This window comes from Crotalus tigris, unplaced genomic scaffold (assembly GCF_016545835.1).
Source record: "Crotalus tigris isolate CLP2741 ecotype Arizona unplaced genomic scaffold, ASM1654583v1 scf7180000018301.7375997, whole genome shotgun sequence".
NCBI lineage: Eukaryota > Metazoa > Chordata > Lepidosauria > Squamata > Viperidae > Crotalus > Crotalus tigris.
This window is the reverse complement of record NW_024096931.1, coordinates 797937-940194: the sequence shown is the minus strand read 5'-3', so window position 1 is coordinate 940194 and position 142258 is coordinate 797937. Positions and strand designations below refer to the sequence as shown.

Sequence of the window (142258 nt, the reverse complement as noted above, 5' to 3'; positions counted from 1 at the left end):
AAATTTAATAATAAACACAAAAAACCAAACTAATATTTACACCTTTCCGGGGCATGAGGAGGGCCCCAGTCCAGGAGTGAGACAGGCTTAGGTTGTCCTTCCCCCTGCCAATAGTGTTTGCCCCCCACACCCCAGCAGCTATGAAGGGGGCCTCCCCATGTCTAAAATCTGGCCTGGTTACCCATTCAGTTCCTTGGGCGGAAGGCAGGAGACTGGAATGGTGGGGGAGAGCGATGCAGAGAAAGAGAACTGAGATTGCAGCCCTGTCAATCAGTGCTTCTCAACTTTATCAAGTTGAAGATGGGTGGACCAACTCCCAGAATTCCACAGCCAGTAAAGATGTGGAATTCTGAGAGTTGAAGTCCACCCACCTTCCACTTGCCAAGGCTGAGAAGCAGTGATCTGGAGGATGGATCTGTCTGAATTCAGCAGAGCCCTCTTCCTCCTCCTGCGGTGTACTCTAGCTCCCTCCATTGCTCCTTCATGGATGACTCGCCTCCTTGACCACATCCCCTGGCCAAACCCCACGGCTGCCCCTTCCTTCACCTGATATTCCCCAAGATGGCAATGGTGAGTCCCAGCGCCAACCCATGAGCCAAGGCCGGCTGCAGCCTCCCGGTGCCCTCTGAGTTCTCGATGACCGAAACGCAGCTGATGTAGATGAAGAAGGCCGAGCCCACCAGCTCCCCGATGCAAGGCTGCAGGTAGCGCTCGTACCAGTGGGGCTGGGCCGGGACACGCTTGCTCTCCTCTTTGAAAGACATCCGTCCAAATTCCACGTCGGACATGGCTGGCCGATTCTGGAAGACAACGATTATGCCCTGGTATGCAAACATGTTCCCTGCCAGCCAGATCAGGCGGTGGAGGTTGACCCTGGGATGTGACAATGGGGCCTTAAAGTTTGCCATTCCCCAGAAGGCCACCTTGTTCTGAGTGGGGTGAGGCTTTGGCAGAGCCGTGTGCCCATTGTCCTCTTTACCCACCTCTGGCAACAGGCACGGAAATCGAACCCACAACCACACCACTCTTGTCAACGCTGCAGCCAGCCAGGCTGGTCAAAGAAAGATCTCACTGCTCCCTCTCTATCTGTCCCCCCCCCACCAAGAACAGAGCACAGAAGTCCAAGGTGCAACCAACCAGCCAACTGCAAAATTCCAAAATTGAGCCAGGCAGCTGAGTTCACCCCAAGGTTGCCATCGGTTTGTTTTCTGTTGTAACCCAAAGCCACACACGGTATTCAGAACATCTTTGTAGGCCTCCAAAGATGTAGATTTTTCTCAGGAGGAAGCCTACGATGGCGCTACAATTCCCTGGTTCTCCCTGAGGGCTGTGTTCACATGACATACCAAACCAAAAAGGGAGCTACCTCGTTTTAGTTTAGGGTGTTGAATGAACCCAGCTCAAGTGTTCAATTCAGGACTGAATGTGCTGCTTGAAGGTTAATTGGAGAATCAGGCAAGATGGTGAGGGAACAGGCTGTCAAATGGCTCTTTTATTTGTTGATTTAATTTCTACACCACTCATCTTACCTAAGTGACTCTGGGGCAGTTTACGTCGTAACGAGACCATATGAACACACAAAAGCACAGATTAAAAGCAGAATTAGGAACAAGTTAAAACATGCAAGTAAAAATAAAAATCAAAGTTTAACATTCAGAAAGCTAAAAGGTTCACAAGGCAGCAGGGGTGTGATCAAGCAGCCAGTCATCCTCAGGGCTGCATGGTACTCTTAGACCCCATGCTAACTGGCAAAGCCGGGTCTTCATACAAAAACCAGAAGGGTGGGGGCTTGCCTCACTTCTGGGGGTTAGATGTTCCAAAGGGCGGGGGCCACAGCGAAGATCCCACCAGTCAAAATTCCTTGACTGACAGGATACGCAGCATGCTCTTCCCGCTCGACGAGTGGCACGGGTCGATGTAATTGGCATGAGAGGGTCTGATGAGATTTTGATGAGCTGCTGCTTAGAATGGAGAGATTAACTCAGTGTGTCCCAATCTTGGCAATGGAAGACCTACAGCGATGCCAAGGTTGAGAAAGACGGGATGAGCTGATCAGTGCTTGAGGCCATGTCGGTTGCCTTTAGGGGCATAAGAGAACCCCAGAAAGTCACACTTGCCATCAAAACTCAAATTCAATTCAAAACTCGCCTTCTTGGCTATAACCCAAAATCAGTTTGGGGCCACGGTATTGCTGAGATGATTACTTCACCTCCCATCATCCACTACTATATTGATCAAATAAAATCCACAATTGTTCAAAGTTCTATATAGTGCTGGGCAGAAGCATAGAGCTGATTGCTGGTCAAAGCACACGCGTGCACACACACACACACACACACACACACACCGGGCATGGTAACATAGGTAAAAAGCCACCTCCAAATTGCAGCCTTTGCACCCCTTCCTGGAATCCTATTCCCTCCCTGCTCAAATAGGCAATACTAGACACCCCACAGTAGTGTGGGAGTACAATGGCCACTTTCTTGTGCAACTATTTAATCATTCTCTGCTTTTTTCAGCCGGATAATGTCTCCAGATTGAAGCTGTAATGGTGGCCCCAAAGACTCCACGTGGCCCAAGAGTTTGGGGAACCTATTGGGCAGAAATGGTCAGAACAGGTCTCTGTGGGTTTGCTTCCCAGGACAAGCAGAGCCACGTCCTTCTTGGGTCTCAAGGGGCCCAAGAAATCTCTGGGGCAGGAGATTCAAAAGATGCTTGAATCAGTGAGGACTAGCATCTTCAGAGACACCCTTGTTGGGTGTATGAGTGATTGCTCTCGAAGCTTGGTTTATTGGCCCACCAATTTCTTCTGGTCTACAATCTGATTTGATCCCTTTTGCCCAGTGCAGCCTCATAGGAAACCAGCCACAAGTCTGAGAGACACAACTGTCAGTTTGCACTAAAAATGCTGGATATTAAATTTGTATACATATCAAAATAAAATATTGGCTTTGGAGCATCCTATTACTCCCCCAAAAAAGAATCTGCATCTGACGTTTAAGAATGGAAAAGTATTCTTCAGCAGTCATTGTATAAGAAATGAACTTTGGAATGAAGGTCTGACTTAGAAGAATTTTATCCAGAACCCTTTTTTCCATCCAAGGAAGAGCTCCGTGCCAACCCATACTCAACGCTGGAGGCAGTTCCTAAGGGAGACCCCTGTGCCCCGTCTCCGTTCATCCCTGGGCAAGGAGGAACAAATTCATTTCTGCAAAACTCCTCATGGAAAAGTATTCCAAGAAAAGAGTGAAGGAGCTTCTTGCTTTTCAAATATTCCTTCTTGCAATTCTCTCTTTTAAAGTGCTTTAACACTCTTAAAGGTATCCTTTGGACCATAGAATTTTTCGTTTGTGGTCAGGCTGACTCCTTCTTAGCTACTTCAAGTATTTGGAAACCAAACAGGTGAGTTGGGGGGGGGGGGCTTTGGGGAATGGTGGCTTGCCTGTCCCCCTCCGGACGGAACCCTCCGTCTCCTGGAGCCTCACCCCCACCCCAACCGCTGCGGGACTCACCCAAGCCTCTCTGCTCCTGGCTGTTGCTGCCCAACTGCTTCCCCCTGGAAGAGCAACGGCTCCTGACCAGGCTGCCCACGGCTCCTCTGGCTGACCGGTCCTTTGGCAGGAGAAGCACTTTTCTTATCTCCCGGGAATATTGGCACCCTCCCCACTGATGGGGGGCGTGGGAGGAGGGTGAGAAAAGTGCAGTCAGGCCCGGAGGGGAGGGGAGGGGAGGGGAGGGTGGGGCGTTCCAGCTGGCTGGGGAGAGAGAGCTATTTGCTCTTCAGGGGTGATGAGTTCAAGGTTTCATTTCAGAGGCCTCTGCCAGATCTCCTTGCCTGCTGGGCCAAGTGTAGGAGGCAGATCCGCCAAGAGCCGGCTGAGAAATGCTCTTCCCTCAACGCAGCAGCGGAGCCTTTGGGGGAAAGGCAGTCCCTGCGTCTGTTGGGGAGGACGTGGGCTCGACTGTCTCTCCTAAAAGAGGGGGCACCGCCGGGACCCTCAAAGCTTCGCCTGAGCCTGTCTTGAATGCGACAGTCACCCCATCTGCTGAGTGGACTTTGACTCCCAGAATTCCTCAGCAGCCCGTCCATGCCTGAATTCTGGGAACTGTCATCCTATGCCAGCGTATGAAGCGCTAACAAGAGGGTAGCCTTGAGCATGTACAGAGTGCTTTTGCATTAGTTCTGTCTGGGAGTAGAGGTGGGACTCAAACTGGCTGCCACTGAAAGGCAGGCAAAGCCAGTCCCTGCCGTTGCATAAAGACACCTGCGCTGGCCTGTAATTAACGCCTCCGCTGTGCCAAGGCTGGGCAGAGGACTGAGTGAAATGCCCAGAACTGGGAGCTGCGAGGCCTCCTCCACTCAGGTAGGCAACCCGTTCCTGCCAAAGCCAACAAGGGACGGATCCCGTGGGCTTTGGCCCCTCGTGCAGCAGCAAGTGGGAGCAGCGTGTCTTTTGTGGAGGCTTCAGGGCGGCAGAGATGATATCTGCAAAGGGCCCCAAACAGCTGGAAAGGGAGGCGTCACCAAGATGATAGATGAGACGCTGGTTGGAGGGATCTCTCCAGCATGCGGTCTCCCCATAGCAGTTGCCCTCAGTCAGCCTTTCCCAGGTTGGCATCTGTCAGAGCCGCAGGGCCCCAACCCCATCAGGCTGCGTGGACACAATGGGAACAGCGCACCTCTTGGGGGAATTGATTCCAGGCAACTGGGCAGATTTAAGGGATCAGTCTGAGGATATTTTAGATGCTACCGTTCAGCCTCCACACTGGGCTGCTTCTCTTGACCGGTCGATGCCAAGGAGGGAGAGATTTTGAGCAACTGGGAAATGTTTACTTAATCAGCAGGCAGGAATGGCGTGATCAAGCTTCCACGTGTATCTTGGAAGGGGGCTGCTCAGATCAGCATCAATGGCTATGGGAGCTCAAGAGCCAGGAAGCTGGATAAAATCCAGAGCTTCTCCTTCTTTCAAAGCACCAGGGATCTTGGCTTTAGTTTAGGCCAGTGGTTCTCAACCTGTGGGTCGGGACCCCATTTGGGGTCGAACGACCATTTCACGGGGGTCGCCAAACAACGCAGTCCGCCATTTTTTTCCCCTTTTCCTTAGCTGTGCTACTCCCTTTTATTCTATTGGCTTTTGAAAGCCAATAGAATAGACTCTCTTGAATAGAGTCTAATTCTATTGGCTTTCAAAGCCAATAGGAATTGTCCAGGCTATCTCTGCCCTGCTGAGCCCGCCAAAAGTCCCAGTCTGCAAATGGTGCTGCACCAGTTGAGTAGTCCTTGACTTATGACCGGTTGAGTAGTCCTCGACTTACAACCGGTTGGGGGTCGCTGCATTAAAAAGGTTGAGAACCACTGGTTTAGGGAATGAATTTGTATCCAACTTCATTCTCTTTGGACAACCTATGGAATCTGGCCCTGTTGATGAGGGTCTCAGTGAGCAGCACTTCTGGATTTGATGAGGAGAGACCAGAGGTGTCCCCCCCATGAGGGTGGGGAAGACCAAAGAGTAGGGGGGGGGGTACTCTCAGCCACCAATGCTCACTGGGTGCCTTTGGGCCACGCGTGCTCTCTGAGGGGAGCCAACCTCACAGGGGAAAAAGCAGGGGAGGGGGCTACCGTCTTCCCCAGAGGCTCCTGGAAGAAAGGCAGATTGTAATTCTACCGAATGAATAACTAAGTAAAATAAAAATAAATATCTGGAAGTGATAAATGCAATGAATTCCCTTTACTAGATTTGCAGGAAGGATTTCAAAAAATGCCAGAACTTCTGATCCTCAGGCCGGCAATAAAACTAGCAAGATTTACGCAGGATTTTGAGTTAGAAGGACATTCTGAAAGAACTAGATCATCACTAGCTTGCTTCTCTCTCTCTCTCTCTCTCTCTCTCTCTCTCTCTCTCTCTCTCTCTCTCTCTCTCTCTCTCTCTCCCTCTCTCCCTCCCTCCCTTACATACACACTCAAGAAAAGAACTGGGAGGTGGTACGGCTGCAACCTGCCCATGCTGAGATCCAGATTGGCAGAGTTGTATATACAGGGAAAGGGTCAAAAACATCAAGTTGGCTGCCACCCCAGCAATCAAAGCCCCACCTTTGCTACACACACAAAAAGAAATGGTGCTTTGATCTCAGTTGAGGGCCACCATCTTGACTTTTTTGACCCCCTCCCAGCAGAAATCCTGGCAAGAATGTTTTTGAGTGTGGAGCATCCGCCCTCCCCCGACCACCACCATCATTGTTCATGGCTGATCAGCCTGTTTCTTTGCCTGAGACCTGAATTTTTGCTTTGCTTTGCTAACTTCCTGCCTTCTCACCTGAGCAGTTGTGCCGCTGGGGATGATGGGAGCTGCCTTTCAACTCAATTAGACGATAGGTGGCTGCACAGAGGGAGGGGAAGACCCTCTGCTCCTCTACAGCTAATCCCGACTGGGGGGGGGGACACAGACATCCCACCTCAACTGAGGGGGGAGAAAGGAGGCAGGGTTACAAGCGAAGGGTTAGTTGGAGGCTACCAATTTCATCTGACACCCCAAGGTAAAATACAACCCACTCTTGGGGCTTTTGAAAGAGAGAGGTCACTATTAACATTGCAGCTCCTGGAAGTCATTGTGGAATAAATTCAAGGTTTTCCAAAACAGATGAGAAATAGCAGTTAACAAATGTCCATTTCCCCCCCTCCCACCCCAGGAGAAAGGGCAAGGGCTTTCATGGGAACAGTCCGACCCCCAACTCCCCAGTGCCCAGGCAAAGACCCAGCAGCTGGGCAGCTTTTGGGACGGGAAGGGAACATTGGATCTCTTCAATGCAGAGCAGAGCATCTCCCGACTGTGAATGTCCTGGCTTTCTTCATGTCCTTTCTGCAAAGGCACCAGGCAGGATTTGCCTCTTTCAGCACACCCTTTCATCAGAAACACCACCCTTAATCAGCACCAGTGAGAAATGGAAGGGAAAAGGTGAGAAAACTGATCAATTGTGGCCCCTGATGGCCCCTAAAGTCTCAGTTGGAATCAGAAAAGTGGAATACAATCGTCATATTTAAGCCCTCATTAAATAAATTACCTTCCACCTTTGGATAAAGTGAAAGGCAAGAGAAGTAAAATCTATTTCCAATGATTGCGCTCTTATTTATTGTTAAATACAGCTGACCTTTGGCAATTTGCCAAACGTTCATTGCTTGTAAGGAATTACTCTAATTTTAGATAGATAGATAGATAGATAGATAGATAGATAGATAGATAGATAGATAGATAGATAGATAGATAGATAGATAGATAGATAGAACAGGCTCTGGTATGGTCAAGGTAGTGTCCTCAGCAGTGAAATTGAAGCTCCACCTATGTGATTGAAGCCCACCTCCACCACACATTAAACATGGACAGAGCTTTGATTGCACCATTGTGTCCATCATCTTCACTTTTTTTTACCATACCCTCTTGGGACAGGCCCCTGGGATCTCAATTTACTCTGAAGAAGGAAGGGAGGGAGGGAGGTTCTGGGGAACCCAAATCTTGCATTCTGTTTTTATACCTGTGTTGACATTTCTAGAGACCATGAAGAACAAAGGAAGTCCAAGGGGGAATTTAGGATGAAAAAGTGACACGACTGGAGGCTGCTGAGGGGCAGTCTACAAACCAAGACGGTTTTGAGAATACAAGATAAATGGAAAAGAGAAAGAAGATTGCTCTTAAAGAGAAAGAGTTTAAAAGATGGAAAAAGTGGTTGCACATATGCCAAACCAATGTGGAAATTCAACCAATAACGGTGGTTTCTAGTATCCTGTCAGAAGAGTAAAATTTATCTATTGCAATAGGCTGGAAATTTAGCCAAGATCTCTTCCATACAATCCACAAAGATTGAATGTTTGGTGTCTGTTAGGGGCAAGAGAATCTCAGAGCAAAACGGCAGAGGAAGTGAATAAGTGACTTTCAAACACAATACTTGAGTTTGGGGAGCAGAAGCAGGAAGTCCTGTCCACAGGGGATTCCTCTGAATTGAATCAGGAGGGGATGGTAGATACCCTCCTCCCTTGGGGAACCTGAAAGTTTCACAGTTACTTCTCTCTTAAGTAATTCACCTGAAGCCAGAGGTTTGAAAGAAGTAACAGAATGACAGGATGCCAGAGTTGGAAGGGACCTTGGAGGTCTTCTAGACAACCCCTTGCCTATAGCAGGAGACCCTTTACCATTTCAGACAAATGGCTGTCCAGTCTCTTCTTAAAAACCTCCAGTGTTGGGGCACCCACAACTACCAGTATATTACAAGCGAATTAAATAATGAATTACATATAACAATGAAATAATTTCAATTAATTTAATTAAAATATTAAATGTATCACAAGTGAATTAAATAATATAGAAGTGGGATGGAATTTAACAGCACGGCTCTCCCAACAGTAGAGTGATGGCGGGAGTGCCACCCTCAAGCCACAGGTAGCCCAATGTAATCTAAAAGTGAGGGGCTCGTAGGGTGGACCCTAAAAACAACGCCATTTGATTCCTGGGAAACGGGGGTAGAGCAGCAGGCCCAGGGAGACGGAATGTGCCGCTGCCATTGCAACACAGCCTGGGCTAGGCCATCACACCTGGTACATAATCCCCTTTGGGATGGGACAAGAACGTGACAAGGTGTTCTGAGCATGGCACCTTTGCATTTCAGGTGTTGAGTAATCACTCCTTGGCTTTATCAATGTGTTGGGTAATTAAGAGGCCTTGTTTATAGCCGTTGTTTTTCTGTTGGCTGAAGGTATTGAATCCCACAGATGTTTTTACGACCATATTTTGCAAGGCTCAAGGGACAGGGAGGAAATTTCCACTTGCTCACTTCAGCACAAGCTGCCTCACTGGTTCCTGGCAGCAGCAATGGGGGCCCAAAGGGTGGAGAAAACAGGAGTAGACCTCTTTGGCTGTTCTTCCCCAGCTAATGGGAAGCTCTGCAGTGTCAAGCCGTGGTGAACCAGTCCTGCCACTGGGCAGAAAAAAGCAGCAGCTCAAAGGGCAGTCACTTTGGGGAAGGGGGGCAGAGTGGATGGTGCCACTGCTGATCCCCCCTGGCAGACACAGCGATGCCCCGACAACAGCAGAGTGCCTTGTGGCCCTTGGCATAGGCAAGGAACGAAAAGGTGTGGCCTATAATTACAAAAGGGCACCCCCTCTTGTCCCTAAACAGCCTTCCTGTATCTCAGTGTTTCCCAAACTTGACCATTTTAAGGCATGTGGACTTCAACTCCCAGAATTCCACAGCCAGCATTGCTGGCTGTGGAATTCTGGGAGTTGAAGTCCTCATGCCTTAAAATGGTCAAGTTTGGGAAACACTGCTATATCTGGTGCCCCCTGAATGCCCCAGATTGATGGGACCTGCAGTCTACTCACTAAAGCAGAGTTTCTCAATTTTGGCAACTTTAATATGCATGAGCTTCAACTCCCAGAATTCTTTACTCAGCACGCTGACTGGGGAATTCTGGATTTGGAATCCATACATCTTAAAGGTGCCAAGATTGAGGAACACCAAATTAGAAGATTCCTGGAATTCAGCTCTGAAGATCCAAGGTATTTCAGCTTCATAAGGTAGCCACGAGGGTTCTCTTGCAAAGCCACCTTCAAACTCTGATCTGGTTGCAGTCCAGGGGAAGGGGCATAGCGTGCAGATTCATCTGCCTTGAGACTGAAACCAAACCCTGCCTTTCATCTGCAATGCTGTAAAGCCAGAAGGAAGCAGGAAAACTCAGCCAAAGGTGTCCTTCGAAAGCACCTTCCTCCTCTCCACCCTCCTAGTTGCCATCCAGCACCACGTCAAGAAAGGACCGCTTCTGCTCTTCCGTGGCTGCAGGGAAACCGGTTCAGGGCTCTGCAAGAAGCCACGGGGTGCCCAAACACAAGCGAACCCCTTTCTTGACCAGGGGCTCCATTTTCCTCCTCCTCCTTTTTTGAACACTTCCAACCAATCAGAGAAGTCTTAGCATTGAGGAGAGGCCTCTGTTGATAACCAGCTTTCTACACTCGTTCTCCAGATCAGCAGTTCTCCTTCTATCTTTCCAAGCAGGAGTCATTTTCTGATAAAAATAATCCCAAAGAAGTGGGCTGTAAACTGCCTTTGCTCTGCATGGTCCAAGGAGGCCATCAGATGGAGCGAGGTGTGACGTTTGTGAGTCAATTATTTTGGGAGGCCTTCAAGATTATTATTAAGTCCTGCAAAGCTGGCAAGCTCAGGAAACCACTTGGGTTTCTGGAAAATGTTTTATTATTAGAAGATAACGTAACGGAATTTTGAAAGCCTACCAAAGTAATTCTCCAGCTCAACTTAAACCTAGTGTAATTATGTCAGGGTCTCTTTCCCATGCTTTTTCACTTCCCTGATCTCCAAAAAATCTCTTTCGTTGCCCCCTCTGTGTTCCTAAGAGCTGTTAAATCCTCTATCCCAACATATGACTATGATTTTGCCAAAATGCTTGCCCGAGACAGAATGGCAATGAGATTCTAGAGACAGCAAAGTCCCGCCTCTTGTCCTCAGCATGAGAATGCAACATCTGGGTAAACCAACCCTTCCCTTAAACAAACTGTGAGAAGTCAGCCTTATGTTCTGGGGTGGTTGGGGAGGGGGAAGGCAGTTCTCCTGCACTTCAATAGCCCCAGTGTGCTGAAATTGACAGGTGCCACTTCTCCCAGGAAAGCTGAAGCTGCTATTCAATGTCCTGCTAGTGAGGAACATCTTAAGCCTTTTCTGTCATAACCTCTGGGGGGCAACAGGCAACATTGGCTCAGCTTTTCAGATCTTTTAACAAGGAACCCTCATGACCAGGTATGGCAGGAGACCATCTTGTTAGTGCCCAGAGCCAATCCCAAGCTGGGGTTTGCTGGCCTCTCCCATGTCTACCTCCCCCCCTTGACCTTTTTCCTCCAGTCAGCCTCTGAGTTGTCAACATTCCTGCCCATGCTTCCCTCTCAGGAATTCACAGCCAATTTTGGAGACCACAAAGCAGTTAAAACCACCCCTTTCCCTAAAGGTCAGAAGAAATTATAGTGTGATGGAAATGCTACTCACAAACAGCTACTACGATAAGTGAAGCAAAGACTTGAGTCTTCTCTCCAGCCTTGAAGCAGCTAACGGAAGTCATCTAGCTAATGGGAACTGTCTAAGTAGGACTTGGCTTTGTCCCTCCCAGCACCACAACAGCCACTAACCTCCTTGGGAATTGGTCTCCAGCTGCTCTTTTGTATCATTTGGGCTTCCAGAGGGGAAGAGAGTTTTGATCATTGTTCTTTAAAATGAGAGTTCATTGAACATCCTGGAGCTCACCAGGGACTTCCAAACAGGCTTGCCATCATGGTCTGCCTCGTGTTTTATTCTGGGGCATCCTGGGGGTTCATTAACGAGCTCAACAGAGGTCAGAGCCTCTTGGGAGTTTTCGCACCTGATGCCCAGCGCACATTGGAAGAGCACATTGTTACTTCTGAATAGAAAAGTAACAGGAAAGAAAAGATAATGAAGCAAGTTTAAAAACAAAACATATAATTTTCTGATCAGTGAGATAATATTAATTCAGTAGTGAACATGTGCATTGAGGATACTGTTAAAAATCACATATAAAAACCTGTCAGAATCCAATTATACTTCATCTCCAGTTATCAATTATAGAAAACCCCATTTCTGCCCTCTCTGGATTCTGTCATACAAGGAAGAGAGGGGGGTGAACAAAGGGGCTTTATGGCCCTCACTTCCTTAGGTACAACTTCAAAGGGTTTGAATGTGGATAGCACCAAAAGGCCTTATCATAACAAAGGAGGCTATTTACCTTTCATGTAGTTTATCTGAAGTCTCCATCCAGCCGGGTGGGATTGTGATGCCTGAAACTGTCACTGGGAGAGGGGGGTGATTGGGTGGGACTACTGGGGAACCCCTTAAAACCTCGAATGGGAGAGCTTGAACCCCAAGTCCTGTCTAGAATGCCTGCAACCATTTTCTCTTAATAAAGGATTCCTGTTGGAAGAATTATTCCAAGAGTTCTGTCTTCTTAAGATGCAAAGTGGGGTGGGTCCTTACACAACCTGAGATTTGAGGTCTACGGTGCTGTCTTATCCTACCAAGAACATACTCATTCCCCCCCAGCTGAGTTGAAGTCTTCTCCACCCACCCTTTGGGCATGCTGGGCTCTGGGTATAGTCTATGTAGACTTGAGTAAGGCATTTGATAAATAAGATCACAGCCTACTTCTTGGTAATATTGCGGTGGATTATCATCTGATGGATTCGTAACTGGCTGACCAAGCGCACTCAATGTGTAGTCCTCAATGGAATTACATGTGGTGGGGTAACCCAAAGTTCTGTCTTAGGCCCAGCACTCTTCAACCTCTTCATACATGATTTAGATAAGGGGACAGAATTTGCAGATGACACCAAGCTGGGGAGAATAATCCACACTTTAGAAGATAGACTCAAGATCCAGAAGAATCTTGACATACTTGAGCATTGGATCCTATCCAACAAAATGCAATCCAGTGGTGCAAAAACTAAGGCTTTACACATAGACAAGAAAAGCCAAATGCACAGGTACAGAATAGGTGGTACCTGGTTCAACAGTAATAACCGTGAGAGGGATCTAGGAGTCCTTGTGGACAATCACTTAAATGTGAGCCGGCCGTGTGCGGCAGCTGCCAAAAAAGCCCGAAGGTGGCTGGAATCTGGCAAGCCTCATCTTAGTCCAGAGCTTGAGTCATTTCGTCACATGGACTCCTTAATACTAGTGATTCAGCTGATATCCTGAATCCTCCCCAAAGCACAAAGCAGAATACAGGCAAGGTGGGAGCCCTTCAGCATATCTGCCACTTGAGTCTTCAGAATGGCCACTGTGATTGGCCACTCAGGAACAAATCCTGGCATGTTTATTTTACCCTGATTCTCACAAGGTTTTACCTTCAGAAAAGAGGGTGAAGGACGGGAAGAACTGGAAATGTTTTGATTCTGGAAAAGAAGAATACAAAATCCCAGTGTTTGTTTCCCTTGCCAAGATTAAGATGAGCAACGACCATTTTCAGCTGCAAGAGAAGGGAAGCTTTGGGACACACTAGAAACTCAAGGCGGCTTCTTTGGGAGGTTCTGAGAGAGGCAGGACAAGCTCCTCTGGATGACCGCAGGCCCATCGTGGCCAGTTTTCTTCTGCAATGGGCCACCCCATACATGAGCTTTGTGACACATTGGGGGGGGGGCAACAATGGGACCCAAAGAATTTGTACGGTAGGCATTAGATCTATTTCAGAGGAAGAGAGGATTTTTTAAAAAAAAGATTAGTCATTGCAGAATTTGCAGGAGGACATATTTGGGCGAAGAACTCATTGGCCAATGGCAAAATATTGACAGCTCCAGGCTGGCTTCACAGTTCATGTTGAGACAAGATCTTGGTCATCATAATTGGTTTAATGAGACAGAGTGGTCTGGTTCACACATGCGGGCATGAATGAACAGCATGCCTTTGAAGAGGGTCTATATGAAGATACAATGTATAGTTAGACTTAGCATACTGGCTGGACTCAGTTTAGTCAATGACCTATACATAAGCAAGCCATGGGCCGGGGCAATGTGTTTAACCTCTGAGTGTGAAGTGTGAATCCATCACAAGCTGCTCTTCCATCTGTACAATGATTGCTGAAGGAAGGACAGCGTAGACACACAAAACTACCTGATCAAGACTGCTGTGTCTCTGCTGCCAATCTTTGCCCCATGGCTGGCTAACTGACATATAACTGGGAGTGGGATCTCAGGTGGGCACCCTACAGTCTGAGGATGCTCATGTACTCCAGAGTGTGCATCCCCAAAACATTTGTTGAAAACTGCCACAAAGTCTAGGTCAGTGTTTCTCAATATTGGCAGCATGAAGATGAGTGGACTTCAACTCCCAGAATTCCCCAGCCAGCTTTGCTCTTGCAAGAAAATGTACGTGGGAAAAACTTGGCCACGCTGATCCAAAGAGGAAATCCTCTCTCTCCGTGCCCTTTTGTCCCTTGAGTGACATCTTTACTTCTTCAAACATGCTAATTAAATTCCAGATTTGAAAATTAGCATAATAGTTGACATATTCCTGTTTTCACAAAGGTGCTTTAAAGCAATAAAGAATGCAAAGCTCACCTGACTGCGTCCTTATCTTTTTGCACTGTGGTCTCCAGGAATTATTGGCTGCGCAGCACCAACCATCCACAAGTTGCATCATCTCTACAAAGTGAGCACGTTCAGAAACATCCCAAGTAGCTAACGTGCACCTTTTATATGGTGGCTATGAAAATTTATATACGATATTATAAAACCAACTGATTTTACAGAGAGACCAATGGAATTTTCCAAGCAGAAGCTGTGAGACTGCTATTTTTTAGGAAGCAAAGAGGCAGGGAAAACTTCTCTCAGGAAGGGCTAAGAGGAAGTTTGGGTGGTCTCCAGTCGGATGGCAAACCCAGCTGCTTTTGACAAAACATCAGGCGGATTGGTGCTTGAAGTGGCATTAATAGGGGGATAGAATCAACCAATCAGAATGGAGCTGGAAGGGATCTTGGAGGTCTTCTATCCCCTGCTCAGGCAGGAGACCCTATGCCATTTCAGACAAGGGATTGTCCAGTCTCAAGCACTCTGGAATTCAGGAGAAACTTGGAAACAGCGAGGACAATTAACCAGTGGAACAGAAGTTGCCCTCAGAAGTTGTGGGTGCTTCATCACTGGAGCTTTTTAAGAAGAGACTGGACAGCCACTTGTCTGAAATGGTACAGGGTCTCCTGCTTGAGCAGGGGGTTGGACTAGAAGACCTCCAAGGTCCCTTCCAGCTCTATTTTGATTGATTAACGAATGCATGTGGTGGGAGGTTTTTTGCTTTCTCCTTTCTCACCACAAGGTTAAAACTCGACATTCCCTAAGCAGCCAGGATGAGGTCCCCAGGGAAGGGGGCATATAGGCACCTGGGAGACTGTAGCTTCTGCCTACCTTCAGCCATGGAGACTGACTGCGCAACTTTGGGCTGGTCATTCTTGCTCACCCAATCCACTTTACAGAATTGTCATAGGAGAGGAAGGAACAATATATGCATTGATGTAACTCTACGTATGTCCAGGCAAGGCTAAATGCCGTGGGAAGCCAGCATGGTGTCACAGTGAAGGTTTTGGGCTGCCCCCAGTAAGGCCCCTGTTCTAATGTCCTTCTGCCATAGAAAAAGCTCCAGGGAGGATGCCAGGCCAATTCTTCCCCTTTGGCCTCCAAGTCAGGGTGGTGGATGGAGAAGGCGGGAGGTCAACATTCTACACACACACACACACACACACACACACACACACACACACACACACACACACCGAGTCACAGAGTAACCATGGCTGACTGTGCACTATGTAACCAGCCTTGATCTCCTGAAATGTAGGATATAATTCTAATAAATAAATTGATGGCCAATCTACATTACATGAATCTAGGTCTACATGGAGGGAAGGAAGCAGTGGGGTACCACGAGGCTCCGTCTTAGGCCCAGGACCCTTCAATATCTTCATAAACGACTTAGATGAGGGAATAGAAGGAGAACTCATCAAATTTGCAGATGATACTAAGCTGGCGGCAGCCAAAAAAGCCAGTGCAATCCTAAATTGCATTAACAGAGGGACTCCATTAAGATCATGTGTGGTACTAATAGCACTCTATAAAGCCTTAGTAAGATGACACCTGGAATATAGGTAGTCCTCGAGTTATGAACATTCACCTAGCGAATGTTGAAAGCTGACATCCTGCACCAAAAGTACTTACGAGCAGGTCCCAAAGTTACGCAGGTTGCAACTCGGGGAGGGCAGGAGGCTGACCTCCAATGTCTGGGTGAAGCTCCTCTTTGCGCTCCGTTGCCTTGTGACCGTTGGTGAGGAGGATTGTTCAGGAGCCCTTCTTGCAATCTGGAAAAGGAGTGCTTTTGGCAAGCGAGGGGAACAGGACGGTGGCATGGGGTCTCTCAATGGGTGGGCGGAGGCCTTTGGTGGCTGGACGCAGTGGTCTTCTCCCTGCACTAGCCCTCTCCATGGCCTTCCCCACCCTGAGATACCTGATGTGCACTTAATGACCCGTGCATTCGATGAATGAATGCATGGGCGAAAGCAGGGAGTGATCGCATTCAAGTTACACGATTCACTCCTATGAATTCTCGGGTTACGAATGTAATTGGCAGGCTCCATTACATTTGTAACTTGAGGACTCCCTGTACTGCATTCAGTTTTGATCACCACACTATAAAAAGGATATTGACACTCTAGAAAGAGTGCAGAGAAGAGCAACAAAGATGATCAGGGGACTGGAGGCTAAAACATATGAAGAACGGTTGTAGGAATTGGGTATGTCTAGTCCAGGGGTAGGCAACCTTGGCTCTTTTATGACTCGTGGACTTCAACTCCCAGAATTCCTGAGCCAGCATGGCTCAGCTTGGAAACCTCTCCCTTTCCCCTCAGCATGGCTGGCTCAAGAATTCTGGGAGTTGAAGTCCACGAGTCATAAACGAGCCAAGGTTGCCCACCCCTGGTCTAGTTTAATGAAAAGATCGATTATGGAAGATATATTAATAGCATTCCAATATTTGAGGGCCTGCCCCAAAGAAGAGGGAGTCAAGCTATTCTCCAAAGCCCCTGAAGGCAGGACAAGAAGCAATGGATGGAAACTAATCGAACAGAGAAGCAACCTGGAACTAAGGAGAAACTTCCTGACAGCGAGAACAATTAACCAGTGGAACTGCTTGCCTCCAGAAGTTGTGGGTGCTCCATCACTGGAGGCTTTTAAGAAGAGACTGGACTGCCATCTGCCAGAAATGGTGCAGGGTCTCCTGCTTAAGCAGGAGGTTAAACTAGATGCCTATAAGGTCCCTTCCAACTCTGTTATTCTAAGATCTAAGGCCCAAGGTTCAGGACAAGCAAAGGGATCATCGCTCAAAAGGCAATCACTAAATGTCACTAAATGCCAAACTGAATGGCCAGCTTGACCTGGGGACTCCCAGCCCGGCTGACCTTTGAGCAGCCAATCGTCTTTGCCTCGAATGGTGACTCAGATGGAAACATGCATTGCCAAGTGTGTTAAATAAGTTAGGCCTCAACCTGAGGTCTGGCAGATCAAGAGAAAAAGATGTTGGGTAAATCGGGTGGAAGGATGTTTATTGTGAGTCAGGCCAAAGAGGTTGACCAGATTCCTCGCCAGAAATCCCATCCAGCTGCTTGTTGCAGGAACGCTACAGAAAATGTTGCACACCAGAGGTGGGTCGAGTGTGGTTTGCAGGAGCACCACCCATAAAACGCACAAAGGGCTTCAGTCACACCAGTGCAGTTGCCCTCTTGACTTTGTCGACCTCATCTGCAGATGTGGAGGCCTTGCTAGAGACAGCTGCCTTTTCTCAGGGCTGGCTGGGACGCCCTTCCTTCAGCCCGGCCACAGGGCAGATATTGCAAAATCCTCCCAATGCAAAAAGGGTAGAATCAGTAACATAAATTATTTACAAGTTTTATCGGACTTTTGTCCCATTCTGGCGGTAATCCCCAATTTCTCATTACGTTCTGCTCACTGATAAGGAGTGTTACACAACTTGCACTCTTGCAAAGTTTTATTATCTTGCATCAAGGTTTCAGCAGAGGATCTCCAGCAAGATTTAAGATGGAGTGGGGACACGCATATTTGCATGGGATGCATTTTCATTCTCTCTTTTTTGTCTAATTTGCTGACTAAAGGTGATAGTAAATTAAACGGAAATTTCTTGCCTCTGGATGCAGATCATAGAGATAGCAGCAGCGTGTATCTGTGCCTGTGATCGTATATGCAACGTAGAGTTATGTGCACCACAACGCCTGTGTGTATATGCATCTCTGTCCATCTACCACCTAGGAGAGGACACCTCCTACATGGGGCACTGCAGAAGCAGCCCTGCACATCTCCTGCACATTTCCTCCTCCTCTGCTGGTCTTTCCCCAACGGTTAGACAATCTTTGGCGACTGGGAAGCCGGGCTGAGTTGGAGCAGGCTAGCTATTTCCAGAAGCTGTAAGCGCTTCAGCATTCAGTTGCTGCGATCCCCTTCTTGGCAGCGGCCTTTGTATGTGTGGGGGGGGGGCACAGAGAGAAAATCCTCCAAGCCGGAGATGCCCTGCACAGACTCCCACGCCTTGCCCGTGTGGCTGGGGAGTCCCGGGCTTCAGGGATATTGGGGTGGTTTTCTAAGGAGGGGCAGGGAAAGCCAGCCTCCCATGGAGCTCTTGGCAGCTGCCAGGAGCCTTGCAGGGCTTGAAAGGAGGGACACAGCAAAAGCTCTCCAGTCCAAGACAAAAGGGAAAGTTTTCACAATGAATTCATGGCAGGCAATCAGGAGGCCAAGCTGGAGCACGTCAAGGGCAACCATGCTTTGCCATGGCAACCCAAACCCCGGTTTTCTTTCCTTGGCACCACAGAATTCTCTCCCCCCACCCCCTTTTTCAGGAACAGATTTTGGGGCTTTGGGTGCCCAGCTGATGCTCTGTCGCAAGCAGCATTTTGATGCAAGGATTCTCCAAGGCAGGCTGAGGTAGCTGAATGAACAGGGCAGACACCCCCCCCCCCAAGACCTGGTATGATTTTGTCTCTGGGGAAATTCACATTTTACGCTCCCCCCTTCACCAATATTGCCCTTTCCAACTTGGCAAGTGAGATCCAAGGCTCTTTAGTTGCCATGGACACCTGAGCTCCATTAAGCCGGGGGGGGGTCAAGTTCTCCCCCCCCCACAGGGAAGCAGTGGGGCAAGGAGGCAAATACTGTTTTGCCCCATAAAATATGGAGAAGTGAAGAAAGATTTGGGCATCTTGCTTTCAAATTGGCATTAGCAATAAGGAAATATTTGCAGCTCGGGGTTGAACTGTGGGGTCCTTGGTGCTCTCTGAAGTTGGTTGTTTTCTTGGTGATCATTACCAATTAGGTAACATCATCAATGCACTAATTAATATCAACAGCACTGATGATGTTACCTAGTTGGGTAAATGAAACATCTGCAAGAAAACAATCAAGCTCGGAGCACAAGGATCCCACAAAATGGAATTGTTACTTTGCAGCTGGAGAAATCAATCACAGCAGTTTCTATTTCAGCTCCTGGGTCAGCTTCAGTCTGTGTTTTCTTTTGGGGGGGGGGATGCCTTTTGCAAGAGAACCCCTGCTATGCATGCAAGAGAGCTCCAGTGCAGCTCCATCGTTGCTCCTAGAGAATCTTGGTGGAGCTAGAAGAGCTGCTCTCTGGCACAGCTACAGCTTACTTTTCTAAGTGACAGTTGGCCCACTAGACCTCAGGGCCGACTCAGCTTCGAGCTGTGCACCCACCACCCATCTGGTTTGGAAGTTTTGGGGAATGGGGGGAACCTGAATACTTGACAGTTCCTGAAACACCGGAAAGAGCACCAGAAGGCAAGACAAGAAACAATGGATAGAAATTAATCAAGGAGACAAGCAATCTTGGAATAAGCATAAGTTTCCTAATGGTGAGAAGAATCAACCAGTGAAATGGCTTCCCTCCAGAACAGTGGTTCTCAACCTGTGGGTCGGGACCCCATTTGGGGTTGAACGACCATTTCACGGGGGTCACCAAACAAGGCTGTCCGCCATTTTTCCCCCCTTTTCTTTGGCCACGCCCCTGGCACCCGGTGATGTATAAGTGGTTGGGGGTCACCACAACATGGGAAACTGTATTATGGGGTCACGGCATTAGAAAGGTTGAGAACCACTGCTCCAGAAGTTGTGGGTAGTCCATGACTGGAGGCTTTTAAGAAGAGACTGGACAGCCACTTGTCTGGAATGATAGTGTCTTCTGCTTGAGCTGGGGGTTGGACTAGAAGACCTCCAAGGTCCCTTCCAACTCTTATTCTGCTAGGGTTCCTTTTAGCAGCACAGCTTAGTCATTCCCACAAAGAAGCACCTTTGGCAACTTCTTCCCCATTGATGTCTCCAGCCAGGGCTTTTCAGTCAAACCACTCTTCCACGTCATGCCCCCAACTGTTGCTAGAACAGGTGTGACCGTGAGCACCATGCCCCCCCTGAGCAGGTAAGGGCTTCTATCTCATTGTAGAGGCCAAGGTTAGAAGGTAAACAACCCAGCAGAAAATATGCAGTATCAACTGTTCCAATAAATGTCTGAAGAATTTGGTAGCCGCTGAACCATCCCAATAAAAATAATTTATCAGCTTCCTAACCCTTCCCAAGTATCTCTTTGAAAGCAAAGGTGAGAGCAGATCAGGGAGGGACCAAAGGCAGGGCAGGACTTCATCTTGTCAAAGGTGAATTCCAGAGACTTCAAGCAGCCAAGGATCAGATGCGCAAATGCCTGGGCCAACCGTGGCCACTGCTGACAGCAGCTGAGCTGTGAGTCTTCGCTGGACCCTCCAAGAGGGTCACACCCAGAGCTGGAAGCAACTTCTTCACCCGCTGCTGCTCCAGTCTGGCCTTTGGTGGCTCTTGACACCCAGCTAGATCCCCTATTAGCTGTTGACAGACCATCCTGCAGCAGCAGCTCCTCCACCCAATGGAAGTGCTGCCCCCTTGCGGTCCTTGGGGAACTGCAAATTTAGACCAGGTGAAAGTGCTAGGGAGAAGGTCTACCTACAGAAGCAGCTGCCTGGGACAAGATTTTCATTGTTCCAATTCAATCCTCTTACCTACTTTGTTTCTCATCAGTTCTCACACAGGCCAGGACACTGTTCTGATGCAGGAAACTCCTAGCCCCCAAGAAAACATCTGTCTACTGCCTCTCTGCATGAGTCACCACAGCTCCCAGTCCATCTGGGTTAACTGGAAGAGAACTTGGAAAATGGGAAACAGGTTCTGTTGGTTGAAATCTGAACATCTGAGGAATCAAAGGGCAGCCTTTGGAGCCCTCAAGAGCCACAGAGGTTTGCCGGCAGGGCACACACACACAGTCACAACACCCCTCTCTATCACTCCTTTGTACTTATCCTGCTCCCAGACCCACTGCAGGTTGCTGGTTACCTGTCACTTAATCCTTAGAAAATTGAGAATTCCTGGGCTCCACAGGCTGCAGGTGAGCCCCATGTTTAGAACGTCAGAGGGCCACCATTCCCAGAAAGCAAACTGGGGAGGCTGCCTGTTATGTCTATCATCTCAGCCTACCTTGCATGAAGGAAGTACTTAAGGAAAGAATGGAGTCATCAAGAGAGGGAAAAAGGTCATATATTTTCTGATTCTTATAAATAAAGGGGAATACAAAACTAGATGGGACACGCAGTCCAGGTGTCAATGGAAACATTTGCAACAGGTTGATGCTTACAGGTCTCAGGTTAGGAATCAGGGGCTCTGGTGTCTGATAGAAGAGCCCCCCAAACTGTGCCCCAACTGGCAGAAGGAAGCTTTTAGGGTGAACCTGGTTAGGGTCTTGAGTGCCAGTTAGCTTGTGGTTAGCCCCTTTAGGGGGCCACTAGACAGGGAGGAAGGCACTCTGGGAAGAGAGCACTTGTTTAAACAATCTCTGTGAAGACAGGAAGAAGAAAATGGGTCAGGTGATCAAAGGATAAAGTCAGGGAGGAAAATTCTGGGGAGGGGGGATTCTGCTCCCAGCAGGGGAGGGGAATTCCTTTAGGTTGAACAAAGGGAAGTAATTCCCTTTCCTGGAGAGGGAGAAAATGTCCATGGGGTAGTGCCGTCTGGCACTCTGGGCCTGCTGCATTGGGGCACCCAGAGCCTTGTTCAATCAAATGGCTATTTGAGTTATCAAAAAAAGGCATGAAACAGCTTTACAAAACTTCACCCTTTATTAACCCTCTCAGGGTCGGGAGTGTGTCTCAATACAGCCACCACAAGCTGCAGCTCAGAGCCAGCAGGATTTCCCCCTCGCTGAGCGTGAGAGCTTCCCAGACTGAAGCCAGCTCTCTTTTGAGGAAAAAGAAGAAGAAAGCGGAGTCCTATGGAAAATACCAAGAAACCCAAGGCAGAAGAAATGCATCGGGAACATTATTTCAGAAAGGAAGAAAAACGCAAGACCCCAGGGAGGAGGGGGGCCTCTAAGGATGGCTGACAGACAACGGGGGGGGGGGGCTTTCCTGCCCCAGTTGAAATCCTCAGCCCAGTTCTGAGGCAGCCAGCAAGTCAAGGAGAGGGAAAAAGCATCACTTGTACATCTAGAAGAAATCTGAATCTCTTTCCATTCATAGTATTATTTTTTTTTAGAAAAATCTCTACAAAAGAGAGAGAGAGAGACTTGCTTGTTTTTCAGCTGCTCACAAAAAGAGTAATTTATTCAAAAGGTTGTCACGTGCCACGAGTGGGGGAGAGGAGAGGGCTTGCCAGGCTCCAAGGCGCATGTTCACCTGCGGGCGCCTTTGTGGGAACAGGGGGGCAGCGGAGGCATGCAGAGGCCCACCAGGAGGGGGCAGCAGATTCACCTGGAGCTCCACTGGAGCAAACGCATCACAGAGTAATGTCTGCAAGGCCTGTAGAAAGACAGGGGAGAATTTGGGGCTTTCACAGTTTTTTAACCAGAAAAACCTGTTTCCCAAAACCCATCAAGAAGCAAAGTAACAGAAAACTGTCTGTAATCTGGGTGAACTTTTTTTGCCCTCAGATTCCCATAGAAGCCCATCAAACTCTTGCAGAACCTCCCAGTTCCTCCCAATGCAATCCAAAAACCCTCGTGTAAGCAGGACACTTGCAGGGAACACCACGGAGGGCTGACCTTAGAAGGCAGCTTTTGCAAGGAGTCACAGGTAGATGCTGGGTCTGAGGGGAAACGGCTGAGATTGTCCACTTGCCTCTGGACAGCCGCTCCTCGGGAGCAGACCGCCATTTTAAAGGTTGGCTTACGAATGGAGTGGCTGGGACTACATCAAGGTCACACTTGCAGAGCAGCCTATACACACATTAAGCCCAACCGAGCCTTCTATCTTAATCCCCCTATTGCGTTATTTTATTGTTTGGGTATTGGAGCTATTTGACCAGCAAGGTTTTACTGTATTTATTGGATAAGTTTCTGTGTCCTTAAAAGAGATGGTATAAATTTGATTTTAAATGTTTTAAAAGTATGATTTTAGGACTATGAAGCAAAAGGATGCTTAGTATATGGATTTTGAAAAGTTAACGATGGATTAAGAGGTCAGAGGGATTTGGAATTATAGCTTTGAATTATTTATTGGACTTTTGCTGACAAAACACTGACATACCATTTTACTTTGTTTTCTTTACCTAAGGGATGAGTTATAGGATGAAGAGAGATTTTTTTGAGATATTTTGAGACAGATATTTTGAGACAGTCACAGCTAATAAAATTACTTTTACCTGCTGAGATGAAGGGGAAAGCTGGTTCTTTTTTTATGTCTCTTTTTCCTTTTCTTTTTCTATATATTTAATAGTTATATTGATTTTTTTTTCTTTTCATTTATAACTCTTAATAAACATTTGGAAAAAATCTTGACTCTAAGCCAAGACGCATGTGGACCAACTGCCTCCACGCAGAGCAACAAGCAACACGTGTGTTTTCCCAAACGGCCCAGCCTGTATGAGTCCTTCGAGCTCTGAAGCAAGAGACAAGAGAGAGGAGCATACCTAAATTCTGGGAATCCTTGATAGCCCAGCACAGGCTGTAATGTTGCATGAGCTGCTCAAATGGTTCCTTCTCATCCAGGAACTCAAGGGCCTCTATCCTGGAAGGAAGAAAGGAAGATGACAAGACAGGTGATAGCAGACACAGGCTGCACTTAAGAGAGGAAGGAGCTACCAGGATGGACTAAGCCAGGGTCTAATTCCTAGCTAGGTCCAGAGCTCAAAGGGCAGCTTTGAGTCAGGCTTCCTGACACATATCAGCCCAACCAAAATTCAAGACTCTGATGGGAGTCAGGAGTTTCAGGATTTCTATGGGGGTCAGTCCAAGGAGCCCAACAAAGGAGCCTGCTGGTGCCTCTGAACTGCTGTATCACAATCTGTGAGTTGGCGAGCCATATTCACAGAATAGGTAACAAACCAAAAATTGTGAAATTTGGTTTCCACTCAAAACCAATTAAGTTTTATACTACAGTATCTTATTCCATCACAGTTTTTGAATGACAGCCAAGAATGGATAATTGACATGCCCTCTGTGAGAGCTACAGAGTACCATAAAACCAACATAGCCAAAGTTTTGCTCAATAAAGCCCAGCCTGTGTCCCCATAATTAAGGCATTTTAAATTGGGGTTCAAAGGAAGCCCTTAAGACACACACCCCAACATTGCTGTATTTACCAAAAACCTGGGTCAAAGTTTTATACTAGTTTTGTTCCTTTTTCTACCAGCACTTTCAGGTTTCATTTCCTCGCCAAAGTGGGTAGCTGACATGATTGTGTGTTATGCTACAGAGCACCCCAAAATCAATTTGGTCCCGTTGACCATTTTTATTATTTTAAAATATCAAGCTTGCATGGTATACAGGTTTTTAGCTATAAAAGCTCACTATACAAAACTGGCATGTGATCAAAGTCATTAAAATGGATTTCAACAGCTTTAGACTGATTTAGTTAAAATACAGTATTTTCAGTTATACTACATTAAGTATAAACTTAATAAACTAATTACAAAGTAATGTAGTTCTATTTATAAACCCACTGTTATCCTTTTTCTCTTTTATATTAGGTAGGCACAAAGTAGCTTTTCAGATGCTTACCTTTTTAAGCATTGTACTACTGCCGTGGGCCCACAAAACTGTTCCAGCAGAGTCAGCAGCAACTTCTTAAAACCATGCTTTCACTTTTCTGTGCTTTTAATTCCACAAGGCTATTTGTTTTGAGGCTGACAGAGACTTCCTAATCCCAGAGGCATTCCATCAGCTTCTGCCAAGTCTCACAATTATGGTGAGACCAAGGAAAAGCCCTGGGACTATGAGACCCGCCTGGAACTGACAATCTCACATATATAGCAAATCCTTTTAAAAATCTACTAGGGCAATTTTCTGATCTGAGCCTATATGGAGTAAACCAAACATAACTTTGCAAACTCTTATGTTATAAAACTTTAAATGTGGCTGAATCTAAGTTATTTGTAAAGAAGCTTGCATCATAGCATCATCATACAAAGAACATAAATTGTCTGCTAAATAGAACATAATTATGTACCTCTCTTCTGTTCTATTTAACAGACATTTGTGAATAGCAGACATCTCTGCAAATTATCCTGTTATTGTTCCTTTCTACAATAAAGGGCCAATATTTATTCACTGATAACTTAATTGTAATCCCAATGTCAGATATGCAACCAAAACGCCTTAAGAGCCAAATTTCTCCAAATAGAGCAATTGCTGTCTTTCTCCCTGACAATAAGACTAAAATTTATTTCCAGATCATGCAGTATTTATTTTTCCAACATTTCCTATTAATGTAAGAAGCATCAGTAAGAAGCATTAGTGTCAAGTCCAATATATATGACTTAATTATATCCTGTCCATTATCATCCTTTTATCAAAATGTGCTTTACAATTCACTCACTCTCTTACCTAAGAAACCCATCCATTGTTTTCAGTCCATTAAGAAAAATACATATTCTGGGTTCTCCAAGTATCAGTTACCCACTTTTAGAGGAGGGAAGAGATAGAAAACCTGGGCTTGATGGAACAAACTGCAAAAAAACTTTGGCAAAGGTTTTGGTTGTGGATGTGCAAACTCACCAATTCAGGAACAGAACGTTCCGTTGAACCCTGGAATGTTCCATTCCCCCTCCAGACCTTGTCGTTCCGGGGGCAGTTTCCTGAAGTTATCAGTGAGTTCTGCACATTCCTAGTTTGGGGTGAATATAACAATGTTGAGTTTTTAGATGCTGCATCTGAATCCCGATTTGACATTTTGGTACCTCTTAAACACTAGGACAACCAATTAAGGCTTACTGGAACAAAAAGTATAAAATTATTATTACACTTTGGTGCCAGCTGAGGCCATATTGGTTCTCAGGTGGTGTGCAGTTTTTGTACTCACTTTTAGGTGGGTGCAAAACCTTGGCTTGCTGGAGCAAAATGCTACAAAACCAAAGAGTATTTCAGGATTAATTTCCACTCCACAACTCTTGGCATATATAGAGGATACTTCAGGGCTTAGCCTGTCCTGGTTTTTAACATATACTGTACATGGATCCACTGAGATGTTTCATCCAAGATCAAAGAATCAGCAGCATTCAGAAGAATTGGACATGCATTCTGGAGACACCCCTTGACCCATTTGTTCTCTCTGGAGACCCAGCTGAGCTCAACAGGTAGGAATGCTTTTGCTCACTGGGTTCGACACACCAATCAAACTCACCAGGCAAAAGCACACTGGTTAAGACAGGGGTCTTCAAACTTGGCCCAGAATTCCTCAGCCAGAGTTCCTCAGCCTGGGTTAAGACTACACTGCAGGATTCTTGTTTCCCTTTATTCTAGGTTTGGCAGTTTTAGGAAAGGGTGTTAGGTAATTTAAAAATACATCAATTTTGTAACAAATACATCATAATTTACATGGAAGTAAATTATCTATTCACTTCCAAATTCAGTTTCAGATGACAACCCCTGCTTTGGAACAAGGCTAGTTCAAGTACTGCAATCCCTCATTTAGTCTTATCTTGGGCCTGCAGATCAGCATCAGGCGCCTCACTCTGTGGCCTGCCCTTTCACATGTTCAGGCTGGGAGGGCTTAAGGTCAGAGCACCTCCAACTATCTCCACCAGGCATGTGGCTGATTCAGGGCTATCTGCCATCTGTTTCTATTGCAAGCAAACATGTCAAGGGCTACCCTAACACGCACTGTAGCTATCTAGTTTTGCATATAAACTATCTATTATACTGTAACTTTAAAACTGTATTATCATTATCACCATTATTAATCTCTGTGGTCTTTGTCATCATTATCACCTCGGCTCAAACCATAGTCAGAGGAAGGCCTGTTCACTGAAGGTCACGCACAATAGCTGACTGTGCTGCTTCAGTGCAGGTGAGCAGATATGTATTTTTTTTTTTTTAATTTTCCAGTCTAGGGCTGAGAGAGAGGGACTAGCCTGGAGTCCCTCAGGGAATTTTCTGCAGGGAATTTCCATGGCTGAGGAAACACTAGGCCCCCCTCTTCCTAGTCCAGCACCTTCACCGCTAACTATCCATTACTGAGTATTCTTGTCTTCTCTTCCCCCCTCCCCCCCAAAAAACCCAGTGAGGTGGGTTGGGCTGAGAGAGTCACTGGCACAAAGCCACCTACCCAGCTGGCTTTCATGCTTAAGGCAGGATTAGGACTCACCGTCTCCTTGCTTCTAGGCCAGCACCTTCACCACTACTCCAAACCAGCTTTCACATGCTTTATGCGAACAGATATACAAACATGCACGCACGTGTCTGCTCTCTCCTTTTCTCTCTCTGAATAAAAACACCCCAATGAGGAGCTTACCTTTTGATCTCATCTGATGGCAAACTCTGATAGACCTTCAGCATATCAAGACCATTTACTGTTTCCCAGCCATGTTGCAGGAATCGTTCCTTCTGCGAATGAAATGCAGTAGAAAAATCTGTTAGAGGCAAATTTTCCAGGACTCAAAAAGTAGATAAATCACTCAAAACGTTACCTCACATTCAGCTTAATATTATAGTTGGGCAAAATACTAGAACAGGCTGCCAAGCAGTGGGTCTGAAAGTGTGTCTGAACAGGATGTTACCCCGCAAAGAGTTAACAGTCTGAAGGATCTCGGAAGGTTTAGCCTTGAAAATTCCTTTTCAATTTTCAAAAAAAAAATCTTTTTTTTTTAACCTTTAAACTTCTGAAAAGATGTCACAAAGAAAACAATCAACCTGCTCTCGATCTTTCTCAATAACGGATACATAATGGATAAAATAATGGATAAAACTTCCAGGAAAGCAAAACCTGGTTGAACATCATGAAAAATCTTCTCACAGAAGGAAGAGTTCAACAAGAAGCAGCATTTAAGGAAGTGCTGAACTGGCACCTCTCAGGGATACGGTCAGTTTAGATTCCTGCTTCGCTCTTTGCAGGGAGTTAGACTCAGCGACTTAAACGGCCCTGACGAACTCTATAGTTCTAAGGACAAAAACAGTGCAGCTCTCAGACTAGGAGGGCCACCAGGCCAGTCAGCTGGATTTTGTATAATATCAGCATGAGCAATCCCCTTTCCTCAACCGTGGCACCTCTCCAAAACAAGGCCTATTACAGCAAGGGCCCCCAACCTTTTCGGCGTCAGGGACTGGTTCTCTGGGCTGGGAGGGGCATGGTTTGTGTGTTGCCTGGATCCTGCGCATGCACAGATAGGGCTTCCCTCGCTTGTGCAGCCCAGTTTCTTGCGGGCCATGGACCGACCCAGGGGTTGGGGACTCCTGTGTTATGGGATGGAGCATGCAGGGCAAAGTACTCGGTGAAGTTGGGACCTGAATGCAGGCATTAGAGTTTGGGCAAAGCCCTCTTCTTTTATTGGAAGTTTTTACCAAGCTGAGTCCCATTGTCCAGGAAATCTGACCTGGGACTCCAGAGATCTGCAAGCATCTGCACCAACCAGCTGGCACTGCTTGCTCTGCAAGTTCTCAATCATGATCTGTCCAAAGCGGTCCGCCATATTCACCTGGAAAAGACACAAGAACGGTACTTGCTGTCTCTCCATTTAGAGCACAAGTGCACAAATGAGCATCTACCCTGTTTCCCCAAATATAAAACCCACCCAGAAAAGAAGCCCTAGCCTGACTTTTTGGCTTGTGCCTAACATAAGCCCTATCCCCAAAAATAAGCCCTACTTAACAACCCGCCCACTCCATCCCACCATCTGGTTGCTCATGGTCACAATGGGGCAGGAGAGCGTGCATCACACCGGTGCCACGGCCACGAGGTGAGGCAAGGCAGGTGGGGAGGTGAAGCTGCCCCATGCACCCCGCCCTGCTTACCTCAGGGCCCCCGCAGCCAGGCCACTCCCCGCTTGGCAACCTACCTGCCTGTCCACCCGCCTCTTCTCTTTCACTCCCCTCCCAAGCCGAGAGAGGCCCCCCCCCCCAGTCTCCAGAGTTGCCACCATTGAAACCATACAATACAGGCGGTGAACGGGGAGCAGGCAGTGCAACGAAACACGACGCAGTGACACAGGACCCAAGTGGCAGGGAAGGCAGCTGCAGGTGATTTGCAGGGGGGGCAGGGTCAGCAGGGACAGAAGAAAGCCCCTCTAGTGGTGGATGTGGCTGATGCGCAATGGCGGCTGAGGCCTTTCGCCATCACTCCCCCATGGCTCCAAAATGGCAGAGGGGGGCCAGCTAAAGCAACCGAGCTTCCCCTGTCCATCCTCCATAGCATGGCAGTCCAGCTCGGGAGCGGAGTGAAAGGGAAGAGGCGGGTGGGCAGCCGGGTCATTGAACAGGTGGGGAGAGGTCACCAAGCGGCCTGCCTGTGGGGGCCCTGAAGTAAGTCAGTGTGGGGCATGTGGGGCAGCTCCACCCCACCCCCCACCTGCCTCGCCTCACCTGGTAGCGGTGGCACCGATGCAACGTGCACTCTCCTGCCCCTTTGTGACCGCGAGCAACCAGATGGTGGGATGGAGTGGGCAGACGGCCGCAAAGTCAGACATCCCCCCAAAATAAGCCCTAAAGGGTCTTTTGGTCAATAAAAATATATAAGACGCAGTCTTATTTTGGGGGAAACGCATTAAGAGAATCTACCTGCTCTAGCAACAATCTGGAAAACTGTTGGGCTTTGGGATTCACTTCTCTGAAATTCAATAGAGCGCCTCAAGCTTTTCAGGTTTCAGTGTAAACCCAAAAAGGCATTATAGAGCCAGCTTGCTAAATTGAAGACAACTCTTAAAAGAGCAGCAGTTTTCAGCTCCATGTGGAACCCTGGAACTCCCGGCTGCTCCAGCAAGTGGTAGAAAGATGCAGCCTTCATACGACATTCAAGGTGTCCATAATCCTGCTCCACATGTATCTTTTTAATCTCTGCCCAGAACCTCCCTTTCATTCTTAGATGCACCCCTAGAAACCAGATTCTCACAATTCCCAGCTGGAAATAGCAAATGCACTGGGCACTCCGACAGCAGGTGTCGAATTAGTAGAGACAGTTCTCCTAGACTTGTGATTTAAAGCAACAGCCCTATGCAACGAGGGCCTTTGCACCAGAACTTCCTGCTAGGTAGAATGTCCTAAGAGCTCAACTCTGCTTGGGCCTCAATAAATGCAAACAAATGGCAAAATCCGGTTTTTCAGTTCCTTATGAGAAGGAAAAAGATCATTTCTTCCCATTCCAGAACACACAGCAGTGGGATCCCAATACTTGGAGGAAATCACCATTTTCAATACTTAAATCAGTACTTACTACCTGACCGTGCACAACTGCTGGATGTTATACAGATTTAAAAAATAAAATAACATAATGCTCACAGAGCAACTCAGTACAACCCCAAATAATTGTCACCACGCTCCGACTTGCAAAGGGGTCAGTCTAATAACACTGAAAATTGGAAACATTTCCTGTGTTGAAAACCAACAATTTTATGAGAAAAGGGTATGTTACACTGGATCACTATAAACAGCGTTTTCATTTCCAACTGTAACTGGCTTCATACCCAAAATTGCAGTATCAAATCTGTCATCTGCATTTTTTTCCTAAGAGGTTTCTCCTTTTTATAAAGATGCAGCTTGCACCATTGTTAAAATGCCAGCATGTTAAGATTCAATGGATTAATATTTAATAAAAAGTAAGATTGTTTCCAGTGCTTTGTCTTTGAGTTCAACCACCTCTGACTCAGAAGCGCTTCTCAATAAATAATTAACCCAGTTTGAGAAGTTCTCTGCTCTTGCACTGTAGGAAGCCATGCAGAAATAGCAAAACTCAAACACAGGCAAGAATAATGTCCTCTTGCGGGAATGGCTTTATAACAGTGGTTCTCAACCTTTTTAATGCCGCGACCCCCAACCGGTCATAAGTCGAGGACTATTCAACCGGTCGTAAGTCGAGGACTACTCAACTGGTGCAGCACTGTTTGCAGAATGGGACTTTTGGCGGGCTCAGCAGGGCAGAGACAGCCTGGACAATTCCTACTGGCTTTTGAAAGCCAATAGAATGAGACTCTATTCAAGAGAGTCTCTTCTATTGGCTTTCAAAAGCCAACAGAATAAAAGGGAGTAGCACAGCTAAGGAAAAGGGGGGGAAATGGCGGACTGCATTGTTTGGCAACCCCCGTGAAATGGTCGTTCGACCCCAAATGGGGTCCCGACCCACAGGTGGAGAACCACTGCTTTATAAGCTCACCAAGCCCTAGCCCTGAAGTAGCCATGCAGGCCTGTCTCTCCCTTTCCCATGATCTTATGTCATACTTGGTTTGGGCGCTGAAATGGGCAGTGGAGGAGTCCCGACTTACCTGCTCATAGTTGATAAACATGGCAGACTGAAACGTGGTTGCCACCCACTTGATGAGGCAAGCTGAATGCTCAATGGTCAAGTAGATCAGCACACATTCTGTCATCAGGAGCGTTGGCAAACTTTCAGAGAAAGAAGAAAAGGGCAAGGGATTGAAAGAAGTCAGGGTTTCCCCCCCATCTTTGATCCTAGGTACTGCAAGAAGTGCTGAAAAGATTGTCTTGTGTGTTCAGAAATGCCCTTTACACATTTATTTAAATTAGCCACCACCTGACTCTGGGCAGTATGCCATAAAGCCAAGAATATGATAAATGTAAAAGAATAAAAGAGAAACAAAAACTCAGGGTCACTACACCCACACCCTGGCTTTTCTCCTGGGTCCCCAACCACCTGAGCCAGGCCTGGGAGAAAAGCCAGGCCTTTAAGGCTTCCCTGAATGCCATCAGGGTGGACGCCACCCAGGGATTCCAGTCCCCATCTTACTCTGGATCCATGTGGCATTTCTTCAGTTCTTCTTCTAGTCTGGGCAAGTCTCGAAGATCACCTCCAACAATGGCATATCGGCTGGTATCCAGACAGTGGGCATCTGCAGCGGAATCAGCAGGGAGAGCCATTTTTAAATGCTCCCCAACTGAGGGCAATGACAGCCATGTCCAAAAAAACCAAGTAAGGAACCTTGAAGGTCTTGGGATTTCTGCCTCCGAGGCTCTTTTTTCTCCATCGGGGGGGGGGGGGGAGAAGAGAGGTTGGCAAACCCTTTTAACAGCTAATTCCTTCCAAAGGACTACCTGAGGAGCAGCCTCAAAGGCCCACATTTTTCACTGAAGGAAAACTCTAAAGCCAGCCACAGATCCTCTGATACCTGAGAAAAGTTGGAGGTTTGCTAAAGAACTGTGACAATATAAGGCTGTTTTTAAAAACTATGCTACCAGTGCTGATAACAAGCCACTTGATGGGGGGCTGGGGCGGGGAACCCACAGACGTGAAGCAGTCAGATAGCACCTATCATGGCAGGAAAAAAGGAAGGCCGAGGCCCCTGTCATCAAACAGGAAGCATCTTCCAAACCCATGACGGGCATGCTCATCCTGCATGGTTTCAGGTAAGAGAAGCCCAGCCCAGATCCTACATCCTTTCATCAGCTGCAGGTACAAGCAGAACCTGCTGACATTGTGGGAAAGGAGAGATCTGGGGGCATTGAGGCCAAAGTCCTGTGGGAGGACTTGAAAACAGAGGATTTCCAAGGGGTTTTGATCCCAGTCCTAATCTTGGGTAGACCCTGGAAAAGAAGAAACTCCCCAGGACAAATTCACCCGTATCGCTAGCTCCAGTCACGACGGGAGGCACTCCAGGGATGCCATTGCAGGGGATGAGCAAACATGTCAGCTCAGATCAAAACCATGTCTTTCAAAACAACCCAACTGACTGGATCCTAAAACTAACGAGGTCTAAGGGAGAGGCTAGTTCAGAATTTTACAAAGGGAATCCACAGAAGCCTTTTGGGGGGGGGGGGTAGCACTGAATTCCTATTCCGGTCTTGCATCAGGGAGAGGCAACCACTGGCTGGTCAAAGAAAACAAGGCAAGAACAAACGCCCTCACTCAACCCCACAGGGGAACGTGAGAGAAGTCTAGAAAAGCTGCCCTGACTCACCGATGAGAAGAGTCTCCCCTGAATGGCTTTCCATGATCGGTTTGGAGAGAGGAGGTTTTGATCTGTAAAGGACAAAGAGAAAGAGAAAAGAGAGCCCATGAGTCAGCAGGGAAAGCATCAATTGTTCCTACACCAACGACAGAATGGTTCTGGGCTTTCTGAAAGCAAGCTAAGAGAGTGGGCTGCAGGGTCACCTTCTGCAGTGGACTAAGTGAACAAGTAACAGAAACCAAATACAGGCTGAGCGTCACTCCTGTGCTTGTCTGAGTCAAAGGGACGTTCCCAGAGCCAAACATCGGCAGGTGATGCTGGACAGGAATGGCAACGTCAACAGAGATGCTTTCAAGAAGACGAAAGATGGTGGACTCCTCACCGTTCAGAATAAATGTAGCCACTCCAAATCTGTGTGGCAGAAATCACAGGTAATCCTCGACTTGCAACCACAACTGAGCTGAAAATTTCTGTTGCTAAGTGAGACATTTCTTAAGTGAGTTTTGCCCCATTTTACGACCTTTCTTGCCAGTTGTTAAGCAAATCACTGCAGTTAAGTTAGTAACGCAGTTGTTAAGTGAATCTGGCTTCCCCATGGATTTTGTTTGTCAGAAGGTTGCAAAAGGGGACCCTGGGACACTGCCACCGTCGTAAATGAGTCAGTTGCCAAGCATCTGAAGTTTGATCATGTGACCCTGGGGATGCTGCAATAGTCCGAAGTGTCAAAAACAATCATAAGGCATTTTTTTCACTCCCTTTGTAACTTTGAACAGTTACTAAATGAACTGTTGTAAGTCGCAGACTAACTATAATTTGAAAAATTCTTTAAAAGTACTTTTAAACACCTTGAATTTGTTTTGAAATCCCAGGATCATATAATTAAGGCCATTCACTCTTTTTTACCACCACAGACAACATTTAAGCAATGTTGTCTCACCATCCCTCTGGATGCACTCCAGGCAACTTAAAGATATCTATTAAGGAATAGACTCCCTGGACAGGACTTGGCTATGAATCTCTGTTCGCTAACCAGACATTGCTTAACTTGGCTTGAACCTATCAGGATTAGATAATTAGTTTACAGATATTATTAGAAAGTAAAATTATTTTCATGCTTGATTTTTGATTTTTACATTTTAAAAGGTCTGCATTATAATATAGTTTTAATAATGTTTACATTTTCTAGATATATTTCTGATTATTACAGCAATACTTGGTCTGTGCTAATTCTTAAACCCAATAAAGTATGAAAGTATTTTTATAGATATAATTGTTTGACTGTGCCTGCATAAATAAATGCATAAATCACATTTATAAGCTAAGGCTATCCTATTTAGACATCTTACAGTAATTAGGATATGCATGTAGGACATTATTATAAACTGCTGCATAATTATTTGTGGTCATTTTTGCATGTCTTTGTTTTTTTATTGCCTTCTCTGGCAGCATGATGCAAAGAATTAGAATTATCTCCTTTGTGTGAGAAAGGCAGATTTCCTGTTACTTGTTTTGCTAACTGATTATGTTTGCTTTTAACTATGTGAGAACTTGCTCTCATAATTATTTGATTGAAGGAAAAATTCCTGCTTTATTTAAAGCACTCTTCTGCAAAGTAATCATAGCAGCTTTAAAGAAAATCATTATGAAATTATACTTGAAATTCACCTTCCTATTTTCAGATTAACTCAAAAAGAAAAAAAAAACCATATCCACTTCAGCTTTAGGTGACAGCATCTACAAGTCCAGGCATAGGCAACCTTGGCTCTTTTATGACTCGTGGACTTCAACTCCCAGAATTCCTGAGCCAGCATGGCTCAGCTTAGAAACCTCTCCCTGTCCCCTCAGCATAGCTGGCTCAGGAATTCTGGGAGTTGAAGTCCACGAGTCATAAAAGAGCCAAGGGTGCCTACCCCTGTACAAGTCTATGAACCTGTCCAATATACTGACAAAAAGAATAGCACCCTTTCTTGCGTTTTGACAAAACTGCAACTACTATGTAGAGTTCTTGCTCTAGAGCAAACATGTCAAACTGTGACGTGACGTCGCATGACATATTTTGTCATTGCTGGCAATGGGGCTGGGGATGGCTTCCGCATGACACCCCTGCTTTAGATCAAACAGGAGATGTGAAAAGACAGAAATGTACAAAATCTCCATCAAACATTCATAATAGCACAGTCACATTTAATCAGGCAACACTATAAAAGCGCAATTTGTAGAATAGCAGGTAAGAGTTTACTATACTTCTTGTGTTACATATTTTCACAATAAAGCAAAGTAATTAAAATGTGACTATTTCAGTATCACTTCTAGTCATTTTGCTCTAAAATTCTTCTCCAAAGACAAAGGCATTCATTCAGTTGTTCAAAGATAATACAGATTCCAGCACTTACTTGATGTAATGAATTTTTCTTGAGACTATAGATGGAAAATCAACTTCAAAGTATTTCAAAGGAAGAAGATTCTCATCCTGAAAAGGGAGGAAAACAGATAAATTCCAATATTTTCACTGAGGGCAAAAGAAACATACCATAACTTTGCTTTAAGTTTCAACTTTTGTGACTGCTAGGCTAAGATTCTGGAGTCACAGTTAGACATGTCTTTCTTCTGTTCATACTATATTCCTAAACCTAATCCCCCACCTATACTAAGCAAAAAACTGGAAAAAAGATGGAAGCAATGACCTAACCCCCAATAATTTGCTTGAGAGATATTAGATGGACTGATTTATCCTCTTCCTGGCAATCCTATTCAAGATCATTGATTTACTAGTAAGAGAAAAAGTAGACAGACTTAAAGGAGCGGAGTTTTTTACTATCATATGCACTCTGTAGATCATGAAATGCTCAGCCATGTCCAAGCGTAGTGGCTGCAAATTATTTTCTAGAAACCATTTTCATTGATACACAAAATGCTTTGTAAGTTACAGAGTGTCCTATGAATTAGAACAAATAGCTGAATTCTCTGGAATATAAACCACACTTACATTGTTTTGCTGTAAGATAGAAATCTGGTGTCCTTAAGATATTTTGTTTACTTTTTTTTTTTTTTTTTTTTCTTTTCTTTTTTTTTTTTTTATTGAAAATTTTTACATTTTACAAAAACAAATCCCCTTCCCATACCCCCCCCTACCTCACCCCCCCCCCTTCCCAACCTCCCAAACCCTCCCCTGGACTTCCCAGAGCTGAGTACAGGCTTAATTAAAAAAAAAAAAAAACTTAAAACACTTTTAAAACCTAAACAAATTTAAATACAATCATCATTCTATATAAGCTCCCTCCAAAAACACAAATTTAAACATTACTTTCTTTGAATATCTATATCTATAATATAAAATCTAATTTCTCCCTCTTTCTTTATCCTAAAACGAAAAAATAAACATACAAATCTTTGTTATACCATTAAAGCTAAATACTCTTAAAGAACTTAAAGTAAGTACATATTTCCTTCAATCTTCATAATCTTCTCTCCTATCCAAAAAGAAAAAAAAAAAAAAAAAAAAAAAAACAAAAACTTAAAAAACCTATAAGTCCTAAACAAATCTAAGCACATTTAATTAAACAAATTATTTTGTCTTAAAAATATTAATAATAATATTTAAAAACTAAAAACACTTTTAAATCCTAAACAAATCTAAATACAATCATCACTCTATATAAACTCCCTCCAAAACCACAAATTTTTAAAATTTAAAATATTAGAATCCACTCACTAAAATAAGCAAATTATAATCCCTTCAAAACACAAATTTAAACAATATTATCATTAAAGGTTCAAAACTTAAAACAACAAAGTTAATAAACACATTAAACATTTCAATCTTCACCAATAACTAATTCCATCCGTAAAAAACTACATCCTTATCAATCTCAATTATATTAGTATTATTAATTATTCACATTCCAGTTTTTTCCATTCTCCATTCTTCCATTCTTCCATTTCCCTTCTCCATTCTTGTATCAAACTCGTAAGAAATGCTGCAAGTTCTGCCTTAGGAGACTGCTCCAAAATTCCTGAATCTCCCATCGACTCCGAAGCCAATAAGGGTTCCTTAAATTCCTCCTTGTATTGATCTTTACAATTGTAAGTTGTACAAGTTATCCTCTGCCCGTTCCTCTCTTGTTGATGCCCCTCAGACTGAGATTTCCCAGTTTCCATTTCAGGCAACAATTCCACCCTTAAAGATTGCTCCAAAGACTTTGTAGGTCTAACATCTCCCAGAGATTCAGAAACCACTAAATATGAAACTTCCTTAACCTTCTTCTGTTGCTGCTTTTCTTTGGGATTATATACTGCACAAGTTGTCTTCTGCTCCTCAACCTGGACTTGTTGAGGCCTCTCACACAAAAATTCTCCAGTTTTCATAAATATAGGCTCTTCAAACTGTGATTCTACATTCTTTTCTTCCAAAGCTTTAAACTTAATTGATGGCGATGCACATACCCCCAGGACCGAAGTATAAAAATCTTTTGCTTGAGAAACAGTATTAAGTCTATAACATGTCCCCAGTAATTCACCACCATTCCAATCGGAACATCCCATCTAAATGAAATTTTTCTCTTTTTAAGTTCATTTGCTAAAAAAGCAAACTCCTTTCTTCTTCTTAAAATTTTAGATGGGATCTCTTTAAAAATTATAACATCTTGTGAAGCAATTTGAAATCTCTTCTTATAATAGGCTTGCACAATTTCATTGCGTAAAGATCTTTTACCAAAGTAAATTACCACATCTCTTGGCAGATTCTTCTGTGCTGCCACCACAGAGTTAACCCTAAATAATTTTTCAATTTCATTAAGTATTCCCTCTTTTTCTTTATTCAAAATCAATGCAAAGTCCTTTGCAACCATCTCCTTCAGATCTCCTTGCAAAGACTCTCCCAGGCCTCTAATTCTTAAGGCATATTCCATTTGTCCATATTGAAGCATAAGAATCTCATTTTCCATTTCTTTTTCCATACTTTCAATTTTCCCCTCCATTATGTCCACTTTTTCAGCTACCTCTTCCACATGGGAGTTCACCTTTTCAAGAACAGAAGCAACACCTTCTAAAGCCAAAACAAAATCTTGTCTCAAGATCTTATTGTTTTCCTCTAGAATCTTTTTCATTTCTGCCCTAATTTGAATTATAACATCTCCCATCATGTCTTGCAAGTCCTTCATAGTTATTAGCTGACCCCCAGAAGAGGGTGAAACTGTTGATTTAGAAACTGTAGAAATCCCTGGACGCTTTGGAGCCATCTTAAAGAAAAACCTTTAGTCCTTCTTAAGCAATTATAAAAATTCCTTCAAAAATATAACTCCCTCCAAAGAAGGTCATTATAATAAAAAGAAAAAAGGGAAAAAAAGGAAGAGAAAAAGAATTAAAAAAAAGTTTTACTCCTTCTTAAAAATTACAAAAAATTAAACAGAAAAAAAGTCCTTCAAAAAAGGGTCATTACAATAAAAAAAAAAAGGGAGTTCAAAGGAAAAAAAAAGGGAGAAGGGGAAAAAAAAAAATAATTAAATAAAAAAAAGTCCGTTCCAAAAAAAATACTTAGAGATACCAAAAACAACCATTCCAATCATAAGGAAATAAAAAGAGAAAGGGAAAGGAAAGAAAGAAAAACACCAAAAAGCCTGCCGGTCAGCATTCTAACTTCCAGAAAAAAAAACACCGAGGAGTTTGCCGATCGCCATTTTACTTTCCCTTTCAACAAAGAAAAAAAATAAAAAGAGAGAATAAAAATAGAAACAAATCTTAAAACTTAAAATCCAAATAAGTCAAAGAAAGCAAAAACTAAATCCTCTACTCAGCTCTGTCCATTTAAAAAAAAAAAAACTCACCAGTTCTCTTTAAGCACGGAGGTGTTTGCGGCGGCTCGTTTTGTCCCTGAGGACAAAAACAGCTGGGAAGCGGAGACAAGTCTGAACTCCGTGGGAGCACTCCTTTCACCCCCCCAAAAAAAAAAACTTGGGGGGTGCGAAAGAGGCTCTACCACTATTCAGACACTCTCTACCCCCCCCCTTTGCCCGGGAGGGGGATTTTGAACCGCTGAACAGCTGATATCTGCTGTTCATAGCGGTTCTTACACTTACCCAGGAGGACGGCTACAAAGTAGCCGCCATCACGCACGCAAAATCCACCGGAAGTCGTCCTTAAGATATTTTGGATGGCAAGCCCCATAATCCTTTAACTTCAACTATATTGGATGGAGTTGATGACAGTTGACATCCAAACTATCTACAGGATCCCAGTTTGCCTAACTTCATTATATAATCAATAAAGGTGGAAAAAACCAAAATCTTTAAGAAATTATAATTAGAGATCACACTTGAGATAATATTATAAGTTATTTTACCTTTAATTTCCAAAACAGAGTATCCATGCCAGCACCAAGATTTATAATTTGGCAATTGCATTTTGTCTTTTCTAAGAAAGCCTTAAGTAAACGACCAACTCCCTGGACCCGTGCATAATACCCTTAGGGGAAAAAAAAAACCAATTAGTGGACAAATTTTAGCTTTGAAAACATTTGAAAATAATTTTTAGTTAGCTCCGATCCACCACCCACCTCTTCTGTTCTTCCTTTTGCCATAGGTTCATGAAGCAAAACAAATTGCCCCACAAATATTTGTTTATAACCTACCACGGCTGATTTCAGGTGCCTTCCTTTCTTTTGGATGGCTTACAAAATATTCAATGTAAGGGTCTTTCCAGTAACCAACACTTACAGCATATCTGATCACAGAAAGAAAAACAGTGTTTTAACAAACTCCTATTCCACTGAAAACAAAATTCTACCCTATATGAGTATCAGTCTAAATTAGAAAAGTAGGTCTTATCTACATTAAATAAATTAGGGTAATTCATACTATGATTCCATGTTTAAAAGATGGAAAAGAGCCTCTTCAAAATATTTATGAATATTTTCAGAAGCAGCTGCTGGTCTGAACAGGCAGGTAGGAGTGGAAAACTGTGTACTATCAATTCTAGGAGAAAACCACTGGATGAAAAACCAGGTTTGTACATATATGGATGCAAGGAGAGCTAGCACAATAGGATTAGATAAAATACATGTTCATGGCAGAAATCAATATTAAAGCATCCTCCTATAAATATGTACCCAGCCTGTTTAAAAACATTAAGTGGGTTACCCCAAAACATTGCACAATACCTGAGGCTATAGTGCTACTAATCGAGGACAGAATGATTACTTTGTAGAACTATGATTTGGAACAGTGGTTCTTAGCCTTTTTGAACGAATCACCCCTTGAGCCAATGAGGAAGTTGTCATCGCCCCCCTCCCCCAACATAAACTCTCAATCACAACATAGGAAATAATTCTTCAATTTATGCAAACACTTCTTTTGTTTTCTTTAAAACTGTCATCAGGACATATCGATGTAAATAATTTATTTCCAATCTTTTTCCCATATCTCCCATATTCTGGCCAATGGCGCGCCACTGTATGGGTAGAGGCTGCTGCGCAACGTGCATGAAGATAAGCGATGCGTCTTCACATATGTACGACGTTCTGTACTGAAGCTAGCTGGAGGAACATTTGAAAACACAATTCAATCCACTAATAGCGAGCGATCTGATGTTTTTGTACGACAGATATGCGGCGATTCACTGTATGAAAAAATCTCAAAAGTGTCCCCAAAACTTCTCGCTCCATTGCCCCCATATCGCCCCATTTTTGTTCCATCACCCCCTTGAAAAACAAAATCGCCCCCTGGGGGGCAATATCGCCCAGGTTAAGAACCACTGATTTGGAACATACAAAATTTCCTTAACTGATGCTGGCTGAAAGTACTCTTGTCAATTTGGCAACCAATTCATGCTGTTTATTTATAACCAACTTGTGATCATCTACAATCCTAGTGCCCCCAATACAAATAATAACAAAAACTCTTCTAGATGGCTGGAGAAAAAGTAAAGCCCCTGCGGTCCAAATCTCCCTCCAGCCCTTAAGCTGGAGTTCACTCTTCTCAAGGTGGGGACAGGAAGGGCCACACCACCCCGAGTAGCCCTTGGAGGAAAGGCAGGCTTGTAAACGAACGAGAGCAGCCCAGTAAGCTACAGACATGCCGGGGCTCCTGCTTGCAGTTTCTTCTTCATTCGGCCCAGCTCAACAAGCGACTGTTTTGCCGCTGGCACTTCCCAGGTGTCCGGGCACGGGCGCAGGTGTCGCCTCAAATCGGGGCCTCCTTCAACCGCAACTGACCGAGCTCCCAGAAGGCGCTAAACGGGATTATAAGCCCCGTGGCTGGAGCCCCGGGCCTAAAACCTTCACGGGCTCCGCGGGCTATTCTCAGGGGGGCTCTGGGACCCCCCCCCCGCTAGCCTTTCTTCCTGAGATTTCTTAGTGGTCTTCCATCCCGCCACGATCGGTCCCCCGATTCAGCGGGCCGCGCCAGGCCACAGAGCCCCCCCCCCGAAAGCCCCGCCCGCGCCGTTCCTTCACCGCTTGCAATGGGAGGCGACGTCGCAGGTGTTCCGCACGGCCTCGTCGAAGACGTCGGTGCCCAGGTCTCGGGAGGGGCCGGCCATGGCCGGGCGCGGGTGCTCAGCGGAGAGGCGCGGGAGAGGAGCGCGGGCTGCCCATGCCGGGCCGAGGCCGCCGAGCTCCCCTCAGAGCGCGACGTCGCCGGCACCGGGCAGCAACGCGCTCCCCCATTGGCCGGGCCAGGAAGCGGCCCTTGGGAGGTTGGCCGAACGGCGTTCTCCCCGCCCCTTTCTCTTCCTATTGGCGACGCTATCGCCGATACCCAATCAAAGGCGACACGCGCCTTATTGCGTGTGGTGAGGAAAGCAAAGTACGCCGGGAATTGTAGTCCTTCGCTGAAAGGGGAGGCATTGTCTGTAGAGGGCGGAAGCAGCCCCTCGGCATCATGGGAATTGCAGTCTAACTCGCGAGACTATCGAGAAAGGGACCCAACGCTCCGTGTATGTGGGGATCCGCGTGTTGCTCGTTTCCCACGATCGGCTGGCCGGCAAAAGAGCCCCGGCCCTGGGGAGTCCCCCATTTGCGTCATCCAGTCACATTTATATACTGTATTGTATATAATATTATGTTGGTCAGGTTTCTCAACCTGAACAACTTTAAGATGTATAGACTTCAACTCCCAGAATTCCCCAACCAGCTTGGGAGTTAAAATCCACACATTTTAAGGTTACTCGCATTAAGAAACACCATATTACAGTATAATATATACATGAAGTTTCGCAAATCCCCTCCCACCCTGATGAACAAAACTTTTTAAAGGCTTTTCAAAATAACAGGGTCACAGGTGCGCTGACCCACAGGGCAGGTGGGGGCATGTAACTGGGATACTGGAAAACAATTAGGGGGTTCAATGATCCCTCAAGACTGCCAATTCTGTGCTTGGAAGACTGGCAGGAGGAGAGTGCTGACTAATGGGACAAATATACTGTTGCTGGGGGGAAGCATCACCACTCCACCTGAGAATCTTTCAGGGCTGTTTCCTGGAAGATTCCCAGGTGGAGTGGTGATGTTTCCACCCAGAAACAGAATATTTGTCCCATTAAACCGCAAGCACACTCTCCTTCTGCCTGTCTGCCAAGCACAAAACTGAGAAGCGTTCCACCCCTTTCTCTTTCTAGCTGGAATGACTGAAGAAGACCAATACACCTACATATCTCCTGGCAGAGTGGCACAAGAGAGCCTGTTTGGTGTAGTGGTTCAGGTGCTGGCCTAGGAACCAGTAGGAGTGAGATTCAGGCCTCCTTTAGGTGGGAAAACCAGCTGGGTGACTTTAGCCAGTCCTGCCTCTCAGTCTAAACTAGCTCATATTGTTGTCACTGGGGGGAAAAAAGAGGAGGAAGGAATATTTCATTAAGTTCAACAGGAGACTGATGTTGCATGTTGTGTCTGTCATTCCATCTGGCAAGAGAAAGCAACATCCTACCCTCGCCGCCTCCCCCCCCCCAGTTAGCCCATCCAGCCACGTAGTTATAACCCCGTTTAACGCCTTCTGTGAGCTCGATCACTTGCAGTTGAGGCCCCGATTTGAGGCAACACCTGCGCAGGTTGTCTTGTTCCCGGTCATCTGGAAAGTGCCAGCTGTAAAACAGATTTTCCAGCAACTCTGTAGATCTATGGAGATTCTGCAGGGTGGCTGCAGATGTTAGGAGACTTATTTTAAAGATACTGTTTTAACTGTTATTCTGCTTACACACCGAGATGGACACCTATGGTATATACATTTGCTAAATAAACACTTTACAATGGTTACCTGAAAAGGTCCCATGCAACCTGCCTTTGCAAAACCAGCTTGTCTCCCCTCGCATCCCAATTTTTGGAAAGACTGGTTAACTGGCTAATAGGATGCTGCCTCCCCCTCCGTCATGCCGCAAGGGCGAGCGACGCTCGGTCAGAAACGGCCTGGGGAGCAGGTGCCGCTTGGGCAGCCAAGATCCGTCCCCCAACCTCGATCCGACCAACACACGGTCTCTCCGTCCCAGGCACGGCAGCGCAACTCCCGCGCCAACGAGAAAAAGCGCTCCCGGGACGAGGGAGGAACGTACTGCCGGCCACACTCTTCCCTTTCCTAGCTCTAGACTCCAAAAGCACCGGACGCGGCCTTTCTGCCCTTTCGCTCTCTATGTTCCTGACGGCATTTCCGGGCGCCGCCCTGTGCTCCGCAGCAGGCAGACAGGCAGGGCGGGCGGTGACGCGCCGGCATCCGGAAGTCGCGGCGTCTTCCGGTGGGGCCATCAGGTGCAAGCCGGGTCTGCCGCTGCGGGCTGCGCTGGCGAGGCGGGCCGGGAGTCGCGCGCGGGCGGCGCGGTAAGAGCGGGGCAGCGACGGCACCGCCACCATGAAGAAGCAGTTCAACCGCATGAAGCAGCTGGCCAACCAGACGGTGGGCAGGTGAGGGCGCGGGGGCCGAGCCCGCTCCTGTCTCCCCTCCGCCCCGGGACAGGCCGGGGGCCCGGCTGGGCTGGGCTGGGAGCACGGGCCCCGGCTCCAACCCCAGGCCCGGCAGGAGGCTTCGTGCCTTCTCCGGGGTTCGAGGCGTTGCCGTGGGAAACGGAAGAAATTTCGACCCCTCGGGCTGGTCTCGGCGATCCCTGCAGGGAGGCTCCTTTTGGCAGGGAGGCCGGTTCGCGGGCGGCCTCCCTGCCTGGTTTGGCCCTGCCTGCTTCACCCAGTTGGGCGGCGTTGCCCTTGGGGAGCAAAGTGGGGAACCCTCGCCGGGCTTTGAGCAAGCCAGGCTGAACGGTGGCTGGGTAGTTGGAGGGTTGGTGTGTCGTGCAGAGAGGTTGGAAAGGAGAGCAGTGGGGGAACATCCAGTAGAAATTATCCTGTCCACCGGGGTTGTACTTAGTTTATCTGCCTTCCAATTGTGTATCTAGCACAGGGGTAGTCAACCTTGGCTCTTTTATGACTCGTGGACTTCAATTCCCAGAATTCCTGAGCCAGCTGTGCTGGCTCAGGAATTCTGGGAGTTGAAGTCCACGAGTCATAAAAGAGCCAAGGTTGACTACCCCTGATCTAGCAGGTGATTATTCTGCCCTTTTTCAGTATTTGTTCACTCAGGAAAAAAAGTCATAAAGGTGCTCTGCTAAATTGTGTCCAAGGTCTTTTAAGACTTTAAATGCACTGGAGTCTCTTAAATGAAAGAGCCTAATAAGGCATTATATAAAGTTGACCGAATAGGGGCATCTGGGGCAGCGTTATGGGCTAGTGGTATTTCAAAGCATGTGCAGAACTCATCATTGCAACCGTCAATTTAGAGATAATTAGGGTTCGTGTATTGACTGTGGGGCAATTAACAAATGCATTCTATAATTAGTTGCAATCATTTTATTAGAGTCATCTGCCAAACAGGACTTTAAACCCACCAAAACCTGTGGTCTAGTTTGTTACTGTCAAATATTTCATTTTTATTTCAGAAAACTCTTGAGCTGCGTAGTCTTATTTCCATCTTCAGTTTCCTGTAGCACTGCAGAATATTGTGTATTTCCTCCGTCCAGTATTTCAGTCTGCTTGAGTAGATAGATTGCTAAATACAGAAATCTAAATTAGAGGAAGTGGGAAATGCCTTGAGTTGACCTGTTTTAAATGGAGAGAGCCAGATTGATGTAGCGGTAAAGGCCCCATGTAGAAACCGGGAGACTCAGTTTTAATTCTGAATTAGGCACAGTCAGCTGGATGACCTTGGAGTAGTCCCTCCTGTCTCTGGGTTAGAAAGGAGGCAACCAGGCAAACCGCTTCCAAAAATGTTGCAAAGAAAACTACAAGGACTTCTTCAGACAGCTGCCAAGTGTTCAGTCTGTATTGAAGGTGTACACACACACACACACACACACTCTTAAATAGACAATGTGCCTATAACACAGATAGCACCTGGCCTAGTTTGAAAGAATCAGACCTGATTAGTACTTGCATGGGAGATAATCAGGAAACCAAACCTTTAAACTAGATTAGAAACCTAAAGAAGGAGGAAAGTTTAGAGAGTTGGGCACCGTTTTAAATTTGACTAATAAGCAAAATAATGGCAATCTCTGTAATGCTGCTGAGAAAATTGCATGTAAATCATGTTGAAAATAATCAGGACTTACTAAATCAAATCCTGCTTTCAGTGCACTAATTGCTTTTAGATAAGACTTTCTTTCTCAGCCAAACTGAAGATAATATTTAAAGAATTTATATGGCTGCCTAACTTAAACAATGGGACTCTGGGCTGTTTACAAGAGGAAAGAAACCAAGATAAAAGCAACTGAGCAGGAAGGGTGGGGGTGAGAACAATCATTCCAAAGGACAGGTGCCTCTACAGAAACGGCATGCCTTCCAGGTCCTAGTAGGTTTTAAGGAAGGGACCCAAAATGTGCCCATCTTATTAAAGCATGAAGATAAGCATATGACGTTGGGGAGAAGTGATAAATAACCTGGGTCTAAATAGCTTACAAAATATAACACTACTATATGAAATAATTTCAGTGCTATGAGTTCCTATAGAAATAATTATTTACAATTGGTGTTATAGTTAATCAAAAGTATTTTAACAATAGCAGTCTAATTTGTAAAAAGCTATTGATATAGCAATTTAGAAAGTTTTCAAATAGTAAAGTACACATAGTCCTCGACTTATAACAGTTCATTTAGTGACTTTGAAATTACAGTAGCGCTGAAAAAAGTGACTTATGACCATTTTTCACACTTATGACCATTGCAGCATCTCCATGCTCACATGATCAACTGTCATATTTATGATGGTTGCCATGTCCCAGGGTCATGTGATCATCATCTGACAAGCAAAGTCAGTGGGGAAAGCAGATTCACTTAAGAACCATGTTACCAACTTAACAATTGCAGTGATTCACCTAACAGCTGTGGCAAGAAAGGTCGTAAAATGGGGAAAATTCACTTAACAACTGTCTCAATAAGAAAAATTTTCAGGTCAATTGTGATCGTAAGTCAAAGACTACCTGTAGTTATATTACCTTAATACAGATAAAAGGCCTAATACATATAGTCCTGTTGAGAAGTGAAGGAGTAAGAATTTGAGGCAGGGACATTCTGCTCCAGACTTCACTCTCTCGGTCACTTTCAAATTAGTGGAAAGGGTAATTTTACTACCTCCTATCAGTTGTTTTTCTGTTTTACAAGTTATATTGTTTAAACTGAGAACCTACCTTGAGAGTTTGAATATAAAATGAAATTTAAATTGAACACATGTTGAAAACATACGAATGCTACCGATACATTATTCCATTTGAGCAAAAGAGGTAGAAATCTTGAATGAATGTAGGAATCAGATTGAAATGTATGTAACTTAACAAAGTAACATTTTATTATTGCAGGTAGGGTTAGGGAACCTTTGCCTGCAGTCATAAAAAGCTTCTGTCGGGGGTTTAATTTATTAAAAGCATTTAGTAGTGGTATCACTTTGTGTTCATTTGTATTAATGCATCTTGACCAGGAGAATAGTATGCACTTAAATATCTTCGTATATTCTTATGAATTTGTAAGTAAGCATATTCAGGATTAAAAGAAAACTTACAAAAATCTATTTATTTATTTATTTATTTATTTATGAGACTTATATACCGCTTTAAGTGCAAGCACTCTCTAAGCAGTGTACACCAGTAAGCAACGTATATATATATATATATATTTACATTGCCCCCAACAATCTGGGTCCTCATTTTACCTACCTCGGAAGGATGGAAGGCTGAGTCAACCTTGAGCCGGTGAGATTTGAACCGCTGACCTGCTGAACACAGTCAGCTAAAGTGGCCTGCAGTACTGCACTCTAACTGCTGCGCCACCTCGGCAGTTAAATGAGAAATTAAGGAGGGGTTTTTATTAGTGTCAGTTTAATTACTAAAACGGAGAAGCACTAACCATTCTCCCTAGCCCTCCCATGCATTAGGAGAAAAATCTTCAAATAAACTAACTCTCAATGTGCCAAATTTGTTGAGCTTGGAATACCTTAGAACAGGGGTGTCAAACTCGCAATGTCCCCCAACGTATCGTGACTTTTCCCCCGTTGCCGGCAATGGGGTGGGCGCGGTTTCGCCATGACGCATCCCGTGGGCCGGCAGTTTGACACCCTTACCTTAGAATGACCTGAATAATCTAGTTTTGAGTGGAGCATATCTCTACTTAGTGATTGTGCTGACAAGATCATCAAGAGATCCCATTGTTTCTTCTTGAATTAAGCTGCTTGAAATAAGTTGACAATGTTGTAGCCAAAAGTATCTCTCCATACTGTCATAAATGACTTTGTTGCTAACAGGATGTGGAAAATGCAGGGTTCATAAAAATTTCGAACAAAATGAATGAGGGCAGACTGCAGGACAACTTTGTAAAACCTGTTTCACAGCTTCCATGGATCCTACAAGAGGTCCTGGAAACCGGTAATGTCTTTGTTGTTACCACAGATGTATTCATGAGAGAAGAACAAGCGAATCTGGACTGTAAATGGAGGGAAAAGGGAGCACTGGGCTTCCCCGTTTACAGGAATGTCACGAGGGATGTGTTGCTGATCCCCTCCTGCACTTCAGCCTCATTTTTGTATCTAGCAGGTTAGACTGCTAGTGACTTTGGTCTTGTGGTGCTCTTGGTCAGCACCTGACAGTGTACCTAATACACACCATTTGGTCATGGATAAGTGAAGTGGGCCTGGTATGTAGAACCAAAGATTTATTATGTGGTGCAGACAGGATGCCTCTGAAATGCTCTTCTGTGCTTTGGATCTTTTAGCAGCTACAACTCTTAAGGTCCGTGTGTGAGAGAAGGGGGTGGGTGGGATGATTCTCAGGAATAACTTGGCTTTGACCCAGGACTCTACAGATATGAGAACATGTTGGGGACTCTAATGGTGAACTGCCCACTTTGCTACCTAGAACATCCCATCCTGACCTTGTGATTTCCATTGTTGGGCGGGTATTTACCCTCCTTCCAACTACAAATTTCAAGATCTGTGGAGGACGGGGAGTTCTTGGCCTTCATTTGCTTTTTCCCAGATAATCTCTGGCTTGACTTGTTTTACCTTGTAGTAACTGGCTTGTGATCACAAGACAAAGGGCGTTGCTATTAATCTTTTGCTTTAGACAGGTCACTTCCTAGTTCCAGTGAGGCTTTTTGCTTCCAGACAGGTGACTGATTATGGTGATCCATCCCAGGCACTTTGTGGAAGTGGATGGATTCTGATGGGGCTGTGTGGATTTTCCCAGCAATCTGGTAGACAGCGCCATCGGGTTCTTGGTCAAACTTTGGAATTCAGAGGCAACCAGAGACCATGTGATTGCTCCTGAACAAGGTTCTCTGTCTGCAAGTCCTGGAAGTTCTTTAGTAAACTACATCCCAAGCCTACTTTACTCGTCCATGACCAAACTGTGTATAAATGCAGTTTTATTGAAACGATCTGACGTTGACCAAGAGTACCTGAGACCAAAGTCACCAACAATTTATCTCAACAGATCAACAGAAGGGAAATCAACAGAAAAAATGGCTGGTGTGCTAGTGGAGGAAGCCTAGTAGTGAATCTGACTGAATGGAATCTTCAACATGTGCAAATATGGCATTTGGGCAGTTATGTGTCCCCTAAGAACAAATACATGTCACACACCTCTGCTCTGCAATCTACATTGGTTGCCAGTTTGCTTACAGATTGGTCCAATACTTGGTGTCAGTCCTCCCAGACAGAAACATGGCTAGATGAAGTAATTCTACTTTATTGAAAGGCTGCAACAGGGGTGTCAAACTGGCGGCCCATGGGCTGGATGCATCACATGCAGGCCACACCCACCCCAGCTCCACAAAGGCAAAAAGTCACAATATGTCAAATGACGTGATTGAGTTTGACACCCATGGGCTACACTAACACAATCTTGCAAGCCTGAACGTTTCACCTCCATTTTTAATCACATGATCCTTTAGGGTGGATCCTTCCTTAGTTTTTTCTCCAACCATTAAGCAACTGAGGGCTCCTGCCTCTCCTCCAATTGTTTCCTAGGCAGCAACTTTCCCTCTTTCTCCAAGATCAGACACACATTCCATTACAATGGTGTTGTTTTTTGTCCTTCTGGAAATCCCTTTAAATATATTTTTTTCAAGAGCCTTAGGGATCCCTTGATAATGAGCCCATAAGAGGGTTGCATTGTATGTGAGATTTTGGTGCATTCTCCCTTGATCTTATTTATATTTTATTGTTTTGATATTTAAGAATTGTTTTTAATTGTTTATATATATACATTTATTTGATTGATAAATAAAGTGCTGTTTTTAACCTATAAGGTCCTCACGACTCCAGGAATCTTCAGTTTAATTTACTGCAGACAGAACAAGCCTGTTCTGTAAACTCTTTGAGTGGAGACATTCAAGCTCTCCTATTTGAGCTGCTGAGGAGATGGAGGTGGTATTTCTCTATAGCAGCCGCTTCACTTTGGAATAGTTTCCCTCCAAGGCTTAGCTAACACTTTAAAGAAGAGAAGAGAGTAGAGTTGGAAGGGACCTTGGAAGTCTTCTAGTCCATCCACCTGCTCAAGCAGGAAAACCTATACCATTTCAAACAAGTGACAGTCTAGTCTCTTCTTAAATACCTCCAGTGATAGAGTGCCCATGATTTCTGGAGGCAAGCTGTTCCACTGGTTAATTGTCCTCACTATTAGGAAGTTTCTCCTTAGTTCCAGGTTGCTTTCTCTTTGATCAGTTTCCAACCATTGTTTCTTGTCCTGCCCTCTGGTGCTTGGGAGAATAATTTGATTCCCTCTTCTTTTTGGCAGCCCCTCAAATCCTGGAATATTGCTATTATGTCACCCCTATTCTTTTCTTTAGACTAGCCAAGCCCAAGTCCTGCAGCCGTTCTTCATATGTTTTAGTTTCTAGGCCTTTGATTATCTTAGTTGCTCTTCTCTGAATTTTTTCCAAACTCTCAACATCTTTTTTGTAGTATGGTGACCAAAATTGGCTGCAGTATTCCAGATGTGGTCTTACTAGGGTTTTGTAAAGTGGTACTAATACTTCATGTAATCTTGATTCTAATACTTCATGTGATCTTGATTCTATGCCTCTGTTTATACAACCCAGGATTGTATAAACAATTGTATTTTCCAGCGTATAAGACGACTCGGCGTATAAGACAACCCCCGACTTTGGAGAAGATTTGCATGGTTTAGAAAGTCGTCTTATACACCGGAAAATACGGTAGCTTTTTTGGCTACTGCTGCACACTGCTGGCTCATAGTCAAGTGATTGTCCACTAGGATTGCAAGGTCCCTCTCACAGTTACCGTTTTTAAGCCAGGTCTCACCTAATCTGTACTTGTACCTTTGATTTTTCCTGCCTAAATGTAAAACTTTGCTTTTCTCCACATTAAAATTCATTTTGTTGGATACGGCCCATTGTTCAAGTCTGTCAAGAACTTTTTGGATCCTGAGCTTGTCTTCTGGTATGTTGGCTATTCGTACCAGTTTAGCAAATTTGATATACTTCCCCATCTATTCCCTCATCTAAGTCATTTATGATGCTACATAAGAAGCTGAAAAAAAATAATTTATTCCACAGAACTTTTGATTTATAATTGTCCCTATTGAGATTTTTGAACTTAGGAATATTACTATCGAACTTGTTTTATTTATTAACTATAGATTGAGGTTTTCCCCCCAACATGGCACCAATAGTATAGTTGGAGTCCTACTGGTAGTTTTTGTTAGTATGTTGGAGATGTGTTCAGAGATGCTGCCATATTAATATAATAGCTGGATGTGAAATTGGGCTAAAAAATTCAGTTGGGATTGTTGCTGCTATAGTTGCTTTCTTTCTGCCTAGCATCTGCCCTGCCTGAGCTCCTCAACTCCAGGACTAGTCGAAGCTGGGCAGCAGAGTTCCCCAGGCTGATGGTCTGGGTGACTTCAGCTTGGACAATGGCAACCTGATCTGGAGTTGGGGAGACTGTTATCCCTCCCTATTAGGGTCGGATCACTTTCTGGTTTTCCAGTGCTGCTCCCTCTCACAGGGAGGTGGGGTTTATTTGATTGTTCCATCCCAGGCCCTCAACAGACCCAATAAGATTTCAGAGGATTTGAGGGTGTTCCTGAAGGTTTGGCTGCTCCTTAGAATGAGACCTTGAGTCAGATCTCTTCGTGTGAATCCAAGAGCCCCTCTTGGTCAACAGAGGGGCTGAGAGAGATGAAACGGGTTGAGATGCTTAGAAGGAGTGGACCCAGCTGAGCCCAAGGTCGAGCCCCTGTTAAGGCCTGCCTCACAGTGGTATGTGTTGCCGCTTTTCCATCTTCATTGCATCTGCAGATAGGTATCCAGCAGCCCTGGTTTGTCCTTGGGAAGGGGAGCCAGAGATTCATTTGTAGAGCCATTGTGAATGCACTAGAGAAAGCTGCTTGGATTTGCTCCAGGGTGGACGCTGGCTTTGACGTACGTCTTATGGAGTTGACCAAAGCCCAGTCTTACAGCATTTTCTGAGATGAGGTTCATTTTGATAATCCCGAGGAGTTCGATAGTATTCTAGGGCTTGTGATTTGGGGGTTCGGAGTCTGATACAGCCACTGTGTGTTACAGCTACATGGATTACTGTGGGCCATCTGTGAAGACTTCTGGGTGTTGCAGTTGGCCCAGAATGTGACAGCACAAGCAATTATGGTGTGCCTTGGGACCTCAGATTGCACCCCTGCTTTGTAAGCAGCACTGGCGCCCAGTAGGCGTGCAGGTGCAATTCAAAATGCTAGTTGCCATCTAGAAAGCCCTTCATAGGCCCATCTCTCTCCAGTTATCTTTACCTGCCAAATCAAGTCCAGCAGAAGAGGAAGCATCCGAGTACCACCAGTCACCTAGCAAGGTGTCAAAAACTTGATGACCAAAAAAAAAAAGGAAAAAAGTGATAAAATACAGATAGTCCTCGACTTACAACAGTTCGCTTAGTGACTCTTCGAACTTATGATGACATTGAAAAAAGTGCCCCCCAAGCCACAGCCGAGCAAGACACCTGCCTGCCCACCTGGCGGCGCTCTTCCTCCTGTCCGAGGTTTTCATTGTTGTGAGCATTTCTGTTGAGGATTGGCAGCAGATTGGGGTGGGGTGGGGGGTGTTTGGTTTTTATTCCCCCTGTCTGCTGGGTGGTTGCAGCAGGTTTTCGTCACTTCACATGACCCTGGGACACTGTGACGATCATTAATATGAATCAGTTGCCAAGCATCTGAATGTAAATCACAAGACCCTGGAGATACTGCAACATTCCAGCTGATCGGCGCTTCTTCTGGGCTCAGCAGAAGCACCAGGATTAGCACTGAGCTCCAGCTGGAGCCTGGCGCTGATCCTGGCGCTTCCGCTGAGCCCTGACAGCCCTGCAGCTCCAGCCATCTCTCGCTCAGGCTGCCACCAGTTCAGTTCATTCCCCTCCCCCGCTACCCCTTTTCTAGGATGGTCGTGTACCACCTGCCAGGTGCCAATGTACCACAGGTGGTACCCGTACCACTGGTTGAAAAGCCCTGATCTAGGAGGATCAGGGTAGCATGCCTTTTTGTGTTGCTGCCTTTGCCCTTTGGCACCCCAGACCACGGAAGATTAGAGTGGCCCTAACCTGCCTGGTCTTTCGGAAAGCCTTAACACCTGTCTATTCCCTGAGGCCTAAGCTTGGGAGTGCAGGTAGTCCTTGGGTTATGACAGCAGTTGGACTGCTGTTGCAAAGCAGGATGGCCGTAAAGCAGGGTGGGACGTGCCGCATTGCTTGGCGACAACAATCCCGACAGTCCCAGCTGCCGTCATAATCCTAAGGCGCAAGGGTCGGTCATTAAGCAGGAAGCGGCAGAAGTCTCAGGTAAGGAATGGGGGGGGTGCGGGGGAGGCTTGGAGCAGGCCGGGCACCAGAGCACAGCAAGGCTGGGGGAAGACGCCCCCAGCGCAGTCTGAGAACAGGGAGCCTGGGGGATTGGTCAGATTGGCTTGTGACCTTCCCTGTTAGCCACCCCACTGATTTTGCATGTGGGAAGCCGGCAGGAAGGTCGCAATCGTGACTGGGATGCTGCAACCGTTATGAGACCTGGTTACCAAGCACCCAAATCATGACCACATGACCAAGAGGGCTCTGTGATTCGCTGGAACTTTGAAGAGTGGTCATAAAATACCACTCATCACAACTTTGAACTTTGAAGTCTAACTGTTATTACTAAACTATATTATGGCTAGTTTTTTTCCATTGGTTGCCATCCTTTTTTTCTTTTCTCTTTGTTATATTTGTATACCTGCTTTTTGTTTTACCGATACTTTTAGCTGCACACATTATCCTGAAGTGAGATGGGCAGTCATATAAATTGAATACAATATTTTATTGTTAGTTGCATTTGATTATTTTTATACAGGAGTATGGGGACATCCCCCTTTTCCCTGTGTCTCTTTTGGCTTTTTTTTCTTTTTAAAGATCATTTTGTTAATTGGGTATCCTAAGAATGTTAACTAAAAATTAATCATTAACTTTAAAAGAGTTGGGCTGCAAAATGACAATATAGGAGCTTATAAGTATATAATTGTATGTAACATCTTTTTGTGAAAAAAAATCTCAAATGTATTATTGCAGCTTTTAGCTAGTGAGGAAGGATAATAAACCAGGATTTCTGAAATATTTTGTAGTTTCTTGGCAGAGAGAAAGTTGTGCAGGGATACAGAGATTAATAACGGAAAGAAGCTGATTCAGATATTGGTAAAGGCATGGCGGATATGACCAAGATTCTCCAGAATGTAGAAACTGTTTGTAGGAAGGTAAGAAGAGGGCACCATTTGTGTAACCAGGTATATGAGAGGGGAGACTAAAGGCTGTGGGCTGCTGGCATCCCTCACAGTTGGTAGCAGTGGAATCGGGAGCTCTCATGTTTATCTAGACCAGGGGTCCCCAACCCCGGTCCGTGGACCGGTACCGGGCCCCAGCATGCTAGCAACTGGGCCGCACAAACAAGCAAAGCCCCATCTGCGGGATGCAGGCAGCACACAAAACCACACACTCTCCAGTCCGCAGAAAATCCTCTCTCCAGGTAACTGGTCCCTGGTGCCCAAAAGGTTGGGGACCTCTGATCTAGACTTTAATGGCCTGGATCAGTGTTTCTCATGCGTGGCAACTTGAAGATGTGTGCACTTCAACTCCCAGAATTCCCCAGGCTGGCTTGGGAAATTGCCACGGGTGAGAAATTTTCCGCTGACAGCAGCTCATTGTTGTGACTTAAAAGCTGCAGCTTTGTTTCCAGCTATCTGCACACAGGCTCAGTTAACTTCAGCGGACTTAATTCTGAACAGACGCAGACATCTCAGCTCTGATTTTTGTGCAGTGTGCTAACCTGCCAAACTCCTATAGAACAATTTGTTTTTGACTGAAACAAGCTTAGAGAGTGAAAGCAAATCTTAGATTACTGGGACCCTTGTTTTGCTTTTATCTCTATCTGTGATTTAAAAATGGATTGTACCACCCTGGGGATGGAAGTAAATTAATTTAGTAAGAGTGGAGGTGTAGTAAAAAGGGGTTCTCTATCTATACAAGTGGTATGTGTTGATTTGGAATTGGAAAGCTCAGCACGTTCAAACCATTTTTCTCTTTTTTGTCAAAAGTGTAGACCAGCCTAACTCAAAAACAGAAGTCACTGACGAGAAGTACTAAGATTGGCAAGATATTTCTTTCTTCCATGCTGTTTTCCCAGATAAAATTGCCCCCTTGCTCTGCATATTTAAATAAAAAATGGTGGTGGTTGGCTGTTGGGTTTGCACAGGAGTGCTAAATTCCCCTCAGCAAGAACATTTATTAAGTGACCTTGTGCTAATCACACTCTTAGTGTAAGCTTTCTAGTTTAATACAGTTAATGAGATTAAAAGGGGCCACGTGCACAAGTTTGAACACCTTACACGGAAGTTTGGATATAAACGCAATCATTACAGAAAGCTTTATGGGCAATTTTGCTCCATTAGGAGAAAATGCAAAGAAAAAGAAATAAAACCTTTTCATCTTCATCACTTACAGTAGCTATTTCTTACAACTTTAAATATTGTAGTATCTGAATATTCAAGTTAGCTGGGCTGAAAGATGTTCTGGCAGTTTCAATCCCTGTGCATTTGGGTACCAAGATGAAGAGCTGGTCAAAGGAATGTTTTATTTAAAGTTTTAAAACACTTCAGATGCCAAGTTGTCAGATGTGGCATAGTGTCAGCTACTTGACTGTAGTTTTCCTTCCCCATTTTGTGTGTGATCTGACAGTTCTATTTGTAATTTGACCAAGGCTTGATTTGGCTTGTCAGGCATTGTTTTTCAAGATTCATACCTGATAACGTAATAACAGATTTTAATCCTGGGCAAATGCATTGTTTTCAAGATATGCTTTTATCCCGTTCCTTCAAAGAATCCATGAAGAAAACTGTGTTAAGCTTCTATTTCTGGTTGGATTATTTGATCACACTTCACTTTCTTGTCATGTCTATTTTTCATGATCTTCCTCTTTCAAGATGAGATGCCCCTATGCAAGTTCTGAGCTGGCTAACTGTAACTTGCTTAAAGCTTCGCAGGGCAGGGGGAAATGGAAATGAACCTGATTTTTTTTAGTTTTGAATTTGCTTCTAGAAGAATCTTTGAGTGGCAGGATTTGGCAGTCAGTTGATGCTAGAATCAGACTTTATATGTTATCCATCCTTTTTTTAGCTGTTTGGGTGCATGTAGCACAGGAGACCTTTCTTTCATTAGGGTTTTCTTCTGGCTGAATAGTCACATTTGACTTTAGTTTTTGAGCTCTTTCCTTCCCACTTAGCTGTATCCAGAGGGAACTTATTTTTCCTTCTGCGAGTTATGCATCCTTTGATTTTGAAGTGGGACTGGGATCAGTTTTTACAGCAAGTAACAGTCTAAGGCAGTGGTTCTCAACCTGTGGGTCGGGACCCCATTTGGGGTCGAACGACCATTTCACGGGGGTCGCCAAACAACGCAGCCCGCCATTTTTTCCCCCCTTTTCCTTAGCTGTGCTACTCCCTTTTATTCTATTGGCTTTTGAAAGACTCTCTTGAATAGAGTCTAATTCTATTGACTTTCAAAAGCCAATAGGAATTGTCCAGGCTGTCTGCCCTGCTGAGCCCGCCAAAAGTCCCATTCTGCAAACGGTGCTGCACCAGTTGAGTAGTCCTCAACTTACGACCGGTTGGGGGTCGTGGCATTAAAAAGGTTGAGAACCACTGGTCTAAGGTTATTAACTTGAACATCAAATATAAAAGCATGTTCTGTTAATTTCATGTAGATATTAGCATTTTTATGTAACTTGGAACAATGTATATTTGTGAAGTTTAGTGATGAATTGCTGGTTGTAATGGACTTCAGCAATCCCAAGGTTAGTCACGAGAAATCTTGGTGGAGAAAAATGTCCTGGTGAGGAGACTCGGTAAGGGCTCCATAGGCCTGCTCTGTTTCCAGGCCGTGGGGGGAGAAGTGGAGAACTGCCTGGGCAGGGAAAAGAATGAGGGGGGTGAAGGATGTCCTGGACTGAGTGACCACTGAAAAGAAGCCTCCATTAAGGCAGGGCTTATTGTAGGCCTTACATGTGGGGAACAGAGTGGAGGCAAACGGATCAGCCACAAGACAGCAACTGTCTCTCCAGGGTTTCTGCCAAAGAAAAGTTGTACTGCTCTGCATCTGTTTAGATCTGGGAATAAGCCCTGTTAGATGCAGTAGAGCAGGGCTTTCCAAACTTGGCCACTTTAAGTCTTGTGGACTTCAACTCCCAGAACTCCCAAGCGAGCATGGCTGATTGGGGAATTCTGGGAGTTGAAGTCCACAAGTCTTAAAATTGCCATTTGGAGACCCCCGCAGTTGAGCTTTCCTTGCAGTAAAGCAAAAGAGAATTACACTGTCATTCTTTTTTTTTTATTAATTTTTTTTTAAATTTTACAATAAAAGCCCCTTCCCCAATCCCTCCCAACCCACCCCAAAACCCTCCCCCATTCTTCCCAGAGCTGAGTACAGGCTTAACTAGAACTTAAAAGAAAAAAAGTTTTAAACCCAAATAAACCTTAAGCAAATATAATTACACTCAATAAACAAGTTGTAAAATACTTTAACTCCATTATATATAAAAAACAAAAAGAGGGGAAAAAAATAAACAATATAAAAAATTAAAAAATAATAATAATTACACTGTCATTCTTGTTCAGCCAGCTTCTCCATGGCACTTCCCTTTTCTGAAGATCATTTATTATCTTTGTGCCTAATGGTGAAGATTGCAGAGCTAATTAGCAAGAATTTCCTTATCAGCCTTTCTAATAAATAATGGTTGTGTTTACAGAGAAAAAAAATGAAATTGTTTGCCTGACTGCCGATTAATTCCATTATTTGCCTTCTCAGTAAATGTTTTTTTTTTAAAAGTTAGCTATTTTGTTAGTTCTGTTATATTTGAAGCAGCTATCAACTTAATGGCTATTAAGTTCATGAATTTCCTGGAGCCATAGTGTGATTTTAACAGATTGTGTGATCTCAGTCAAGTTCCGGTCTTTTGAATAAACAATGCTTAAGTAAACAATGATGGTTATAATGTACAAATTTGCTTCTGCATTTTAAATATTGGACTAGGGCTAGTTTATCATGCATTATGATAATGAAAATATGACCATAAATTCTAAGTATTACTTTTATATTTATATTATACTGATGTTCTGTAGGTAAAAAAAGGTAAAGCAGTCCCTGCGGATTATACTCTGCTAGTCATTGCCAACAACAGTGAGGGGAAAAAATTATTTGATCCCCTGTTGACTGACAAATGATCAGTCTATCATTTTAATGGTAGGTTTATTTTAACAATGAGAGACAAATAACAGCAAAAAAAATCCAGAAAAAAACATTTCAAAAAAGTTATAAATTGATTTCACGGTGTAGTGTGTTACCAATTGTTTTCTTGGTGACTATGGTCCCAGCTGCCTTGAGACCATTGACAAGATCCTCCCGTGTAATTCTGGGCTGATTCCTCACCGTTCTCATGATCATTGAAACTCCACGAGGTGTTTCACTCATTAAAATGCAAATCAATTTATAATTTTTTTGAAATGCATTTTTCTGGATTTTTGTTGTTATTCTGTCTCTCTTTGTTAAAATAAACCTACCATTAAAATTATAGACAGCTCATTTCTTTGTCAGCGGGCAAACATACAAAATCAGCAGGGGATCAAATAATTTTCCCCTCATTGTACAGGGGCGCTGCTCATCTTTGTTTCAAGGCCATTGAGCCACGCTATCCAAAGACATTTCTGTGGTGATGTGGCCAGCACGATGTCATGGGGCGCTGCTACCTTCTCACCATAATGGTGCCTATTTATCTAGTCGCATTTGCATGCTTTCGAACTGCTAGGTTGGCAGGAGCTGAGGTGAGGACGGGAACTCACCCCATTGCATAGAGCTTGGGTCTCAAACCTGGGCTGCCGGCTTCCCAGCTAACAAGCCCACCATCTTAGCCACTGAGCCACCATGCCACCCAATATTATGTAGACCAGTGGTTCTCAACCTTTTTAATGCCGCGACCCCCCCCAACCGGTCGTAAGTCGAGGACTAAACTGGTCGTAAGTCGAGGACTAAACCGGTTGTAAGTCGAGGACTACCCAATTGGTCATAAGTCAAGGACTTTCCCTGCCCGAGAGCGCCACGCATGCGTGGTACTGCCCCCTGCGCCAGCCGAGGCATAGTTGGCAAGCGGCAGAGACGGAGCAGGCCGACCACCGGCTGGGCCACCAGCTGGCCCAGCCCAAGGGAGGTAAGGCACCCGCCGGAAAAGGGGGAAAAAATGGCGGACAGCCTTGCTTGGCGACCCCCGTGAAAGGGTCGATCGACCCCAAATGGGTTCGCGACCCATAGGTTGAGAACCGCTGATGTAGACCTATTGTATATTGGCTTTAATAAAGCATTTCAGAATATCAAGTACTGAGCAGCAGAAGCACGTGTTGATTAAATCCTGGGGCTGGATATTTTCAGCACCATGCAAATTCCTTCTGTAGTTTTCCGATTGCTTAGGTTGTTTAGTTTCTAATGCAGATTTTACCTCAGCCTTACCCATTTCCAGAGGCACCTGGTTGATCCTTGCTAATTTTAACCCTTCAGTTTCTCCTACTGCTACAAAGAGTGATGCAAGGGCTGTGATTGCAGTCAAAGCCCCAAAAAACCCTCAATTTTTTTAAAGTCATAGTTTTACCACAGATCCCATTGCTGCCAAGGAACAAAATGATTTTTTAAAATCTGTTTAATTATTGAAAACAATGAAAGGTAAACACTGGTTCAATTAAACTCAAGTTATGCAATTTTACAGCAAACGTGAAATTGTTTCCATAATTCTCCAGGTTTGAGAGGGAAGCAGCAGGGTTTTTACTATTATTTCTTTTGATTTACAAAATTTATGAAAATTTATATTCATCTACATATTCTAATTTTGCTAACATTTATTATTAATATTTAAATCTATTCTAGCCACCTACTCCCATGCACAGTTCTTGTAATAATGTCGTATACCATGTGCTTTTTTTTGAAGATATGCTTCAAGACTCAAGACTTACTGTTTTCCTGGTGAATAATTAAATTTAATTTCTTAAAAACCACTTTCCAAAAATTCTTTATTGTCAGTGAAATGAACATTCCTTTTATTCAGGACCTCTTTCCAGCACTTTGGAGAAATTACTAATAAAATTGGAAAACGCTCACAAGCTATAACCAATTTATTTAATAATCTAATTAAGGAACTTGCCCAGTAAAGCCAACCAGCTGACAGGCCTGTAATTTCCTGATCCTCATTCTTGAATATTGGGTGACATTTGTCTTCTTCATTCTTCTAGGACAGGGGTTCCCAACCGGGGGTGCGAGACGATATTCCAGGTGATGTGAAAACTTGGGTTTAGAAATTTCAGAATTATAGTGTATATGCATAATTCATTGCTGTTATTTCAAACTTTGGTAAGGGGTGCGAGAATATATTGGAAGCCTTCTAGGGGTGCAGGGTATAGAAAAGGTTGGGAACTGCTGTTCTAGGACCTCTGGGAGTTCCCAAAGATTATGAGAGTGATTCTGTCTATATTTTATTTCTGTTCAATTGGGTCTGATTCACAGAGACTGCCTGAATAAGTCCCTGCAGTTTTCTTTTTTTTTTTTATTGAAAATCTTTAAAATTTTTTACAAATAACAAAAAACAACAACAACAACAAAAACCCTCACCCAACCCCTCCCAAACCACCCCCTCCAACCCCCCTCCCCCCCGAGCTTCCCAAAACTGAATATAGGCTTAATTAAAATTTTAAAAACCTAAACAAATTTTAACAACTTATAAAATAGTTAATAATAAATTATATATGACATAAGCATTAAAAAGAGAAAACACTTAAAAAGAAAGAAAAAAAAAGAAGAAAGAAAGGGGAGAAAAAAAAAGAAATAGAAAAAAAGGGAAAAAAGGAAAAGAAAAAAATACAATCTATAAATTCTTGACAAGTTTTTTTTCCAGAAGTTTGCCATTGCGTCCTTCCTAGGGCTGAGAGAGTGACTGGCCCAAGGTCACCCTGTTGGCTTTGTATTCAAGGTCTCCTGGTTTCTAGTCTGGTGCCTTAACCGTGACACTAAACATATCTTTTTAATATTTTATTTATTTATTTTATTTTTAAAATTTATAAACCTCCCCACTCCCGCAGGACTCTGGGCGGCTAACAGTAAAAACACCATAAAACATGACAAAACAAACAGTACAATAACAGTCATCCATTATGTTGTCCTGTTGGATAAGTAGCTAGACAAACAACAGAGTAAAATTGAAACATTTATAATTTAGGGAAGGAGCTAGGAATGGAAAAAAATGTGTATACTGGTGGGAGGATGTGGCATTCTTTATGTATGAAATTAGGCCAATCAGTTACAGCTTGTAATCTGTTTAATAAAAATGTACTATACAAAGATTCAAATGGGGGGATATAGCAAAGACAAATTAGAACAATCAGGAAAATAAACATTAGGTTAACACCCTTACTATCAGCCTTCTGAAAGTTGATAAAACATAGTATTCATACTATTATATATAAATGTGTGTATAAAATACTATATAATAACAAAATTATAATATAGAACTTGTTCACTTCTGTAAAATTTGATCTTCTGTTGCCATAGAAAACAATTCTGTTTTTATTAAATCTTTATTAAAAAGATTATCAGTTGTAATTTACTAGCCTTTTACAACTTCATATATAAGGGAGGGGATCCCTTAGTGTCACTGTTTTATAGTTTACAGTTTTTCTAAGTTATTACATTTCTTTTTGGTCTTTAAAACAATTGAGCAAAGTAGCTGGAACAAAATTGTAAACAAAGCGGTACTCTCAAAAGATGTCATTGATTGAGCTTACAGATTGCAGTAAACCATGGTTTGTTTGGTCAAAACTTACTATCTAAACTACAGGTGACTGGACTTACATAACATACACTAAGCCATCCACCCATTTAGAAACTGATTGCTGAATTCAGAATTAAACAACCTTCATTATGCATTCAAATTAGGACTCTTTAATTGGGATTTGAATGGGCAGAGTTTCTATTCTATAACACTTATTGGAAATTAATAAAGGAGAATATCTGAGGCTTAGGGTTGAAATGAGGGTTCTTGGTCTTCTCTGAGAGCACCAAGGACCCCTTCCTGGGGATTTTTGTGATAGACTTTTATCAAAATACAGACAAGGTTGTCTGGGTAACCAGCTTAAGCCTGTTGTGTTTACTTACCCATCCCTTGAGGTAATGGATGGGTGATGCTGCTGCTGGCCTCTGAAATTGACTCAGTGTTTACAGCTCTGCCTCCCACAGCAGTTTCATGCTGACGTAGCCAGATGGGACAGGTGGACTCTTGGTATCACTGAGAAGTTAGGAAATTAGGAATTACACAACCAAGCAATACTTCATTGAATCATTTGCCTTTCAGGCTTCCTAACAGGCTTTCTTTAGGGAATTAACAATAGTGGTTTAGTATCAAGAGCATGCGAACAGCAAAAGAGCCATTTGGCCAGATGTTTACTTGCATCAAGATGCCTGCCCTGTTTTCTGGGGCTGCTGAAACTTGTGTTCCATTTTTAAAAAGGGTCAACAATCAAGTGGGTGTTTCCCCCCCCCCCCAGGTGAACCATACAACATTTGTAATTCACACTGGGTTTTACATGCAGTCTTATATATCAGCGATGTCCTATCTTGGCAACTTTAAGTCTTGTGGACTTCAGTTCCCAGAATCCCCCAGCCAGCCGTGCTTTGTCTCCCCTGAGCTGCTGCTTGATAGCTTTGTGCAGTGCAGCGTTTCACATCCTAATGCAGTGTTTCTCAACCTTGACCATTTTAAGGCATGTGGACTTCAACTCTCAGAATTCCACAGCCAGCAATGCTGGCTGTGGAATTCTGGGAGTTGAAGTCCACATGCCTTAAAATGGTCAAGGTTGAGAAACACTGTCCTAACGCCGTAAGTCCACTGCTGCGTCTACATGCCCAGAGTGGCCTCAGCTCAGCCAGGACATGAGCAGCTCCGTCCTTACACCAAGAGCCTGTTTCTCTGCGCATCCTGAGTGTGCGCCCACTTGAGTTTTCCCTTCAGATCTCAGCCCATCTGCAAACCATGGCTATGAAACCAGTTATGACACATAACTATGATAAAATGTAGAAGCAGCAAGGCCAGCAGCCAAAAAGGCTCCCGTTCAGGGACCTACCCGTGCAGCAGGTCTTGCCCCAAGATGCTGAAGGATGATGGGAAGACCTTTAAGACTGGTTTTCATAGATGGGCCTGTTTTTGTAGGAGGGCTTTGTTTCCCCTAAATCTGAGAATACAGGTAGTTCTCAACTTACAACCATTTGTTTAATGATCATTTGAAGTTACAACGGCATTGAAAAAGGTGACCACTCTTCACACTTATGAACGTTGCCACATCCCCATGATCAACATTGAGAGGCTTGGCAACAGGCATGTACTTATGACTGTCCCAGGGTCATATTATCACCACTGGTGGCCTTTCCAGCCAGCTTTTGACAAGCAAAGTCAATGGGGGAAGCCAGATTCACTTAACAACTGTGTGATTCAATTAACAACTGCAGTGATTCACTTAACATCTGTGGCAAAAAGGTTGTCAAATGGAGCTGAACTCACTTAACAGCTGCCTCACTTAGCCATAGAAATTATGAGTTCAATTGTGATTATAAATTGAGGACTACCTATAAACCCTTTACATAACTGGGGAGTTTGGGTACGGTAATTAAGGTACTATAGTAAGTGAAATGCATTCTGCACCTATTATTTAAAAATGAAATGTTTGCTGCTTTCAGGTATAGTGATTGTTCAAGTCCTTTGATTCTAGGACAGTGGTTCTCAATCTTTTTAATGCCGCGACCCCCCAACCAGTTGTAAGTCGAGGACTACTCAACTGGTGCAGCACCATTTGCAGAATGGGACTTTTGGCAGGCTCAGCAGGGCAGAGGCAGCCTGGACAATTCCTATTGGCTTTTGAAAGCCAATAGAATTACATGTAGACTCTATTCAAGAGAGTCTAATTCTATTGGGGAAAAAATGGCAGACTACGTTGTTTGGCGACCCCCATGAAATGGTTGTTCGACCCCAAATGGGGTCCCGACCCACAGGTTGAGAGCCACTGGGCTAGGATCATTTCACTCAACGGTCAGCCTGTGCAATCGAAGCCATAACCTCTGTTGTCTGGGAACTGGGTACAGCATATAACTGCATGTGTCCTTAGGTGTTGTATGATGCCATAAGCCAGCTCTGGCCTGAAGCTGCTGGTTTTCCTCTCACATTCCATCAGCATAGAGATAAGAGATTTCAGTTAAATGACCTTCTTTTCTGGACTTAAGGGATAGACATAGTTAGAGAACAGTAGGAAGACAGTCTAACATGCTTATAGAATCTGATTTACAACAACACCAAAAATTTTCTGAGGGTTTTTTTTAAAGTTGTAGGCATGAAAGCAGACATGGATAAGAGAGGCTTTTGAAAACCTCGTATGACGCGATCTCTGTTGCAAACCAAGCTGGGTTTTTTTTCAGAGCTAGTACGTACTATACTAGTTCAAACCTGCAGCAAAAATAGGAAACAGGAATGGCATCACACATGAAAAAAACCAGGAAAACTAAGCCTTCTGCAAGAAGTGCATTGGCAACAGTTTGACTTTATAGCATTCAGTACAATCAAAGCACAATGGCTGGCTGTGAATTCTGGCAGAATGGACTGACTGGTTGTACAGAAAATTACTTCTGTATACTTGTACTTTGTACAAATAATAGCTTTGTAAGCTGTACCCATTTATTTCTTTTGAGAGATAGATCTGATTCAGTGAACAGGAAACTAATAGTAGAATTAGAATAACAGAACCGGAAGAGGCCTTGGAGATCTTCTAGTCCAATGGTTCTCAACCTTGACATTTTTAAGGCATGTGGACTTCAACTCCCAGAATTCCACAGCCAGCATTGCTGGCTGTGGAATTCTGGGAGTTGAAGTCCACATGCCTTAAAATTGTCAAGGTTGAGAACCACTGTTCTAGTCCAACTCCCTGCTCAAGCAGGAGACCCGAAACCATTTCAGACAAATGCTGTCCAGTTTCTCTTTAAAAGCCTCCAGCGATAGAGCACCACAACTTCTGAAGGCAAGTCGTTCCACCGGTTTACTGTCAATTGCGTTCCTTTATGGATTTAAAGCTGGAGGCAAATGTGGAACTTTATGAAATGGGACCCAACTAAAGTGATAAGGAGTCAGAGTTGCCTTCCCAAAGTTTTAAAACGGTGGTTCTCAACCTGTGGGTCGGGACCCCATTTGGGGTCGAACGACCATTTCACAGGGGTCGCCAAACCACGTGGTCCGCCATTTTTTTCCCTTTTCCCCAGCTGTCCTACTCCCTCTTATTGGTGGCCACACCCACTTGGGGGTCACCACAACATGGGGCACTGTATTATGGGGTCACGGCATTAGAAAGGTTGAGAACCACTGTTTTAAAAGGATGTGCGTTATAGTGTTTGTTATGCCATTACCACTTCCAGAGGAGGTTACCAGTCTTTGGGATACAAGGGGGAAAGTCGGGTGCTCCCAGTTCAAGTGTTGACCTAGGACTGGGGGAGATCTAAGTTCAAGTCCATCTTCAACCTTTGCAAATCGTTGACTCTCAGTTTCGTTTCCCTCACAAATTCCCATTTTGTTTGGGAAAATTGGTAGAAGGAAAGCTGTTGAACCCCTGTGAGGTCTTGGAGGGAAAGCATGCTGGGTGAGGGATTCTAGGAATTGAAGTTGTCACATCTTAAAGATGCCAGGTTTGGAAAAAACAATGTTTTAACTAATAAATAATAAATGAATATCTGTAAGCCTGTTGTGGGGATAACATGAAGGAGGATTCCCATGAAAGCTGCTGTGAATTCCTGGAGCAGTTTCAATATAAATAAAATCAAATATATAAAGAAGGATGTCTGGGGAGGAAAAAAGGCCAGACTCTGGCATTAGTTCTTAAGTTAGCCTGGTAATGAAAACCATTTGGATTTGGGAAGGGCAAAAAATAGCCTTTTCTCAGAGCGCGTTACATCGCCGCATGGAAGGGCTGCTGCTATGACTGTCCTTGAATGTCCGTCTGCTGCAGCTTCAGGAAAAGCTCTCTCTTGCAGTCTTTGGTGAGTGGGTCTTTCCTTGACTCCACTATATTGGTCTCCTTTATTGCCCTCTCCTTACAGTGTAGTTACAGCTCCAGTCTTTTATTCCTAATCCTGAGAATATATATGCACATTTTTTTTCATTCAACAGATTCTTGTTAGTTGATTCCATTTGTAGCTAGTTTTCAGATGACCAAAAAGACTTGCTTTAAGATGGATTTGATCAGAGAATTCTTTCTGCTTCTCCAGCACTGGAGATGGATAATCCACCAATGGGTTTAGAACTTTAGACTGTATTCCTGCCCAATCAGATCAAGTCAGCCAAAGTTGCCATGCCCGTCCTGGACCATAGAGATCCCAGTCTTGACTTTTTTTTTATTAAAAAAGTTTTTATTTTCCATTTATTCATACAAAATACAATTAACCATTGGTACCGCCTGCCCATTCCCCCCAGGCTGCGTCCACCCTCTCTAAACCTTCCCTACTTCCCTCCCAGTCTTGACTTGATCTTGCCCAGGACAGACATGTGCAGGTTTGGCTATAGGCAGGTACAGTCTGCATTGGTGGATTTTCCTTTCCTCAGTAGCTGTGTAGGGTTGTAGTTAGCTAACTTGATTTTATTCCCATTTAAAATTCGATTGCCCTTATCAAATTCTCCACTCCTCCCCATTCAGGAACTTGGAATTTGCTCCTAATTTCCTTCGATTGGGAGCTATACACCTAGCTCTTATTAAGGAAGGGGCTCCTTCCTCCCTTCCCTCCCCCCCCAATCCAAATTTTCTCTACTCACTGGAGTGATTGGGACTAACGGCTGTTAGCCCCAGCCAGCTGAGGAGATTACTAGAATTCCAGCGGAGCTTGCAGCTGCGGCTCTGGGGGCCATTTTTACAGGAAAACCCCAGGCCGAAAATTACTCCTCACGGGCGTTAGAACACCTTCCCAGCTCATTTGCAGTCCATTGGAGCTCTGCCGGCTGATCCAAGGCCAGCCGAGCAAATTTCGGCCCGTTCGCATCAGTTTAAAGATCGCTGCTTTTTCAGCCTGAGAGGGGGTGCACGCGCATGAGAACAGCGCCGATCAGCTGGACTGAGGCTGTTCGGTGGGCCTGATTCGGCTGTTTTCTTTCTGCCTCTCTTCCCAGGCTTGATTTCGGGTAGGCCTCGCCTCTAGGAATCGGCCCTCAGGTGCTTTCACTTTCACAACCAGATGTCATGCCGCCACGTACTGGTCCTCACAGACAACGTGGCAGCCAAGGCTCACATAAACCGTCAAGGGGGTACCCACTCTCAGAATCTTTTGACCGAGTCTCTTCTACTGGGATCCTGGGCAGAACACTATCTGGCCTCCATCAAGGCCGATCATATTTCAGGTGAAGCGAACACCCAGGCCGACCTTCTGAGCAGAACAATGGTAGATCGCTCACAATGGCACCTTCACCCGAGGGTTTTCAGAGAAATTTGTCACCATTTCGACTTCCCACTTGTGGACCTTTTCGCGGCCCCATCCAACACCCAACTGCCTCGCTTCTTCTCCTGGTTTCCAGCCTCAGGGGCGGAACAGACGGATGCTCTCCGGAGCCCATGGCCGCAAGGTCTGCTTTATGCTTTTCCCCCTCTACCTCTTCTCCCGGCGGTAATATGCAAGCTCCTTTGGGAGCGAGCGGAGATACTCCTGGTGGCCCCTTATTGGCCAAGAAGACCTTAGTTCGCCGATCTGATGAGCCTTTCCCTCGCAGACCCTTGGCAGATCCCTCTGGAACGGGTCTCTCTCAGCCAAGGGGTTATTCTTCATCCGGACCCCCAATGGCTCCAGTTAGCCGTCTGGCACTTGAGCGCTCAATCTTAACAAGGGAGCTTTGCTCGCCAGGGGTCATCACAGTAATCCAGGCCTCCCGTCGCCCTTCCACAAACCGCATTTACGAGGCCACGTGGAAGAACTTCCGATTATGGTAGTCCAGCCGGCAGTTGTCGCTCTCGGAACTCACAGTTCCCCATATCTTGGACTACTTGCTAGATGGTCTGGAGAAGGGCTTGGCTCCAAACACATTGCACAAACAGATTGCAGCGCTTTCCACAGTCCTCACATGCAACTCAGCTGGGACATTGAGTCATCACCCCTTAATCCACTCATTCCTTAAAGGAGCCACTAACACCAGACCCCCTACCGTGCACAGGTACCCTTCGTGGGAGTTACCACGGGTTCTCCAGGCTCTTACTAAGTCACCCTTTGAGCCCCTAAGGACGTGCAACGTTCACTACCTGTCCCACAAGGTGGCATTCTTGGTGACAATCACCTCGGCACGTCACATCTCCGAATTGGCAGCGCTTTCGATCCAGGATGACTTGTGCGTTTTCCACTGGGATCGAGTGACGCTCTGACTCAACCCTACCTTCGTCCCGAAAGTCAACTTTCTATTCCATAGATCACAGGAAATAGTGCTGCCGGATTTTTGTCCCAACCCATTGCACGCTCTGGAACGGCAATGGCATAGTTTGGATGTCCGCAGAGCACTTCGGGACTATATTTCACGGACAGTGGAATTCCGCAAATCAGAAGCTCTCTGTATATCTTTCCACTCTTCCTCCAGAGGTCGGAAGGTTTCCTCTTCCACAATTGGCAGGTGGATTAGAGCATGCATTGCCGGAGCGTATCAAGCTGAGTCATTGCCGGTTCCAAGACGGGTTACAGCCCACTCCACTCGGAGTGCAGCTACTTCAGCGGCCTGGGCTACCCAGGCGTCCATTGAGGAAGTCTGCAGGGCGGCCACATGGGCTTTGCCATCTCCTTTTATTCGGCACTACAAGATCGATAGGTTTACCTCCGCGGGGGCTTCCTTCGGTAGGAGGGTTCTCCAACAGGTTATTCACCAAAGTGCCACACTGGACCAGTCTGTTTCCCACCCTCAGGGACAGTAGGCTTTGGTATGTCCCATTGGTGGATTATCCATCTCTAGTGCTGGAGAAAGGGTGTTGTCTTACCTGAACGCCTTTTCTCAGCACGGAGATGGAGAATCTACTCCCACCCTTGTAGGTCATCTAGGCCTAGAGTTAGTTTTTAGTTTTAAGAGCCACAGCGTCTTGCTGTCAGTCAATGGCTATGCTTGCGTCAAGACTGGGATCTCTATGGTCCAGGACGGGCATGGCAACTTTGGCTGACTTGATCTGATTGGGCAGGAATACAGTCTAAACCCATTGGTGGATTCTCCATCTCCGTGATGAGAAAAGGCGTTCAGGTAAGATAATGCCCCTTCTCTATCTCTGCAGATTTTGTTTTTTATCTATATTTCCAGTTTCGTTTTCATTTCCACAATAAAAAATTGTGGAAAAAAATTCAGTTCATCTGAAGCCTGAAACAACAAGCAACAGGCCTAAATCAAGATCTCGTGCCGTGAAATCTAGGAATGGGTTTCTTTAAAAAGTGGGGAAAGTGGGTTTTTTTTTTAAAAAGATTGCGAGATTTGAAAGGAATAGAGGAAATGTTTAAGACCATCAGAGGGTTTTTGGGGAGAGGAATGGTGGACCAAAAATGTCTCTGAAGGCAAAGCAAGGAACAAAGAGCCAGTGAATAGACTAGCTTTTTGGAACCTCTCTGGACAAAGTGAGGACAGGAAATCACCCACACGTGCTCCGGACAGCTGCTCCTTGTGAGGAGATTGCAGCACAGTGATCTCCTCTGTGTTTGAGCACTGAGAGACAATGAAAATAGCCATCTTGCTCATATTTTTTAAAGGACATTAAGTTTGCTAATCTCAGTTGCTATTCATATCAGAAATTATTAACTATTTTTAAGTCTTTTGAAATGACAAGTTTGAAAATGACAAGTGACTTTGCCTTCAGTCCTGAACAACAACAAAAAATTAAGTGTAACTTTTCTATGCTAGGAATAGAGGAGGAATAAGCCCTCGTCCGTCATCTGCCAATCACAATCACTTGCCTGGTGCCAATCCTGGTCACAGACTGGTTCTTAAATGCAGGCTGCAGCAGCTCAGTTGCCGTTGCTGTGGGAATTAAAGCAGCATCATGAGCCTGGGTGATTTTAACTAGATTACTTTGTGGAGCTCTGCACTTCATTTTGGGGAGTTTTAATCCAGTTGGAATGATGGGTTTCTGAGAGCCCAAGGATTTGTGTTTGCTGACAGGCTGTCCATAAGTGGTGTCGTTGTGTGCATCCCTCCTGCTTAGCAACTCAAAAACAGATCGGACTTTGGAGATGGGGAAATGCAGAGTGCAGGGCCTCGAGGAGCAGGCCTGACTAAATGGAATGTTCTGGAAAAGATTCCCCAGTCCTGGCAGAATCTCTGCTTGAAAGATGAGCAGCTGGGAAGTTTGTATTCTTGCTGCTTATCTCAGCATGAAGGGACATTGATTGAATGCCGGGTTACTGACGCCTCCAACACAGTATGATGTTTCCTCGTCATGTCTATATGTTATCATTCATAAAAAGTGTACTACTAAAAATTAGCTTAGCAAAATCTATAATTTTCTAATTTCTACAGACTAAAGAGCAAGTTAAAAATGCAAGAAATAAAAATGCTAGTAAATGCAGACTATCAATCTAGGAGCCATAAAAGCCGTAATATATGGAACTGATGGGAAATAAGGATGTATGATTTTTATGCCTTCCTTTAGTCCTGAACCAGCTCAACCAAGTGTCTGGAGCCATAGTCAGGCATGCAAATGCCAGTACAATGAATACAGAGTCCTTGACTTAACAACAATTTAATTACAGCACTGAAAAAAGGGACATGACCTTTTCACACAAGTATTACGACATCCTCATGTACACTTGATCAAAATTTGGTCGCTTGGCAACTGGCTCATATTTATGACAGTTGCAGTGCCCCCGGATCGCGTAATCCCCTTTTGTGACCTGCTGTTAAGCAAAGTCAATGGGGAAGCCAGATTCACTTAACAACTATGTTACTAATTTAACATCTGCAGTGATTCACTTAACAACTGTGGCAAGAAAGGTCTTAAAATGGGGCAAAACAAATGTCTCATTTCACAACAGAACTTTTGGACTCCGTTGTGGTCATAGGTCAAGGACTACTTGTGTGCCTTGGAGAAAAGAAATAAATAAAAAGGGGAGTAACACAAAGGAGAGGACTCAAGGCAACTTGCCTGCATCCTTGGTGGGAGATGACCATTGGGGGAGCTGGCCCCAGCTCTGTAGAACTCTTCCAGGGCAGAGGGGCACAACTCCAGCATAGCATACGGTCCCCAAAAACCTCAGAGATATTCCAAAACTAATAAGGGAAACTAATAAAGGAGTATGGATTTTTTAATAACTTTTATTTCCTTAAAGATGGTTTAAGCCACATTAAAAACCGTGCATGATTCCATTTTCTCTTTGACAGCATGGCCAGCATGAAAAAGATTCTTTTGCTTACTCTTGCCTTATCTGGGAACCTGCCTGACTCATAATTGTGGTTGGGGAATAAATGGCTACCTTGACCATGGGTACGTGAGCAGCATGAAAGGAGAAAGACTGGCTCCAAGCTGCTGGGTCCCAGAAATTTACTTCTAAATTAAGATTACAGTGTGAAGTCCGCTTGAAGATGGAATTCAGCTGAAGACTGAGATGTATAGCCATTAGTCTGGAATGGTATAGGGCAGGGGTCCCCAACTCCCAGCCCATGGACTGGAACCGGGCTGCACACAAAGCCCCATCCACGGGATGCAGGCAGCACACAAAACCACGCCTCCTCTGTTCCACGGAAAAAAAACCCTCCATGGAACCTGAGCCGGTCCACGGACTGGTGGCCAAAAAGTTGGGGACCACTGGGACTCCCACTTGAGCAGGGGGTTGGCTAAGTCCCCTAAAGTCCCTTCCTACCCTATCATTCTGTGTCTGTTACGCACAGATGTTGCAGAAAGCAGAATGGGGAAAGCAGAAGCTGTTTGGGGGGAGCAGCAGTCCAAAAGCGTGTCTGGTTGGTGTTCCAGATAGAAGAGGCCAGACAGCTGGCTTTTGGCTTTCAAATTTGCTGCTGTCTGGCATTGTGATGGTTTCACTTTGCACTCAGCTTCCTGGGCCCTGTTGGTATTTTTAAACTAAATACTACCTAGTTCCTCTGTTGAGTTTACTTAAGTTCAGAGATGGAGTTACTTCCTGAAATAAGACATCAACCTTCATACTTGTGTCTTCAACTGTGAGTGCATCGTTCCCATCTGCAACTCTTAGTTTAGGAGGCTGTTGGCTTGAATGCCCATTTTTTTCACCATGTTCCTCCCCACCCTGAAAAAAGCTAGTGCTCTCAAAAATATGACATGCCTTTCTCACCCAGTGCCATCCCATTCTGTTGTTGCTCAATTTTATGACCTTTGAGTGACTTAATATATAATTTGAGATTTTTCTCTTTACAAATAGCCCAAGATATGGTTTTTTAAATTTTTTTTACTGCTACCAAGATTTCAACAGGTCTTTCTGAAATTACGCTTTTACTTTTTTACAGGCATATCACTTCGCTGACTCACTACTCTGTTTGCAAAAGCATGCAGTGATTTTTAATTTGTCCGTTTTCTACTGTAGGTATCACTTAACCCATCAGTTTTACAACTTTAATAACCTTTCTCTCCAAATTCACAGACAACCCTGTACTGCAGTTTCGTATATAATATAGAACTGATTGGGAAAATGAAATTCACTTTGAATTCTAAAAGTGAAGGCACAGAAACGTCTAGATCCAGCTCTGCTTACAAAGTTTTTTAGGGGGATTCCATACCATGAAATGCTTTTTAATATCATATTCATTGACCTTTAGAAGAAGATAATGGGAAATTAAAAAGTTATGGAAATTCTGCGTAGTTACTGTAATAAAATGTATGCAGAGTGCCCTTGAAAACAAGATTCATAGACCACTGATTCAAAATACTGCATCCAAAATGTTGTATTACATTTGGTTTGTGATACAAATTAAATTGCAGATACTTAGAGTCCTGAATGATCTTTGTTTTATTATGATTTTTTTCCACATGAGCCTTCTTTTCAACTGGTCTTTTTCAGTTTCTGCTATTTTTGCAATGATGGAAGCTGAACGTCGGTCACAGGATGGGAGAGTCCCCAACTGAGGTCTTCTCCATTGCAATCTAGATTTGAAAAGGTTCCTCTTGGAAGTTCTCTGAGTATATTTTGAAAGTTTGGGTCAGGCCAAAAATCCTATTTTCCCACGATGTTGCTTCTGTGACCTTTCTATGCTCCGCTTAGCTGCTGTATTTCCTGCAATTACTTAATGGATTCTATAAGGGGAAATGGTTTAAAATCAAGGGAGTAAAAGGGACGTTTGAATGCCCAATATTCAAGATGCTCTTAATGCACAATCCAACTTTTGGGTTATTCAGAGTGTAAAGATAAGCTTCACCAATTTGTAGTTCGGAAAATGCAGTGAGTGAAATTATAATCGAAAGACTAAGAAGGGCCAGTCATTCATCTCTCTTTGGAGGGGACAAAAACCCCAAGTTAGCATTCTGAACTTCTGGAGCCCTGCAGGGAACATTTAGTCATTTGGATTAAGGGGCTCACAGACCCCCTTTTCTCTGGCTGCCATTGATGTAGCTCTGTAGCCTGTATTCAGTTGCCCTTCTTTATCTTGGTTTCTGCACAAAGCTTCAGGTGTTTCCATCTCTTCCTGCGTCTCCTCCCTGGCCTAGCAGCAAACTCAGTCATTGTGCCATGGAGAGGAGGAGGGTGGGTGTTGGGAGGACACCTTCTCCTCTGAGGGCTGCCTCACTCGAAGCCTGGCCTCCCCCAGGCAAGAAGACCTTCTGGGCTGAAATGCTCCCATCTAGTAGCTTTTTACACACACACACACACACACACACACACACACACACACACACACACATGCGGAGGAAAGGTATGGCTGTGTGAAGCTAGGTTTCATATTCACTGTTTTTGAACATAGGTCTTCTGTTTGGGGTTTTATGTTTTCAGCTTGTCACCCCTCCATTGGATGCAGTTTTGTTCAAATCCTCTTCCTCTTGTGCAACCAAGATACACACACACACACACACACACACACACACACACACACACGAACAAAGAATACAACTTGTGATTAAAAGATAGGGGAGGGAGCAGGATATGCAGGGGAGGAGGTGGGATTTACTAATAGTTCATCAATCACCTCCAGCATAGTACTTCCCTATTGGGTCCCCAGACCAATCAGCAGAAGGTCAGTGGATTGAAGGCAGATCTCATCCCGGAAGGGCAGGAGGTTCCAAAGGGCCACCACCATGGCAGAGAAGCTCCTCTCCTGGACCCTGCCAGCCAGAATTCCTTGACCGATGGGATCCACAGCATGCTTCCTCTGCCAGCATGGGTGGGGCAGGCCTGTCCCATCAGGCTGAGACAGATCCTCAGGTAGTGTGGACCCATGGCATTCAGGCTTTAAAGGTGATAACCAACACCTCAAATTGCACCTGGAAGCAAACCAGCAGCCAGTGCAGCTCGCACAAGAGCAGTCTAAGGTGGGCCAGTATAGGGGCCCCAAAGGCTGCCCGTGGCATCACGCTCTGCACCAGTTGTAGCTTCCAAATGCTCTTTAAGGGTAGTCCCATCTAGAGCGCATGGCAGTAGTCCAGGCATGAGATGACCAAGACTTGAGTGACTGAGTGCTGGAACTCCTGATCCAGGAAAGGCTGGACTGGTGTACAAAACAAAGTTGTGCAAAGGCTCTCCTGGCCCCAACCACTATCTGTTCTTGGAACAGGAGTCATGAATCCGGGAGAACCCCCAAGTTGCGGACCGAGTCCATCTGGGTAGTGCCACCCCATCCAGAATTAAAGATGTTGAAGTCCTGGATCTTGAAACTCCATGCACCCAAAGCTTTGACAGGTCTTGCCAGGGTTCAGTTGAAACCTGTTGCCCCCATCCAGGCCCCCACAGCTAAAACAGGGCAACTAAAACAACACTTGGATCATCCTCCACCTACTGATGATACTTCAACTCATGATGATGGATGATCTAGCTCCTGGGTTAATTTCTACCTTCTGTGCTTCTATGCCCAATGAGAACCATAAAGCAGGATTTGGAATTCCTTCAAACTTCCCTGTGACATTTATTTAAAGGGGCTTTTTATTTGTTTGTTTCTTTTGATAGCTGAATACTTTATGGAATATCAACCATTGGATTAATTTACCATAATCTTTCAAACTATTGTTTTGAGTTTCCAGTTTGGCCTTCCCTTGGAATATCGTGGTATTTACTCATCCAAGCACTAACCATGTCATGGCTACTTAAAATGTTGAGATCAATTGTGTGTTGCTATCTAGCTGACCTTATTGCACTTGGCCATATGAAAGCACTGACTTTTTAAAAAATCACCAATTACTCTGGGCACAAATAAACTTTCATTTATTCTTCCATCTCAACCAAATAGACAGGTGACTTCTCCAGTGGTTCCATACAGATGTTAAACAGCAGGGAAAGATAATCCTTTGAGATCCAGCAGGTGAGGGCTTATCTTCGTCCTTATTGCTACCAAATAATATTCAACCTGAAGTAAGCTGTTGGATAGCAATCCACTCAAGTCATAGATTTTCAACATTTAAGACTGCTGATGCAATCCAACAGCATCTAATTGAAAAAAATTAGAGCAGAAAGGAAACTACCCAAGCAGCAGAGGAACAAAGGATCAGCTCCTAATTGACAAGATGATTTTAGAAAAACTGCAAGAGAAATAACAAGAGTCAGTAGAAACATCAGAAGCTTTGTACAAAGATCAGTGGCACAGTGGAAGACACCGTTGCAGGTCAATAGTGACAGAATAGGAGAGGATAAGAGAGGAATCTTCTTGACTCACTATCCTCACTACTGTTTGTCATTGCACTGATTCCTCTGTCACCATTACTGAACAAGACAGGCCATAGCTAACAATCATTAAAAACATCTGGCAGTCTGTTCCACTTCCTTTATATGGACAATCTGAAGCTGTATGGAATAAAACCATGAGAAGTAGAATCACTGCTCATCAATACAGCCAAGATATTGCAGTGGAGTTTGGACTGGATGAATGTGTCACCCTCACCGTCAATGGAGGGAAAATAGTGAAAACTGAAGGAATCAAGATCTCCTGTGGGAATAATATCAAGAGTCTGGATGAGGACAATCACTATAAATTACATGGGCATCGTTCAAGCTGACAAAGAAGTCGAGGTTAGAAGTGAATACATGACAAAGTAGCAACAGAGGTGCATTGGAATACCTGCAAGAAATACCATTTAGCTGCAAACAATAACCACTGGGACCCCAAAATAGATAAAGTAATAGAAGATGGAGAAGCTAAAGAGCTCTGGGACTTTAGGGTTCAAACAGAGAAGCACCTGCCACATAACACTCCAGACTTAACAATTGCCAAAATAGTCATAGTAGTGCCTGAAGATGGCAGAAGAGAAAGAATTAGAGAAAATCACAAAATACAAAGACCTGCAAATAGAATGACCGTAGCAGCAAAGGAAAGCAAAGGTGCTCCCAATATTGATAGGTGCCTTGAGTGCAATCCAAAACAACTGGAGCACCACTTGAACACCATCAGCACTGACAAATTCACCATCGGTCAATTGCAAAAGGCAGCTTTACTTGGAACAGCTTACCTCCTGTGACATACCAATAGTACTACAAAGGAACAGTATCTGCTTATCCTAGGTGCTTGGGAAGGACTCGAGGAGTGGATAAAAATGCCAATCCAGCCTAAACATCTGGCTGACTGTGATGAACCCATAATAAAATAATGAGAGCCTGTTTGGCTAAGATGCTGGCCTAGAAACGAGGAGGTGGTGAATTCTAGGCTTCCCTGAGGCAGGCAAGCCAGTTGGGTGACTTTGGGCCAATTACTCTGTCTCAGCCCAACCCACCTTACAGAATTGTTTTGCATGGAAACTAGGAGGCAGTATTAGGTATGTTCTCTGCTTTGAATTGACTATACATATAAAAAGAGGGATAAACTAACAGCAGTAGTCATAGTAGTAGCAATGTAGTGTTACTCAGAACAGGATGCAGCTACTATTAAGATCCAAGAGCTGCTGACAGCAAACACGTCCATACCAAAGCCATACAGTCCTGAACTGAAGACAGGGTTACAAGCAGAGTCTTCCTCAAAACCCTTGTTCCCTCCCTTCTAGCCAACTAGGTAACTTCATCGATGCTAGAAAGGAGGATTGTTGAGTCTTTGGTGCTCTCCCAGTTTGGTTGTTTTCTTGCAGATGTTTCATTACCCCACTAGGTAACATCATCAATGCCAATGAGCGTGAGGTTTGCTCTCATTTATATTCAAGTGACTTGCCCTGTCAGTGTGAGTAGGAGTGTTCCTGGTGATTTCTTGTTTAAGCTGCTGTTTGATAGTTTGTCTGAGTCAGTAGCTCCTTGATTGGGGTATTGTTTATTGCTTGATTGTTGGTCTAATATTAGTTTATTGACTGCTTATTTAATTTGATTGCTGGCATTAGAAGTCAGTCCTGATAAGAAACTCTTTGTTAAGTATCAGTTATTACAACATTAGTCTTATAAAAGTGATTCTTGAATTGCAATATCAACAGCATCATTGAATAGGAGATGTAAGAGAAATTGACCACACACGATTTCCTACATTTGGATAAAGCTATGCCTGATGTAAAAGTCTAACTACACTTAGGCTAATTCTGTAAACTGTTCAGTTAAGAATCTGTGGTTCCAAGACTGAGTTCTGGAGAGATGCAGAATACATGCTGCATTAACAGAGGGATAGAATCAAGATCTCATGAAGTATTAATACCACTTTACAATGCCTTGGTAAGGCCACACTTGGAATACTGCATCTAGTTTTGGTCACCACGATGTAAAAAAAATGTTGAGACTCTAGAAAGAGTACAGAGAAGAGCAACAAAGATGATTAAGGGACTGGGAGGCTAAAGCATATAAGGAACGGTGGCTGGAATTGGGAATGTCTAGTTTAATGAAGAGAAGGACGAGGGGGGACATGATAGCAGCGTTCCAATATCTCAGCGGCTGCCACAAAGAAGAGAGAGTGAAGCTATTTTCCAAGGCGCCTGAAGACAGGATAAGAAGCAACAGATGGAAACTAATCAAGGAGAGAAGCAACCAAGAACTAAGGAGAAACTTCCTGACAGTCAGAACAATTAACCAGTGGAGCAACCTGCCTCCAGAGGTGGTGAATGCTCCACCACTGGAAGTTTTTAAGAAGAGACTGGACGGCCATTTGTCTGAAATGGTATAGGGTTTCCTGCCTGAGCAGGAGGTTGGACCAGATGACCTCCAAGGTCCCTTCCAACTTTGTTATTATTATATTATTACATGGCTCTGGGTGAGATGGATTGATATTTTCACTCTTTTAACTTTGGATCAATTCTGGCACATGTATCTGGTTGCTTTCTCCCTTTTCCAGATACTTGGCTGACATTTTGGAGTTCTGCCAGTCTAGCAGCTGGGCGGTTTCTTAACCATGTAAGCAGCTGATCAGTCCACTTTCTGTATTTGCTGGGGAAAGCCTGGTAATATTTACAGAAGCATTCTCTGCATGCTAATAGCCTCTCTTTCTCTTTAGATTTGGCATTAGGCACACCTTATTTGTACCCTTAGTGATTACAAAAGTATGTGGGGGGCTTCCTTAGTGTTGTAACAATTTGTCTGTTTCCAAAACAGCATATTATGGATGCTTATACAAATCAACCACTTGTACGATTTTGAGACTGAAAGTTACATGCTTTTCTGGTTAGTCATTCTTTAGAGGAAGAGAATACTTTGTCTTCCCATTGCAGTATAGCCTGTGCTCGTTTTTATTAAGAGAAAATGGTTGCAGGCATTCTAGACAGGACTTGGGGGCCAGGCCCTATGGTTCAAGGTTTTAAGGGGTTCTCAGCAATCCCACCCCACCATCCTTCCAGTGACAATCCCAGGCGTTACATTTCCACCCTCTTTTTCCTCACTGCTGGTGGAAGGGAGACTTCAGAGGGGAGTAGATGAAAGCTGATGGCCCCGTTGTTATGGTTAGTCCTTTTGGTGGTATCCACATTCAGTCCCTTTTTTAGTTGTACCAAAGGAAGTGAGGGCCATAAAACCGCTTTGTTCACCCCCCTTCCCTTCATCGTCTGACAGAATCCAGAGAGGGCAGAAATGGGGTTTTCCATAGTCGATAACTAGAGATGAAATATAATTGGATTCTGACAGTACTCTTGGATAACACTTCAAAGCATGCTTCCCAGACACAAAATTAGATCTGTTGGCTTCAGCAACGCTCCTAACTAAACGTACCTCATGCAAAATGTTTTTTGAAAGAATGGTGGTGCTTCCAGAATCACAAGAGCTTTGCATTGCCTTGTGAGATTAATTTAAAGAACCTGGCCAGAAAACCGTGTTTTTATGAACTGCCAGTGAGGTTATTGAGATGTTCTCTTGCTTTCATACAGATGGAAGTAATTTGACGTCTGTATGTCAGTTCTTATAAACATTTCTGTCCCAAAACAGGTTTAACACATTTTTGAAAGAGATCATTTCTACTGACTCAAATTCCAAGGGCCTCATGTGCTAAAGTCTGAGAGAGATTATTTGCGAGAAATTTAACCGGCTTCATCTTGCTGGGAAAAAGAAGGACAGTGGATGTCCTCGAAGCCATGCCGAGGGTTGCCTTGTTGTACTGAGCTCTGAAGAGACCTGACTTACTTTCCAGAAAAGTTACAATAGCTGTATTTGGTTCCATCAGAGTCCAGCCAAAGCAGTAGTTCAATGGTGCATTGTATTATTTGATAAGAATCTTTTGCGAGGCTAGCTTTCTTTTTGAGAATTACCATTTCTATAGTCTAATTTTGCATTGCAGGATATTTGCTAACCAATACTCTTGGGAGAAAAAATTAGTGGGAGGTCATAAAATCTAGCATGCCTGATGGCTGACAACAGCCTCTCTGGCTTCCTCCAGGATCAGATGCAGCAGTTAGATCAGAGGCACTAATGGAGTTAGTGAAGGAATCTGGTGGGAAGCGCCCCACTTCCCAGGCTGTAACTGAATATGGCAGACAGTTAACACTTTTTGGAGGGAGGGTATCATGTTGCCTACCTTAAGGGAGATCTATTGTGCCCTGTCCTGAAGAAACCCACCTGTGATCTGGCCGCTTTTGGCCACTTTCTCCCAATCTTCAATCTTCCCTTTTTATGGATGATTGTCAAGCAGGGCATCGGCCACAGAGGATGCTAGTTTCCTATCAGCCCAGACTCAGGCATGGTCAGGGCACTGAGATGACAGGATTGCTCTAAGCAATTATTTTTGTCAGGACTGCCAGGATTTTGAGTTTGTCAATTTTGAGTTGTGTGCAACACCTGGTCCCATTACACTTCTGAGCATATTCATATCTATCAACTGTAGTAGCCTTCTGGGTCACCTGCAACAGCTGGAGGCTGGAAGCACTGAGTTACGGTGGTTCCAAGCCTACCTAAGCAGGCAATTTCAGTCGGTATTTTTCAGACAGGATATGCTAGAATCTTTGATTTTTTCCAGGGGGGTATGGGAGGGGTTCCATGGGACTCAGTGCTTCCCCATGTAATTAAACAGCTGCATGAAACCTGTTGGGAGGCATGTCATTAAACATCTGCATGAAACCTGATGGCACAGTGGTTAGAATGCTGTGTCTCAGATAAACTCTGCCCACAGCCCAGAGTTCAATCCTGACAGGACTCAAGGTTGACTCAGCCTTCCATCTTTCCAAGATCAGTAAAATGAGGGCCAGATTGTTGGGGGGGGGGGCAATATGCACATAATGCCCACCCTGTAAACCAGAGAATGCTGTAAAGCACTATGGGGCAATATATAAGTCTAAGTGCTGTTGCTATGGCTGTTTATATGGGGTGAGGTATCATTAGTGAGCTGATGCCATCCAGCTGTGCATTGCCAGTCCAGGTTGAACTGGATCTGCTGTAGAAATCCCGAAGTGTCGGGGTCTGAATGGAAAGAAAAGCAGAATGGACCTGCTGTGTATCAACAAACATCTCGGCAAACTGGTAACATCGTTCCCTGGAGTTACTCTAGACAGGGGAGAGGAAAAAATGGTTCATGACTTGGGGTCCTGCTGGATTGGTGGCTCCCATTCAAGCAAGTGGGAGTTGTAGCCAGGACCTTGTAGACTACGTGAATGAAACTCTCTTCTGCAAGAGTTTTTTCACAAGTGTTCTGCCACTATCACCTTTTTACTACCGCGTGTAAGAATTTAGGAATTCATTGCCCTTGAACACAAACCTAGGTTGACGGTTCCTTCTACCAGAAATCCACTTTTGCTTCTTCTCCAAGTTGTGGTTCCGCAGTGAATTTTAGTGAAGGAGTTGATATTAAACAATTGGAAACCTGAAGCTGTGATTTGATTTTTTTTTAATATAAACTGAACTCAAGTAAAATAAAAGCTTCTGCTGTGCTTGATATATAATCATTTAAGGACAGGTAGCCAACATTTTAAAACACTCCACTGAGCCAGAAATACTTTGCTGAAAGGACCATGTTCCCAATTTTAAAAGGCAGAAAGATGGAAATACTGAAAAAACTCTACAAAGTACTGATATGGTTGAATTTTTAAATTTAAGTTTCTGTAATGGACAGTGGGAGAGAGAGAGAAAAGACCCTGGCTGGATACAAGAAGCACAAGTGGAGTTCAGAGGCGTTTGTGAAACTCTGCCAGTTCCCAAGGATGTTGCAAAGTCTGTACATAAACAGCTTTAGTTGGAGCCATCTGGAAAGTTAATAGGGGAAAAAAACATTGCCCTCACTCTCTTGATTAAGTGACACACGGTAAAGATTTATAGTATCTGTTGCTTATGTATCATCGGTGATAGAGCGGACTGCTTTCGTAATCAGCGGAATTATCCTTTCTAGATAAAATTCTTGTTTGATCAGTCCTACTTACCTTATCATTAATATGTGTACAAAAACACTCAATGACTTTTTTTCTTCTTTTACAGAGCTGAGAAAACGGAAGTCCTCAGTGATGACCTGCTACAGGTAATTGATTAATGGCTGTGTTTAAATTCCTATAATAAAGCTGCCCTTGGGGGTTTTGATTGCTGCTTTTCAAAATGTTGAGTGGGAAAAGCAAGTATGTCTTTGCAAGACAGAAGAGGCTTTTTTCAAATTACGGACTAGCTGAAACAGGGTTCAAAAAGGTTAGCTTAATCTAGAGAAAGTGAGAAATAACTCTTTGAATCTCAGTGGCTTATTGTAGAGTGAAGTATTATGGTGTTATTGGAGCATGAAGGTGTGTCTACCCATTTGGGAAAAAATGCATTTGTGGATGTATGTTGCAGTGAGCAACTTGAAATTTTGTTGAAGATGTATGTTGAAGACTAGCCATGAGCATCAAGTTCCAACTGTCAAATCTCTCTTGTTTATTCTGTGCATTTAAAACTTAACTAGATTCTACCTTACAAATTTGGGGTTTGGGGTGTTCACTTTATAAGCATGAACTGAAAGCGTTAAGCTCTTTTCTTTGAATAATGTTACATTTCAGCTTTCCTTCATGTATTTAAGTTAGTTTATAGTCTACCCAAATCAGGGAAAAGATAACAAATTTGCCCATATTCCTATTTAAATATCTGCATTTTTTCTCAAGTCTTCCCTGCATTCTCCTATTTTGTTGCCTTGGTAATCCTAAGAAATATTTGGAGGCGTGGAGATGGAGGGAAGCCAGGAATTCTTCTCTCCAGCTATTGGCAAGTGCTTTTTGCAGGCATGGCTTTGTTGGTTCTGTGACGCGGGCGGAATTGCTTACTCATCCACTTGCTGAGCAGAAGCTTCCACGTTTTGTCCTAGGCCCAACTTCATGCACTGCGTGCCTTTTGCCAAATGTTTCTGTTCTTTGACATACAGTATTCTCCCAAGCATGTTCATCGTTTCCAAAGTCCTTTCCATCAGGAAGAAGTATGTCATATGTTTCCGTAAACACAGCTAAATGGCTTATTGCTCTCAAACATAATCTCTGCAAACAGCTCTGACTAAGAGGCCTTGGGAGCTGCAAGGGACACCTTCCCCCAGGCCGCCTGGGCTCCTCTCGTGTTCTTGGCCATTCTGGACAGCACCTACTGTTTGTATATGGAATTGTGCCTCTTTCAGTTACCAGTTCATGACCTGGAGGGGACCGTTATCATCTTCCTAGCATTATTCCCGCAGGTGCAGAATGCGCTTTTTGGATTGACAATTTGCTGGTCTGTCACCGTAAAAAGAATGTATTGACTTGGGTTGACGAACACCTCCTTGCACGATCAAATGAGATCTGCATCCAACTGGATTGTCGTGTCTGTATTTATTGTGCCTTGCCATCTTTGCTTCAGCCTTCCACTTGGGTGCTTGCCGTCTAATAATAATATGGAGGGAATACCATAGGGCAGTGGTTCTCAACCTGTGGGTCAGGACCCCATTTGGGGTCGAACGACCATTTCACGGGGGTCGCCAAACAACGCAGTCCGCCATTTCCCCCCCCCCTTTTCCTTAGCTGTGCTACTCCCTTGTATTCTATTGGCTTTTGAAAGCCAATAGAATAGACTCTCTTGAATAGAGTCTAATTCTATTGGCTTTCAAAAGCCAATAGGAATTGTTCAGGCTGTCTCTGCCCTGCTGAGCCCGCCAAAAGTCCCATTCTGCAAATGGTGCTGCACCAGTTGAGTAGTCCTCGACTTATGACCGGTTGAGTAGTCCTCGACTTACGACCGGTTGGGGGTCGCGGCATTAAAAAGGTTGAGAACCACTGCCATAGGGAAATAGGTTAAAATAAAAGCATTTGTTCAGCAATAATTTTAAATTATAATTGGAAGCCAAAATATCAGAATTAAGATAAGTGATTCGGTAGGGTTTTTTTTTTAATTGTGGAGTTCTTGGTGCTCTCTGAGCTGGGTTGCTGGCTTGCAGACATCATCATCATCATCATCATTTTTATTATTACCCGACTAGGTATCATCCGTGGTAATCAGTGTGAAAAACATTTTTGTGCCCTGTGAAGAGGGAGGGTTGTGTGGAAACCTGAGCTGTGTTCACTTTAAGTCCAGGTTCCTTCACCAGCGGTGTTCCTGGTGTTCAACTGACAGCTGTTGAAGAAGCTGGGCAGGAGGATTCTGATCTCCCTCCACCTTTCTTGGGGAAAGAAATGACTGTGAGCCATTTGCGCCCCCCCCCCCCATGCAGCAGCTGGTCCTGCTAATGCAGTGGTTCTCAACCTGTGGGTCGGGACCCCATTTGGGGTCAAACGACCATTTCACGGGGGTCACCAAACAACGCAGTCCGCCATTTTTTCCCTCCTTTTCCTTAGCTGTGCTACTCCCTTTTATTCTATTGGCTTTTGAAAGCCAATAGAAGAGACTCTCTTGAATAGAGTCTAATTCTATTGGTTTTCAAAAGCCAATAGGAATTGTCCAGGCTGTCTCTGCCCTGCTGAGCCCGCCAAAGGTCCCATTCTGCAAACGGTGCTGCACCAGTTGAGTAGTCCTTGACTTACAACCGGTTGAGTAGTCCTCGACTTACGACCGGTTGGGGGTCGTGGCATTAAAAAGGTTGAGAACCACTGTGCTAATGGGAAGAAACAAAACTCCCGTTTGGGAGGAGTCTTGCAACACAGGGCCCAGCTCCACCCCACAACCCACAGCAAGTTTCCTCCTCTGCCTAAGTTGCTTCGCTTCACTGGAGCATCATTAGATGATTCAGAATAGCGATTCCCCTGGGGGTGCAGATGCCCTGCAAGTCAGCCGCCTCCTCCCTCTGCTTCTCAGAAAGGACAGGCTGGCAGATGGCCGGCGTTGGGCCTCAGCATCTCAGCATTATCAAGGAAGTGCATCGTTTAGCTCAGGGGTGGGCAACTATAGCAACTGTACGGCCTGTGGGCTCCCAGAATTCCTGAACCAGCCATGTGTGTTGATGTCCACAAAGTCTTTGCCAGGTTTGGCGACCCCTGTTCCAAGGCAATTTTTTTAAAAGACAGAACTTAAAAAGTCTTAAGGGGATTCCTACATTTGCAGCTGAACCATAGTTTTTCGGGTTTGTTCAAATGAAAATGTTCCAGAAGGCTTCCATTTAACTTTCCCCACTCATAAAAATGTAGCAGGAAAATAACATGCAATTTATATGTGGAGATTTCCAGCCGACCTTGGTTTAACTTCTCAGACCTTTGGACAAAAGCTCTTTAAGAGAATGTGTGCTGCTTATCACTTGTGTCTTGCCAACAACCTCTCTTTTACAGCACAGGTTCTTCTTCACAAAGATTTTATTGTGTGATTCCTCATTCATATGGCCTTTGGTAGACTCCCATGATAAAGGCCAGATTCATGCATCATGGGATGCCATAATATCATTGGCTGACTTGATTTTAATATAGCATGCTGCAGGAATCCTGCCAAGGCTAACTCTGAAGTGTGAAAACGGATCAGTAATTCACTAAATTAATACAACATGTGAAGCCAGCCAGTCTTTTATTTAGAATCCTTTCCTCTATTACAGCTTCCATTCCCACCCCACCCATTCACCCCCTCAAGGAGAACTAGGCTGCCAGGAGCCATCCATCTGGAAGCATTCAGTTCCTTAATTAAGAGTTGTATATGTGTAGTTTCACCCCTCACCTGGCAGTTATCAAAGTGCAGATACCCATATACATTTACATGTTATTTTCCCTTTTTATCTGTGACTTCAAAATATTGTTATTACTGTCTCTTCACAACAATGTGAAGTCACAGTTGCCAGTTCTTTAGCTGCTGTTGGCCTTCATAGCCATCAAGTTCTTTCCAAGAACCTAGGATGTGGTAACGTATCAGCATATTATCTATGTGGATCCAAGTTGTGTGACTTTGTGTAATTGAGATTTTGTGGTTTTGTCAATGCACAGATTTTCTAAGTGCTGTCCAAGATATGGCACCTACAATAGGGGTCCCCAACCCGGGCCACAGCATGCCAGAAACCAGTCTGCGCAAACCAGCAAGGCCCCATCCACAGGATGCAGGCAGTACGTGAAATCAGGCCCCCTCCGGTCCACAGTAAAACCTCTCTCCATGGAACCAGTCCCTGGTGCTCAAAAGGTTGGGGGCCTCTGATCTAGAGTGCTAATAATCACTTGGATCGTCATGGCCGGATTTTTTCAGCTTTGAATGCTTTGTGATGTTCAGTTCTTCTATTCTGCAATCCCCTAGTATTGCCACATCAATTGTCCACACTTACTTCTTTTCAGTCACACTTATATCTAGTGCAGTGGTTCTCAACCTTTTTAATGCCGCGACCCTCCCAACCGGTCGTAGGTTGAGGACTAAACCGGTCATAAGTCGAGGACTAAACCAGTCGTCAGTCGAGGACTACCCAACCGGTCATAAGTCAAGGACTTTCCCTTCCCAGGAGCGCCGCGCATGCGTGGTGCCGCCCCTTGCACCGGCCGAGGCGTAGCTGGCAAGCGGCAGAAACGGAGCAGGCCAACCACCGGCTGGGCCACCAGCTGGCCCAACCCAAGGGAGGTAAGGCACCCGCCGGAAAAGGGGAAAAAATGGCGGACAGCCTTGCTTGGCGACCCCCGTGAAATGGTCGATCGACCCCAAATGGGGTCCCGACCCATAGGTTGAGAACCGCTGATCTAGTGTGTTATGTAAGCCATCGACAGGTTTTACACTATTGTTGTCCACTTTCCCCTCTAGCGTTGGTAGAAATTGACTGTGTGATGTTTTTCTTCCAGATGTTTTGAGATTACACCCAGAGCACTTTAGCTTCTCCATTTTCCAGTCATATTTTTATTACTTCAATATTCATGTTTTGTTTCCTGTACAATCAATAAGATCCAATTTTTAACATGCATCAATGCTTGTTCTTGGCTCTTTTGCATAAACAGGCAATGCCTGCGTTTCATTCTTTGACAGTTTGTTTGATTTGAAGTAAACCTCTGCCTCAATTTCTGCAGGGCAGGTATTAATCTATCAGTATCACTGCAGGGATGTAATGCATAATGAATAGTCTCCAGCTTTCTGTTTTTTGGCCCAACCTGTCCAGCTCAGCTTGTGTCCAGTTAATAACTCCAGCAATGTATCGTATTGCAGGTCTGGCTCAGGTATTGTTAACTTTGATGATGCTTCCACCATCAATTTTGTCTTTAGCACTTTTCTTACTCTTTGGAGTTGTATTCTTTACTAAACTTGTCCATATTTGATGTTATCCCACATAAAATGCCCAGATACTTGTAGGCTTCATTCTGATGGAATTCAGCATTTCAGTTCATTCATCCAATTTATAGCTATCGTAGCACATTTCTTAAACCAAATTCCATTGATACCTCTGTGCTAAAATTATTGCAATATTATTATATTATAATTATATAATATTTTATTATAACTGTCACACAGTCAGTCAATGTTTAGACTGGATTTGGCATTTTTAAGAACCTATCAAGTCCTTTCTAAGGTCCTGGAATAGGCAGATGTTGTTTGATGGTGTATTGTCACAGGATATAAGCTGTTCTTAGTAAAGTTATAAGCTGCCTTTTGCAATTGACTCCAGATGTTTGGGGATTGCACCCAAGACCAGAGCACTTTAGCTTCTTCATTTTCTATTACTTTGCCTATTTGTTGGTCCCGCTAGTTCTTGCTGGCAAGCAAATGGTATTTCTTGCAGATCTTCCAATACTTCACTGTTGCCATGCTGTTGTTTGTAGTCAGTCTGTGAGATCTTCTTGTAGCAGCTAACAAAATAGACCACCGATCCTTCAGCTTCTTTGCAGAAGCAACATTTGCTGTTTATTGCTGTCGCCTCAGTTCTGGCTTTGTATGCATTTGTTCATAAGGCTTGGCCTTGTGCAACTGGAATTAGTCTGTCTCTTTCTTCAACTTTCCTGCTCATTGCCGGTTCTTGCCTTTGCCTGCTTTTTTTAATGCACTGTCCCTGTAATACGTTGCTTTGCCATGCCCTTTTCCGACTCTTCCTTTGCTCTTTCTTATAGGCCGGTTTGGTCTCTCCAGTACTCAGTGACCCTTCATGGCATAGTAGCTTCACTGCATCTTCTTCACGGTCCTTCAGAGATTCTGTTATTAATATTATCTTCATCATCATCATCTGTTCACAATAGTATGAAGTCACAGCTGCCACTTTGGCTGCTGTTGGTCTTCATATGCATCAAGCTCTCCCCAATAACTTAGGATGTTGTAACATGTCAATGTAGTATATTATTAATATAGTGTACAGGTAAGTCCTCAACAACCATTCGACTGTTCGAAATTACAGTGACACTGAAAAAAGTGAGTTATGACTGTTGCAGCATCCCCAGGGTCACATGATTAAAATTTAGATACTTGGTAACCGACTCATATTTATGACCGTTGCTGTATCTTGACTTAACAACCGCTGTGATTCACTTAACAACTCTGGCAAGAAAGGTCGTAAAAATGGGGCAAAATTCATTTAACAACTGTCTTGCTTAGCAACAGAAATGTTGGGCTCAATTGTAGCTGTAAGTTAACGACTACTCATATTGGCTTAGTATATTATGATAGCCTGCCCCTTTAATATACTTTATTCAACTCCTGCTCCTATTTTTCTCCCAACAACGACTCTGTGAGACAGTGAGTGACCCAAAGTCACCCAGCCGGCTTTCATGCCTAAGAAAGAAGGCCTGGAGCTCACTTCCTCCTGATTTCCAGGCTAGCACCTACACCAAAATGGCTCTCACCAGATTGCCAGTAAATCCACAAAGAATCCAATGGTATTTTAAAGTTCTAAATAAAAATGTGAGCATGTAATCAGGTATGGAACACCCTGCGCATGGTACATAGAGCTGAGGAGGGAGTATTATGTAGCACATAGCTGGGGGGATGAAAGGGAGAAGACTGAAAGGATAGGTAAAAGAATAGTTACATTTGGGTGTACAGATAGTCCTAAACCAGGGGTGTCAAACGTCCGGCCCACAGGCAGGATGCGTCATGCCAAAACCGCGCCCACGTGACGTTGCGAGTTTGACCCCCCTGTCCTAGACTAACGATTGCTCACTTAACGACATGCCTTTATCCTGTCCTGTTTGCTCTCTGACTAGATCGAGCGACGTCTTGACAACGTGAGGTCTGTTTGCCACAATTCCTGTAAGCGGCTCGTGATGTGTTTGCAAGGACAGTATGGAACCGAGGCTGAAAAGAGACACGTGAGTAGCCCTTGCCTGTAATTTTCCCCTCTCAAGCCTCTTGCCGTGCGTCCGTGTTTCCTCTCTTCCCCCAAGATGGCAGGATCGTCTTTGGTGTTCTTTTTTTTTTATTTACTTCTTTGTATTGCTCTAACATGCAAGAAAGAAGAGGCAATCACAAAATGCTAAGCCAAAAATAAAGGACAGAGAAAGAAACCCCTGCGAAGAAAGTCTCCACCATTTTCCAGTTGCTTTGCATGGGTTCAGATCCCAGCTTCATGCGAGGTGACCCAACACAACCTCTCCTCCCCAGAGCTGCTTCCTTCTCACCAGAAAGCGGTTCTGGTCCCTCATTTCAGATTCACAGAGCAGCATCGAGAGCCCATCAGGCCTGCTTTCATTTGCAGGGCATCCCAAGGCTTCACCAGTGTGTGTCCTGTACATGCCCCACGTTGACTGTCCTACCTATCTTTCTCGAGCTGACGTGTCTCAAAGTCTCTGTCCAACCCTCAGACCTGAGCTTGCTTTCCTCCTTCCTGCGATTGTCCCCTGATTTTTCCTGCAGGCTGAATGGTTGTACGCGTGAGCTGGCAGGTGCCGTGTTTCCTCCAGGCGGTTAGGAGGCTTGGGATATTACCTTGCTACGAACTGTCCTTCTTTTCCTTTGCAGAAGAAGCTTCCCCTCACGGCGTTTGCTCAGAACATGCAGGAAGGTTCCCAGCAGCTCAGCGAGGAAACACTACTGGGGTAAGAGCTGAACCTCCTTTCTGGATCTGCCCGTCGTCCTTGCCTTCTTCGCAAATTGAGAGCCAGCCTCACTTTCCCCTTTCTGCCATGTAAGCTCTCACCTCACTAAACACAGTTTCTTAGAAAATTATGAATTGCTGAAGAATTACAGTCATGGATTCTTAGAGGAAGAAGCCGTTTCCATGTGGGGATTAGCAAAATGACTAGAGCACAGGTCAGCAACCTGCGGCTCCCAGCCTCCTCTGCCATTTGCAGAGAGAGAGAGAGACAGAGAGAGAGAAAGAGGCACTTGCCCCCCCCCTCTCTGTAACTTTGAATGATCACTAAATGAACTGTTGCAAGTTAAGGACTGCCTGTATATGCAGCAGACCATATTTGCACACTTTTGAAACACAGAGGGGCAGAAACGGCTTAATCTTTTGTACCTCTACAGCTATTCCCATGTGATGATTCCAGCCAGAGAGAGACAGCTTGGTTAGCACAGTCTGGATGGTCCCTTGAACCATCTCTTAGAATCTTGTTTTTCCACAGGCACCTGTGAGAATAGAGGCTCTCCCATCCATTCACACCTTCCTGAGCCTGTTGAGAAATGTTTGGAGAACTGTAGCAAGCCAATGTGCTATATTTTGCTGGGGGAATGGCTCCTTCCACTCCTTTGAGCAAATCGGATGAAGCCGGTAATGTTTTTCTTTGCTTGTAGGAAAATGCTGGAGACTTGTGGAGAAGCGGAGAATAAACTTGCAATGGAACTCTCTCACCATGAGATGCAGGTTGAAAAGGATGTTTTGGACCCACTGAATCAACTCACCGAGGTAAGCTGCTCCAGCTGCCCCCATCGATCCTAACCTAGGCTTACCTCTTATACCAGGAAGAGTAATAAAAGCAGCAACGTTCAGTGGGTTTTAGATAAATATAATGGTTGTATAGTTAGTGTCAAATGTCAGTTTCCTGTTGTCTCTGCTTGCAGATGGAAATCCCCAATATTCAGAAACAGAGGAAGCAGCTTGCTAAGCTGGTCCTAGACTGGGATTCTGCAAGAGCTCGGTAAAGTACAACTCTCCTGCTCCTTTTTATGCTCAGGAAGTATCACACCCCCCCTCCTATGTACCTGCTCCATAGTTGATCTGAAGGGTCCACAGTGCTCTCTGAGCTTGGTCGTTCTTTTGCAGACGTTTCATTACCCAAACTAGATAACATCATCGCGGCACCTAATTTCGGTAATGAAACATCTGCAAGAAAGCAACCAAGCTCAGAGAACACCAAGGACCCCTCGTTTCAACCCTGAGCTACAAATATTCTCCTTTATCGGTATCGTAGTTGATTTTCAGGCCATATCCAGCCTTCCAGACATTGCCCTCCACTCACCCTTTGGAGGTGAGAGAGTCTGCCTTGTTTCCTCACTTGGCTCAGCTGCCCAGGGGATTATCAGCTCCCATCCAAAGTCGATGTACTGTAGGCGTGCTTGTGCAATGAGTAAAAGATGCCAGTGGGATTGATTTGATACAAATATAACCAATGTTGTTCCCTAGGACAGCATCAACTCTCCCATAACGTAGTAATCTGACACATAAGACAGCTTTCTGCTCAAGTAGCCAAGTGGAGAAGAACCTACGGGCCCCCAAATGTATTCCAGTTCCCACAAGCCCTCACTCATCAGCCACACCATCTCTGTGCCTGAGGGCAATAGAATGGATCCTCTACTTTCAGTTATGTTGTCGTGCTTTGAATAGGAGTCCATGTACACCAGGAAGAGTGTGGCTTTCTAGGTCCCATATCTATTTGGCATGCAGTTGGCGTGACATGTTTATTTAGTTAGAGTTACAGACCAGACATCCTCCCTTTAAGTTCTGTCTCAAGGAGATATTCAGCTCATAAACTCTATTTCTTCACTTCCTGCTTGCCTTTTCATAAATAGTTTCATTTGAAGATCCTGTTCTGCAAAATATGCCTCTGCGTGGAAAACAAAGATTCATTATGGAAGAACAGGATTTGGGCACCGTGGTTAGGAAGACCATTAATCCTTCATGAGTGTTTTCTCTCCTGGAATTCTTTCTGGATGTTTGCTTTCTTTTATACAGGTGGAACCAAGCCCACAAAACCTCAGCTACTAACTTCCAAGGGCTCCCATCTAAAATAGATTCCCTTAAGGAGGAGATGGATGAAGCGGGAAATAAAGTAGAGCAATGCAAGGTGTGTTCTTTTGGGAATTCTTGCTCCAGTCTCTGATGGAGAATTGATGAATGTTTGGAGAAGTTTTACATTTCCCCTCCTAGCAAAATGGAGATTCTCAGTCAGTCTTTTTCCAAAAAGCAACTGGACTTTCTTGAGGGTTTTTTCCCCTTTGAAAACGTTTAAAGGAAATGAAAGTTAGAAATGAAGAAGCTTCTTGGATGAGAAGAGAAACATTTTCAAAGGGGAAAAAAACCAAGAAAGTTCAGTTGCCTTTGGGAAAAAGCACCTTTGGCAATCCCTAGTGACAACATCTCTTGGTTTTCAGGGCAAACAGGATTTTTCATCTGGAACTTATTTATTAATATCTTTTATGCCTCTCACAGCAGTCTAACAGGTGAATTTCATTCAGGTCAGAGGGAGAGGTTCCTTATCTTACTAACATCAGCCTTGGCTTCCTAGGAAACTTACTTCAAATTGATGATAACTGTTCTTGGTCTCCTGTATGCAGTCTCTAGAACAGGGGTTCACAACCTTGGCAATTTTAAGACTTGTGGACTTCAACTCCCAGAATTCCTTAGCCAGCTTTGCTGGCTGAGGAATTCTGGGAGTTGAAGTCCACAAGTCTTAAAGTTGCCAAGGTTGAGAACCCCTGCTCTAGAACGATGTTCCTCAATCTCAGCAATTTCAAAATGTGTAGACTTCAATTCCTAAAAGTCCACATACATCTTAAAGAATTAATAAATTATTTGTTCTAAGAATAAAGAATCTTAAAGAATTCTGGGAGTTGAAGTCCATACATCTTAAAGTTGCTAAAGTTGAGAAATCTAGAACTAATAGGAACCAACTTTTCAATCCAGCTAAGTTATAGTGCTCAGAGCCCCCCCCCCTTGAGGAGAGATGGGCAGTCGGGAAAGAATGAAATGCCAATAAATAAAAATCCCAGTAGCCCTTTTGACTCAGCCTTCCACCCTTTCGAGGTTGGTAAAATGAGGCAAGGCATCTCTTGAACCGGTGAATGTCAGTGTTTATGACACCATCGTTAGCAGAATGCTGAATAACAGTGGTGTGCATGTCAAGGTTGCAAGGAGAAAGACATGCCTCTCCAAAAGGATAAGCTAGAAGGCTATTGGAAGAGTGTTCTGTAGATAGCTGAGACCCAAATATACATTTTTGAATGAAAAATATTTGTTGAAAGGCAAAACTTCCAAGAACCTTATCCCAACTGGTGGCAGCATCAGGGTTTGGTTCTGCTTTGCTGCATCTGGACCAGGATGACCTTCATCATTGATAGAACTCTGAATCCTGAATTGCATCACCAAATTCTAGATGAAAAAGAGAACTGTGGTTTGAAGCTGAAGAGAAGGTGGATCATGCAGCAAGCAATTGGTATGACCAAAGAATTGTTTAAAGCAGAAGAAAGTCAATGTTTTGGAAGGGCTAAGTCAAGATCTCGACCACAATCCTACACAAATGTTGTGGAAAAATCTGTGCAAGGAAGTCCACCTGTTTTATATTACATTTCTGCAGAAATATTGAAAATTCAACAGGGTTCATTCACATTTAAGCATGACTGCATGCTTACTTTTATCTGATTTTTTTAATAAAGTATAGTGTATAGCTTTGTTTATACTTCTTGCACAAATTATTTGGATCGTGTAAAAATGGTAGAAAGTTTGAAGCCAATATTGAATAAGTTTTCCTGCATTGTATTGTAGGTAATGGACTGTGATTATATTCATTTAAAATAGGCGCATGAGATAATGATGCAAGATATAGAATTTGTTTCTTTTTTCTGAAAGGGAAGTTTAAGTAAGGATTCTTGGACCTTATGCAGGATATGGTCATTTTCATAAAGAATACAGAGGATCCAATGAGATTATGCATTTGTCTCCCTTTTCGTGTCCTAACTTCATTATGCTGGAGGTTCAGGATCTGTCTGCTTGTTTAATTTACTCTGCCAGATTGCTGTGCCTATTCCAGAGGGCTGCTGGGTGAGGCAGTGTCTTGTGATACTAACTTGCATCTTCTTTTTTCTACACCCCTTCCCAAAATCTCCAGGACCAACTTGCCGCAGATATGTATAACTTCATTTCCAAAGAAGGGGACTATGCAAGACACTTTATCTCGGTGAGTAACTGCCCCCCCCCCCAGATAGCATACCTTGTTCTTGGACATACATTTTACCAGCTTAATCCTTCTGTCTGTGTGCTGTTCTGTTCATTCAGTGCTAACTTTTGTTTTAAAATATGGGTTTTGTTCTCAGTTATTAGAAGCCCAAGCAGATTACCATAGAAAAGCATTAGCAGTCTTAGAAAAGGTGCTCCCCGAAATCCAGGCCCATCAAGGTAAAGTAACTCCATGCTCTGCCTCCTGCTTTGCCTGTGCCATTTCTGCACTCTTCCTCCTCCTCCTCCTCCTCCTCCAGTTTACTTCGCCCCCTTTCCGCATGCTGTCCTTCTTGAATGAAAACACGGGAGTTTTCTTAATGGTACATCTTCCAAAATTATCCTCTCCCTTTTGCAGTTGCATCCCTGAAACTCTCCCAGTTCCCTTTTAACCCACTAACAAACCCCTAGGAACTCGTCTGAAGCTCCTCCAGAGCATTGCCATTCCTTGGACAGGTGAGGCATGACAGCTCACTCCTTGGCCAGTTGTGGAGCCTTGGTCTCTCCCCTGGTACCTGGCGCTTTTCCTCAGCCACCTTATTGGGGAATATATGAAGTTCTTGGCGAAGTCTGCTCTGATCAGCACCTCTTCCCAGAGATGTCGGAGCGTAGCCTCCGGCTTGCAAAACTTTTTATGGTGGTGCCCTGTCCTTAAATATTGTGCGTGCAAAATAGCCTTCTCAAACGTGGCTGCCGGGAAGGAGGTGCCATTGAATCCTCCCAAAGACCAGCCTCCAGAACAATTTAGTGCAGTGGTTCTCAACCTTTTTAATGCTGCGACCCCCCAACCGGTCGTAAGTCGAGGACTACTCAACTGGTGCAGCACCGTTTGCAGACTGGGACTTTTGGCGGGCTCAGCAGGGCAGAGACAGCCTGGACAATTCCTATTGGCTTTGGAAAGCCAATAGAATTAGACTCTATTCAAGAGAGTCTATTCTATTGGCTTTCAAAAGCCAATAGAAGAAAAGGGAGTAGCAAAGCTAAGGAAAAGGGGGAAAAAAATGGTGGACTGCGTTGTTTGGCGACCCCCGTGAAATGGTCGATCGACCCCAAATGGGGTCCCGACCCACAGGTTGAGAACCACTGATTTAGCGGATCCTGCAGGAAAGAAGAGGAGGGGCTATTTGACCTTGAAAAGACCTTTCAAAGATGGAGGAATCCCACAAGTATCCCAGTAAATAGCTGGTTAGCTGAGCTAGATTGTCCTAAGAAGGCTGAATGGTTTTTCTACCTGCTTTATTTGTTTGTTTATTAAATTTATATACCACCCATCTCACTCTGAGAAGCAACTTTATAATCATGTAAAATATACTAAAGGCAGTTATCAGCAATAAAAATGGCAAAAATATGAAATCATCTAAAAATCAAGTAAAATATATACAGTAGTATTTAGTTTATCAAGGTAAATTAGTCCTGGCTGTGGCTAATTAGCCCTGAAATGACATGTTTTCTGCTAATATTCTAAACCCTAAAAAACGAAATACTCCTTTACAAGCCACTGCATTGATGAAGGCCATAGGTTTCATAAATTCATTAGGAGAGGCAGCGTAATGAGGGAGGGAAGTTACTCTAGACCAGTGTTTCCCAAACTTGACAATTTTAAGGCATGTGGACTTCAACTCTCAGAATTCCACAGCCAGCAATGCTGGCTGTGGAATTCTGGGAGTTGAAGTCCACATGCCTTAAAATTGTCAAGTTTGGGAAACACTGCTCTAGACAGCTTTGTGCTTTTCCAGAATTATCTAAAACAGTGTTTCTCAACCTTGACAATTTTAAGGCATGTGGACTTCAACTCCCAGAATTCCACAGCCAGCAATGCTGGCTGTGGAATTCTGGGAGTTGAAGTCCACATGCCTTAAAATTGTCAAGTTTGGGAAACACTGCTCTAGACAGTGGTAGATCCTGACCTCCAGGGATGGACTTTGTGGTCTCTTTGATACTGCCAAGCAACAACTCCCACCCTCTGACTTCACGGTTGGGGCTGCTGGCCTTTGTAGTTCAGCAGCATTAGAAGAGCACCATTATTTCGGCCTTTCTGTGCACCAGTGCTGAAGGTTGTGACATAAGCACAGCCTCGCAGAAAGCACAATTTCAGGGGCTAGTTTCTCTGAAGTCATCCCAGCCTGTTCTATCGCAGCCTATTGGAGAGGCTTAATTCTGTGCTGCACGGAGCCAGATGGCCGCTGGGGCCCCTCCCAACTCTGATTCAGGGTGGGCCATCAAGGATTCGCCATTTTTGTCTGCAGGGGTTGAAGACAAACATCTTTGTGGAAGCAACACATGTCTGGGAGAGCTTTCAGACGTCTCCTTTCTAAGTTCTTCCTGAAAAACTAACAGTCTGCTCAGGCACCTCTATCTTAACCTCTTGGTTTAGAATAGAAGAGAACTGAAATGGTGTTAAATGTACTTAGCAGACTGGAGAGAAGTGAAATTATTTGTGTGGGCCACTCTTCAGATTGTTTAATTGAGAAAAGATATTTATTTATTTACTCACTCTATGTATACCTGCCCAATCAGCATGCAGCTCAGGGTAGCCTGTGCAATTAAAAACATATTTTTAAAAAAGAAAATTGCACTCTGGGAACTTCCAGCAGCTCAAAACAATCAAAAACAGTCCAGATGGAGGGGGGGGGGAGAGAGAGAGACTGACTTGGGGGTGGCTGGATTGCCAGTGGTTGGATTACAATATTGCAGTGGAAAAGGCTGCCAAACAGCTTTCTAGGAGCCCTGGTGGTGCAGTGGTTAGAATGGAGCATTGCAGGCTGACTCTGCCAATTGCCAGGAGTTCGATCCTGGCCGGCTCAAGGTTGACTCAGCCTTCCATCCTTCTGAGGTCGGTAAAATGAGGACCCAGATTGTTGGGGGCAACAAGCTGACTCTGTAAACCGCTCAGAGAGGGCAGTAAAGCACTGTGGAGCGGTATATAACTCCAGTTGCTATTGTTGTTCCTGATTGGACAGAATAGTCACCATGGGAGGAAACTCTGATCACCAAGAAATCACCTTTCCTTGTAAGAACGGCTCACCTCTGGCCAGGTAATTCGATGAGAGGTGGATCTTCCTGCCTTAGCTCCCTGTTCTCACCCCTGTGGCAACCCAACCTGCTTTTAGCATCCCTTGCCACAAAGACCTCAAGAACTGGGAAGCCTAGCATGAAAAACTGAGGAAAGCTTACCGCTTAATTAAATTACCTGATAATCGACAGCATGCCTCAATCATTGTTGCAGCCAACATTACTACCTCGTTTTTGTTCCTGGTCCCAAATCATGTTTTTCTAGCAACTGTATTACGTGGGTCTGAATGATGCTTCTGAAGAACTGCAAAAATCTCCCTGGGTTGATTATCTGTCAATTGACTTTGCTCTCTAAGCATGGTGGTGGCATTCTGGCACTCACCCAAGCAGTTCTGTTGGAAAAGCCCAGCCCCTCATAGCAGTCAACTCTTTGGCGAAGGTGGCCGGGTGAGCTGAGAGCCCTGGCCAGTCCAGGCACCTCAGCCTATGCGGGACGCTGTCTGGGTGGATTCCTGCCAGGCTGCCAACTTGGTGTCTGGTTCTTCCTGGGGACAAAATTTAAAGGGCTCTGCCATCAAACGGCTCAGATCTTCTTGTATGAAGCCTAATGATCATATTGCAGATCTCCCCCCCCCCCCGCTCTTCTGCATGGTGGTTTCCCAGTTGTGTGGCTGACTTTTAATTCTGCTTCTCTAACTAGACAAGTGGACTGAAAAACCAGCTTTCGGGACCCCCCTGGAGGAGCATCTCAAGCGTAGCAGCCGAGAAATCGCCGTCCCCATTGAGGCCTGTGTGATGATGCTTTTGGAAACAGGCATGAAGGAGGAGGTGGGTGAGGGGTCCACACGGACGACTCTTCTCTTTTCCTGTGTGGGGCAAGTTTAGCTGCTGGGCTGGAAGACCCCTGGGGTCTTCTCTTGCACATACTAGACGGGCCATGTCTGGTGGGAGCAGTGCCCTATTTATTTCATCCCACCTTTATTGTTTTGCAAATAACTCAAGGTGGCAAACATATCCAACACACTTTCCTCCTCCTTTTTTCCTACAACAACCCTGTGAGGTGGGCTGGGCTGAGAGAGAGTGACTGGCCTAAGATCACCCAGCCGGCTTTCGTGCTTAAGGTGGGACTTGAATTCACAGCCTTCTGTTGGGTGCTGTTTCTCCCTGGCCACGGGGCTCCCACGTCTCTGTACCTCCACAGGCTGCCTTCCGCTCGTCTGAGACGGCCAGTCTGGCATCTTGGCTGCCAAATTTCCTGAAATCCCTTGAAGAGGGTTTGATGGAGGTTGTCTTGATTGTGCTGGCCAAGTAATTTGGAAGCAGCCTGAATCTTTCCACTTGTTTGAGTCATTTTAGCTTTCTTTCTTCACTGCACTTCTGGTAGCAAACTGTTGGCCCAGACTGGTCCTATGGCAGCTATAGGTGGTTCTCTGATACCCCATGCCAGTTGCCTGTCCTCCCCCCACCCTCACAGGAAGAAGAAGCTGAAGGTGATGTGGAGCCCCCTGGAGGGTTTGAGGAGCTAATCAAGGCCCGCGTGCAAGAGGGTAGCAAGGAGTGAAGTTTACTTCCATTTATTCCAAAATTGCTATTTTGCTGTGTTTTGTAGAAGCAGCAGTGTGTCTTTCAGACTTCCCTTTTGTCTTGTGCTTCGTATCTAGGCCTCTTTGTTTCCCCTTCGGGCTCATCCACTTGCCTTGTCAAAAACGGGTGTTGGAACAGAAAGCTGCAGGTTCAACATTGTGGTTTGGTATTTAGGAACTGGGTCCCCACCTCTGTCTGCATTACGTGTCTTTCAGCCTTGTCCCCAGGAGATGCAAGAATAAATGCACCCCTGGAGCCACAGCACAAAGGCTGCCTTCTCGCGGCAGTGGGGTGAGAGGGAGCCCACGTTCCGTCTCAGATTTTAGAAAGTTCCGGAACTGCTGGCCAATCAGGATTTTAAGGGGAACGGACTTAAATGGCGACAAGAAGGGACATGTAGGATGTCAGAGTTGAGTCAGAGTTCACTTGGGAAAAGCTGTCAGCTTTGTGGCCATAATTGTAGCATCCATTTGTCCATTTTTTTCTGGGAAAAAACATGCTTCTGTTTTGAAGCACAAGCTGACTTCTGTTCACAGAATATTCCAAGAAGAAATTAGGGAAGAGTCACTTAGCTGAGATGAATTTTCAAGCCGTCTTTTGCCATAGTGGCCTAAGGAAGACAGAATCCTCTCCCAGCTGATCCTCCTATATCCGATTGCTCAAAGAAATGGTGTCCCATTCCATCAGGACTTCAGCAGCCCCAGCTCAGCGTGTCCCCAAGTGGCATAGGAGGTCAGCCGAACTGACTCTGGTTTCTTTCCCTGATGTCTTGCAACGTCGCCATCTTGGAAGGGAGATCTTTTTCATGAAATGGGGAGTTAAGCAGTGTAGATCCCAGTGCAAAGAGACCCTGACTGAGGGAAGGTGTGTTTCTTGTCCTCCCCAGGGCTTATTCCGCATTGCTGCTGGAGCCTCCAAGCTAAAGAAGCTGAAAGCAGCGCTGGATTGCTCCTCCTCGCACCTGGATGAGTTTTACTCAGATCCTCATGCCGTGGCTGGTAAGTGGCTCCCAAAAGAAGAGACAACGCCTCTTCTTTGCAGCTCTGCCCCAGGCTTGGAGGGACTCAGAATCGACTGGGCAGAGCTGAGGAGAGAGACCAGTGGAGGTCCATATTTCTTTGCTGGTTTCAAAATTGGCCACAACTGAGGTCCTCCCCACGTTGTTTTTATGTGGCAGGACTTACTATGGTACAAATCAGTTCTTGGAGATGGGTTGAAAAAGTCAGTTCCAATTTCAGTTTCAGGGGGGTTGAAAAAGGGAAGTGGTGCAATCAGTGCCACCATTTTGTCAACACCCTGACAGTTTCCCTCCTTGTTACAGTTGAAGAGGAGTCCAAATATAGCTCATATTATCAGATTATATTTTTTTCAAAATATCCCAAAACAGCATTGGCCACAGGTAACTTTGCCAGGCAAATAATTAAATATAAACATACACTGTAGACATATTTTATCCCTCTTAGCCATATAAATATTTAGTTGATTTAAAATGTCTGCACCTGCCTTCAATTGCCCAGTGGAAAGGCAGCTAACAAAAAAGGGGCATTTACAAAATAATAACAGAATTGGAAGGGACCTTGGAGGTCTTCTAGTCCAACCCACTGCTCAAGCAAGAGATCCCGTAGCATTTTGGACAAATGGCTGTCAAATCTCTTCTTAAAAACCTCCAGTGATGGAGTACCCACAACTTCTGGAGGCAAGGTGTTCCACTGGTTAATTGTTCTCACTATTAGAAAATTTCTTCCTAATTCTAGGTTGGACCTCTCCTTGATAAGTTTCCATCTGTTACTTCTTGTCCTTCTTTCAGTTGCTTTGGAAAATAGGTTGAATCCCTCCCCCCATTTCCTCTGTGACAGCCCTTCAACTATTGGAACACTGCTATCATGTTACTCCTAGTCCTTCTCTTTGTTATAGTAGACATTCCTGCAACCGTTTTTCATATGTTTTAGCCTCCAGTCACCTAATCATCTTTGTTGCCTTTCTCTGCACTGTTTCTAATGTCTCAACATGTTTTTTATATGAGGACCAAAACCTGACACAATATACCAAGTGTTGTTTTACCAGTACAATATAAGGTGGTACTATCTCTTCATGTGATCTTGATGTTATCCCTCTGTTGATGCAGCCAAGGACTGCATTGGCTTTTTTAGCAGCTGCAGCACATGGCTGGTTCCTACTTAAGTGGTTGTCCACTAGGACTCCTAGATTCCACTCACTCTTACTGCATTGAGCCAAGTGCCACCTATTTAAAACTTAGTTTTCTGCAATTTAAAAAATCAAAGTAGGAGCAAATGATAGGAAAATATTTTTAAACATGCTTTTTAAATCATTGATGTGGGTTTAAAGGAAGGGGTTTCACCTCAACTCCTCTGGGTGGGGAACAGGTGGTCCTCCTAGCTGCACTGATGATCTTGCTGTAAACTCAATAGAGCTGGAAGGGACTTTCAAGGTCTTCTAGTCCAACCCCCTGCTCAAGCAGGAAACCCTATATCAGACATGTCAAACTCGCGACGTCACATGACATTGTGCAACGTATCAGAGCTTTTTCGCCATTGGCAGCAATGGGGTGGGCACGGCTCCAGTATGATGAAACCGGCCCACAGGCCAGCAGTTTGACACCCCTGCTCTATATCACTTCAGACAAGTGACTGTCCAGCCTCTTCTTAAAAACCCCCAGTGATGAAGCACCCACAACATCTGGAGGCAAGCTGTCCTCACTGTTAAGACATTTCTCCTTAATTCCAGGTTGCTTCTCTCTTTGATCAGTTTCCATCCATTGTTTCTTGTCTTGCATTCTGGTGCTTTGGAAAATAAGTAGCCTCTCAAATACTGGAAGACTACTATCATGTCTCCCCTAGTCCTTCTTTTCTCTAGACTAGCCATACCCAGTTCCTGCAACCCATTCTTCATGCGTTTTAATCATCTTAGTTGCTCTTCTAAAGTCTCAACCTCTTTTTTTTAATCTGGTGACCAAAAGTGGATGCAGCAGCTATTTGGATTCCCTTACAGCCTGGCTAGGCATGTCCAGCTGCAACACCCAGCCTGATTTGCTTTGACTCTCCCTCCTTATTTTTGCTCAGGGGCCCTGAAGTCCTACCTGAGGGAGCTGCCAGAGCCACTGATGACCTATGCCCTGTATGAAGAGTGGACCCAGGTTGCAAAGTAAGGCTGATTTTTCCTGGGATCTCTGGTTTGGCCTTGTCGATGCTTGAAAAAGCTTTGGAAAGTTGTGCTTCAAACTACTTTCTTGATTTTCTCCTTGCATTTCTTTCACTGTTCTTTTTAAAGCAACGATGTTGTGCTTTCATTTTGTTTTATCATTTTTTTCTGGTTTACTGTTGTAAGCTGCACAGTAACCCCACGATGACAAGGGTGACAAATACATTTAAAAATAATAAATAATGATAAGACTTCTGTTTCAAGCCTATATTGACCAATTAGTATTTTGTTTTTCACATACTTACCTTACGCATTCAGGGTAAGATGAATAAATTTGATAGTAATAATAAAAACAGAGATTACTGTTGCATTATTTTCCTCCAAACTGGTTAATATTTCTAAGCGGTTAATGTAGGATCTTCTAGTTTTAGATTTTTCTTCAGCAACCGCTGATAGCAGCTTTGCAAGTAAAACTCTGTTGCACATAGGAATAAAAGTGCAAGTCCATCCCTTTTATTTAAATCTCAAGAGAACATTTTGTTTTCCCTTAGCATCCAGGACCAGGATAAGAAACTGCAAGACCTGTGGAGGATTTGCCAAAAATTGCCAAAGCCTAACCTGGCCAACTTCAGGTAAGTAGGGGCTCAGAGGCTTTCTTCCCTCCTTGGTTTCAAAATGGAGAATTCCAGGGGGCAGAAACTCAAAGAATATGTTCATTGTAATATTATGACCTCCCCTGGAATGGGAGCGTTCTGCATTATTTGCCACTTTGAAGTTTGCAGTACAAACTCTAGTCTAGAGAATGCACATCATAGAAGCCAGGGTGTACCAGTTGGCAGTTATGCTCTGAGACTTGAGGCAAGGGTTGAGGGACCTGATGCTGTATTTAGAATGTTCTAGAAGAGGGGTATCAACTTTGGCAACTTTAAGACCTGTGGACTTCAGCTCCCAGCATTCCCCAGCCAGCCAGGTCTTAAAGTTGCCAAGGTTTGACACCTGTCTTCTAGAGGCAGAGCAGGGGCGCTGTTCCTGAGCTGCTACACAGTCCCTCTTTGGCCCAATCCCCACTGGAATATATAGGAATCATACAAATGTAAAGATAGTCCCACCATCTCTGGTATGAAGGAAAACCATTTCATCCATTCATGAGAGATGGCTGCCCAGCTTCTTCATAAACACCTCCAGAGATGGTGAACTCAAAACTTATTTATTTATTTTATTTTTTTATTTTTAAAATTTATAAGCCGCCCCACTCCCGAAGGACTCTGGGCGGCTAACAATAAAAAACACATAAAACATAACAAACAACAATACAAAAACAATCATCCAGGGGTCAGATTTTATAAACCCCAGGCCTGCCGGAAAAGCCAGGTCTTAAGTAGCTTACGGAAGACCAACAGGGTGGGAGCGGTCCTAATCTCCGGGGGGAGCTGGTTCCAAAGCGTGGGCGCCATCACAGAGAAAGCCCTCCTCCGCGGCCCTGCCAAATGGCACTGCTTGGCCGACGGGACCTGAAGGAGGCCCAGCCTGTGGGATCTAACCGGACGTAGGGAACTATGAGGTAGTAGGCGGTCTCGCAAATAGCCTGGCCCTGAGCCATATAGGGCTTTAAAGGTAATGACCAACACCTTGAATTGGACCCGGAGACCAATAGGCAACCAGTGCAGCTCACGGAGGATAGGTGTAACGTGGGTGTACCGAGGAGCACCCACTATCACTCGCGCGGGTGAATTCTGGACCAACTGTAGTCTCCGAATACTTTTCAAGGGTAGCCCCATGTAGAGCGCGTTGCAGTAGTCCAAACGTGAGGTGACAAGGGCGTGAGTGACTGTAAAGAGAGCCTCCCAGTCCAGGTAGGGTCGCAACTGGTGCAGCAGGCAAACTTGTGCAAAGGTCCTCCCAGCCACAGCCGTCAATTGATGTTCCAAATTCAGCTGTGGATCAAAGAGGACACCCAAGTTGCGAACCCGCTCCGAAGGGGGTATATTTTCCCCCGCAAGAGTCAACACTGGACAGTCGACGTGATCCTTGGGAGGCAACATCCAAAGCCACTCGATCTTGTCAGGATTGAGCCTGAGTCTGTTAACCCCCATCCAGACCCTCACGGCTTCGAGGCAACGGCCCATCACATTGGCCGCTTCACTGAGAGAGTTCGGGGAGGAGATATATAACTGGGAATCATCAGCATACTGATGAAACCTCACCCCGTGATGTCTGATGATCTCACCCAGCGGCTTCATATAAATGTTAAATAGGAGAGGAGAGAGGACCGACCCCTGTGGCACGCCGCATTCAAGGGGCCTCGGGGTTGACCTCTGCCCTCCCACCAATACCGATTGCGAACGGCCAGAGAGGTAGGAGGAGAACCACCGTAAAACGGTGCCTCCCGCTCCCACCCTTTCGAGTCGTCGCAAAAGGATACCATGATCGATACCAGTTCCACCTATGGAACTGTCACTTAGAAAACTTCAACAAGATTTCCAATGGATGCTGTTGTCCATGGGGCTCTGAAGCCCCATGAGTAATCCCTCCAAAGAGTTTCCCACTCTTGATTTCTGTGCTCCTGCCCAGGCAAGAATTGAAATTCACAATACTTTTGTGGAATTTTTGTACCGTATTTCTATCTAGAAGAGAGAGAGAGCAAGCTGAGTATCTTGGACTTCAGTTTTCCTGTGACCAGCGATGCCTTTGGTTCTCCTTAGAGCCTAACACTGGTTATTTCTTGCAGGTATTTAATCAAATTCCTTGCAAAACTCGCACAGTATAGTGATGTTAACAAGATGACTCCTAGCAACATTGCCATTGTGCTGGGCCCAAATTTGTTGTGGGCCAAGAATGAAGGGTAAGTGTTGAGTTCTAATACTTGAATTGCCAAATCAGCGGAATCGGGCTAATCCCCATCGGCCGTCCTGTTTCTGATGCCTTTAGCACAGTGGTTCTCAACCTTTTTAATGCCACGACCCCCAACCGGTCGTAAGTCGAGGACTACTCAACTGGGGCAGCACCGTTTGCAGACTGGGACTTTTGGCGGGCTCAGCAGGGCAGAGACAGCCTGGACAATTCCTATTGGCTTTTGAAAGCCAATAGAATTAGACTCTATTCAAGAGAGTCTATTCTATTGGCTTTCAAAAGCCAATAGAATAAAAGGGAGTAGCACAGCTAAGGAAAAAGAGGAAAAAAATGGCGGGCTGCGTTGTTTGGCGGCCCCTGTGAAATGGTCGTTCGACCCCAAATGGGGTCCCGACCCACAGGTTGAGAACCACTGATTTAGCAGCTCTTCTTCGAACTGCAATTCGGGGGCCCTTGGTCAGGGGGTGAATCTTGGGTACTTGTAGGGCTAGATTTTTGCCTAGTTCTTTAACGGAAAAGGCCCAGCACAAACTAAATCACTGCATAAGAACTCACTACCAAGTATTTCTGTGCCATGTATTTGTTTTGTGCAAGAAAGATTAATAGCATCACTAAGATTTTTATTACTCAATTCTGCAAGTCCTAAGATTTGTTAAAAACTTGAGCCTGCCAGGGCAATCCATCTGGGCAGGTTTTCAGAGGCCAAATGTAAGACTTGAGGGAGTGCACTTTGTCACGTAGGAGCAACCCAGGGGAAGGCTCGGTCCCACTGGTCTCTGGAAGCCTCAGGCAGAGTCTTCAGGAGAACGTCTCCCAAAAGTTTTGCAAGAGGAGAGGCCCTTAGAGCAGGGGGGTCAAACTGCCGGCCTGCGGGCTGGTTTCATCATACCAAAGCCGCACCCACCCCACGGCTGGCAATGCAAAAAGAGTTGCGACACGTCACATGACGTGGCGAGTTTGACACCCGTGCCTTGGGGGGAGTGGACTTTAAACCCTTCAGTTGTGCCCAGTAAATAGTTGGCAGCCAATGGATCCTCTGCCGGACCTCCCTTGGTCCCTATTTCTGAGCCCAGTGAGCAGAATTCATTAGCTTCCTTGATTGCTGAGAACGTCTTTAAAGCCAACGGTCTCCTCTCCCCAGCTCTCTTGCAGAAATGGCAGCAGCAACTTCAGTGCACGTGGTTGCCGTTGTTGAACCCATCATCCAGCACGCGGCCTGGTTCTTTCCCGAAGGTAAAGAAAACGCTATTTCTTCTTTGCACGCAATCCCAGTTGTTCCTCCCTAGGGGAATTGGTGGGCTAATAGTGGGACTGCTCTGCTTTCTGCTTTTGATATTTTCGCATCCTTGTAAAAGCCCATGTAAAGTATCGAAAAGAATGAGCTTGGAAACCTCTTTTGTTTTTAAGTACATTTTTGTTGAACATTTTAAGAGAAAATACATAAAGTTGGAAGAAAGAGAAATGGGGAGGAAAATCTTGTGGGGAAAAAAACAAGGCATTTATAATTAATAGAAATTACAATTTTTCAACACATCATCAATTTTAAGTACCGTAAATGCCGGCGTATAAGACGACTTCCGTGAGCGCTGAAATCGGCGCCAAAGACGGGGGTCGTCTTATACGCCGACTCATCTTATACGCCGGAAATACTGGTAGTTTCCGGCATATAAGACGACGTTCTAGGAATGCGGCCCGGCTATAAAGACGGGGGTCGTCTTATACGCCGGGTCGCCTAATACACCGGCATATACGGTAATAGAATATATTATATTGTAAAAAATCTAAAAATTATTATTAAACCATTAAGAGAATATAACTATAGAGAACCGTAATGAACATAATATCAATCACAAAATGAAGTTGTAAATTACAGTGAATGCTGCTGGGAGTAAAATATTTTTAAAAAGGAAATACGTATTTTATTTAGAAATATTTAAAAATTTACTTTATGTAGAGGAAAATCAAAAATGTATCAAAAACCATATGCAACAAATTACAAAATGGTTTGCAATTTGAATCAAATTCTATGTCAGATTTACTTTTAAAATAACAAGCTTATTCTAGATGTTGAACTGTATTCCTACAGTTTGTTGAGCCATTCTTAGGAGGGATCAAACAATCCTTTCTAATAAAAGGCATAAAGTATCCTCACAGCAGTTAGTATGTACAAAGCTAATCCAAGCTATTTTGGGGGAATATAGAGTTAGTAAAAATACTACAGTTGAAAGCATCACCTACTCACCTTTTAAGATTTGCTTCATTCTGCTGTGAATCATTTTCCAGAAATGTTGAGCAGCAAAGCCAATTGTAAAAATGTAATTTCTGAATCATGTGAGGTTGGAAACATCTTAATATCTCCATTCAGTTATCAGCTAATTCTCTGGAGACATTAATTCCACTGAAATATTGAACTTACAGCTTTTATTACAAGTTTTGGGTGCCACTCTAATTTTTTAACTCGCAAGTTGTATTTGTTTATTTTTTATGCCACCCATCTCCACTATAGCAGCGGCACCTAGACTTCTATACCACCCCATAGCACTTTACAGCACTCTCTGAGCAGTTCACAGCGTCAGCATGTTGCCCCCAACAACCTGGGTCCTCATTTTACTGACCTCAGAAGGATAGAAAGCTGAGTCAACTAGAGCCAGTCAGGATCGAACTCCAGGCTGTGAGCAGAGTTAGCCTGCAGTACTGCATTCCACCCACTGCGTCACCAGGGCTATAAATGACTGAGTGGCTTACAAGGTTTTAAGCAAGAAGAAAAATAATTAAAACATTAAAACTACACAGATTAAGATTTTAACTCTAAATGGAAACCCGAACTAAGAGACGGGCAGGACAAGATCTTCTTACTCTATCAGCCACCCCCCTCGAGGCCCCAGGCCAACCAGCAAAATAAGTTTTCATTCCTTCCAGAAGGCCAAAAGGGAGGGGGCAGTTCTCACCTCCAGTGGTAGAGAGTTCCACAGGGATGGGGCACAGCGGAAAGGGCTCTTCTCCTTGAACCCACTGCTGGAATTCCTTAGCACAGTGTTTCCCAAACTTGACAATTTTAAGGCATGAGGACTTCAACTCCCAGAATTCCACAGCCAGCAATGCTGGCTGTGGAATTCTGGGAGTTGAAGTCCACATGCCTTGAAATTGTCAAGTTTGGGAAACACTGCCTTAGCAGATGGGATCTGCAGTTTCTTCTGGTGGTGCGAGTGGGGTAGGCTTGTCCCATTGGGGAGCTCCTTAGATACCTGCCTGGACCCATGCCGGGCAAGGCTTTAAGGTAGCAACTAACATCTTATTTATTTATTTATTTATTTATGAGACTTATATACCGCTTTAAGTGCGAGCACTCTCTAAGCGGTGTACACCAGTAAGCAATGTGTATATATATTTACATTGCCCCCAACAATCTGGGTCCTCATTTTACCTACCTCGGAAGGATGGAAGGCTGAGTCAACCTTGAGCCGGTGAGATTTGAACCACTGACCTGCTGAACACAGTCAGCTAAAGTGGCCTGCAGTCCTGCACTCTAACTGCTGCGCCACCTCGGCTCAATCTTGAATTGGATCCAGAAGCAAACCTGAATGCAGCGTAGGCATTGTTATGTGTGCAACCCTAGCAACTCCGGGACTGAGTATGCTGCTGCATCCCTTTGTGTTGTACTGCTTTGTCTGATGGTTTTAATCTGAAAATGTAGATAGAAATGAATTTACCTTAATAAGGTATTTTTGTCCTCTGAAATTAAGTTCTTGGCCTGAAGGCCATGTTCCTCTGAACCGCTCGGAGACCCTTGTGTTCCTGAATTCACAGAGCTGGATTTCAATGTGTCTGGAGCGTTTGTGGGGCAGCCGGCTGTGTACTCCAACCACCTTCCTGCTGGGGGTGACTATGATTCCGGGACCCTGGAGCGGAAGAGGCCGGTCAGCATGGCTGTGATGGAAGGGGAGCTCCTGAGAAAGGAAAGGTAAAGTGACCGTTTTTTCCCTTCCTCCATCCTATGGTCGATTTAGCAGTTTATTCAATATCATTCGTTGTTGTTTAACTTAAGTTAAAGGTGTCTGAAGTTCTTTCAGAGGTCATAAACTTGAGTTTGATCCTCACAATCAACAGTCCCTTTCTTGGCACATGAGAAATCAAAGATTTCTTTGTCCAATGAAGGAAAACAGATCAGATTGTTATTATGAAAGAGCCCGGTTGGCTCTTTCAGTTCCCCCCCCCCACACCTCAAATGTTGCATAGTGAGTGATGTTTGAATTTTGGCAGAAGTTGGCACTCGTTTCTACGTTAGTTGCACTCACAACAGTTTTTGCCTCTGAGAACGATTGCCTTCATGCTGTATATTAGCAGCCAATCAGAGAAGTTCCACCCAAAGTGGTTTAGAGCAGGGGTCTCCAACCTTGGCAAGGTAACCTTGGATTCTGGGAGTTGACGCCCACAAGCCTTAAAATTGCCAAGGTTGGAGAACTCTGGTTTAGAGTATTAAACACTATTGATGGTGTTCCTTTCAATCACCAAGCCTGGAAGGCACAAATGTATCCACTTGAGTCCCAAAGTACCCGCACGGCTGCTCAGGGTGTCGGGTCCAAAGGCATCTGAGGGGCAGCTGCTTAGGCGAGCCACCAAAGGCATCTGGGCCTCCTTAAGGTATTCTGCAGGTGGGCCTTGCGTAGGTTGACAGGCTTTCTGGAAGCCTCTGTCAGAGAGGAGCTGGGCATGCCTGCAGCCATGGCCAGCCAGCCCTGAGTGGTGCCTTTCCCTCCTTACTGCAGCCTAAGGAAGATCCAGAGGTAATGTACATGCTGTCCTTTCCTACCCACTGTGTTCCACGCATGATAGAAGCCCGAGGGAGATCTGGTGCTGCGGAAGCAGCAGGAACAGACTCCCCTTGGGATCCGCGTAGGGCCCACAAGGAGGTGTCCCTGCCAGTCAGGACCAAGGAAGACTGGCAGCCCTCGTGATAAACGATTACAGGCTCCTGATCTCCTGCAGCCCCTGTTTATAATCCATGACAATCCAAAGCTCGTTTGTGACGCCAGTCGCCTTCCCTGAAATTCTATCGTGTCTTTGGAACACCAAATTTCAGACTGGAAATTTGCTGCGACTTTAGTTTGAAGAGTGCTTAGCACATGTCGTTTCTCTGCGTGCTTTGGCCTTCCCTGAACTCTGTTGTATCCTGACTTCCAGTGTGAGCTACTTAGCTTTTCCTTGCCTTACTAGCAGCTAGACCAGGGATCTCAAACTCCCAGCCGAGGGGCCACAAGCGGTTGAAGTGCAGGCGTCCTAAAGTTGCCAGGGTTGAGAAAGACTGACTTAGAGGCAAGGCTGAGTCTGCCAGCTGGCAGAGATGGCCCCGGCCACCTTCATGGCAGCTACTGAGTCCGCTGGCTCTGGGCTGAGAAGGAAGGGTCTCCCACGCTCCCATCCTGCATCCAGGCCCTGCCACTGCCTGCACAGGTGTGCCGAATGGGAGGAGGTGCCCCAGAACACAGTAGGGGGATCTCTCCTGGGAGGTGAGAGGGAAGTGAGCTGTGGCAGCTCTTTGGAAAAGCTGCCTGGGATTTCAGTGGCCCCCTGCTACAGGAAAGGGGCCGGGGCCTTTCCCACTGCCTCCTGGCCATGCGCCATGCACAAACCCACCACTGCACACGGGAGCCCCACCTTCGGTAGCTGCCACTGCACAGCCCCTCAGCTGTCAGCCAGCCAGTTAGCCAAAATGAAATGCAGTGAAATGGCTGTAGGGTGTGTGTGTGTGTGTGTGTGTGTGTGTGTGTGCGTGTGTGTGTGTGGTGTGTGTGTAATAAAGGTCTGTTTTCTGGCATATGTGAACCTCTTTCTTCATGAAAGAGTTTTTAGAAAATTAAAGTATGCAAAGACTTCAATGACAATCTGAGTTTGAGGTCCCTGAGCTAGACAGACATTTGTTCTATGTGCTCTACACTGGATTCATCAGTATTTTAGTTTCCATGTTTTTGTTTCTGCACATTAACTGGGGTTGTGTGTATTCTGGACTTTTACAAATTCAAACATCTAAATCAAAAAAATGAATAATTAAGCCGCACGTATTATGCCAATTTATTTATTTACCTTGACCTGTTTTAAATCATTTTGCTGCCCGTAAATCTGGGAAAGGGAAACAAATTCTACAGGGCACCAAAGTCTGGGGTACAGTTTGTGCCCCCCTGTGCTGAGGGCTGGATTGATTATTTATTTATTTATTAAATGAGTGACTCTGGGCAGCTTTCGTGTCTCTGCTGTTGTTGTGGCTGCCATTTTTATTGCCGTGACCGCCACTGAATACACACAGCCTGGCCATTAATATTTAAAGACAGCATGTCTGTGACTTAACCAGGGATGTTCTCAGCCAGACTGTTCCAGGCATTTGGACCACAGGGGGATGATACCAAAAAGGCCCTGTGGATGGAGCTGCCTTGCAGCCAATGAAGTCTCCCAGATTTCCGGGGAAGGGAAATCTTTTCAAACCCCTGCAGAATTCCTGGGGCTGCTTAAGGAGGGATAAAGTGGGTACATACTGGTCTGCCCAAAAATAGAATGGTCCAGTATGGATATATTGTGTCTCTGCATTACTCTCACTCTCTCTGTCTCGCACGCACGCACGCACACACAAAACGAAATGGATGTTGAATAATCAGTCTTGCTGGTCCTCAATGCCTGTTGCACTCTTCCTGGCTGAGCCAAAGTGCATTGCACTTTTCAAACTCTGGCTGGCAGAGTTTGCGTATTCCTTGTTGCTTATTTGCATGGCCAGCAGCAGGAACTCGCCTTCCGTCTCCCCAAGTAGTTATACTTACTCTTGTTGTGTTCGCGTGTAGCCCGTCTGCATGGAGTGTTTACTCTCTCTCTCCTCTGTAGCTTTGGTGTGAAGGTTATGGACTTCCAGGCAAATCCCCGGAGAGTTGGCACTGTGAATAGAAAGCACACAGCCCCAGCTTTCCAGCCACCGCTTCCGCCCACGGAGGCTGGCCCGCTGGCCCTGGCCACGGCGGAGCAGCACCCACAGGCCCCTGGGGCTGAGCCCGGCCTCGCGGGTGTTTCCTCTGCCTGCCTGCCTGGCTCAGCAGAGCATTCTAACGGCCAAGGCACGGAGGACAGCAGGTAAGAGGGGAGGCTCAGAGAGGCAGGCTCAGGGTGGGCCACGGTCCTTTGAAATGAGGCGTTCCTACGCAAAGCACCTGGTCGTCGATCCCCAAAGCAAAAGGGAGGTGCTTTGCAAGGCTAGCCTGCTTTGTTGCCACAAGGAAGCAGAACAGTCGTGATCATCCTGCCTTAAAGCAGGCAAAGTCGCCCTCCTGCTTCTCTCCTGAGGTCATGCCAGAGCCCGCCCAAGTCAGGGAAAATACAGAGCTGCAAGGCAGAGCCCGGCTGCACCGAGCAAAGTTAGGGATTCTCCCTCCTGTCTGACTTGGAGAGATGGTAGCTTGTTCTTCTAACCCACTAGCTAGAACCTGTTTGTCTCGTCTTCGTAGGCTTATGTACCCCCCCCCCGTCAGTGTGCCACAGTGTTATTGTGCTTTAGCTTTTCCTTCCATGGGGAAGGTGGGGGTGTGGTGCATGTTCCTTCTGAGGAAGCTGATTTTCTGCACTGGAGAAAGGGAGATCTGCTCCTCCAAGGCCTTCCACCAATTTGACTCTGGGCCCTTGCTGGGCAGCCTTTGAGCGTAACTTTGGGGAGAAGATATGGAAGCAGCTGCTCAGAGAAGCCTTGCTATTCTGAACAAGCTCCCCAAAATATTTGTGTTTGAGCAAAGACCAGGTTGTAGGAATGGGCAAAGCAAGAAACGTTGCTTGTTAAAATCAGTTCAAGGGACCTGAGTGAGATTCAAGGACTGGTGAGTAGCTGAAGAGATGCTCATTTGGGTTTCTGGAGAACTGCCACCTTTGGCACAGAATCTACATGGTACATCTCAGAGAAACTAGGGGGACGACGCTCTTACATCTTTAAGGAACCCCCCCCCAACTCTGTGGTGCTTGCAGTTGGTGTTGCTAACCTTGGTGCTCTGCTGCTTTAAGCATTTCTGATTTTTTTCCCTAAGCTATGGGGATTCTATGGATCCCAGACAGCTGGGTCAAGCAGGCCACCAATGGACTAGTGGCAAGGAGGGGGGGTCTGCCTGCACCTTGCATCTGTTTAATGCAAAAAGGGCCCCACATCACACGATGAGCCTCAGAGAGAAGCAGCTTCTGGCACCCGGCAGGAGCCTTTGATGCAGTCTTTCTCTCCTTGCAGCTCTTCCAAGCCAAAGGACTCGATGCCCTCAACCACACCGCCACCCCCCAGAAATGGTGGACCTGCTCAGCCTCTCAGCAGCGCCAGCCAGCACTTGGTTGGGCAGCCCCAGAGCACCGCCGGGCCCAGCCCACACGCCCTCAGGCGAGGTTTGTCCTTCAGGAATTACATTTGCAGCCTGGTGGGGGTGGGGGGTGGGGGTCAATCTAAAGCTACCAGATCTTTCCTGAAGATCAACTTTTCAATCAGAGTTTGCCCATTTGGGGTGAGCAGGGGAAGAAAGGATTTCTACGCTGGCCTTTCTTTTTCAGTTCTGGTCACCTTGCAGGAGGGCCAGAGAGCATGTTTTGCATTGGCTACTTTGGCTATTTCACACCAAGAGACTGCAGAACCTGCTCCCAAATTAGACAGTTGAATTTGCCTGACTCCGCATCTGAAGTTACTCAAGTGATCAATTCTTTGGTGGATAAATCACATGGAGGAGGAGCAGAGCTGGTATGGGAAGTGAGAAGGCTCAAAAAGATTTATTTCTTCATTATGTAAATGTATATAGGCAACCATGTCATACAAATGACTGATACAAAGTAAAAAAAACAACACACAAACACTAATACAACAAAATAACCACAACATAACAACAAAAACCCACTTCACTCTTTCTGTTGGAACTGATTGGATGGGTAGATTAGATTAGACTGCTGAGTTCCGACAAATTTTGGCCAGGGGGGCATAGAGCAGACTGGGCACGCAGGGACGGTTCCACGTGGAGCCACAGAGGGCAATGGAGCTCTCTTCTCTCTCTCTCACACACACACACACACACACACACCCCACTGCAGTATACTCTTAGAACAGGGCTCTCCAAATTTGGCATGCTGGGATTTGAAATCCACCAGTCTTAAAGTAACTAAGTGTGGAGATCTCTGCTCTTATAAAATGGAAGGTCTGCAGGCGTTTCCCTAGGAGAGGAAATGAAGCAGCCCTCTCTTTAAAAGAGGTTGGCCAGGCTGGGTCTTACGCGGTAAAACAACCTCCGTGAAGCTCAGTCTTTCTCAGACAGGAGCCGGAGGCTTTTTTCAGTCGGGGTGCCAGGCACTTACGGCAGCCCACGAGGTAATCAGAAGCTTTGTGCTCATTTTCCTTTTGCTCTCTCTTTCAGGCGTCAAGAAACCTGCACCGGCCCCTCCAAAGCCAGCAAACCCACCTCCGGGGCAGCCAGGGATCCCGAGTGCCACTCCAGCCCCCAAGCCCCCCACTAGGAGCCCTTCTCCTCCCAGCCAGCAGTCAAACCAAGGAGGTGCTCAGCCTTCTGCTGCCCCGCCCCATATTTCTGCCCCCCGGCGATACTCGAGCAGCCTCTCCCAGATACAGGCTCCCAACCACCCACCCCCTCAGCCCCCCACGCAGTCCATAACACCACCTCCGCAGAGCAAGACTGGTAGTTTTGGACCCTCCCCGCCTGGCCCAGAGGGAGGGTCAGAGCAGCCGTCACCCACTCCTCCGCAAACCCCCACACCGCCTGACACGCCCCCCCTGGAGAAGCACAGCGCCGCCTGCTCAGCCGCCCAGCCTTCGACCCAGGACATTCCACCGGCCCAGTCGCCTCCTCCATCTGGCACGCTGCCCAGGCCCCGGCCAGTGCCCAGACCTCGCAACCGTCCCACGGTGCCCCCTCCGCCTCACCCGCCTGCTCCTCACCTGTCTGCAAACGGCTCTCTGCTGGGTCCCCCGGCAACAGCGTCGCACATCGTGACCGGTAAGAGCCCTCTCAGCTCCACAGGCATGTCTTTGAGCCCAGGCTTGGATGCAGGAATGCTCCACCCCAGTGGGGATGGCCAAAGGAAGCCCCCCCCCCCAAAAGCAAGCCAGCTATGGCTGTCAGCCAGCCCTCCGTTGGAATCGCAGGGCTGCTGTCCCTTGAGATTGGCAAAGTCCATGGACGAGATGATAAAGGCAGATTAACTGGATTCGTAGCAGCAGAGAGTCTAGATAGGAGCATAGGGCATCATTTCAGAGAAGAAGTAGTAGAGATATTGGAGCAAATAGGAAATACCCAAGCCCATTTCAGCGTTCACATCAAGTTTTGCTTTCCTATAACTAAAGAACAAAATCATCCTCAACAGTCAGACCTCAGCAGTCCCATTTTGTGTTCTGGGCTTTTGCATATCAACCTTTGCAAGTCCCCGTTCTTTCCCTCCAACAGTAGCAATTCAGCTTTCCCTCTGATTTCCCTCTGCTATCAAAATTATTTTCCTTCGCGCTGAAGAACATTCCAAGATGTCAGGTTTGCTCCCTGTGTTGCTCTAGTAGTACACCCAGATCAGTAAGGGCAGTTTTTATCCTTTATTCTCCGTGGTTCCTTCCTTGCTGCCCCAGGCAGGGTGCTGGTTCAGAAACATTGAGAAAATTTCAGTGCTGTTCATTGGACCATGGGAAGACTGGCTGAATTTTATTATACTCAGATTGTAGGCGTCAGGCAGGGGGAGTAGCAATTTATTCTTTGATTTAAGCCCTGTCCCTTGCCAGCTAACAAAATAATTTCCCTGTTGGTGCAATGCGAATGTGATTCATTTATTGCAGATTGCATCAATATTTACAAGCTCTTTTTATTTCTTAATCTGGATTGGGCGCTTTTTAATAATGCTTAACGTTAATTTTAAGCAGCATATTAGGACAAAGTCTTGACTTCTGGCAGAATGAAATAGCGCATGCCCATCTGTTAATTTTAGCAGACTCTAACATATTGATCCATAGAACCTTTGCAGAATTGTAATGGCTACTGGAACAAAACAAATTTCAGCTGCCAAAATAATCCTTTGAATCCTTTAGGTTGTAATATACAGTATCTACAAATAGTATTCTAATTGAGAATTTTATTAAATAATCTAGATGTTTGAGCTGCCTTATTCAATAGGAACTGAAATTGGAAATGGTAAGAGGAAATTGAGGCCTTCCGATTGGCCGGAAATGTTGCAAATGTTGCATAATCATGGATGCCGCTTTTGTTTCTTACTAACTGGTCACCCGTAACCTGGCTTGCTTGCACCTGGACTAATCCTGCATGTGAAAGGAGTGATGCTTTTCTTGTCCATTATTTGTAATGTTGATCTCCATATTAATGCATTCCCTGGATGTATTCTGGTCTACTGCCCCTCCCCGATCCATCTTTGTCAACCTTTCATCAGTAGACATTGGAATGAATTTCTGATTTTCAAAATCTTCAGAGCTTCGTAGCATGTCCAGATAGAAGTAAAAGGTGCACACAGAGAGGCTTACGTAAACTGTTCTTCCCTCCACCCTTGTGATGGCAAATGAGTTCTCTCCACAGAGAGCTAAGTACAACCTTGCAGGCCCATGCCAGTTCTGCCACTGGTTGCTGTTCCCTTATTGCGTGAACAAGGTGCCTCCACTGCTGCACAGGGCTTAAAATATGCAGGGTAAGAAGACTCTGAAAGAAAGGCCTCTTGTACGGATTGGAAGCTCTGCGTTAAGAATTCTGTATTCTTTATAAAATACAAACTTGGTGTGATCTTGGAGTAAGCAGCCGTTGCCCCAGGCAGGTTGGCATGCATTCTTTTGTCCTAGTTGTAGTACTGCTGGCCAAGAGCTCTGTCAACTGTGATGTCTAATCTTTTATGTGTAGAGCAGGGGTGTCAAACTTCCAGCCTGCGGGCCGGTTTCATCATACCGGAGCCACACCCACCCCATTGCCAGCAATGGCGACTAAGCTCCGATACGTTGCACAACATCACCTGACGTTGCAAGTTTGACATGTCTGGTGTAGAGGGACTCAGCTCCAAATACTGTCTAATTGTCTAGAGGTCACCTTGAAAGATGATACAGCAGCCAAAGCATCTTTCTGGTGAACAGTAGATTGGCCCCAGCCTGTTAGGCTCCAAAAACCAAGAAAAACATGTCAACTTTTTTCTAAGCAGTTTCTTTTATCGTTCCTCACCTGCAGACAGAAATCTTGCCAAACTAAAGCAACTACTTGCATCATGTAAGATCTACTCGAGAACATCTAGGGAAGGAACTATCTTGACCCTCTTCCTCTTGGTCCTCTGGTCTGCAGCCTCTCCCTCCTGGGAATCCAGACTACATTCCACCGCACCCACAGAGGCTAAAAGCAGGCGATCCAGTCGATCCCCTGCTCTGCCTCATGCCCCATCGTGCTCTAGAAGCAACCCTCATCCAACTCTATGGAATTTTGAGGTCATTAAAGCTCTGTCATTAGAGCCAAGTCCGGTGCCCATCCAAGCTTTGCCCATGTGATTGTCAGACAGGAGCAGAACTTAGTACGGAAAGCCTTAACTAGAGTTGCATCTCCGCTGGTGAGGAAATGTACAGTGAGGGAAACAATTATTTGATCCCCTGCTGATTTTGTACGTTTGTCCACTGACAAAGAAATGATCAGTCTATAATTTTAATGGTAGATTTATTTTAACAGGGAGAGGCAGAATAACAACAAAAAAATCCAGAATAACGCATTTCAAAAAAGTTATAAATTGATTTGCATTTTAATGAGTGAAATAAGAATTTGATCCTCTATCGAGCAAGATTTCTGGTTCCCAGGTGTCTTTTATACAGATAACGAGCTGAGATTAGGTTACCTGTATAAAAGGCACCTGTCCACAGAAGCAGTCAATCAATCAGATTCCAAATTCGCCACCATGGCCAAGACCAAAGAGTTGTCCAAGGATGTCAGGGACAAGATTGTAGACCTACACAAGGCTGGAATGGGCTACAAGACTATCGCCAAGCAGCTTGGTGAGAAGGTGACAATAGTTGGTGCGATTATTTGCAAATGGAAGAAACACAAAATAACTGTCAATCTCCCTCGGTCTGGAACTCCATGCAAGATCTCACTTTGGGGAGTTTCAATGTGCATGAGAATGGTGAGGAATCAGCGCAGAACTACACGGGAGGATCTTGTCAATGATCTCAAGGCAGCTGGGAGCATAGTCACCAAGAAAACAATTGGTAACACACTACGCCGTGAAGGACTGAAATCCTGCAGCCTGCAAGGTCCTCCTGCTCAAGAAAGCCCATGTACAGGCCTGTCTGAAGTTTGCCAATGAACATCTGAATGATTCAGAAGACAACTGAGTGAAAATGTTGTGGTCAGATGAGACCAAAATCGATCTCTTTGGCATCAACTCAACCAGCCATGTTTGGAGGAGGAGGAATGCTGCCTGTGACCCCAAGAACACCATCCCCACTGTCAAACATGGAGGTGGAAACATATTTGGGGGTGTTTTTCTGCTAAGGGGACAGAACAACTTCACCGCATCAAAGGGACGATGGATGGGGCCATGTACCATCAAATCTTGGGTGAGAACCTCCTTCCCTCAGCCAGGGCATTGAAAATGGGTCACGGATGGATATTACAGCATGACAATGACCCAAAACACGCGGCCAAGGCAACAAAGGAGTGGCTCAAGAAGAAGCACATTAAGGTCCTGGAGTGGCCCAGCCAGTCTCCAGACCTTAATCCCATAGAAAATCTGTGGAGGGAGCTGAAGGTTTGAGCTACCAAACATCAGCCTTGAAACCTTAATGACTTGGAGAGGATCTGCAAAGAGGAATGGGACAAAATCCCTCCTGAGATGTGTGCAAACCTGGTGGCCAACTACAAGAAACGTCTGATCTCTGTGATTGCCAGCAAGGGTTTTGCCACCAAGTCCTAAGTCAGGTTTTGAGAAAGGGTCAAATACTTATTTCGCTCATTAAAATGCAAATCAATTTATAACTTTTTTGAAATGTATTTTTTGGGATTTTTTTGTTGTTATTCAATCTCTTACTGTTAGAATAAACCTATCATTAAAATGATAGACATTTCTTTGTCAGTGGGCAAACGTACAAAATCAGCAGGGGATCAAATAACTTTTTCCCTCACTGTACAAGAGCAGGTGCAGCTCCATCTTGCAGTCATTCTGCATGGAAAGGGAAAGGTTACTCTTGACCCATCACACCAGGGCTGCACATCTGTGGAAATAAAGTCCCGCTTATACGTCAGATGTCTTTTCACTATTTCACTGAGGGAGGCGGGAGAACAGGGTGGTTGCCAGTGTAGAAACAGCCTAGCTCCTGTGTGCTCATGTTCCTTGGATTTTGAAATGGGGAGGAGAGCGAGGTAGCCTCCTTGTTTGTGCTAATGGGATCTCTGCCCACTTCCAGGTCCCAGAGAGTTCTACTCTTTGCAGATCCACTCAAGCCCCAGGCCCAACCAGCTTGCCCAGAATGTGTCAAATTCTGCTTTCATTGACCTGTTTCTTCAAATTATGCTTTGTGCTTTTCCAGAATTATCTAAGACAGTGTTTCTCAACCTTGACAATTTTAAGGAATGTGGACTTCAACTCCCAGAATTCCACAGCCAGCATTGCTGGCTGTGAAATTCTGGGAGTTGAAGTCCACATGCCTTAAAATTATCAAGGTTGAGAAACACTGATCTAAGTTGATACTAGCTGGCTCCTGACAGTTGGACTTTCAATTTGTGGCAAACCAGTTTCCCCGTATGACATGAAGAAACTTTGGCTGTCTGGGAATAAAGCTCTCTGTTTTCAGGAGCTAAGCTGCTAAATTTGAAATTTTAAGCTGAAAGCGTATCCTGTCACTCTGAGAAGGTCAGGCTCCTTCCACCACAAAGTTACTAGCCATTATGACTCACATGATAAACTTGATTAAAGTAAGAGGATTCTGGAGTCAGTTTCTGAATTGTAATTCCTGCTCTCCTTTGAATTCAGACGTTTTAGCATAGTGTTGAAGCAGAGAGAGAGTCTTGTGGATCAGCAGCCAGGCCTGAGCTTATCTTTCAGCATTTGCACTGTGTTTGATGTCTTTTCTGCACAGATACCAGTTCTGAGGTTCAAGAGCAATCACGGGGCCTCCCTGGCGTGGAACTTCCTGCCACAGAATTGGTGACTTCGCCGAATCAGAATTCACACAACCACCTTGTGCTTGATCTCGATCATGATACTGAAAGCACTGCTTTGTAAAAAGAATAAAATCACTCCAAAGCAGCCTTTTCTATCCCAATGAAAACCTAACCCATCCAGGATTCACAGTGAGGAGCTTTAAAACAAAGAAGAAGACAAAGAAGGAATGGTACCACTACCTGCCTTGTGTCTTCTGAGAAGACATGTGATCTTTAAAAGAGTTGAATGACCTGTATCCTGACAAAGCTGCCTAAGCTAACATTGGATGTTCTGGCTGTTGCTAAACCTTGTATGAGAAGCTTGATTGCTGCTGTTAATCGAGATGGCCCTGCCAGGAAGTTCCAAGAAGAATCCAAAGCAATGCATGTGTAATGGAAATCATAACCCTTTCAAGACTCTGCTGAGCTCTTCTTCTTGGTCCGTATCAAACAGAGGTGTGCAAGAGACACGCTGTCTCTGATATGCTGCAGACTTCGTTAAAAGTATGAACCAAAAAATTGCTACAGGTGCAGAAGATGACTGCTGGTTATCGGTCACTTTTCTAAACAGTGGATGTATTCTTGTGCCTTGATGGACTTGACACTGTAAAAGGAAATGTACTGTCTCTCTAACTATTTCAGTGCTATTCTTTTTTAAAATATGATTCTTTTCCCCTTTATTTTTCATAGATATTTGTATTAACCCTTCTGCTCTGGTTTCTGTAACTTCCACAGGCAGCTGCTGTCAAGCTGAACTCTGGAAAATATGTATTGCTATAAATGAGTTGAACTTTGAAAGTTATTTTGGATATCTTGTTGGGTTTATCTGCTGAGTAAAATTTGCTCATTTTGTCACTATAAAACCGATTTATTGTAATTTTCCTACCCAAAGAGCTGTATTTTTCCCCTAATTCGCCAATGAATTAAATTGCTTGGGAAGTGAAGCAGTCACCCCAGAAAGAAGAAGGGGGTAGTTTGGCAAGAACCTGGAAGATGCTAGGATGTATAGACCACTGAGAAGCATTTGCCCCTAATTTTCCCTCCTTAACTACCGTTAGTCTCATGGGGTCAGGACCCAAAGAATGAGATGTTCAACAGCTTCTGCAGTCCCTCAGCCCTGTTTGAAAGAACACCAGCACACCACTCTCAAGTCTTCTTGTCAACTTTATTGCTTGCTTTGTTTTCCCTCTGCGTGGGTGAAGAGATGGACATTAAAGTTCTCAGGCCAACTCTATCCAGGCCTTTGAGATTTGTAACTGCAAATTTACAACTCGATCCAGGCCTTCGGACACATTGGTAGGTAGCTTGTCCATAGGATTTCATGTAGACATATGAGTAGGAGTAGGCCATACTGTTTCTGGGGAGGGGAAAGGGAAGTGGAAGAAAAAAGAAACATCATTTTTCCAACCCTTTTACCAGCAGTAACCAGAAGAGCATCTGTATTTTCTTCAGTGCACCCACATTGTGTGTGTACAGTGTGCAGTCTCTCCCCAGGGACTAATCAGAGTGTGCATACATATTGCCTTTGTGTCTCAGGTTGGCTAAAGTGGAGTGGTTGTCTAGGAGGGGGTGTCTGTGCGTGTGTGTCTATCTGTGCACTCTGTAGGAGTGTGCCAAGTATGACCAGGAGGGCAGGAGGCTGAAAGTGGAGCCTCTCAAACCTTCCCAGGCACTGCCCAAGCCTCTCCCCCTCCCCCCATTCAGATGCAAGTTCACACAAATTTTGTTTTCCCATAATCCCCAGGAACCTGCCTTTTTCAGTCATAAATCATGATGGTTGTAAAGTGAATCATCATGTGACTATCCTGATTTTATGACCTTTTTTGTGGCAACTATTACATAAACTCTTATGGGGCATTTTTGCCAAAAACCAGACGTAAAGCCCTGTTCATCAAAAAGATAGTCGTGTAACTGCAGGACATTGCAGATGGTCATAAATTCGGCCATGTGACTGTGGGGGAGGGGGGGCTGGCTGTCGGAACTTTGGATCTTTTGGGAAGTCACTCAGTGACTAGTCCTAAGGCGAGGGCTATCAGAATATCAACAAATAGCCCGAGCCTGCAAAGATGAAGTGAGGAAAGCTAAGGCTCATAATGAACTAAGGCTTGCGACCAAAGTCAAACATAACCAAAAAAAAAAGCTTCTTTCAACATGTAAAAAACAAGAAAAAAGTGAAGGAAATGATTGGTTCATTAGTGGGTGAAAGTGGCAAGAAGGTGACAAGCAATAGGGAGAAAGCAGAACTATTTAACTCGGTTTTTGCATCTGTCTTTACACAAAGGGAAAAAACAGACCAATCTATCAAAAATAGTGCCATAAAAAACAGAAAAGAAACACAAGATAGGCAAGAAAATGATAAGTGAGCACCTGTCCCGCCTAGACAAGTTCAAATCACCAGGACCAGATGGATTACACCCCAAGGTTCTCAAGGAACTGGCAGATGTGATCTCAGAACCACTGAACTATATTTTTCAAAGATCTTGGAGCACTGGGGAACTACCAGAGGACTGGAAAAGAGCTGATGTAGTTCCCATCTTCAAAAAAAAGGGGGGGGGAATGGATCCAGGAAATTACAGACCTATCAGCCTGACCTCAATACCTGGGAAGATTCTGGAAAAGATAATCAAACAATGAATCAATGAACACCTAGAGGCAAACAAAATCACTACTAAAAGCCAACATGGGTTTGTCAAAAACAGATCATGCCAGACAAACCTTATTGCATTCTTTGACCAAGTGACAAAATTAGTGGATCAGAGGAATGCTGTGGATATAATTTACATGGATTTCAGTAAGGCATTTGATAAAGTAGATCACAACCTACTACTCAAGATAGAAAAATGTGGGTTAGACAGCATCACCACCAGATGGATTTGTAGTTGGCTGACCAGCCGTACTCAGTGTGTGGTCCTCAATGGAACTGCATCTACATGGAGAGAAGTGTATAGTGGGTTGCCCCAGAGCTCTGTTCTAGGCCCAGTGCTTTTCAACATCTTCATCAGTGATTTGGATGAGGGGATAGATGGGGAACTCATCAAATTTGCAGATGACACCAAGTTGGCAGGAATAGCCAACACTCCAGAAGACAGGCTTAAGATACAGGAGGACCTGGACAGACTTGGGCGCTATCTAACAAAATGAAATTCAATGGTGAAAAAAGTAAGGTTCTACATTTGGGCAAGAAAAACCAAATGTACAGGTATAGTATAGGGGGTACCTTGCTCAATAGTAGTAACTGTGAGAGGGACCTCGGAGTCCTAGTGGACAATCACTTAAATATAAGCCAGCAGTGTGCTGCAGCTGCCAAAAAAGCCAACACAGTGCTACGCTGCATTAACAGAGGAATAGAATCAAGATCACGTGAAGTATTAATACCACTTTACATTGCCTTGATAAGGCCACACTTAGAATACTGCATCCAGTTTTGGTCACCACGATGTAAAAAAGATGCTGAGACTCTAGAAAGAGTACAGAGAAGAGCAACAAAGATGATTAGGGGACTGGAGGCTAAAACATAAGGAACAGCTGCTGGAATTGGGTATATCTAGTTTAATGAAGAGAAGGGCGAGGGGGGACATGATAGCAGTGTTCCAATATCTCAGGGGCTGCCACAAAGAAGAGGGAGTCAAGCTATTCTCCAAAGCGCCTGACCCAAGCACTGTGGGGTCCCGGCGGGATGGGATGGCAGAAAGAGGCCCTGCAGCATCCCTGTAATTGGGTTGTGAGGGAACAATTCTGGAAGTGGTCGCCATTTTGTCCTGCCCTCCTTCCCCAACACAAGGAAGGAAAGTGTGGGGTGTGATTGGCATGTGTGGAGCAGGCCCAAGCAGAGTGGGAGGAGGGGAGGGGGGATGCTGCAGCGACCCTGCAATGGGTCATAAGGGTGAATGACCACAGGGCCACTGCAGCCATCGTAGTTTGAAATGGGCATATGTAATTTGAGGGCTTATCTTGTAATTTTGTTCCTTAAGCAACCTGTGGTACCTTGAGGACTACCTGTGTGCTCTTGCTAACAGTTTCAATAAGTTCCTTTCTTATGCCATGGTGTTCGCATGAAGCATTTTCCTTGGAGGCTCCTTTTTCTCCACCCACCTCCTTTTAACCGAAAGGCATTGGGGTGTTAAAAATTAGATAGGGTGGGGATGGAAGGATAATTTGAATATATTTCCAAGATCATCTAAATGCACTTAAAGCAGAGGTCTGCAAAATAGGCAATTTTAAGGCTTGTGGGCTTCATCTCCCAGAATTCCTCAGCCAGGATGGGTTTTCTTAATGGCTGGCTAAGGAATTCTGGGAGTTGAAGTCCACGAGCCTCCAAAGTTGCCTACTTTGGAGACCCTTGCACTAAAGCGGCAAAGGCTCTGTCTACGGTCTGTTTACAACCATCTTCAGTTCCAAGTAAAACCTACAACTTCCTAGCAAAATGACGACTTATTTGGTCCCTGGTGAGCCCTGTGGAAGATTCCCATTGACCAGGGGCTGCCTTGCAAAAAAAGTACCTGAATCCATTTGTGGCTGCGAAGGATTGTTGTACATCTTCAGAAATTCTGTCGGGCTCAAACATTCTTGGCTCCTGCACAAATACTGGATTGTTTCCGCTGGGATCAGCAGCTCTGGCACAGCAGTGTGGAGACACTCGCCCAGGCTTTTGTTGCCCACCTTGAGAGGAGGAAGCATGCGCAGCAGATTTAATCCCATGGCATTTATTCTGGAATTAGGGTATCCATTGACTTCATCAGGCTTTTCTGCTTAACCAATGCTGCTCGAACAACTGACTTTTCAAAGCTTGACCTAAAATAAACTTCCAGATTGAAAAATGCGACTGGGAGCGGAAAGGAAGCTCCCAATATGGATTGTGCAGAATTGACTTAAACTGAGGTAGCATCAATATATTTTCTGGGAATCTATTTTTTAAAATAATATTGCCAGTAAAACACCAGAGAATTCAGATTCTGTATCTCCATGGCCAGGATACTGGCTCTTTCAAGAAGAGCAATTATTGTTTTTTATTAAAGTTATGTTCATATAAATCACATTAATGCATCAGAACCTCAAAGAACTATTGCAAGTAAGAAACTAGAAAACAGAGTCTCCATCATGCCCTTGGCACTACAGTATGTATGTCCCCAAGTTCTTCCCTACGCATTGGTATTGTTAATTTAAAATATGTCAAAACCTGTTACAGTGCAAGCCCATAACTAGCCAAAGCAGTAGGAAGGAATTGGCTTCTGAAGGAATGGAAAAGACATTCAGTACTGTGGTCTCTTGACCAAAGCAGAGAGGTGTAAGCAAGTGAAATGCCAGATTTCTTGATCTATCAGGATTTGGTGTACTTCTTATTATGCTATCTGAAGACATCTCAGAGTCTTGAGCAAAAAGCTGGAGAGACCTGGCCACAGAAATGTACTGTGCATTTCTACCAACTTTGTCCCAAATGAAGGAGATGTACTGTTGGAATGCATTATTGTTATGTACAGCCAAGTCTATTTTGGATGAACAGTGCTTGTCCTGGGGAAATCAACCTGATGCCAGAGAGAGAACTGCGGAAGGGATCTACTCTCACCTTGAGTGTTGCAAGATACACTCCCAGCTTGAGAATGAGTGTAAGACACTCAGTAATAACTTCTTCTGTGGTCTGGCTCTGGGTAACATCTTCCAAAGTTACAGGCACTTCCACTTTGGTGGCATGCCACTGTGAGAAAAGTCTGGTGGGGATGTTATGAGACATTACCAATATCTTAATATCTCGCAATAAAGCCCTAAAAGGGAGAGAGAAACCGTATTAAACCCATAGGTCTTTGCACACACATTATGCACACTCTTGCATCCATGTTCTATCAAAATCAAAATATTTAAGGCTTGTAGCTACCTACCAATGACGGGGGTCACATCAAGGACACTGACTACATTGCCCATGGACGTGAGAGGTTGCCTCCCTTCCTTCCAAGTATTTATATAGTGCTTCCTGTTCTAAAACTCCTGAGGTGGTTTACAATAATTATGAAAACATAAGGTTAAAAACAGGATAAAAACTAAGTGGAAAAAATCCACAAGAAACCTGTCAGCAGTTGGGGAAAGGCAGTATATTTAAAATAGAACTTTTTCAGAGAGGCTAAGAACCAGTTCCTCGGGGGCAGGATCCTTCCAATTGATGACCCAAACCCGTCTCTTCCAGATTTGATACAGGATGTTTTTATTCCAACTGGATGTTGATGGCTTCAGTAAGTTGTCATGTTAGCCATCCAGATCAAGGGAGAAATCTAGATATTTCTCTGAAGTCTGCTTAGAAATTCTTGCCCTCTGAATCAGACCAAGCCTCCTGATCCAACCACAGGTCTTCGGGAGCCTATAACCTTGCTCTCTTGGCTGAACATCTTAGTTGTGCTTTTATCCGTCTCTGAAAACAGGGATGAAGACTCTGATGACCTCCAGAAGTTACTAAAGGCCGATGCCCATCCAAGACACTCAAAGAGACACTCAGGTTGCCCAGGAATTGTAGATTGGTGACCTTTGACTGGCCATAGATTCCCCATCCCTTAGATAAGGTGACATTTTTCTCCATCATGGGGTTTTTGCTGCTCTCTGGTTGTTTTCTTGCAGACATTTCATTACCAAACTAAGTAACATCTTCAGTGCTGGGGGGGGGGGTTCTTCCCTATCTTATTTGCACACCCAAATACGGGGAGGGATGGAAAGCTTTTCTTCCTATTGGTGCCGCTGGGCCTTCTGCTTTCTGCCACTTCTTCCCTTAGTTTTTTTTTGCTTTGTTTTTAGCTGTTTTAAAGCCATCAACCATCTGTGAGTACTGGTGAAGAGGTCATACAATGCTCTGTTTATCAGTTTGTACCTTGTATTTTAACTTAACTCTAAATGCATTTTTAAATATTATTTTTCACCTTGGGGTTTTTTAACCATAAAAGCACAGTCATTAAGCCAATCTTTGAGTCAAGAGCATCATCCATTCCTCAGACGATCCCTTTCCAACCCAACTGTGCAGGTAGACTTGGCATCTCTTGGAGGCCCCTCTGCCTCATGGCTGAGATGCCTCCCTCCCGCTCTTCTCCCTGGAGGACTTGCTTGACTTACGCTGCTCCCTGATGTTCAAAGAGGGCCAGGTCCATGAGGATGTGGTAGAGGGTGCCGCTGGAGGCCTGAGGGGAATGGAAGAGCATCAGGATCTGAGGTTCTGAAGGTGTTTCCACTCAACTCTTATTCTGTATTGGAAGTGGTGTTTTCAGAAGCTTCTGGTGGGGAGTTTGCTTAATTCTGCAAATGGCCAAACTACATTGTGCTTGTAATATTATCACTATGTATGCTTACGGATTGGTGCTTAAGTTGGATGTAGGTTTTGTCGGCATTGTTATAAATCCCAACACAATTCAGCTAAAGGATTTTTCATCTTCTCTTAAATATTTGCTTGACTTACCTCCAGAATGTGGAGTATGCTCTGGGAGTAGATGAGAAGGACTCCCGAGGCTGCTTCCCCCAAATGGGATCGTGAAATCTTCTGGAAAAGCTGTTCATGATAATCTTCAAAAAGGAAACAGGAAAGATCAACAGAGAGATCAGCTCAGAATCCCCTCAAAAAACAGATGGGGTGGGAGGAAGGGCAGGCGTCCAGTGCCTGCTGGACGAGGCTTGTTCCCACCTTTCTCACTGGTGTCAGCAGGACCTGCTTCATCTGCCTATAGGCTGCGGAGGAGACAGTGTTATGCCTGATGAGTCAAAGATAAACAACCATACTAATGGATTAACCTATCTCAAAAAACAATTTCGCAATTGGGCATGTGATGCAAAAGGCCAGTGATGAATTAGCTTAGATTTCTAGGGGTTGCTGAACTAAAGTGACAATGCTGGCTGTGGCTTCTGGGCATTGTGATTAGGCAGTAACGGGAGGGCCTCTGCATTTGAACAAATAAACTTGGCAAACATTTGATATTGGTTTAAATGTGTTTTGTTGAGCCCTGTGGTAAATCTGCATTAGAAGCCACCTGTAGTGAACAGAGAGGATGATCTTGAAAGACAGAGGGAAGATCCACCAGCAAGGCAAAATGAGATAAATGAGGCTTGAGCCCCAGCCAAAATGGGGATTACAAAAATGCATCAGGCAGTCACCCCCTCCAAGTCTCATGAAGATAAAGAAGGGAAATTCATTCAGACTTGCAAGACTCTGTTACTACAGTTGTTCTGATAAAAGTAGGTTTAGGTCTACATGGTATCTGTTCCTTAGTTTGGTCTACCTGAGAGGGCTGGATTCAAAATTAAGGTTATTACCAGCATTGTCTTCACAGTGATAAACACTGATCTTCCATGGAGATGGGAGAGTGAGAATGAGATAAACAGACCTCCCCTCAGCCAAACAGGCAAGGCTCATGAAATCCTTCCCATTTGGAGAAATCTGACCAGCCAGGAAACGTCAGAGTGCTATGGGAGAGGATCATCCCTGGGCAAGCACAGATTTCCGTAAGATCTTGGAATCTTTCCCTCACTGAGAGCATCCAGGGACTTCATGGCCTTTAACAAGGGAAGCTCAGTCTTTCGAAGGTCGTGGTGAGACTAACTGCAATACCTGTGATTTCACCCTCACTGGCATTTTCTTGCAGCATCGCGACAAAGATCAGCCGGTGAAGCAGATATTTCTGTGGGAAAAAATGCACCAGAAGATTTAGGTAACACTTTAGGGCTTAGTTTTCCCCACTATTTGAAGCTCTGTCAACAGTGCAATTTTGCAGAAATAATCCATCACTTATTTTTACAAATATTTTGGTATGTCTCCCCCAAATCCATCAAAATACAGGGTGCAGAAAAACCAAACCAAAAGTCTAGAAAGAAAGCTGGACGCTCAAAAGGGAAAACAACCAGCTTAGAAGGCAGAGTCTGGAGATTCAACCCTCTGTCCTCAGCACACTGAACCACCAAGCAGTTGGATTTTAGCCTAACATTACAGCAATTTGTAGTGAGTTTATAATTCCGTGTGTCATGCAAATCCAAACAAATGGCAGAGCAGTCTGAATAGGAGAGGGTCAAAAAATCAGAATGGTGGTTGCTATCACATGGATGAAGGCCCGAAGGTGATAGCCATCATCATGGGTATTTTTAATGTCCTGCAGATGTGCCTGCACACTGGATTGGGTGACTGTGCCCTGATTAACCTCAGCCAAATGCTGAATCCAGACATAATGCTAGGCCATAAACCATGCTCTGTACATATGGTTTTACATGCTCTAATGCAGGGCTCTCTAAACTTGACAACTTTAAGACTTGTGGACCTCAGCTCCCAGAATTTCCCAGCATCTGGGAAGAGAGGCACCCCCCCCCAAGACCTCTGGCCTCCCCACACCTTCATCTGCTGCCGCCGCCTCTCCTCCAGGGCACTAAGGAGGGTATTCCTGGCCACTGAGGGCATCCCCATGTCAGCCATCCTGCTGTGGCAGACTCTTCTGGAACCTTCAAGAAACCAATCTGCCAGCCTGGCATGGCAGTTGCCCTCTAAGCATCTCTTTGGAATTGGCAGTTGGAAGCCTCTGGCTCACCTGAGTGGCCTGGAACTCTGAGCAGGTAGAAGGTGGGAGGCCTGAGAGACCATTGCCCAGCACTCCAGGGGGCCTTCTGCTGCAGAGAGCCTTGGCCTGTGGGCTCCTGGGAAGAGAAGCTGCCCCAAAGAAGCCTTGCCCAGGGCTGAGCAACTGTTCTGGTCAGAAAAGGGTTCCAGAGGCCCCAAAACTTGTAACTGGCTGACCGGCCGTACTCAGCGAGTGGTCCTCAATGGAACTGCATCTACATGGAGGGAAGTGTGTAGTGGGGTGCCTCAGGGCTCTGTTCTGGGCCCAGTGCTCTTCAACATCTTCATCAACGATTTGGATGAAGGGATAGATGGGAAATTCATCAAATTTGCAGATGACACAAAACTGGCAGGAATAGCCAAAACTCCAGAAGATAGGCTTAAGATACAGAAGGCTCTACAGCAGTGGTTCTCAACCTTTTTAATGCCGCAACCCCCAACCGGTTGTAAGTCGAGCACTACTCAACTGGTCGTAAGTCGAGGACTACTCAACTGGTGCAGCACCGTTTGCAGAATGGGACTTTTGGCGGGCTCAGCAGGGCAGAGACAGCCTGGACAATTCCTATTGGCTTTTGAAAGCCAATAGAATTAGACTCTATTCAAGAGAGTCTATTCTATTGGCTTTCAAAAGCCAATAGAATAAAAAGGGAGTAGCACAGCTAAGGAAAAGGGGGGGGGGAATGGCGGACTGCGTTGTTTGGCGACCCCCGTGAAATGGTCGTTTGACCCCAAATGGGGTCCCAACCCACAGGTTGAGAACCACTGCTCTACAGGATTTATACAGATTTATACAGGATCTCGGGGAAGTTAACAAGGTTATCCTCACCCTACACCCAAAACCCAAACCCAAATACCTTCCTTGCAATATTGTCCTTTTAAGACAAGTACTATATGGTGCTTGATCTGAAGGATTCCTTCTTTTGCATTCTGGTAGCTGAAAGCTTTCAGAAGTGTTTTGCCTTTGAATTGGAAAAGCTGATAAGGACCACGATGCAAGTGTAATGGATAGTGCTGCCCCATGGCTTTCACAATAGCCCTACTGGCTTTGGAACTGCATTAAAAATGATGTGGGAAATGGTGCCCCCAATGAGATGCCCAGTCCTTCAAGATGTGGATGGCATCCTGCTCAGGGCATCCACTGAAGACAGCTGGAAAGAAGGACCCATCGACTTGCTGAGTTATCTAGCTCAGCATAGCTATAAGGGGTCCAAAGAAAAGGCTCAGTTGTTTCAACTGCATAGGATAGGATAGGATAGGATAGGATAGGATAGGATAGGATAGGATAGGATAGAACAGAACAGAACAGAATAGAATAGAATAGTTGGAAGGGACCTGGGAGGTCTTCTAGTCCAGCCCCCTGCTCAAGCAGGAGAACATGTACCATCTCAGACAAGTGGTTGTCCAGTTTCCTCTTAAAATCTTCCAGTGATGGAGCGCCCACAATTTTGGGGGGCAAGCTGTTCCACTGGTTAATTGTCCTCACTGTCAGGAAGTTTTTCCTTAACTCCAGGTTGCTTCTCTCTTTGATCAGTTTCCAACCATTGTTTCTTGTCCTACCCTCTGGGGCTTTGGTGAATAACGTGACCCCCCTCTTCTTTGTGGCAGCCCCTCAAATACTGGAACATTGCTATCATGTCTCCCCTATTTCTTCTTTTCTTTAGATTAGCCAAACCCAAGTCCTGCAGCCGTTCTTTGTATGTTTTAGTCTCCAGGCTTTGAGTCTTCTTAGTTGCTCTTCTCTGAATTTTTTCCAATACCTGAGTTTCGTGTTTCACAGGATCAAAGGCAATGGAGAGAACAGAGACAATCAGCCATATGGCTGAACCCAGGACCCACAAACAGCTTTGGGGATTTAGGAGAATGTCTGAGTTCTACTGCACTTGGATCCCAAATTATGGCCTCCTCGTGAAACCACTTTCTGAAGCAACAAAGGAGGGAGACTTATGAGGAGTTTATCCTGGAGTAAAGAATGCCATCAAGCCTTTATCAGAATTGAGGAATTAATGTCAACCGCTCCTGCATTGAGACTCCCTGGACTTACCTAGCCCTTCTGTTTGTTTGCGCATGAGTAGCTGGGATTTGCAATTGGAATTCTGACCCCAAAACCTGGGTCTTGGGAATGGCTGGTAGCTTACTTCTCTAAACAGATAAGATGGCTGTCTGCCTACGGGCTGCACTTGCTACTAATTTCCTTGTAAAAGATCTGAAAAATTGACTTTGGGACGAACAATGCGGGTCCAAGGTCCACATGCAGTGGTGGAGCTTTTGAAGCATAAAGGAGCCCACTGATTGACTGGAAATAGGTTGGCAAAACACCAAGCTCCCCCTTTGGAGAATCCAAATGTGAGTTTGATAGTGAGTGCAAAATTAAACTCTGCCACTCTTTTACCCCAAGTGGAACAGGAAGTAACACATAGCTGCATGCATAGATACTTGATCAAGTTTACTCCAGCAGACCTGACCTGAAAGATTATCAAGCCACCGATAATCCCAACAAGGAGTTTCATACAATGGGAGCAGTTTCATGGGAAAGGGGGAAGGAAGAGTTGGATATGCAGTAGTCACTTTGTGGGACATTAAAGAGCTCCATCCTCTTCCGCTTAACACTTTCGCTCAGAAGGACAAGCTGATTGCCCTCATGAAAGCCTTACATTTGGGTCAGGGTGAGAAAATCAGCATATATACAGATAGCAAAAAGGCTTTTAGAGTTTTGCATGCACGTGGAGCTGTGAAAGGAAAGAGGATTCCTAACTGTGAAGAGTGCAACGATCAAACATGATGTTAGACACAAAAATAGTCACAAATTGAAATCCACTCTGAGTTACAAATAGAAAGGAAGTTTATTAGACCTCACATCCAAGTCTAAAAAAATAATGGTTTGCAAAGCATGGTGGATTAAGGCAATGCAATGTAGCCAAGCACTGAACCACACCCCAAATTCCAAAATCACATATTATTATACATCCTATCGCGACGGCCCATTCCCTCCCCCATGGCCCCATTGGCTTAGGCTTTGGAGGTTACAATCTATCAGAAGCGCCTAAACAGAATACATTATACTCCCCTACTATCCTATATCAATTCTGGAGGAGAGATGTCTCCCATCTTCTACACCTGTTAGATCCAGTAGGGGTACCAGGCACCAGAAGGTCCTTAAAAACAATTCCTCGATGGTGACTCACACTGGGCCCCATGGTAACTCCTGTTCTCCCCCCTTCCTCCACCTGAGGCTTGTATGTTCCCTATATACTCAAAGCATCTACTCAGGCAACTGATTATACAATGATAATTATAAAATATAAAATATGATTACATGATAATACTAAAAGCATATATATTTTTATTTTTAAATTTCCCCCACAATGAGAAGAAATTTTAGCCTTGGTAAAAGAAGTTGAGGTGCTTCCTCTGAGGTAGCCGTAATGCATGTTAGGGCCCATTCCAGGGAGGACACACAAATAGCCAGAGGAAACAGGAGGCCAGATGGGACAGCTAAGGCTGTTGCACACCAACTTTTGGAAAGAAATGGCTGTCTTTAATGCTCTCCTTTGAACTTCCTGATAGACCAGTTTACACCTAGCTGAAGAGGTTTGAGCTGCATTGACATCTGGTGGCTGATATGATTTACTTCATGGAAAGCTCATTCTCTCAAGAACTGTATCTAAACATGTAATTAAATACAGTAACTCCCTCCATGATACGACTCACAGGGAAGAGAAAGTCCAGGGTGTTTACATGGTGCGGTTGTTTGTATGCCTGGGAGTGCATATGGATGCTGCATGGGTAGCATGAGAATGTGTGAGGTGCCAACAGACCTACCCCAAATGGGGCAAATAAACTCTGTATGGAATTCAGATCTGGGGAGCAGCCCCAGGACATTTTTGAGGAATTGTATGTGGAGTCTTGGAATAGGCTGGTTAATTTGGTTTGGTAGTCAGATGTGTTCATAACCTCACAGCCACACATGAAACAAACAGTGCATAACATCTCAGATAGGATCCTCACCAAAGCCAAAACCAATGTCCTTTCCAAAGGATTCAACTTTGCAGTCGCTCCCAAACACATCCCCACTGAAACCATTATATGCGGAGTTGAAACCAGCCTGACCAAACTCAACCCCGATGACGCTAACAGAATCAGACTCGAAATCACCAACATCCTCTGCACCCGCAAGCCACCCAAAAGCAACTTAACCAAAGAGGAACAGACAGCACTACTTAACCTGAAAGAAGACACCAGCATAATAATCCTACCAGCAGACAAGGGCAACGCCATGGTGGTTATGAACACATCTGACTACCAAACCAAATTAACCAACCTACTCCAAGACTTCACATACAAACTCCTAAACACAGATCCTACCACCTACCTGGAAAAAACCACCAGATCCAAAATAAAAGCCTCCCCCATTAGTGAAGAGATCCAGCAAAGAATCATTCCCAGAGAGAAATCATCCAGATGCCCTAAGCTCTATGGTTTCCCCAAGATACACAAAGAAGGAACCCCACTTAGACCCATAGTCAGCTCCATAGGTTCACTTCTACAAAACCTAGCCAAATTTCTCGCCGAACAACTACAGCCCTATGCAGAATCCATCACCTCACATGTAAAAAACTCATTCCATTTCATAGAGATCATAAAGAAACAAAACTTACAGCCCAGCGACCTACTCGTGAGCTTCAATGTCATATCCCACTTCACCCAAGTGCCAATCAAAGAAGCCTTGACAGCTATCCAAAACAAATATAACCCCCCCAAACACATCCTAGATCTGACCAACCACTGCCTATCCAACATGTACCTCACCTATAACGGACAAAAATACAAACAAATAGGAGCACCCATGGGATCACCCCTCTCACCTGTCATTGCAAACCTCTACATTAGTGGATCTCAACCTGTGGGTCGGGACTCCATTTGGGGTCGAACGACCATTTCACGGGGGTCTCCAAACAACGCAATCCGCCATTTTTTTCCCCCTTTTCCTTAGCTGTGCTACTCCCTTTTATTCTATTGGCTTTTGAAAGCCAATAGAATAGACTCTCTTGAATAGAGTCTAATTCTATTGGCTTTCAAAAGCCAATAGGAATTATCCAGGCTGTCTCTGCCCTGCTGAGCCCGCCAAAAGCCCCATTCTGCAAACGGTGTTGCACCAGTTGAGTAGTCCTCGACTTACGACCGGTTGAGTAGTCCTCGACTTACGACCGGTTGGGGGGTCGTGGCATTAAAAAGGTTGAGAACCACTGCTCTACATGGAACACTTTGAAACCCAAGCTCTAGAAAAATCTGATCACAAACTCAAACTCTGGCTCAGATACGTAGATGACACCTTCATAATCTGGCCACATGGGAAAGAAAAACTGGACAACTTCCTCACACACCTCAACAGCCTACACTCCAAAATACAGTTCACCATGGAAATAGAAGCTAATAACCAACTTCCCTTCCTGGATGTCTTAGTCTATAAGAAATCCAATGGCTCCCTAGGACACACCATCTACCGGAAGAAAACACACACAAACTGCTATCTGCACGCTCTCTCTCACCACCACCCAGCACACATCAACTCCGTAGCCAAGACACTCATCTCCAGACGCTTAACTGATGAACAACACCTAAAAACCGAACTACACACTCTCACTAATGTACTAACATCCAATGGATTCCAAAGAAATAAGATTATCAAACTAATCCAAAAAGAAACCCCCACTAAAATCCAAGACAGGGAACAAGAAAATGGCTTAGCCCTCCTCCCATACATAAAAGGCGAGAATCAGCAAGATCCTCAACAAACACAACATCAAGACAGCACTCTGCACAAACAGAAAAATATCCACCATCCTAAGAAACCCCAAAGACAAAATTGAGTTAGAAAATCAAGGAGTATATGAAATCCCATGCACCACTTGTCCCACCACATACATCGGACAAACCAACAGAAGAATAAGTGCACGCATTGAAGAACATAAGAACTCAGTCAAAAAAGAGGAACCAACTTCTTCCCTGATCCAACACCTTAAAGCTACAGGACATGAAATTGACTTTAAAAAGGCCAGAACTATCGCCAAAACTGAACACTTTAATAACAGAATAATCAGAGAAGCCATCGAGATAGAAAAACGCCTGAAAGCTGATGGCCCTATTGTTATGATTAGTCCTTTTGGTGATATCCATATTCAGTCCTTTTGAAGTTGTAAGGAAGGAAGTGAAAGCCATAAAACCCCTTTGCTCATCCCCCTTCCCCTTCGTAGTATGACAGAATCCAGAGAGGGCAGAAATGGGGTTTTCCATAGTTGATAACCAGAGATGAATTATAATTGGATTCTGACACTTCACTTGCTTCATCCAAAAACATCAAGCTGGCTTTCATATCTAAGTCTGGACTCGAACTCAGAGTCTCCACCTGCTTCAGCCAAAAACTCCCAACCAGCTTTCATGCCTAAGGTGTGACTTGAACTCAGCTTGCTTGAAGTTAAACATGTGTTTATTTCATTGACTGATTAATTTTTATGCTATCTTTTTTCATATACAACTCAAGCAGTGAACATAGCTAATAATCCTTCCTCCTCTTCCCCACAACAACCCTGTGAGGTGGGCTGGGCTGAGACAGAGGGAATGGTTTCCACTCCCACCCCACCCTTGATGCTAAACGCCTTCTGGTTTTTAGACCAGCGCTTTGACCAATGGCTCAAATATGCTGGAGCACTTGGAATGGCCTTACTGACCAGTCCTTCCCTGCCTCAGTCCTGGGGCCAGAGGAGAAGCTGTGTCCTTCTGTTCTGACTGCAGGAACAGATCAGGAAACACACCTTGCAATAAATCCAACCGTCAAGATCCCTTTCTAGCCTCCACTGAAATACAGGGAGTCCTCGACTTATAGCCATTCGTTTACTATCTTAAGATCTCTGGCAAAAAAGGTTGTAAAATGGAGAAGACTCATTTAACAACTGCCTTGCTTAGCAATGGAAATATTGGGCTCTATTGTGGTCGTAAGTCGAGGACTGCTTCAGGGCTTTTCCCTCCCCGCCGATCCCTCTTCCCTCGTGCAAGCTCTTTTCTTTCAGTTTCACCTGAAAGATTGCAGAATCTGCTGCAGAATCACAAGCCAGCCCAGAAGGTCTTGGGAGGAAGGCGGCTCCGTTTCACGGGGAGAAAGCAAGAGGGCCTCGTCCCTTGGAGAGGGGGTGGCCAGGGCCTCGTGCTCCTCTCCAGCCTCTTTGGTCAGCCAGGGAGAGAAGCAAGGAAAGCTTTCCATCCTTGGCGTGGGCCGCAGTGGGGCTTGAGCGTTTGGGAGTGCCGTGGTCTGCTTTAGGATACTCTGCCAGGCCAGACGCCCTCTGGAGGTCTGCCCCAGATATCTTATGGGTACAATTGGTTTCCCGTGGGCCCGACAATTGAGAGCCTGGTTTGCCAGAGGTCTTGGTCCCTTGGCAGAATTGCTTCTGAATAGTACATTCGTTTGGGTGACTCCTTTGCTTGGTTGTAAGTTTGCTTGTTCAGAATAAATAAATCTGGTAGGATAAATCTAGGGCTCTATGTGTCCGTGTATGTGAGTCTTTTGCCAAGTGTCAGGCAGTGGCTGGGTTGCCAGATAAACAGTTGTTTGAGAATCCAAAGACAACGAACACACCAGGGAGGAAGGAGATTTCAAGCTGTGTAATCCTTAGCAAGTAAATGAAATACAAGACAACATAAAGTATCAAGAATTCAAATTAAATCAATATTTAATTATTACAGTTGTTGAAAAAAAAAATGAAAGAACCCCATCATCTTTCCACATAGGATAACTGAAAAATACAATGTCTTCATTTCTGTATTTACAGGATAAAGATCCAAGAGATGAGAATCTCTGTAGCACAGGGGTGGAATGTGGAGTCCTCGGTGTGCTCTGACCTTGGTGTTTCATTACCTGACATCGCTGGTCATTAATGTCACCAGTGCCAACGTGTGGGGCTTTGCTCCTTATTTAACATGCAATACAGGTAGTTCTCGATTTACAGCCATTCATTTTGTGACCATTCGAGTTTGCAACAGCACTGGAAAGTGAGTAACAACTGGTCCTCTCAACTCACAACCTTTGCAGCCTCCCCATGGTCATCTGATCAAAATTTGGTTGCTTTGGCAATTGCCATCTATTTATGACGGTTGCAGTGTCCCCAGGTCATGTGATCACCATCTGTGACTTTCCCTGTCCCCTTCCGACAAGCAGGGGTGTCAATGGTGGAAGCCATATTTGCTTAACAATCATGTTGTTAACTTTACAGCTGCAAGTGATTCACTTAACAACTATGGAAAAAAATTGGATGTGACTACCTAACAATTGCCTTGCTTAATGGAATTTCTGGTTTCAATTATGATCATAAGTAACCTGTAATTTGCCAGGCCAGTGGGGGGGGGAGGGGAGGGGAGGGGAGTATGGCTTTCCTCTTAGTACTATAGTACCTTGGTTAGGGTATTCTTTTCTGCTTGATTGTTTGGCATTAATCCCTGTTTAACTGGGTGTAAACTGCTGGAGAGGATGTGTTCTGGTCTTTTTCTTTCCTTCTTAGCCTTTTTTTATTGTCTCTTGATTGGTATGTAACTGTGGTATATCTGTATGTGTTATTCATGGCTGGTTGTCTGAATGCCAAGCTTTCAGAAATTCCCTAGCATTTTTGAGTTTGGCTTGGTTTAGTATAGTCACAGATTCCCAGTTGAAACTATGGTTGAGTCTGTCCATGTGTTGTCTCTTCTGATTGCTAGTTGGTCTTCATGGATGACCTCAGCCTGTCTGTCCTACTTAATGTTTTAGATGACTTCTGTTTTTTCTTCTTATGTTATTTAGTCAGCTTATGTTTTATGGTGATGAACCATGGACAGCCTCAAGGAGCAACTGGAACAAACTATGGCCCCAGTAAACACAAAAATGCTGACAGCCACCTTCAAGGATATATTTCTAAGGGGAAAAAGGGGAACAAAATTCCAAACCAAATTACTCAAGCTAAACTCCTGAAACAAAGAGACAAATGAACTCAAATGGGCAGTCAACATGTCTAACTCAACCACTAGGCCAGTGTTTCTCAACCTTGACCATTTTAAGGCATGTGGACTTCAACTCCCAGAATTCCACAGCCAGCGTTGCTGGCTGTGGAATTCTGGGAATTGAAGTCCACATGCCTTAAAATGGTCAAGGTTGAGAAACACTGCACTAGGCTATAATATGCTCAGAAAGTCCTCAACTATAACATACATAACCCTAATCAGACAGAATTTTTGACAGCTTTAGAAGCAGGATTGAAAACCAGAGGATCTTTTGACATGGCAAGCGAACAGTCAATCCTACCACAGACCAAAAGGAGATAGAAACGGAACCCGCTCAATACTCTTAATAGTATTTATTTTCAGTAGGAAATGAATTATTTTGTAACTGTACAATGAAAAGCAAAACCAAAATACAGTACAGTAAATAAACAATAACAAAATAGGGAATGCCCAAAATAAATACAGTAGTATTTGTCAATAGAATATAAAAACCAATATTTTACAATGCAATATATATCATTATAAAAATATACCATTTAAAGAAAATCTGTTTAAAATGTACAATGCTATACAATATTGTTTAATAGCTTTTTTTCTCATTTGGAGTATTTGGGGTGAAATAGGCAGGTGAGACGAGTCGAACCGTGGGGCTCTGGGCCTGTGAGTCAGAAAGAAAGATGGGGAGGGGGCTTCATGTGTTTGAGCAACTGAAAACTTCCACCTTTGTGACGGTAATGTTGTTGGCATGCCGTCAGGCACAAGGAACCAAATCAATTTCTGTGAATAAGCCAAAGCAGTTACTTTAGATACGAGAGCGCGCGCGCGCGCAAGAGAGAGAGAGAGAGAGAGATACCTTGAAAAGGCTTTCCTAGTTTGGTCTGTGATGCTTCCTCCCTGGGAGCGATTCCCTGCTGTCCAGCCTCTTAACTGCCTCCTCCCCTTCAGCGGGGGAGTCTATCACATAAGGAGTAACTAATACAATAGGGACCTCAAGCAGTTGCTGTTGCATTGATTGTAAAGACTCTTTCTTTATATTTGCGCTATGCACAGATGTTACTGCATCAGCCCTGGGCTCGGGCTCCTCTTTCTGTTGTTGGTCGATTGTCACAGAAGAACCAATATTTGTACAAATGTCAATTGTTGTCAGTGATTCAACTGTTGGGGGTAAAACATGATTTTCTTGACTGTTTTGAAAAGTACGTTTGTTACAGATGATCATAACACCACTCACCAATAATAAAACTACAGCAGTATAACCAATATAAATAGCAGCTCCGATCTCCTGGTGCTCTGGAGAACTAGGCATTTTGAAAGTATCAGGAAACATAATGTCTGCGTTAATCAAGATGGAATAAACGTTCCAGGAAATGGGAATTAAGATTATGATTCCTGTTAGGAAATTCATGAGGCCTCCAACATTAAAAAGAGTGAGCAAAAAAGTTTTGTGTGTTATGGCTCTGACAACATTCCACAAGGCGAAACTCATGAAAGTTATCCCCACGGCTCCCACAATGCAACACAAGCTCAACAAATCTTGAGCTAAAAAAATTTCACTGGGCAGCATCTTCAGGTCTTCCGTGAATTCCTCACAGTGGACGTATCTGTTCTCTGGGTGAGTGCTGTGCAAATAGCAGGCTCTCCATATTCCGACCCATAACACGCCAGGAAACAAGTCGTCCTTACTTTTAATATGCCATATTCTCCAGTGATCCGTGGCTGTGGAGGTAATGCACAGGATCCATCCTAAGATGCTAAACAAATAACCACTAAACTGGGCCCTATTAATCCAGACTGACCATTTTGTAATCATAGATTCGGTTTCACTTGGTAGTTGCCCATTAAGTGATTTATTGTACATGAACTTCAAATTGCTGAAATAAAATCAAAACAAAATAGCTCAACATACAGTATATTTATACTATTATTCTGCCACTTGTATAATGAATAATTCAGCGGTGTAAAAGGCATTCACCACTGATTCCATTGGGAGCAAATTTCTCCAACAGATTTCTGAGCAGTATAAATTTATTTACTAACCAAATTTATATGCCACCCATCACACTATCTAAGTAATAATAATAATAATAATAATAATAATAATAATAATAATAATAATAATAATAATAGTAAAGTTGGAAGGGACCTTGGAGGTCATCTAGTCCAACCCCCTGCTCGGGCAGGAAACCCTACACCATTTCGGACAAATGGCTGTCCAGTCTCTTCTTAAAAACTTCCAGTGTTGGAGCATTTACTGCTTCTGGAGGCAAGCTGTTCCACTGATTAATTGTTCTCACTGTCAGGAAGTTTCTCCTTAGTTCTAGGTTGCTTCTCTCCTTGATTAGTTTCCACCCGTTGCTTCTTGTGACTCTTAGTGGTTTACAGATACAAAGAATATTGTTGTCCCCATTCAAATGTCTAAAATATTTAAGTTGCTTATAAAAAGCAATGTATTTAAAAACTTTAAATCAAATATACTCAGGCAATTGTCAAGAAAAAAGCAAAGAGTTAGATTAAAAGTTAGAGAACTTCATGAGATGTATACAAATGTCAGATATTTATGAATATCAAAAGAAATCCTGCCCCTCATTAATCATTCTTTCAATATACTACAAACTGAACAGGATATATTATTTAAGTATTAAATACAAATCCTACTTAGAATAACAATGAGAGTTCACATAAATGGAAGTCACCTACCTGGTAGCCAGAAGATCCTCATTACTCCTCATTTGCAAATATCTTAGACTATGAACTATGTTGGTGATGGTAAGTTTGCTGAAACAAAACAAAATAGAATAGTTTAGCTTTCATTTATGTAGTTGCATGTATGTGTAATCCATGATGACACACAAATAAAATTATAACGCAGTCGGAACAATTTCTTCTTGGATAAATGTCTGGGATAGTTGTCACAAATAATTCTTTTAAACTGTACCAATGTTTTGCAACCTCAACAATTTTAAGTGCAGTGTGGTTTGAGTGAGCTGGTATCACTGTAATAGGTAGCTTATGCAATAGCAGTGGAATTATATTTGAAGCAAAAACGAAATCCCTCTATTGGTGGCCACAGACAGAGAGTTGCAGCTGTCTCTCACAGTCTCCAGTGCCAAATAACCAGCATCTCTTTTATTCTTCTCCAAAACGTCCCTTCTCAACTGTCACTGGGCATTCCAACTGTCACTCCTCAACTGACAAACTATAGAATTCCAATGACCAATCTCAGTGAGCAGTTTCCATCTTTCTTTCAAATTAATGCAGACATTAATACATACAAACAAAATAAACCAATAGATGTAATCTTAATGTAAAATGGTATGCTAAATGTTGAGTCCGTGGCGGGAAAACAGACACGAGAAGCAGCTGGAGTTCTCAGTTTCATTTATTCAGCGTTCAGCTTACATGAAGATGGCTTCAGCCTCGCCCAAACGCCTCGCAGCCTCTTATATAGGCAACTCCCGGGTAAATGGGTTACTTTTCCCGCGCCAGCACCCGCGCATGCGCACGGCGCTGGCGACAGCCTGTCTGGTCCCGGGCAGCTTTGCACCTGCCCGGGACTGCCTGCAAACGCCCGAGCCGTTTGCAAAGGCTCGGGACATAACACCCCTTTCCCCCGGGCTAAAACTACTACCAACATACAACATTTATTTTATATGACATTTTGCTCCCCAGTGCTCCCACTGATTACTGGCTTT

General features: G+C 44.7%; 4 protein-coding genes across 18 annotated transcripts in view; 1 reads left to right on the top strand and 3 right to left on the bottom strand.

The window, feature by feature from the left end:
* The window catches only part of AQP8 (aquaporin 8), a 12940-nt gene extending 9271 nt beyond the window's left edge, over positions 1-3669 (bottom strand). The window contains exons 1-2 of one of the 3 annotated variants that reach the window (XM_039349685.1): positions 3513-3669; positions 547-800 (exon numbers count right to left, since the gene is read on the bottom strand). In XM_039349685.1, coding sequence (XP_039205619.1) covers positions 547-788 — 242 coding nt within the window. In that variant the 5' untranslated portion in view covers positions 789-800; positions 3513-3669. Of the gene's footprint in view, positions 1-546; positions 801-983; positions 1004-3512 lie in introns of those variants that run through there. The other 2 variants (XM_039349686.1, XM_039349684.1) reach the window with 2 other exon arrangements.
* An 18066-nt stretch (positions 3670-21735) lies between these two features.
* Positions 21736-41640, bottom strand: LCMT1 (leucine carboxyl methyltransferase 1). Of its 7 annotated transcripts, none has more exons than XR_005557471.1 (12): positions 41404-41637; positions 39583-39674; positions 39295-39416; positions 35351-35427; positions 32967-33028; positions 31799-31901; positions 31317-31437; positions 28440-28541; positions 27362-27453; positions 25627-25735; positions 23541-23638; positions 21736-22432 (listed from the first exon to the last, which is right to left on the bottom strand). XR_005557471.1 is itself a non-coding variant. In XM_039349681.1 (11 exons), exons 1-11 carry the CDS (start codon positions 41487-41489, stop codon positions 22410-22412), a joined length of 978 nt encoding a protein of 325 aa, XP_039205615.1. In that variant the 5' UTR covers positions 41490-41635; the 3' UTR covers positions 21736-22409. The 7 variants fall into 7 exon arrangements, 2 of the variants coding, with proteins under 2 accessions (XP_039205615.1, XP_039205616.1); XR_005557473.1 differs by lacking the exon at positions 25627-25735 and adding an exon at positions 25931-25971 and having other exon boundaries at positions 41404-41636; XR_005557472.1 differs by lacking the exon at positions 21736-22432 and adding an exon at positions 25931-25971 and having other exon boundaries at positions 41404-41636.
* Positions 41641-43582: 1942 nt separating this feature from the next.
* ARHGAP17 (Rho GTPase activating protein 17) lies at positions 43583-120846 on the top strand. 5 transcript variants are annotated; one of them, XM_039349674.1, is made up of 21 exons: positions 43583-43833; positions 81986-82025; positions 89056-89160; positions 89810-89886; positions 90587-90698; positions 90854-90930; positions 91965-92076; positions 94117-94185; positions 94322-94403; positions 97936-98063; positions 99706-99817; positions 101900-101981; positions 102530-102610; positions 104707-104820; positions 105970-106061; positions 108636-108789; positions 111696-111938; positions 113071-113219; positions 114230-114826; positions 115960-116002; positions 119920-120056. In XM_039349674.1, the coding sequence occupies exons 1-20, from the start codon at positions 43781-43783 to the stop codon at positions 115965-115967; spliced, it is 2487 nt and encodes an 828-aa protein (XP_039205608.1). In that variant the 5' UTR covers positions 43583-43780; the 3' UTR covers positions 115968-116002; positions 119920-120056. The 5 variants fall into 5 exon arrangements, with proteins under 5 accessions (XP_039205608.1, XP_039205611.1, XP_039205609.1 ...); XM_039349675.1 differs by lacking the exon at positions 115960-116002 and having other exon boundaries at positions 43589-43825; positions 119920-120846; XM_039349673.1 differs by lacking the exon at positions 115960-116002 and having other exon boundaries at positions 43589-43833; positions 119920-120846.
* On the bottom strand, positions 120301-141723 carry LOC120310834 (testis-expressed protein 47-like). Of its 3 annotated transcripts, XM_039349680.1 has the most exons (8): positions 141502-141723; positions 141264-141341; positions 128553-128622; positions 127410-127513; positions 127070-127134; positions 125547-125742; positions 124483-124642; positions 120301-121340 (listed from the first exon to the last, which is right to left on the bottom strand). In XM_039349680.1, the coding sequence occupies exons 3-8, from the start codon at positions 128587-128589 to the stop codon at positions 121303-121305; spliced, it is 600 nt and encodes a 199-aa protein (XP_039205614.1). In that variant the 5' UTR covers positions 128590-128622; positions 141264-141341; positions 141502-141723; the 3' UTR covers positions 120301-121302. The 3 variants fall into 3 exon arrangements, with proteins under 3 accessions (XP_039205614.1, XP_039205613.1, XP_039205612.1); XM_039349679.1 differs by lacking the exons at positions 127070-127134; positions 141264-141341; positions 141502-141723 and adding exons at positions 127632-127675; positions 129324-129457; XM_039349678.1 differs by lacking the exons at positions 141264-141341; positions 141502-141723 and adding an exon at positions 129324-129457.
* Positions 141724-142258: the final 535 nt, after the last annotated feature.

What these genes read in the sequence shown, in the direction of transcription:
- LCMT1 (XM_039349681.1), bottom strand. Translation starts at nt 41,489, where the DNA reads ATGGCCGGCCCCTCCCGAGACCTGGGCACCGACGTCTTCGACGAGGCC. An exon ending in TGTTTATCAACTATGAGCAG is followed by an intron (nt 28,542 to 31,316) that starts GTAAGTCGGGAC and finishes TGTCTTTTCCAG; the next exon opens with GTGAATATGGCGGACCGCTT. An exon ending in GCAGATCTCTGGAGTCCCAG is followed by an intron (nt 27,454 to 28,439) that starts GTCAGATTTCCT and finishes TTTCATTCGCAG; the next exon opens with AAGGAACGATTCCTGCAACA.
- ARHGAP17 (XM_039349673.1), top strand. Translation starts at nt 43,781, where the DNA reads ATGAAGAAGCAGTTCAACCGCATGAAGCAGCTGGCCAACCAGACGGTG. An exon ending in TGGGATTCTGCAAGAGCTCG is followed by an intron (nt 90,931 to 91,964) that starts GTAAAGTACAAC and finishes TCTTTTATACAG; the next exon opens with GTGGAACCAAGCCCACAAAA. An exon ending in ATAAAGTAGAGCAATGCAAG is followed by an intron (nt 92,077 to 94,116) that starts GTGTGTTCTTTT and finishes CAAAATCTCCAG; the next exon opens with GACCAACTTGCCGCAGATAT.
- LOC120310834 (XM_039349678.1), bottom strand. Translation starts at nt 129,404, where the DNA reads ATGGCTGACATGGGGATGCCCTCAGTGGCCAGGAATACCCTCCTTAGT. An exon ending in GCATACTCCACATTCTGGAG is followed by an intron (nt 127,135 to 127,409) that starts GTAAGTCAAGCA and finishes CATTCCCCTCAG; the next exon opens with GCCTCCAGCGGCACCCTCTA. An exon ending in GCAGCCACAAATGGATTCAG is followed by an intron (nt 121,341 to 124,482) that starts GTACTTTTTTTG and finishes TCCCCTCCCCAG; the next exon opens with AAACAGTATGGCCTACTCCT.